General features: G+C 31.4%; 11 protein-coding genes, 3 non-coding genes and 2 pseudogenes across 21 annotated transcripts; 13 read left to right on the top strand and 3 right to left on the bottom strand.

Annotated features, from left to right (window-relative positions):
- The first annotated feature begins 7,934 nt into the window (after positions 1–7,934).
- On the top strand, positions 7,935–10,584 carry LOC129315197 (phosphoglycerate kinase, cytosolic). Of its 2 annotated transcripts, none has more exons than XM_054958769.1 (7): positions 7,935–8,149; positions 8,258–8,458; positions 8,750–8,827; positions 8,930–9,190; positions 9,282–9,599; positions 9,771–9,929; positions 10,219–10,584. In XM_054958769.1, exons 2-7 carry the CDS (start codon positions 8,264–8,266, stop codon positions 10,417–10,419), a joined length of 1,212 nt encoding a protein of 403 aa, XP_054814744.1. In that variant the 5' UTR covers positions 7,935–8,149; positions 8,258–8,263; the 3' UTR covers positions 10,420–10,584. The 2 variants fall into 2 exon arrangements, with proteins under 2 accessions (XP_054814744.1, XP_054814743.1); XM_054958768.1 differs by having other exon boundaries at positions 8,254–8,458.
- Positions 10,585–15,041: 4,457 nt separating this feature from the next.
- LOC129316307 (L-ascorbate oxidase-like) lies at positions 15,042–17,573 on the top strand. The gene is made up of 5 exons (XM_054960658.1): positions 15,042–15,334; positions 15,439–15,531; positions 15,647–15,859; positions 15,960–16,148; positions 16,431–17,573. The coding sequence occupies exons 1-5, from the start codon at positions 15,047–15,049 to the stop codon at positions 17,388–17,390; spliced, it is 1,743 nt and encodes a 580-aa protein (XP_054816633.1). The 5' UTR covers positions 15,042–15,046; the 3' UTR covers positions 17,391–17,573.
- Positions 17,574–35,954: 18,381 nt separating this feature from the next.
- LOC129314875 (glyceraldehyde-3-phosphate dehydrogenase GAPCP1, chloroplastic-like) lies at positions 35,955–41,850 on the top strand. Its single transcript, XM_054958362.1, has 14 exons — positions 35,955–36,253; positions 37,005–37,099; positions 37,220–37,287; positions 37,376–37,414; positions 38,562–38,662; positions 39,307–39,419; positions 39,521–39,620; positions 39,721–39,867; positions 40,200–40,260; positions 40,397–40,494; positions 40,593–40,735; positions 40,828–40,911; positions 41,271–41,360; positions 41,536–41,850. Exons 1-14 carry the CDS (start codon positions 36,170–36,172, stop codon positions 41,588–41,590), a joined length of 1,278 nt encoding a protein of 425 aa, XP_054814337.1. The 5' UTR covers positions 35,955–36,169; the 3' UTR covers positions 41,591–41,850.
- Positions 41,851–44,300: 2,450 nt separating this feature from the next.
- LOC129316935 (small nucleolar RNA snoR117) lies at positions 44,301–44,380 on the top strand. Its single transcript, XR_008594861.1, has one exon. It is a non-coding gene; the product is annotated as a small nucleolar RNA snoR117 (small nucleolar RNA).
- A 76-nt stretch (positions 44,381–44,456) lies between these two features.
- LOC129316934 (small nucleolar RNA snoR116) lies at positions 44,457–44,542 on the top strand. The gene has a single exon (XR_008594860.1). It is a non-coding gene; the product is annotated as a small nucleolar RNA snoR116 (small nucleolar RNA).
- A 2,595-nt stretch (positions 44,543–47,137) lies between these two features.
- On the top strand, positions 47,138–48,524 carry LOC129316073 (uncharacterized). Its single transcript, XM_054960324.1, has 2 exons — positions 47,138–47,592; positions 47,709–48,524. Exons 1-2 carry the CDS (start codon positions 47,276–47,278, stop codon positions 48,190–48,192), a joined length of 801 nt encoding a protein of 266 aa, XP_054816299.1. The 5' UTR covers positions 47,138–47,275; the 3' UTR covers positions 48,193–48,524.
- A 1,936-nt stretch (positions 48,525–50,460) lies between these two features.
- Positions 50,461–57,639, bottom strand: LOC129315097 (putative cyclin-B3-1). 5 transcript variants are annotated; one of them, XM_054958631.1, is made up of 23 exons: positions 57,408–57,639; positions 57,255–57,318; positions 57,072–57,138; positions 56,950–56,982; positions 56,373–56,430; positions 56,201–56,249; positions 56,012–56,102; positions 55,784–55,841; positions 55,255–55,312; positions 55,090–55,174; positions 54,925–54,960; positions 54,793–54,847; positions 54,592–54,640; positions 54,419–54,512; positions 53,954–54,014; positions 52,976–53,248; positions 52,776–52,898; positions 52,468–52,557; positions 52,183–52,344; positions 52,024–52,083; positions 51,510–51,608; positions 50,971–51,149; positions 50,461–50,792 (listed from the first exon to the last, which is right to left on the bottom strand). In XM_054958631.1, the coding sequence occupies exons 1-23, from the start codon at positions 57,420–57,422 to the stop codon at positions 50,657–50,659; spliced, it is 1,995 nt and encodes a 664-aa protein (XP_054814606.1). In that variant the 5' UTR covers positions 57,423–57,639; the 3' UTR covers positions 50,461–50,656. The 5 variants fall into 5 exon arrangements, with proteins under 5 accessions (XP_054814606.1, XP_054814607.1, XP_054814610.1 ...); XM_054958632.1 differs by having other exon boundaries at positions 55,090–55,171; XM_054958635.1 differs by having other exon boundaries at positions 57,264–57,318.
- Positions 57,640–57,694: 55 nt separating this feature from the next.
- On the bottom strand, positions 57,695–57,768 carry TRNAI-AAU (transfer RNA isoleucine (anticodon AAU)). The gene has a single exon. It is a non-coding gene; the product is annotated as a tRNA-Ile (tRNA).
- A 3,568-nt stretch (positions 57,769–61,336) lies between these two features.
- Positions 61,337–64,606, top strand: LOC129316356 (zinc transporter 1-like). 2 transcript variants are annotated; one of them, XM_054960733.1, is made up of 3 exons: positions 61,338–62,181; positions 62,771–62,920; positions 64,126–64,606. In XM_054960733.1, exons 1-3 carry the CDS (start codon positions 61,525–61,527, stop codon positions 64,429–64,431), a joined length of 1,113 nt encoding a protein of 370 aa, XP_054816708.1. In that variant the 5' UTR covers positions 61,338–61,524; the 3' UTR covers positions 64,432–64,606. The 2 variants fall into 2 exon arrangements, with proteins under 2 accessions (XP_054816710.1, XP_054816708.1); XM_054960735.1 differs by lacking the exon at positions 62,771–62,920 and having other exon boundaries at positions 61,337–62,181.
- Positions 64,607–64,847: 241 nt separating this feature from the next.
- LOC129316355 (leucine-rich repeat extensin-like protein 5) lies at positions 64,848–67,663 on the top strand. The gene is made up of 3 exons (XM_054960732.1): positions 64,848–66,098; positions 66,345–67,382; positions 67,478–67,663. Exons 1-3 carry the CDS (start codon positions 66,038–66,040, stop codon positions 67,507–67,509), a joined length of 1,131 nt encoding a protein of 376 aa, XP_054816707.1. The 5' UTR covers positions 64,848–66,037; the 3' UTR covers positions 67,510–67,663.
- Positions 67,664–69,193: 1,530 nt separating this feature from the next.
- On the top strand, positions 69,194–71,048 carry LOC129316333 (cytochrome P450 71D10-like; annotated as a pseudogene).
- An 8,307-nt stretch (positions 71,049–79,355) lies between these two features.
- Positions 79,356–85,345, top strand: LOC129316332 (ent-copalyl diphosphate synthase 5-like). The gene is made up of 14 exons (XM_054960696.1): positions 79,356–79,515; positions 79,629–79,828; positions 79,990–80,302; positions 80,974–81,157; positions 82,309–82,526; positions 82,674–82,794; positions 83,042–83,154; positions 83,239–83,465; positions 83,552–83,667; positions 83,795–83,893; positions 83,984–84,214; positions 84,350–84,464; positions 84,574–84,768; positions 84,869–85,345. Exons 1-14 carry the CDS (start codon positions 79,392–79,394, stop codon positions 85,079–85,081), a joined length of 2,469 nt encoding a protein of 822 aa, XP_054816671.1. The 5' UTR covers positions 79,356–79,391; the 3' UTR covers positions 85,082–85,345.
- Positions 85,346–94,416: 9,071 nt separating this feature from the next.
- LOC129316334 (cytochrome P450 71D10-like) lies at positions 94,417–96,274 on the top strand (annotated as a pseudogene).
- Positions 96,275–98,100: 1,826 nt separating this feature from the next.
- Positions 98,101–98,633, bottom strand: LOC129316726 (salviol synthase-like). Its single transcript, XM_054961117.1, has 2 exons — positions 98,274–98,633; positions 98,101–98,181 (listed from the first exon to the last, which is right to left on the bottom strand). The coding sequence occupies exons 1-2, from the start codon at positions 98,631–98,633 to the stop codon at positions 98,101–98,103; spliced, it is 441 nt and encodes a 146-aa protein (XP_054817092.1).
- Positions 98,634–120,098: 21,465 nt separating this feature from the next.
- LOC129316106 (ent-kaur-16-ene synthase, chloroplastic-like) lies at positions 120,099–124,790 on the top strand. 2 transcript variants are annotated; one of them, XM_054960373.1, is made up of 10 exons: positions 120,099–120,177; positions 121,439–121,491; positions 121,613–121,898; positions 122,517–122,697; positions 123,018–123,235; positions 123,343–123,463; positions 123,575–123,672; positions 123,753–123,976; positions 124,084–124,405; positions 124,703–124,790. In XM_054960373.1, the coding sequence occupies exons 1-9, from the start codon at positions 120,114–120,116 to the stop codon at positions 124,120–124,122; spliced, it is 1,284 nt and encodes a 427-aa protein (XP_054816348.1). In that variant the 5' UTR covers positions 120,099–120,113; the 3' UTR covers positions 124,123–124,405; positions 124,703–124,790. The 2 variants fall into 2 exon arrangements, with proteins under 2 accessions (XP_054816348.1, XP_054816347.1); XM_054960372.1 differs by having other exon boundaries at positions 124,567–124,705.
- Positions 124,791–125,068: 278 nt separating this feature from the next.
- LOC129316107 (ent-13-epi-manoyl oxide synthase KSL2, chloroplastic-like) lies at positions 125,069–125,887 on the top strand. The gene is made up of 2 exons (XM_054960375.1): positions 125,069–125,359; positions 125,444–125,887. Exons 1-2 carry the CDS (start codon positions 125,087–125,089, stop codon positions 125,759–125,761), a joined length of 591 nt encoding a protein of 196 aa, XP_054816350.1. The 5' UTR covers positions 125,069–125,086; the 3' UTR covers positions 125,762–125,887.
- The last annotated feature ends 2,857 nt before the right edge of the window (positions 125,888–128,744 follow it).

Below are 128,744 nucleotides of genomic sequence, written 5' to 3'. Positions count from 1 at the left end.
ATAAATTATGGATAGAAATTCATATATAGTGTTTATAAAAAAAGAAATACATACATAATTTATATTAAAATAGGTAATAATTTATGCCATGCATAAAAAAAATGTATCTAATTTATGTTAATTATATTCATGAATCATTTGTGCTAGTTATTTTTCTTGAATAATACCTTATCGATTAATGAATGAAGTTTTGATCAAAATAAAATAAAATCAATGTCATCTAAAATAATTAGAGAATAATTGATGAAATGAAGTATAACGTTATATATTTAATACTTTCTCCAGTTTTTAATACAACATTTGAACTTATTAAGAAATGTTAGTTATAATTTTAAAATTGTAAAAAAATATATATATGACTTTCTAATTTTAGCACCCACTTTATAATTAAGAACTATAATAAATTGTTGTTTAAAAATTTAAATGATAATAAAATATAAGGGATAAAATTGAAAAAAAATAAACATTAATGATTCTAATTTCGTCTTATATTTAAGAATTATGACCAAAAAAGTTTTTAAACTCCATCTTATATTAAGAACAGACATTCATTCATTATATTATGAAGAATTAGCATTTTTTGTTAAACCCAATTTTATTGGTATATTTGTTTTATCTATAATAGAATATCATCATTTTTTCTTAGACGTGGATGTGATATAATCACGTTAGTTTGAATTTTCGATTTTCAAATTAAAGATGAAAGAAAACTAAAAAATATATATTTCGTAGCGGAAAGGATCTTTAATAATTTGAAAGACATAAAATTTTGAAATAAATCATAGTTTTAATGAAGTATAATATATTTTTATAAGGCCCAACAAATAAGCCTTTTTATAAATTTTTCATAGTTTTCCTTCATCTTCCAAACAGATTCAACGATTTCGTCCCACAAGAGAATAATTTCTCTTGGATTAATAGTCTAATTATGCACACATCCTGGTATCCAAATTTTAAACTTCTCTTAAATCCATTCACAAATGCAAATAAATATATATTTAAATCTTCCCAGCAATGTAACAAGTCTGCGGTGGCCGCCTGGAGTTTGGCGGCGGCGGGTTGAGAGTCGACGGAGATTTCTTCCCTTTCTTGGCCATCACGACTGGCGACTCTATAATTGAAATACCAGCTATTTCAGATAATTAAAATTTTATAATCTCGTTTAAAAATATTTTTTAAAAATTGAAACCTAAAAGTTTATTTTTGAAAAAAATATATTTAGAAAATATAATATTATCTAATTTTAAAAGTAAAAAAAGTCCTCTCTGATTGTAATTAATGTTTTTTTTTTTGGTCCTCTCTGTTTTTTGTTGAACTAACGTTGATGCTTTTCTGTCTGATCTGTTTAAGAAATTCAAAGTTATATGTTATCTTGATTCGGTTATTTTTAAAATTTGATTTTTAATTTTTATAATATTGTTTGATGCATGTTTAATTGTTAAAGTATGGAGTCCACTGATTTTTAATTTTGTTATGTTATTACATTGTTGGGGCGTCACCCTTCAACTCTACTTTTACTTTTTAGCCTGGCCAATTAATGCTTGTTGTTGTTGTTGTTAAACATGTAGTTCAATTAATAAGCAGTTATGCTTGCTTAACCAATGACACAAGTTTGAGTTTTAAGTATGCAATTATGTTAAATAATTTTTGAGAGAGGTTTGTCACTAATGTAATCTTACCCAACTATATCCATGAATAATGGGTAATTATATCAAAAAAGATGTTTATTAATTTTTTGGTCCCCCTCCCTTCTCTCTCTCTCTGTCTTGTGTCTGTGTGTGTGTGTCTGTGTGTGTGTGTGTCTTATATGATCTGTTATGTCCAAAGAAATTCTAGATTATATATGTTTATTCGATTAGATTTTTTGTTCATAATGATATTTGATCGATGCTTTACTGAAATTGGCACACATTTTGGCTAAGTTATGATATACTCATAATTGTTTAATTCCGATCCTATCACTTTGTTATCAGTTACACACAGTAAATCCTATATAAATAATGATTACGATCTTAATTAGGATATTTGCAATTATTTAGTAGTAGATAATGTGAAGAATCTCCGGCAAAGCAATACACAAAGATAGCTGCAAATCTCAAGAATTAAAACGATCGAGAGGTAGCAATGCGAGTCAAATGGATGAGTAGTCAAATCGATGACTGAAAGCTTTCATTCAATTTTCTCGTTTCTCTTAATTAACAAGAAAAATAATATATCATCATGTTGAACCATAATATAATATTGACCAGACAGTTATTATAAGTTGAAAATTATGACATGCATGTTTGGTTTGGTTCTTATCACAGAGAAAAGAAAGTTGCAAGAGATCAAGGAATTCGACAAAGAAAAGCAACAGTAAAAAGTTAGCACTTATAAAATTTTTAGATAATTTTGTGAGTATATGTTGGGCTATGTTCTTGTGCATGCTGTATATCAAAAGTCATCCTTCTTTTATTAAAACGGTCCCTTTGACTCTTTTAAATTCATTTTTTGATTCTGAAAAATCTTGAGTATACGTACTCGGTCTATGTAAAAATCAAGCTACTTGGTTATTTTAAGATTGGACAATATGTTCTTTTGGGTCTGTTATTTTTGTTTATTATTTTGTGGAAATTATAATTCAGATGTTTATGGTATATATAATCTTGCTCTCTCCTATCCAATGGTAAAATTTTTAAGAGAGGTATGACCATATGCTTGTGAAATTCTTTTTTTTCTTGCATAGCTTTGAATTTTTACTAAGACAACAATGCAAGTATTTATCAATTCTGGGCATTTCATTGGCACTTAGGACACCATGTGTCTTTGAATTTCTTTTCTTTATGTTTGTTGATATATTCTCTTAATGAGATTTGAGCAGGACTTGATGTATGGAGCTTTGATCCCATAGAATTAATAAAAAGTTAATTAAATAAAAATGGCCAGGTCTATTATCAAATATTTATGACTCTTTGCAAGGGAGTTAATGACATTTTTTTACTAGGGAAACTTTATACTCTGATCCTCCTACTTTACCTTAGTTTTCAATCCAATCCCCAGTGTTTAAAATTGAGCAAATCCATCCTTACATGCAAGTCCCCATAAGTGCCAACTAAGCAAATTCTGTTATGATTTTTGCTAACGTGGCTGTTAAGTTCAATCTAACAACACTTGAGCTCCATATAAGCTATTAGGTTCAATCCTTCCCATTATAGATTGGAGAGCAATTACATGGGCTCGTTTGATACGTAATATTTAAAGGTAAATATTGGGATTGAATTAGAGTAATCCCACCTTTCACATGTTTGGTATGAGGCATTCATCAATACTCGAGATTACTCAATCCCACTTAGGTAGAAATGCTAAAACCTACTACCCCATAGTATTGGTCAGTTCCACCAAAATTAATCCTGAGTTGATTTTTTTGGTACCAAAATGCCACCATCTCTCCTTTATTCCTCGTCTCTCTTGCTCTGCCTTCTAATTGAGCATCTTCATCCCACCTCTCAGTCAAGCATTGACCCTAATGCCAACTCTCCTCCATTGACGCTACCTAAAAAATCAAAGAGATTGAGGATGAGATTCGGCCCCTCCTCCGCAGATGTTGCAGATTTCTTCCTTGAGGATGCGATGAGGAAGAGAGAAGAGATGTGGCGCAAGTCATTCATGCCGCCATATAGTCGCAAGTCATCTCCCTCTAGATCGTGTCCTTGTCATTTCTACGTCTCTTCCCTTCTCCCTCCGTCTACCTCCCACTAGTCCAAGCTCGAATCTACTTGCATTCAGATCTAGTTCAAGATTGTGTTTAAGATATGGTTCTCAAATCTAGTTCAAATTGTTGTTGTGTATATGAGATTGAGAATGCCTAGATTCGAGCTTGTGGCTGGACTTGTGAAAACAAAATGCTTTTTCAAATGGAGTTCCAAATTTGAGTTTCAGACTCTGCATTTTTTTAATAAGGGTCATTATTGTCTTTTGATAATTTTTAATTTATTATAAAATAAAACTATTGCAAGTATTCCATGCAAATATTATTCCTTACCAAGCAAACTTTTAAAACCACAATCCCAATTTTAATCTCAATACCAATCTCAATCATAATCTCAGTTCTTTTAAATTGAGACCTGTATATTAAACAGGGTCATAGAATTCCTGTTGGACAGCATAACGGAGTATGACTAGGCCAGAGTGAAGTTTGTGTATTTTTTGAACAGCAAGAACTATATGTCTCGTTGTCATTGAGAAGTACTAGGAGAGAGTTGAGATGCTGCGTATTGTTGTATCTATGATGAACCGGCACCTCACAAAATTGATGTTGTAGTGAGAAATTCTTACATAGACTTAATACATCACACCGTTTGTTTGGATGAAGAAATCGGATTTGGATGAAAAGCATGAAGAAGAATAAATAACTTGTATAAAAAAGTTGGTTTGGGATTATTTAGTCAAGAAGAAAGGGAACGAGTTACATCTAATGTAAGTTGCATCTAATGCCGCTTGCATTTAATTTGCAAGTGTATATATATCATTTCTTGTCAAAAAAAAATTTCAAGATTTGGAACACCTCATGCATTTGGATTACTTTCTTTATATATGCTCATTGATATCTTAACTTTTTGAGATTTGGACAGGACCTAAATGTATCGAATTTTCATCCCACAAGGTCATTTGAACAAAATTATCAAGCATTTCACCAAATCTCTAAAAATGATCTCAACCCTTTACAGGTGAGTTGATGACATTTTTTAAAACAATCTTTTTAATTGCATTACAATTATATAACCCCTTGTGCCTAGCGCTTTTGAATGAATATGACACTAAACAGATAAAATCTACATATGTGAGTGGTCAATGTGAATCCTAATCCAAGAGGATGCATGGAAATAAATCAAAGTATATATATGTTATCACAATTATTGAACTCAATATGTGCATTTCGGCTTTTAATTTTCAATTGCATATTTTCATGGAACATCTTCAGATTAACAACCACTTAGTAGTATATGTACCTAATCATATTGATGTTGTCATGTCGCTATAGAAATTTTATAATTTTCAATGATTTATGTTGGATGCACTTTTTTATTTATTTTTTCGTTTGTTATAATTTGTTTCTTGGGAATTAAGATGTTTAAAGGCTTCCAATCCATCAGCAAATTCATCTCAAGTTGCTCATTATTAGTCCATTGCTAAAAGCTCAAATCACTATTATAAAAAACACTTTTTACACCGATTGAAAAAGGAACGATGTAAAAAATAAAGATTGTGACATTTTCATAAATAATAAGAGATATAACATTTTTTAGACCAATTAAACATTTTCGTAAATAATAAGACTTAATATAGTGGTAACCTCCAGGCTTTTTTTTTGGCATTTCTTTTCTGTTTATGTGTTTGATATTTTCTCTTTTTATGAATTTTGGCAGCGCTTGATGCATCCATTTTTTATCATTCCATTAGTGTGCTGTTTGAACAAAATGATCCAAACTTTGATGATCATGTATGTAAAAATATTGAATATTTGCATGTGAGAGTTTATTACATTCTCAAAATGGTCTTCCTAGTTATTGTCTTACTATATTATCACTTTCACTCTCATAGTGCATTCTTGATGTTTATTTAACTCAACAAGATTTACTCATTTCCCTTCATTTTTCTTTTCAGGAATTGGATCAAGTAAATGAGGGGATTTTCTAATGTTATTAATAGGTGTGTTCTAATCTGTATTTTTTTTTTTTCATTGCTCTTTTTAACATGATGGTGTCTCATCGTGCAACTGATATATATAATCTTTCTTAAGCCCGGTATATTTGGTTTTTTAGCATTTTAAAAAAATCTTCCTCTGGTATCAAATATAGGAGTAGATCTATAGTTTAAGAAATTAAGCTAGTTATTTATTTAAAAAAAAGTGTGTGTTGTTTTTTCTAAAATACTGTTCCTTTTGATCATTTATATAGGAAATTACCCTTATTGATTGCACACATAGGAGTAATTTCAGAAAAAATGGTAAATACGTAAGATAAAGGTGATTAAGGTCTTATATTTAGGACTAAAACAAACTTCTCAATTAAATCCTGTATTTAAAACGAGATACAATATATATTTGTTTGCATAAGGGTGTTATATTTGTTTGATTATTTTGAATATGATTCTAACCAAAAGCTTTTAATTACATCTAACCAAAGGCTTTTAATTACATCTAACCAAAAGCTATTAGTTAGAATCATACCAAAAAAAAAAGGCTTTTATGTGGGACCTGGATGCAATTTTTCCCCCTCTTTTTTTTTTCCTTCTTTTCAATTTTCGGGGTCAGGCCTGACCAATCAAAGAATGGATGGACTTTACCAGGAAGAAGCTACTTATCTCTTCTGTAAGAGGGTTTTGAACCTCTCATTAATTTTTCTGCCTTTTCTTGCTTTTTCATTTTTGATCTTTGTTCAGTTACATCGGACATTTGACTATTGTTTACATCTATCTTATTCTTGCTATTTGAATTAATCTCAAGTGACTTTAGAATATGTCCTTTGACGGTTTTTTATAGTTATGTTTTTATGAAAGATGTGGAATCAGTTGAGAACATGGCAAGGTCACAAGTGGAGCCAGAAATAAAGATCGAGTCTCAAGAGTCAAGCTTGGAGACCCTGTTTAAATAAATATTTGGACTTTAAAAATGAATTTTTTTAAAATAATCAGGTTTGAAAACTTGACCCTAATAAACCCTATAAAAAAGGGCTCGAGTATGGATGACCCTTTAAGCCCTGTTATATTATTATTATTATTTTTTTTCTTTGGTGAAAAATGTGTTTAAAATCAATGACTTGCTCACCTAATTCTGCAAGTATTATGTTATTATTAATTTTAATTTATTCTAAAATTAATTTAATATAATTTAATAAACATCAATATATAATATAAAATTTCTGATTTTTTTATTTTTTAATAATTATTATGTTTCTGTATTTATAAAAAATGAACGGTTTCTATTCAAGATTTAAATTTTATTACTAAACTTCTAAATGTGTATTGTTTAATTTTTAAAAAATTATAAGAATTTTATTTTTTTAATTTCAAAATTTTTTAATTAATTTATGATGTTTAATGTTAATTTAATTTAATTTAAAAAAAAAAATTTGTGGGCCCAACCCTGAGCCATTCACATGAGTGTCAAGCTTGAAAAATAGAGTTAAAAATGAGGAATTGGACTTTAGAGTTCAAATCCTTAAAGGCTGAGCCTGCCTGTATTTCCAGTTCTAGTCACAAACTATAGTTTCATTCAATTTTTTTTTTTTGGCATAATTTGCCTTATGAATCGTTGATAACCAGCCAGCTTGGCTTTTGAATGCTGTTGCACAAAATTTTTGTATTCAAAGACTTGATCAAATCCTTTGCTTTCATCATTTCCATAAGTTACAAAAAATTTAAGGTTTGAATTTTGTTATTGAGGTGGTTAGATTGGATGGAAGGAACTCGATTCCTCTTACATAAGATCAAAGATTAAAACTCTACAAATAATAAAAACGATGTCCAACAATATTCGAATATGATATGATGGTATCAAATGTTGATAAATTGTATAGGAAAAAAGATATGAAGTCTCATTATTATGATCTATGCATTATATGATTTTCTTTTAACTATACAACTTACCCTGAATTTCATTTGAAACAAGAATGAAATTCTCGCTCTAGTTATAGGAATATATTGATACATTGGTGTAAAGCACGAAAATTTAATACATATGACAACATGCTCATCAGATGCTAGATGACACGAAGATCTGGCTGAAGAAGGACTCTAAGAAGGCAAAACTTGTCTAATTGTGTAATGTTGAGCTTTTGCCTACTAAAAAGAAGAGAAATTCTTGGAATTTCTCAAGAAGAAAGTTAAAGTATGAAACTGTGGACCAATGAACAATGGGCTTAGAGCTGATTTGTGAAGCAAGTTCAGGGCCATGGATGTACTGCGCCCACACACAACCGTTCGCCAATTGGGTTTTCCAGCACTGGAATACCGACGCGTGCCTTCTCCCACTAAACCCAGTGACTCTTCCCCACTATAAATTTGCTGCAATCTTCACACCGGTCATCGCTTCGCTTCTTTCGCTGCAAATTCCATTTCACCTGTATTTTCTGCATCTCTGATCATCATATCATATTCTCCGTCCATCATTGTGAGTTTTGCTATTGAATATCTTTCAATCTTTACGTAGCAGCTGGTTTTGTATTTTCTTTTTGGTTCTGATCAGTTTGGTTTCTGGGGGATTTGGATTTGAAGGTAGTGTGGTATGGCGACTAAGAGGAGTGTGAGTACCTTGAAGGAGGCTGATTTGAAGGGGAAGAGGGTGTTCATTAGGGTTGATCTGAACGTCCCTTTGGATGATAACTCGAACATCACTGATGACACCAGAATCCGCGCTGCTGTTCCCACTGTCAAGTACTTGATGGATCGTGGTGCCAAGGTCATTCTTTCCAGCCATCTGGTATGCTGTGCTTCCCCATTCAAATGCACTTTGAGATTGATTTGGATTGGTGTTTGGATTGACATTATGGATCGCCTATTTGTATTAGTTCGGTTTTGTTTCATTGCACATTGGGAGCGATTCATAAGGGCATTTCATTTCCGAAGCTATCTATAGCCGAGGGTCGTAGATTTTCTGCTGAGTCTGTCCTTATAAATTTGAGTTCTTATATTTTTCTTTTGAGGAAGATGTCCTTAATATGAATGTTTACAACTAGCGAGATTATTTTTGCTTAAAAAATGCCATTTCCAGGGACGTCCCAAGGGTGTAACACCTAAATACAGTTTGAAGCCCCTTGTGCCAAGGCTGTCTGAACTTCTTGGAGTTGAGGTATGCTTCTTCACTTTCCTGTATAGTAATTCATTCGTAAAAACTAATTTTACTTGACGACTAATAGTTTTTAATCTCCCTGTTATTTTCTGGTCATGACAGGTTAAGATGGCAAATGATTGTATTGGGGAGGAAGTTGATAAATTGGTTGCACAAACCCCAGATGGTGGTGTCTTGCTTCTTGAGAATGTGAGATTCTACAAGGAGGAAGAGAAGAACGATCCTGAATTCGCAAAGAAGCTGGCTTCTCTTGCTGATCTTTATGTAAATGATGCATTTGGCACAGCCCACAGAGCACATGCTTCTACAGAGGGAGTTGCCAAATATTTAAAGCCATCTGTAGCTGGATTCCTTATGCAGAAGGTAATTTAGGTGGTAAACTGATAACTATTAGCTGTATCATTTATTTAGCTTTTACAATTTGATTAATCTGTAACTGGTTCTGTCACTTCAGGAGCTTGATTATCTAGTTGGAGCGGTGGCAAACCCCAAGAGACCATTTGCAGCTATAGTGGGTGGCGCAAAGGTATCTACCAAGATTGGAGTTATAGAATCTTTGTTGGAGAAGGTCAATGTTCTCTTGCTTGGTGGTGGGATGATCTTTACGTTCTACAAGGCTCAGGGTCATTCAGTTGGGTCATCTCTAGTGGAGGAAGGCAAGCTTGATCTTGCTACTTCACTTATTGAGAAGGCTAAGGCAAAAGGGGTTTCTCTTTTGCTTCCAACTGATGTGGTCATTGCCGACAAGTTTGCCGCAGATGCTAACAGCAAGGTACTACTGCATTTGGACGGATAATTGATTAATGTAATTAGAACTCTTATGGAAGCTGCATGATCGTAATGAAGGAAATTTTATATTACTATTTGCAGTAGCTCTATGATCTAAGTAGTATGGCTTAAAACTAAAACTTGAAAATTCTAAAAGCCCCGTTAATGCTTGTAGGTTGTGCCAGCATCAAGCATCCCTGATGGATGGATGGGGTTAGATATTGGACCTGATTCAGTTAAGACATTCAATGAAGCTTTGGATAATACTCAGACCATCATTTGGAATGGCCCAATGGGTGTTTTTGAGTTTGACAAGTATGCAGCAGGAACAGAGGTATTAACCTGTTAATTATATATGTCTTTACAATTTAGCTGGACTGGAATATTGTTTCACTCCATTTTAATTTTCTTACCAACTTATTTCCTCGGGTATATCACATCGAAGGATTGCAAGTTTGTGACATTTACAATAAAGGACCTTGTTACAATCCCGTCATAGCAAATATTGATCACTTGGTCCATGATGTAGATTAATCTTATACAAGAGTGCTACGGCATGTAACCCATGAGGAACTCCTGTGCTCTGGGCATTAGCATGATGGCCTATTCTCATTTCTGTGCAGGCTATGGCCAAGAAACTAGCAGAGCTGAGTGGGAAGGGGGTGACTACCATCATTGGAGGAGGAGACTCAGTTGCCGCGGTAGAGAAGGTGGGGCTTGCTGACAAGATGAGCCACATCTCTACCGGTGGGGGCGCCAGCTTAGAGCTTCTTGAGGGGAAGCAACTCCCTGGAGTCCTTGCACTTGATGATGCTTGCGCATGAAGTAAAAAAAGAGAAAAGTGCCAATGATTTGTGTATTTTTGTGCTGTTTTATTGTTGAGTTTTAACCAGTACTTCTTGCCATTCAATTATAACAGAGATGCTCTTGTAGCGGCTGATAGGGTAGGTCTGAAAATAAAGAGAGGTTTTTGTGACTTTTACTGTGAAGCATTTGTGTTTCTGAACCATGCTTGTGTCCAAAGCTTGAGTTTTGCTTCAGTAGTTATCTATATATGGTTATTCTGGTAGCCAAAACCCCAAAACCTGTTGTTTTCTGCCACTGTTTACTAGGCTATCGGAACATTTAACAAATTTGAATGCACAATTCATGAGGGTAAAAAAACCAACTGTGGCTTATGTCATGAAAACAAACGTAGACATATAGTCTATGAGGATAAGTAATCGGACGAGGCCGAAGTTACGAAACAAAGGTGAACGCACGGTCCATGATGGTAACTAACTTGACATGATTGAAGCCACGAAATTGACATAAGTATGAGACCCACGAATAACAGATGTGAGAACAGAGCTTATGAAAATCAAACTAGCTAGTAATTGATCATGGCACGTTCTTTTTTTTAAACCCAATTTCAGACATGCAAGAAAATATTCACCATTAAAATAAAATTTTAATTTTCAATGTTAAACTCGCATGAATCATTTTTTTTGTAGCAATTCAATAATTTTCGTAATAAAATCCTATAATTAAAATTCAAACTTATATTTATTGATTAACTAAATGATCAAATACGATAAAATAATTTCACAAAATAAAGTAATTTAATTAATAAAATAGCCAAAAATCAAATTGTTGTTATTAACATAATTTGCATAAAAATGTAATATTCTAGTAAAGGAAATTTTGTTGAAAAATTAGTTGGGATGTTATTCACTTACCTGAAATTCTCAAAATACAAAATTTTCCTTTAACTTTGATCACATTTTTCCTTTTCCAAACACCCTCAAGTGTTCGACGAAACACGCATAGCAAAGGGAAGAGCACATTCTAACATGGAATAGGGGAAGAAGAAGCTAGCATCAATTTAGCCTCTAATCCATAAATCAATTATTTACTTGGTTATCATTCACGAACAGAAATAATAGTGAAAGAAAGATGTTCAGGAAAAAGAAACAAAGCAAACACCGGCTACGAGAATGGTGGACCAATAACTGTGAATGCATAGCAGCTCAGCTCTCTCTTATCAACGGCAGCCAGGAATGAAGAAGGAAGAGAAGAGGTCAGAGATGGCAGAGGGAATGAAGATCAATATTAGACACAAGGTAACAGACCCACAACTAGCACCTCAAGATGATAGATCACGGTAGGCTAAAAAATGGGAACAACGGAGAGATCTTCACAAACATACAATAGCAAATCAACAAGCTCCACTACCTGTCAATGGTGGATGGTCGAAGCAACATCAATCACGCTCACTGGCGGTGGTTGAAAATGAAAGGAAAGAAGACAAAGATCATATTACATTAGAATTTGTTTGGTGAAAAATGCTCCTTGATATTTAACAAAATCTTGTAGTAATAAATCACAGACGCCTGAGAATTTGAGTACAATTTGTTGAGGTTGGTTTATACATTTCATGGCTCTCGCTTTAGCTCTTAATGCAAAACGTTGCATTCAAAATTTGATCACATCCAATCTGCATCCTCTCCCTTGTTCTGTTTATTAGGCTTTTAATGTAGGTGTCGAGTAGACATCTATTTTACAAATTTATTAATAGAGGATGAGGAATTAGTTCAACTCATGGGCAAAAAGATTTCCTTTTTTTCTTTATTTTACATAAATAGGTCTATGCTTGAAACATAAATAAACTGTCAATAATATACACTACAACAATTTATGAACAAATGATATTTTCAAGGAGGGAAGTAAAAATGTAATAACTTTCATTTTTTTGAAAACTATAATTTTGCATTCATTGGGTACAAAATACCATAGTATTCAAAATTGAATTGCTCTAATTAGGTGAACTAGTATTTTAATTGATTTAACGAAATGTTTTGTTAATGACTACCTTAACCCCAATTCAATTAAAGTTTTTACCATTAACTTTTAAATCCTTGATCATGGATCCTTATAAGGCCAGCTGCGCTAGATTTTACATGTTAGTTTTGACCCAGCCTCTCCTGGGCTTTGGTGTAGCGTTTATCGAGTTGAGGCACAACCGTTTTTGACATCCTTGTGTACAAAGCGATATACAACTTCTGTCGATTTTATAAAAACCTCAAAAAAGTAAGAAAAACATATATTGCCTTTAAAAGGTTTTTTTTCCCCTAATTTTCTTTCCTCCCTAATTTCTTTCATATTTAAATAAAAGGTTAAATTCTAGCTCATTATATCATGAGTTAGACAAACAAATACCAAGTTTTGAAAGATAGCTGAATTTGATACAAGGCAAATACTGAATTCATCCGTCCCACTCACTCCAATTAATATACCTTTCTAATCAACTTTATTTTGATATCAAGCCATATATATCAGCATGGGACCTTGAAAAAAAAATGAGAGAGAGAGAGAGAGAAGAAAAGGTTCTATGCATGATTCAATATGAAGAGTGTCTAGTCTTAGTGGTGAAATAGATTCTGCACCATGTCACAAGGAAGGGACCGTTGTCTTGTCATTCATGAACCGCAACATACGTGTTCTCCAGATTCTCTAGTTTAGCATCATCATTGATCAATCACCTGATTATCAAAGTAATCCATTTTTCAGAAAGTAGATTATTATTTAATACTTTCTCATCCCAATGTGTTCTGACATCTTTTTGGGAGAACAAATCATCAGCTTTAACTTCCTTTGTTTAACTTTCCCCGAAAACAAAAGTGCCATCCTTTCCTTGCCGTGGGTTATTTACGATACGAATCCTCTAAAATATGTCGCAAAAACAAAAAAGTTGTGTGTGTCCCCTATTTTTTGTATTATTCGTTCCTTGATAATATATCATACAATTTATTGTTGATTATATAAGATCAAAGTACTATAAGGCATAATACTGGTCATGGTTTGTACGAGTGAAGGAAGATTCAATGAAAGGAGAAAGAGAGAAATCTCCATCTTAATTGTTTGGCACACAATAATTTAAATTCTAAAGAATTAACACTTCTCTCAAATAAGGGATATATCATAAAGTAAATACACAAACAATTCCTAAACTTTATATCCAATAGCATCATAAACTTTAAATTTATTTATTATATAAATTATCTCTCAATTTTTTAAAAACAGTACAATCTGATCTTTACAATTAACAAAAAGTTAACTTTAACCACTAGTTAACTGAAAAATGACAAAAAAAAGATTAAAAAAAAGTGATCCTTTCCTGTAATTTTTTAAGTTCTTTGTCTATAATGTTTGAATCTTTTATTATAATTTTTTATTCTTTTCTATAATTTTTAAAGTCATTTTCTATTATCTTATAGTCAACTAACGATCAAAATTAACTTTTGTTAATAGCAGAGACTAAATTGCACTATTTTTAAAAATTTAAAAAATAATTTACATAAGAAATGAGTTTAGGGTTTATAAAGCTATTGGTAAAATACAAGGATACTTTTCTCATTTACCCTATATCATATAAATATATAGTGCCTCACAATGTGGTAAACTAAAGTTCAAATTCCCATTAGGAGATATGCTTACATTTAATGCTTGACAATACCTTGAATAGAACTGCTTCCAATGAGATAATGCCTGTAGATAACCCAAAAATAATAATAACAATAATAATAATAAGGGATATATCATATATGGAACATGCTCTCACTCTCCCTTTCTCCTTTCATTTCGCATAAAATGATTTCATCATACCAAACATGACCTTGGAGAATATGAAAATTAGCTGGCTAGTGATGCTTGTGATTTTTGAGAGTGATTTTATCGTTTTACATGAGTTTTTCTTACTCTAAGGGTATGTTTGGTTGGAGGAGGGGGGAGAAGAGCCCCTTTGGTTGGGTGGAGGGAAGCCCCTCCCCTCCCCTTCCCTCCAAACACCCCCCCGAATTGGAGGGGGGGAGGGCCTACCCTCTCCCTTTCCTCCCCTTGAACCAAACAGATTTTAAAGAGATCTTCTATGTCTTGATTAAGATGATGAGCGTCAGTCAACTTCACCTGAATGAAATCTTGTATGGTTTTCCTATATCCTGTTGTGGAAAAAGATGGTAGTTTTTTTCTTTTTCTATTATCATCATGAGCAACAGAGGCATGCTTACAGATTTTATTTTATTCTAGTTTTTCTATATCAAAGTAAAAAGGATGGCTTGTTCCAACGGAAAAGGATGGATTAACTAAAATGTGCACATGCTGACTCGTATTTTGGCATTAATTAATATCTACTCAAGAAATATGCTTCTTCAAATTTGCGTCCATAAAGCAACTCTTGTCCAAGAGAAGAATGTGATAGCAATATAACATAAATAATAGTCTACGTATATTGATACCATAAATCTTTTTTTAAAAAAAGGGGGGCCTATGTATAAATCAGTGTAACCTTATACTATCTAGACTCTTCAATTTGACTCCACTTGGACTAACTTCTTATATATATTGGCACAGACTCGAATTAGAATGCCATTTCAATCTTTAGTCTTCACTCAGCAACTTCTCAGCTAAACAAAAATGGCTGAGTCTTCAATGCAAAGAGGAAGCTCAATGAGTTTGTTGCCACTAATGTTATTGATGGTTCTGATGACTGTTTCAAGAGTAGATTCCAGGTCTCGGCATTACAAATGGGAGATAAAGTACGAGTACAGATCTCCAGATTGCTTGAAGAAGCTGACTATGACCATCAATGGGAGGAGTCCTGGACCAACAATCTTGGCACAGCAGGGTGATACAATCGTTGTTGAAGTCAAGAACAGTTTGCCAACAGAGAACACTGCAATCCATTGGCACGGTATACGACAGGTAATGCCGTAGTAGACTCTTATTCCTTTTTGTTTCGAATGTATACACAGACCAATCCTAACTACTGAGGTATAATGGTTGTATTTTTGCGCTACTGATGGCAGAGAGGAACACCTTGGAGTGATGGAACAGAAGGGGTTACTCAATGTCCCATTCTACCTGGGGATACCTTCATTTACAAGTTTGTTGTTGACAAGGTGAGCTTCTAGACAAGACAATGTGGCTAAAAAAAAAATTTCATCTTATTATTTGTGATGAAAATCAGCTTTTTCACTTTTATTCATTCTTTTATTTTTTTGGTGAAACATCCAGGCTGGTACATTTTTATACCATGCACATTATGGCATGCAAAGAGAAGCTGGGCTAGTTGGGTCCATTATTGTAGCTCTCCCTGAAGAGGAATCTGAGCCGTTTACCTATGAACATGACCATAACATCCTTCTCACTGATTGGTACCACAAAAGCACTTTCGATGAAGCCATAGGCTTGTCTTCTATACCTTTTGTTTTTGTTGGGGAGCCTCAAGTAAGTGGCATTACATGCTAACAGAGCATGCTTCTATAAAGCACAAAAACAAATCGAAAATTATTATGTTTACAAAGTGTTTTGTTTCATGTTCTTTCAGTCATTGTTGATAAATGGAAGAGGAAGGTTCAATTGCTCTCTGTTGGGTTCTTCTAGCTCGGTAAATGAAGTGTGTAAAGCAACAGATTCTGAATGCTCACCGTATGTACTAACAGTTGAGCCTGGTAAAACATATAGACTCAGGATTGGTAGCTTGACTTCCCTTTCATCTCTCAGTTTCCAAATTGAGGTACTTTAGCCACCTTTCATATGCAAGTCCATACCTTGAAAGCATAGAGATATAGAACATCTTTGGTTCCACATTAGAAACCACCAAAAGAGTTTCCAACGTGAAACCAAATACTCATATAGACGATATGCCTTGGGCAGTGTGAAATATTGTTTAACTCAAGTGTCTAAAACATGGAAATCAAAGATATGACCCTTTTGAAATGTCCAGACTCGGCAGGTCTGTGCAATTGTACAATTTCTAAATGTGTAGTGTTTAAGAAATTGTATCATTTGTTTGCAGGGTCATAAGATGATTGTTGTAGAAGCTGATGGGCACTATGTGGAACCATTTGAGGTGGAGAACCTATACATATACTCTGGTGAGACATACTCAGTGCTTCTGAAAGCCAATCAAGATCCCTCAAGAAACTACTGGATCACCACTAATGTTGTTAGCAGAAAACCCTCAACCCCACTAGGGTTAGCCATCCTCAACTACTTCCCAAACCACCCCAAAAGAAAGCCCACAACAGTTCCACCACCAGGCCCCGTTTGGAATGATTCTTCATCACGCTTATCTCAAAGCCTTGCCATCAAAGCCAGGCATGGCTTCATCCAAACACCACCTCCTAAGGCAGATAGAGTCATAGTGCTTCTCAATACTCAAAACACTATAGATGGCTACACTAAGTGGTCCTTAAACAATGTTTCATTGACCCTTCCTACTACCCCCTATCTTATTGCCCTGAAGTATAATCTAACTCGTGCTTTTGACGATCAAACACCACCCCCAGAGAACTACGATTCTGCAAATTATGATATCTACAGCGTACCTCGGAATGTGAATGCCACTTCAGGGAACGGAATTTACAAGCTGGATTTCAATTCCACCGTGGATGTGATTCTGCAGAACGCCAACACGATGACCCCAGAGAACAGCGAGACACATCCATGGCATCTCCATGGGCACAATTTCTGGGTTCTAGGGTTTGGGAATGGGAAGTTCGACATTGAAAGTGATGGGAAGAAGCTGAATTTGGTGAACCCTATATTGAAGAACACTGTGCCTCTTCATCCTTATGGATGGACGGCGCTGAGATTCCAGGCTGATAATCCTGGAGTGTGGATTTTCCACTGCCACATTGAATCTCACTTCTACATGGGCATGGCGGTCGTGTTCCAGGAAGGCGTGGATATGGTGGGCAACTTGCCTTCTTCCATTTTGGGCTGTGGAGACACCAAAGGATTACGTAGGCCTTGAGTTTTGTTTCTGAATCAACAATAATCATTTTTATCTTCAAGAATCGTTACACATTAGCCGTAGCGATCAAAATTTACCAGTCACACTGAAGCTGCAGTACAGATCACCTGAGGTTGAACATGTTTTCACATGAATTATAGCCTTTTCTTCATGATTAAATGAACACCGTACCTTTGATTTCCAGTTTTACCAAATCTATTGAATATGTCTGCTTGATGATCTGTGATGGATTGTGACGTCCCTACGCCATACCGTACTTCAAATATATCCAAATAGATCCCAAAAGAGCAAAGACATTGATATATCTTTGATAGATTTTTCTTCTTCCTAATTTCTATTATCTTCCAAATCCCAACGTCAATATATCAGGATAAAATTTATTATTTTAGATAAATATAGCTCCTCCATGGAACGTAAATGATATGACTCCTTTCAGATTTGTCATGAAACATAAAAGGAAAAATAATAATAAAATTTTTTAAATTATATAAATAATAATTTGATATTTCAAAATACTATAATTTCATTAAAATTTTTATAAATTTTTATGTTAATAAATTTTAAATTAAAAATATTATTTTATCTTTATTAATAAGGTATGATTTCTTAATCAAATCTTACAATTCTTTAAATAAAAATTATTATTATTTAAATAAAAATTGTGAATGAAATTTATTATTTTGATAACTTATTTTTTAATATTTAAAATTAAATTTGATAAGTTTTAATTTTTAATTTAACTATTATAATTTAAAAATAAAAATTGTTATTCATTAAATAAAAATTGTTATTAAAGCTCATTTTTCTATAATAAAATTACATTTAACAAGTTATGATTTATTATTTCAATTGTTGCGATTCATAAAAAAAAATTATTATTTTTTAAATAAAATTTATAAGTGGGACTGTTATTTTTAATAAAGATAAAATAATTTTTTTATTTTAAAATTTATTGATATAAAAGTTTTTAAAAATTTTAGTAAAATTATATCATTTCAAGTAAGCACATTAATATTTATATAATTCGAAGAGATTTTATTATCATTTTCTCAATATAAAATATGTGGTTGATAAATGATAATTTAGTAATTAGAAACAAGTGAATTTTCTAAATTACATCTTTCATGCAACAAACCTCTTAATGTACATGTCAAGAAAAAAAAAATCTAAATGAGCAAAGTACAATTCCCTGACTTAAAATATGTTTAGTTGTTGAAATAAATAAAATAAAATGAAATGGGTTAATGGGAAATAAATAAACTAAAATAAGATTATAAATTAGTAGATAGAAGGGATAATAGAAAGAAAGAAATCATGAAATAACTTAACTATAAAAAAAGGAGAGAATTTTAATTTAAGACTAAGGATGTGACATTATTTTAAATTACATTCAAGGGATTCTAAAAATTTACTTAAGGACTAAGGCACTAAATTAAAAATAAATTTTAAAAAATTACTATAATGTCCTTCAAATATTATTTTTTTAAAAAAAATCTACCTCATCAAAGCTCCGTTGCGAGTTATTAGACCATTATCAGAACCAACCTCAAACCACCTCCATGGAGGTTGCCAAAGCTCCAATGGTCAGATCATTGTTAGAACTCCAATGCCAACCACAAAAAATAGACACCCATGAGTGGCCAAGGGGTTTGAACCCTCGAGACCCCTTGGTGTACTAAAAAAGTATTAACCACTAAACTAATGAAACATCTTAATTATATAAAGCCAAAACAAATATATAACATAACTAATTTTTCAAATCAATGGCTAAGTAAATTTGCTAATGATATTATTTGTTATTTCACTAATAGTATTTTTTAATCCACTAGTAAAACTTATTGGCAACATCTTCTACCTGTTTAACTTTTGTGACTTTTTAAATTGCTAACTTAACATATAAATTTACATATAAATTTACTTATTAACTCACTCACAAAAATTTTTGACAATACTTTTTAAATATTCAATATTATTGCCTTGTTAAAATTCTAATTTAACTTTTTAATTTATTAATATTACTTGTTAATTCAATAGTAAAAATTTTTGAGAATACCTTATACAAATTCATTCTAAATGACCTGTTAAAACTTTAGCTTAACTTGTTAATTTACTAATACTACTTAGTGACAATACTTTCTAAATGTTAGTAAATTAAAAAGTTAAATTAACAAGTAGTATTAGTAGACTAACAAGTTAAATTAAGGCTTTAACAAGTCACCAGGATTGAAATTTTGGAAAGTATTGTTAACAGGTTTCGCTAATAAGTTAACAAGTGGTACTAGTAAATTAATAAGTTAAGTTATAGTTATATAACAAGTCACCAGAATTGAACATTTAGAAAGTATTGTTAACAAGTTTCACTAAGAAATTAACAATAAATTAACAAGCTAAACTATAGTTTTAACAAGTCATTGGAGTTAAATTAAGGTTTTAACAAATCACTTGGATTGAATATGTGTAAGGTATTCTCAACAAGTCCCTTTGGCAAATTAACTAATTAAATTAGCATTTTAATAAGTCACCAAGATTGAACATTTAAAAAGTATATATTGTTAACAACTTTTGCAAATTAACGAGTAACACTAGTAAATTCACTAATTAAGTTAGGAATTTAAAAAGTCACAAGGCTTGAATATGTAAAAGGTATTACCAACAAGTATTATCAATAAAATAACAAATAATATTATTAACAAGTTTGCTTTGCCGGTGGTACGGAAGATTAGTCATATTATATATATTTGTTTTGGCTTTATATAATTAAGAAATTTTAGTGGCTTAATGGTTAATTAATACCCTTTTGATGTGTCAAAGAGTGTAGGGTTCAAACCCCTTTAGTTACTTTTGGGTATTTATTTTTGGTGGCCAACACCAAAATTCTGATAGAGGTATGGCTACTAGGAGTGGTCCCACAGCTGGCAATAGGGCTCCAGCAAGGTGAAATTTAAAAAAAAAATGATAATTTTCCTTTAAAATTTATTTTCAATCTAGTACTCCAGTCCATAAGTGTATTTTCAAAATTTTTTGGATGTAATTTAAAATAATATCACATCTCTAATCCTAAGTTGAAATTTTCCTAATAAAAAAATTGATATAAATAAGGTTATCCATTTACATATATGAGCGACCTTCTATTAATTATAATTTAGGGAAGAACTTATATACTTATTTAACATATATTCAAGAAAATTTATATATTTAATCTTATATATTTAAAATATTTGTTTTCAATTAAATTAATGCATATGAATTCTTCATATATATTAATTACTAACATATTAAAATTTACTTTTTTTAATTTAATTCGATAAAAATATAGTAAATATAATGTTAAGTACTTAAGTCTTGTCATAAAGGGCAATATAGTCAACAACTTTACAATTTTTTATTTTTTTGTTGTTTTTATTTAACAACAATATAAAATAAGCATAAGTTAGATAGAGTAATGGATTAGTCAATTCATTTAACCTTATAATCCCTAAATGAAAATATTTTATCTTTCCTTGGTGAAAAGACCCACTGGATTGACAACAAAGATTAATTAAAATTTCAAAATATATAATAGGTATAGTTTGAAAATGCATGAATAGGAAACGGTTCATTCGGAGTTAGGGGAAGTATGACAATCTATTAACCAATGCATTGAATCTGCTTCATGGTATTGCCCAATACTCTTTGACCAAATTTTCCGAAAAAATTATATTCCACATAAAAGACTTTATTTTCGGGAAAAAATTATGTGGATACTGTTTACCTAATTTTCAGTAGATAATTTTCAAATTTTCATAGGTCAATAGGACATGTGTATTCCAGGTGTTCTTAGAAAATTGTCTAAGACGCATTTGAAATGACAATAGCATAAAATTCGAGATCAGTCAATTTTTTCATGATTTAAAAATAGTGCAACATATAAAAAAAATAAAAATCTTATTTGTTATATTAAACTATTGATATAGGTGATTTATATTTTCATGAAATTTCTTAGCTCAGTCAAATTTTTTTAGTTTCTTATTCCTGCAGTAGTTGTTCTAGACTAAAAATAGGCAAGACCTAAATAAATACTCTCTCCATTAAAAAATATAGACATTTTTAATGAAATCTCATCATCAATAAATTAAAATAGTTACTTGTATTCTAAATAATCATATCTTTTTATATTTATTCCTATTTATTAGGGTGTTTTATCCTAAAATAAATATAGAGTAATTTATTCAATATAATAGAGGTACTTAAAAAAACAATGATTGTATCTTAAAAAATTAAAAATGTTTTATATTTTTTAACATCTAATCCCTAAAAAAAATATTTAATATTTTTGAACGAGAGATTACATAACAAGTCCTATCAGAGGAAATGAATGTCCAAACAAAAAGTATAGATCAATTAATCAAAATATCCATTGTCAATTTGTCATTAAACGGTTTGTCCCTTTTTTAGCATGACACGAGACATATAAAACATAAATATTAATTTAAAAATTTATGTTTTAGCATGATGTGACTGTGATCATTACTGAACTATTATATATATTTTTATAGTTGAAGAAAAAGGAAGCATTGATTTTGATTCCAAATAATCAAACTTCTGTTTACTATTAATGTTGTAATTGATTGGTCTCATATGCATAGTAACACGCAATTTAGCAAACCGTTGCATTATTAACATGTTGATACTCGTATGTGGATATTGTGCTTCATTAAATCAAGATTGTCATTCGCCGACAATGTAATAGACTCTGAATGCTACCCGTCAATGGAAAAGACTAATTTGGAAATCTTGCTTTGAGGTTGGGGGCTCCTATGTATAGACACTCATATTAACTCGAGTTAATAGCATAAATTTTTTTCTCTCGACAAAATAATATAAATTTTAAATAATGTGTGATTTGTGTAAATGCATCTAAATGTTCATAATTGAAAAGAAAATTAGATTACTTGGTGCCTCTAGTTTTAACTCAATTAAAATTTAATATCTAAACTTTTACTCTATACAATTCAATTCTTAAAATTTTGGTTTGGTTGTAATTGTAATTCAACTCTCATAATTTGACTTTAACCCAATTTCTATAATTTTAATTATTTAAAATAGTAGTCCTTATATTTTAGAAAATAAAATAATGTACAATAAAGTTACTTCTTGAAATTTGAGGACTAATGTTTTACACGGATAAAGTTATAGACTGTGTTTTAACATAATTAAAATTATCAAATTGAATTGCATTGAGTTAAATTTTAATAATTGAGTTGCTGTGACTCACAAATATATGAATTGAATGATTAATTTTTTTTAAATTTAATTATCTCATTTCAAGTCATATATTCCTTCTAATTTTTATTATAGGGCATCTTTTAAGAAGGATCCTTTGGTTCTTAAAGTAAGTCATGCACTTGATAGGGCATCAATTATGTTTTTTTTTTCTGAAACAATATCAATTTTTTTATAATACTACTTACTCCTTCCATTTTCAAATATAAGAGAAAGTATCATTTGTTTCTTTATTTTTATTTATAAGCAAAATTTGGCTTAGAAAGTGTTTATCACTACTTTTTTGCAAATTATTCCTCATAAAGTCAGTGTTTATTTTCATTGGATGAATTTGTTTCATTAATTACAGAAATAATTTAATCCAAATTTTTTAATTTCAAACATAATTAATATACTCAACTAGCTTTCTTAACTTGTAGTTATGAGAAAGAATATAATACAAATTTGAAAACATTTCATATAAACATAGATAAAATTGAAAATTTATTTTATTTTCAAATAAAGTTAATGATTTAACTATCACTTAGTGACTTAATTAAAAATATTTTATAATATGTAGCCGAGCGAGTATTTGAAATTAAAATATAAATGCACAAAAAATTATGCAGTACATCCACCTCCTCCCATAGCATTATTTGCTCTATGCATTGAAACGTTAACTTGCCTGCAACAAACATTCTTGAAAGTCTCATGATCTGCCCAATGACTGGGAAGGAATTAACCAAATAAGGAAGAAAAGCAGAAGGGCAGAGACAGAGAGAGAAGCCAGCAGGGAAAGTATTGGAGCCAATCAGAGGGAAACCCCAAAATGGGAGTGCTGAAATGGCCTGCACGTACTGCCACACAGGATTCAAGCTGCAGATGCTGACAGACTCCACCGCTCTCTCACCGATCCCACAGCAATACGCAGCAGTTTTGTACAAGCAACATACCCTTTGGCATTGGCTCTTTTATATATTGCTTCACCGACTCACTCACTCTGCACACTTCCCCATTCTCCCACCATTTATGGTTTTCTTCTGTTTCTCCTTGACCTAAGACTGAATCATGCGTTAGCAGTTCTGGTTTGGTTCATCGAATCAGGTCAGTTTGATGATGAATGTTTCTGTGTGAGATTGTGTTGATTCACATTGTTGTCCATCTACCAGCAGGTCTGTTGATTGATCATCATATTATGATTTAGAGGGTGTCAAAATGTTCTTCTTGGGTTTCAGTTGTAGTTGATTGCGATGACTTCTTTCTTTTGAGTTTGACCCTTTTTTGATTTTGAAATTAACAGGGTTTGATCATGGCTTTCCGATGGTTGATGAAGGAGATCTTTCAAAATTGTGTGTTTCATGGTAGTTAGATTGCAGAATTCAGCCCCAGGAAACTTTTTAACATATCCAAGGTTTGATTCTAGACTTGGATCCTCTCTTACCACTGCACCGATCCGTGTCTCTCTCTCTCTCTCTCTCTAGATCTCGTGCTGCACGATGCAGTGGCAGAAGATTCTTGAATTTTCTGATCCGACATATTTTTTGTTTATGAAAACATTATCCTAGATACGCTATACAATCACGGAAATGTACTTTTTTTTAACATATATTCGGGAAAGCTTTGAAAGCACTTCGCATAGAGGCACGTCTCTCGTGTTTACTAGGAGTGACTAGTGAAATGGCCTCGAGTGTAAATCTGTTGGATTGAGTGTTTACTGTTTGATCAAAGGAATAGCCGATAATTAGGGCTCAGGGTATAATTTTTTTTTTTTTTCATTTTACAATTATATCTGCTTGCAGCGTTTGTGGTTCGATTTCACTCCAACCTCTCATCAAGTCTTGCAAGGCACGAAGTTGACCCACCTAATTAATACATGTCTTTCACAAAGTGTCGTCTCGTAAACTCAAAATCATGAGGTTCCATTGTTCGATTGATCAATAATACTCACCCCCAGCCAAAGATTATAGCAATCAAGGTGCAATTCTCGTTAATTCCCACATTTAATTGTATGCGATGCTCCGTTTTGGGTTTAATTTCGAAAAAAAGAAAACGTATACATATGATACTGTGGACATAATTTTCACAAGTCATAACCATTCTCACACACACACACACACACATGTTGGATTATTGATGACATATTTTCATGACATTTTTTTGATCTTTCCTTACATTCTGTTATTCTATGTGTGAGTCTTTGTCATAAATACTTAAGGGCCTCTTAATTTTTTAGTTTATTCTTATTCTTTGCAGCTGTTCTAGACTGAAAATAGGCAAACACAAATAAAAAATATTTTATCAGATCAAATAAATGGCAGAAGAAGAAGATCTTTTATTTGTCATGCTTATTTGGAGCACATTATAAGACTCATAGTAATAGAAATGAAACTTGTTTGATTCTCTATTTCACTTAGACTTTGAGCAAAACTCATGCAGTTCACTAGCTTATATATATATTACCAACTATATCTCCTATATATGAAGTTCCATCTTGTGATGATCGATGATGTGCTTTTCTATATGAAGTTAATCAAGTTTCAGTTGAGCAAATCACAAAGTAATATAATGTGTTAGAATTACTTTGAGAAGATTTCCAGATGAAAGATATATTTTTAATGCCTTTGAAGAATGAGTTGCTAATACATTCTCTTGCATGCGTGCTCTTTTTTATATAAAATGCATTGAGTTTTGGAGACTCACCAAAATTTCTCACGTTGTATTCTTTTGTTCACTATAATTAGTCGGAGAAACTTTTTATTATTATTATTGTGTTTTAACGATTTAACATTGATTCATTTGGCATATTTTTCTCATCATCCATCAATCATTATCTGTCGATTTTTTTTTTTTGGAGAATGACAATGGAAGATCATCTAAAAATATCAATGTAGAATGAGCTTATATATGTCGGCCAAACTTATATATATATATGGTCTTCAATTGCCATTCTCCCTTATTTTTTTCATTAAACTAATAATCACATATATAAACAACGTATTAGACGATTAGTATTATATGAGAGTTGCATCTCCACGTTGCGATAGTTGAACGTGATGATCCTTTGTTGTTGCTTTGTATTGTGAAGTGAACATGAATAATTACACCTCTTTGACATTTCCTTGATTCTCTCAGTTTATTGTATCTTCCTCTCTATTGAGCGTGCATTGAAATTATATATGTGCGCGCTTTACGTACGTTTGTTACACACACGCGCATATATAAATGTTTGTGTATGTCTTTGACATTTTTTTCTTCTGGATAAATGCAGAAAAGTTATAACATGGAAATGGCTCCTAGTAACAGTGAGAAGACAGATCAATATCGCGTTTACGGACGCAAAAGAAAATGCACTGCTCTTAAAGAAACCAAATTATCATCTTCCAACAAAGCCATTTCCGTGATGAATTCTAAGACTTTCAAGACTAAAGCTGCTGCTGCTGGCTACTTATTAGCATCACCTCGTGCTATAGGACTCGATGGAGTAGCTTTCTTTTGTTATTTATATGTTTTGTTGTTTTCTCTCAAGGAGTTAATTAATTGTTGAAACATACTCTTACTTTATAATTAAGCAAACACTACTCTTTACATTCTATATATATATATATGAATGGGATGATATTTACTTATAGGTTTCTCATTGTGGCAGCATTTTTATGAGTGCATGAAGTGTAACGAAGTGGGATCGTTGATTTGCTGCGACACTTGTGCATGTACCTATCATTACGAGTGCCTTGATCCACCTCTTGAGGTTTGAATGATTTTTACTAGTTGTGAATAACACGACTAAGATTCTCTGTGCGCGCGCGCGCACATCATATAGATTAATTAAGGAATTAGTTAATCCAGTTTGTTTGAATGCGGGCTCATTTCATCAGCTCTTATTTTTGTTTCGATTTGTTTCATCACTTCAAGTCTGTGCCGGAGGGAGATTGGTTCTGTCAGAACTGCTCTGAAGATGAGGACCGTCCAGATTCAATAGTGAATCTTACAAGTGAGGGTCCCAGTAAGAGACGACGACGTTCCCTGAAAAGAGCATGCAAAGTCTCTTCCGGATGTCGCTTGTGTTCGAGCATCAAGAAGACAATAATCCCAGATCAAAATAAGTTCTTTACGTTCAGAACCAAGTCAAATCGTCAGGTAACTTAGCTTGTTTGGAACTCTTCACCACTTAAGGATATATATGACGACTTTGATACTGAGTTAAATAATAATTAATGATCGTTTAATCTTAAAAATTCTTCTATAGGAGGGAAGGTTCTAAAATGATTTTTATTTTTGTTAGTATCTCTTCCAGGTGCCATTAAAGAGCAATTTCTGTCATGTGTCGCATTAGATCTATGCATTGTTTACTCGTTGCTTTTAATTACTATTAGATCTATATATGCATTCTCTACTTGTTGCTTTTTACGGAGAGAACTGATCATATAATTTATTTACATTTACACTCAATTTGGTAATATATATATCATGTATGTGAATGATAATTGTTTTTGAAAAAAAAAAATCCCCAGTACTTGTCATTAACTACTATTTTAGTCTGCAAGAGCATCTTGAAGGGTCTATGAGTTGCATTAGTTTTTAAAACAAAATCAATGAAATCTTATGTCTGTAATTGTTAACTTTTTTTTTGTCCCCCCCCCCCATGCAGAAACAGATGCTTCCTTAATAATTTATCTATTGTTATATTAACCGTTGCATTATAATTTTTCTACTATTGGCTAATTATTTGGTTGGTGCTATATATATTATGCTGTCTAATGATTTTGTGCTCCACAAATATGAAAGTCCAACTTACCAGTTCGTGGAGGACCTTCAGTTCCTAATGATGACATTGATCGTCGTCGTAATATCATCCAACGGAACACCAACCAAAATGATCATAGACGTTTGACTATTAGGTACACTATATATATATATATATATATATATATTTCAACTTAATCATCATGAATATCATGACTCTATATCTACTTGGTATACTCTTACATTTAGTGTTCCTTATTTATCCATCCATTTAACTACTGTATTGTACTTATTCTTTATTTCTTTTTAATTGTTCATCAAAGGCCCAGGAAAAGATCAGCCGAAGGAAACCAAGTTGAGACTAGAAGGACTGGCAAGAATAGGGCTAGTAGTTCAGCAGCCCAAGCCCAGAGAAAACAAAAGTGAGCTCAACAGTTGTAGTGCTATCATGTTTCTATCCAACAAGTTAATTACATTTGCATTATAACTAACAGCTATGTATATGCATGTTCTTCAAGCAGTACTGTTCACGTCCGTCCTGGACGGAAGGGAAGACAAACATCTGTGAAGAGAACTCGCAAGGTGGCTAATGTGATGGCTCCCGAACAGACTGAACAACAGAACCAAAACCCATGCCTTGACATGGCCTTGTATGGTGCACACCTTAGTCAAAAAGATTTAGAAGCTATAGCAGGTACGTAACAAAGTTTTTGACATATATTGAAACGAGCAAGAGTTGAACCAATCCGTGTGTGTGTGTGTGTGTGTGTGTGTGACTTTTATACCAAATTTTGTCTCGTTGTGTTGCAGCTGCTGCTGAGGTAGCTCACGGAAATAATGCACCAGTAAAAGAAACTACATGGTCCGGGGATGAACTTGATGCTCTGTGGGTTGGTGTTCGAAGACATGGTGCCAATAATTGGGACACCATTCTGAGAGATCCAAATCTGAGGGTTCTGGTACTTTGTAAGAAAACCTCTCATGATCTGTCCATGAGGTGGGAAAAGGAGCTGGAAAATATGTACTCGATTCTGAAAACAGCAGGCTTCTTGCCCTCCCCTCCTATTGATGAACCTTCACATCAGAGCCCAGAAGGAGAACCAGAAGTAGTATTAAACGGAGAAGCCACAGCTCAGCAACTTTTGCCTCCAGAATCTAGTCCTCTGGGTCCTAATCCCCAAGGATCGTCATCTTCTTCATCTTCCCCTAGAGCTCATCCTCAACCGATTCCAGCAGCTATAGCATCAAACGGAGCAGCCGTACCCCAGCAACTTGTTCCAGAAACTGTTGCCATGGGTTTTAATAATTATTATCACCAAGGATCGTCTTCTTCATCTCATGCCATCACAACTCATCAGCAACTTGCTCTTCCAGTTACTTCTGGTGTCTTGGGTGGTAATTATTATCACCAAGTACCCTCTTTTTCTCCTGCCCTTGGAGCTGTTCGTCCTTTGATGATTCCAAGGGCTTGTGATATCGCTGCTTTTTCTGCTCCTCGTCAATGGAGACCGAATTTGAACTTGCCTCCTGTGGCTAACCATATACTGTTTCAGGCTTTTCAACGAGCCCAGATGATGAGCCATGTTCCAACACCTGCAGGTCCAGGAGGAGTAGCCATGGCTGCCCTGAGACCTCCTCCTGCAAGTAGCATTGTTAGGCCCAACGTCTTCGTCGGTGGTTTTTCCCCGGTTTACCGTGCATATCTTGGACCCAACCATCCTGTTCCAAACCGCTATTAGGTCCAGACCAATGGAGATCGACTCAAAGTAGCTGCTGGTGATCTGATGAGAAAACAATGTCCCGTTCATTTCTGTTTTGGTTTAATTTCTGTGTTATGCTTATCTCGGAGTTTATTATCGATGTTGCTCTTATATGTTATGTTTTATATTCTTGTGATGTTATTTAATTTCCTGTTGCATGCTTGAAAATGAAGACATCCACCAATATCGGTGTGTGCTTTTAACTATAAAATGCCTAGTAATTTTTTTTAAATATACTCGCTTGATCCTATTTATAAAACATTTCTATTAACATTATCAATATCAATAAAAAAAATATAAAAGATAAAAATTTTTTTTAAATATACTCACTTGATCCTATTTATAAGACATTTCTATTAACATTATCAATATCAATAAAAAAATATAAAAAATAAAAATTAGTGAAATTTTAAATATAATCATCGGATAAAAGACAAGAAGAAAATAAATTATATAATATTATTTTTATATCTTTCTCTTTCTTACTTTTTAAAGATAGTTTGGACATTTTATTTGAAACAAAACATTATTGTTAATCTAGTAACTTATAAACTGAATTACTTCACCTTTTTAGAGGGCGACTGATAAATTGAACCAGAGGAAATATTTCACCAGATATGCTTATAATTCAAATGGAATTATGCATTAATTTTTTAGATGATGAATAAAGTACATATTGATTAGAATAAATTTTTTAATTTTGTGTCCTTATTATAGAAGTAAGAAGAGGGGTAGAGGAAGGGAGGCACCAGTGAGAAGAGTGGAACATATAACTTTGAGTCCGATTAAGAGGGGTAGAGGAAGGTTCAAGAGAACACTCTTAGAAGTCGTTGAACGCGATCTCTTAATTAATAATATTTCTAAAAGCTTGATAAATGATAGAGCACAATGGCGTCTTGCAATCTATGTAGCCGACCCCACTTAGTGAAATAAAGGCTTGTTGTTGTTGTTGTTGTCCTTATTATAGAAGTAAGTAAGGTAATGTTGCTTGAATAGTTTTCAAAGTTAAACAACGTAAATTAATACAGAGTAAAATTTTCATTAGGTTAGGAATTCAATATACGGTAGAGGTTGATGTAAATTTTATATTTAAATAAACAATGATTGAAGTGAAACAAAGAATTTTTTTTTGAATTTTTTTTTAAAAAAATAAGCGTGCCGAGACAAAGTCAAAAATTAAAATTACATTAACATAAAATAATAAAAAAGTATCAATAATGATTAATCTAATTAATAAAGATTTGACTTATAACTCATAAAATTATGAGTTTAAATCTCACTGTCAATTGATGAAAAACTTTATCGGTGAATAATTTATATATATATATATATATATATAAGTGTTCTTTAACTTAAAAACATTATCATGAGAATTCAACACCTAATTTTTATTTTATTTTTTTGGTAAAACACAACGCCTAAACTTTATTGTATAAAAAATAATTTTTCCAATGAAAAGCTTCTAGCAAACTCTAGAGAGAATGAGGATAAGTATATTCCCTTTTTTAATTTCATCGTCCCATATCTTTAAAAATCAATGATATTATCACCTTCAGTTTAAATTACTCGTGGTGTAAGAAATCAAGAATAGAATTCGAAATTTTAGAATAAATTAATTCAACTCTTTCTATTAATATTAAACCAAACCCAGGTGATCAGCATTTTCGTTTGCACGGCCAGTCATTAATCTTTGGATATTTTCTTTTGGTCTCTCCCATTCTTCTTCTCGTGTCACTGTCGGTTCCATGGAAGTCAAAAACTCAAAATCGTTACGTACGTTCATGTTGATGGATCCCACCGCATGCTCCTGCCAGTCACGTGATTTAGGTTTCGCAATAATGGACCAACGACAACCACACCAAAATAATAGACTCAAATAAATATAGCAAAAATTACAATTAAGTCTCGTAAAAAAATTAATTATTATAAAATTTATTAAAAATTAAGTTAAACTACATTGATATTTTAATGTAATTCTTTCATAAATATTTTGTAGCGATACATTCACTAGTAAAGTAATATAATTTTTTTATTGAGTATGTCATATTTAAATATTATGAGTTGAATTAAAATTAAAAGTAGCTCTTTAAAACACGCAAGACTAGTTTTATTCTTAGGCACAGTACAACTTTATTTTTATATATGAAAAGAATAACACAACCAGAATTGACAGTAAGATCAATTTGCGAGCTGTGTCACCGAAGGATGTCGGATTATACAATGTCGATGAAGGACGTTGCTTGATCTTATAGCACACGTCCCCACTTTGAACCAGCCAAACACTCTTTTCCTTTTCTTTTTCCCTTATCAAAGCAATCAATTTTATATTTACAATGTACATAGTTTGAAATCCTTCATGATTCCCTTCCTATTATATGCTTACTAATTTTTTTTGAAGTGGGGCGCTCGCGTACATAAATTATTATAAAATTAACATTAACACTAATAATAATGCATTAGGCTCACAACAGTCCACACACACACACACATATATATATATATATTTTACCATCGCAATCCAGATATATTTAATACACACACACATTCGAGCATATAAATATTTTAATAATTCTTAGAGAAGATTAGGCTTCTCATTCCCAAGACGAGACCAGGTTAAAGAAATTATTTTCTTTCGAATAATTTAAATTGCACTATATTTTTTTTATAGGACTTGCTTTCAATTATTATCATTTAAAAATTTCAGAGTTCAGTGATGAGTTTTTTTTTTCTAAATTTTCTTACAACGATCAAATTTGATTATTAGTATTTGTGGATATGTTGCATAATTCATTGATAGTTGATTTTTTTTAATTTAATTTTTCGTTATTGAGCTTTAAAATTTTTATTTTTATAATAAAATGGATAATAAACATTTAATCATTTTCTTCCTGCTAAAGCCAAAGATGTGGGAATAAAAAGTCCAAATTGCGCTGAAGTTGAAAGCAGGAAACTGTGGGACTGGGGACAAAGTGCAAATCCGAAAACGAGAAAAATCCAAGACAGCAAAATTAATTTGAACACAATTATATTGAAATACTACTTCATTTAAAAATAAACTTCTTCCATGATTGCATTTTAAATTATTTCAAAATATTATGATAAAAATTTTAAATTTTAAAGGGTAAATTTAAATAAAAACATTAACTTCCAATCCTAATTTTTTATATTATTTAAAAGTTTTATTATTTTAACATGAATTTTCTAATTTGATTAATGAACAGCCTTTTCTTTTTTTGGAAGGCAAACGTGGCTTTCGAGGGAGGGTCTGAATAGCCCTGTCCGTTCACCACGTGGGGGACAAACACCCTTTACGCAACTCCCTTGGCGAATCCAGAAATAATCCCCAGCTTTTGCCCTCACCGTATTATAACTGCATCCTCATCACATCATACCCATTATCATTGGGGTCCACCCAACATCAACAGCTTTTATATATATATATATATATATATATATTAATATAAAGCATGACTCAATCTATTTTTTAAAATGATTATTTTTATTTGTGACTTATAAGCAATATTTTAGTATGGATGAAATTTTTGACCTGTTGGGTGTATTAAGAGTAAATAAAATAAAAAGTAAAATAATTTTGAAAATAAAATATGATGTCTTTATTTAAAGTAACTAGTAAAAATAATTGTGTAATATTTATATTGGTTTCATTAGTATAAAAAAAATAAATTTTGGCCATGAGAAAGTTTAGTTACGTAGCTTTGGAAGGTGGATGATAACTTTGTTTTTGAATAATTTGTGATGTTTTTTTTAATTACTAGTGAAAACATTAAACATAGTAGCAAGTTACAACCTAGTTAGAAACAAAGGAGGAATGTCTCCCACCATCCACCATCTTCATATAATAAAAGAGTGATTGATAAAAAATATACACCAACTGCTTAAATAAGGGGAAGCATTCCCATATAAAAAATGAGCACAAAAATCTATTTAGTTAAACATGAAGTTAATCATGATATGTTAGTTTCTTTGTAAGACAATAAGAGTGACTTTGACTTAGCTTGCTCAATAATATCTCTATTGGAGTGTTGGCCTAGGTTACTCCTAATGATGAGATTAATGGCTTGTGCATAGTAGGTAAAGGCCTTAATCAGTGATGTTTTTTCAAGTGTTTTCTTAAACCACAATGCCCACTTTAGTTATGATTAATTTTCAAGACTCCCCTCTACTTATATTTGATAGGGCTGAATTGAGTATCCCAACAATAAGCATGTTATTGTTTAAAAAGAAAATACAAGTACATGTTTTTGAGACTCAATTTTAGTAATTGAATATTACAATATGTTTACTCTATTTATATATATATGTATATATATCGATCAAAGAATACTCATGATCTTTGAAAAAAAAATATCTATTTTATTTTACCCTGAAGATATTTTTATAGATTCTTAAATTATCATGATAAATTCAATGACAATAATTAACAAATCTAGCTAATCTTAAATTTTAAGTATTTTTAATCTTTTTCTTAATTACAGATTTCAATGCCAATTAGCAACAAAATTTTTTTAGGAATAAGATTATTATTTTCCATCAACAGCAAAATTTATCCTTCTCATGATATAGATGAAAAAAGATAAGATTTTTTAACTTGTTCATCGGACTTCTAACTAATTGTTTAAGATACATTAGTTTTATAACTTAACACTCACTAAAATTAACTTTTTCCCAGCTCCTTTTTTTTATGGTTGGAAAAATTTTCTTACTTGTAGCGTATTGTTTGTCGGAAAAATAAGAAGTTTTACCTTACGAAATGGCAATTAAAGACCTCCCAAAGTTATTAATTTTAATTAAGAATCATAAAATATAGAAATTTAAATTACGAACCATGATCTTTACTTTTTTTTTTTTTTTTGAACAAAGAACCATCACCTTTACTTGAAATAAAAAACATACATATACAAAATTGCCCTCTATTAAATATTAAAATATATATAACGCTGTTGAAATTGCTCTCATGGCATGCAAATATTATTAATATTAATTAGAAAAATAAGGACCACACTTGAAAAGTAAAGAAAACACATCTAAAGTCTCCCATAAAAAATGTATTACTTTAAAGTCTTGTCAATTGCACAAATGCCTATTAGGGTTTTAGGAATTTAGCTATAATTAATTTTTTTGTGTAACAACCAAAAAGCCCATGTGAGGTCCCTAAATCAACTTTAGCTTGATGATCTAAACTCCCTTGTGTATGTACCCTAAATCAACTTTAGCTTGATGATCTAAATTCCCTTGTGTATGTAGTGGCGGATGCAACTCCGCCTATGTTTATAGCCGGTCCCAAGCCCGGGTAAAGGAGGAGGGTTGTGTTAGGCCATCAACAGCCAATGTAAAAATTTGTTGAATCTATCATGAACATGAACAATAGAGGAAGGCCTAAGAGAACACTCTTGGAAGTTGTTGAACGTGATCTTTTAATTAATAATATTTCTAAAGCTTAATTAATGATAGAGCACAATGGCGTCTTGCAATCCATGTAGCTGACCCCACCTAGTGGGATAAAGGCTTGTTGTTGTTGTTGTATGTAGTGGCGGATGCAAGATCTTGAGTCAATGTGGGCATAATTAAATAAAATGTAAAAATAATTTAGTGTTTATAAAATAAATATTTAGTTTTGTAAAATAATATTAGGAAAGGAAAAATTAAAATGATATTTTCATAAAAATAATCTAAATTTAAATATAATGTACTCAAAATTTAAAACATTTTGAACTTAAGTAAAACATACAAGACCTACATTTTTGTTGAACTCAAATATATTTTAGTTTGAGTTTAGTGGGTTCAAAACTATTTGAGTAATGGAGGTAAATTTTTAAACTTTTCACCTCTTCTTTACAAATTTTTTTCAAATTGAGTGAGGGCACTTACCCACCTTTAACTATGCCTAGGTCTACCACTGTGTGTATGCATCAACCTTCTGCAAGTGCTTCTTCCTTTTAAGAGCACTATCAATCTACATTCTCAATAATCTAAGAAGCTTGTTGACTATAATGGGTAGAAGGTTCTCCCTCAATGATCGTCTACCTCCATGCCCATATGAACGTGACCCTTGCTTTTTCCCACGATGCTAGTAGTATCCGGTTCAAAACTCAGTGATGAACACTAACACAACAATTTAAACGTGTTTGAAGAACTTGCCAAACAATGATTTGATTGAGATAAGCATGAAGAGGCATGCTGGAACCCATCATCACAACCAAATTATAGACATTGATTTCAATGCTGGAGCTGTGCTTCTCAATGCTAATGAGAAGAGTATATTGACAAAAGGACAAGCCAACTTGAGATTTAACTAAACAAAAAGAGATCTCAGCACTCGGATTATGATTTCTAGAAAAGTAAGCATCCTGGGTATATTAATGTTGATGTGATTTATAGGATAGGTTTAATTTGATTGGAGCAAAATAAAGGTTTATGGGATTCAGGGTGGTTCTCAGCAAGGAACATTTTGTTTTTTGCTTTTTATTCTTCTCGATTATAATCGTGTGACCATTGTTAGCAATTTGGCATGAAATGGTCGGGATAAACAATAAACACGAGAGCTGATACATTGACCTCACTTGGACCTTTTTCGTCATTTCACAAAAAAAAAAAAATTTAACTACACGTAAGTCCCTTGGGACCTCACAAGCATTTCTATAATTGGGATCTGAGGGTGATTACAATTGTTGTTGGGGTACTTTGGAATGATTTTCCCTGTACATAAAGCACGCATAATCGTAGCATATGAAAATGATTGCGTAAAAAATTATCATTGGGTTTTATTCTGCTCCAAATTACACTCGCTCGCAGAGGACACAAGCTCTTCACCAGCATCAGTGGTTTTGTCGTGTATAGAGAGAGAGAGAGAGAGAGCGCGCTGTGAATAGTTTCATAAGAAGCTCCGGTGGGTACTGGCATTTAAAAGGGAAAGCCACGCCTCGAAGAAACACTGCAAGCGAATTCGGAAACTAGCCTTTCTCTTTCCCTTCTGATTCTCCAGTCTTCGTCTAGGGTTTTTGCTTCTTCTCTCCAATGGCTTGCTCTTCTCTCCTGAGATCTGCGCTCGTCTCTCCCTCCCACGCTGACCTCTCGCCTTCTTCCTCTCATCGCTTCAAGGTCTCCCTCTCTCTTTCTCTAACTGTTCAAACTTGTTCTTTACTATACTTACGTCCATTGAGGATTCCTGTGCCACGTTATATTTTCGTACTTTATTTCGGTTTTCTGGTTTTTGACTAGCCTTTTCTGTTTGTTTTGACTTTTGAACTTGGAATTCTCATTTGTAATGAGCGGGCCATTTCTTATTGACCAGGTTTAGTTAACTCAAATCAAGGATTCTCAGTCTCCTTGTCCAAAAAAACCGGGGGGGGGGGGACTCTTGCCCCGGTTTTGTTTCTATTGGCTGTTACTGATGTTTTCCTGCAATTTTCCGAACACTGTAGACTTGGAATCACGGGTCACATTGATACTATGTACCCTGTTTTGGGATTATGTTATAACTCATTGTGTTGGGATTTTGACAATGTTTCCCCCCATTTAAGTTTCAAATTAAAATCGATTGGGTTTTGCGCCCTCTGTTGGGTTACCTATGAAACAGGGGAAGGAGAAGGAAGAAACAATTTTGGGTGTGATGTTCACATTTGTCACTGTAAAAGTTGGTAAACTAACTCTTTAAACCAAAATGTCCGAGAAATGGTGAAGAAATTTCTTCCATCAATTTCTTATTCTGAGTTTTCCCACTCCTTCCTAATTTCTTAACAGTTAAACTGAGTTTACTTTTTATAAGATAGATACTTGTTTCTCTGGTTATTTCAGGGTTGTTACATATCATTAATATAACACATGGCTTATTTATTTAAATGCCTTTCAGGTGTCATGCAATGCATCGAGCTGCAACCTAAAATCTAAAAGTTCACAGTCTAGCTTATTTGGAACTTCTCTAGCAGTTGAATCACTAGTCTTCCAGTTGAGTGCTTAAAGTTTTGATTCAGTGAACGTGTTCTTTTTCTTATTCTTTCTTTCGTTTTTCTTAAGTGTTCTTACCCTTTATCATCGTGGGATCCTAAAATGTTATAATTTTCTCAGAAACTGCTACGCCAGGAGTATGCAGCCTATCAAAGCCACAGCTACCGAAATCCCACTCCCTGTACAGAGTAAGAATAATGCTTATCTTATGCATAGAATGGATTAATTTAGGAGCAGCAATGTTATTGTTACTCTTGGTTGTTTTGTTCTGTATAGAATCAAGGAGCGGTGCAAAGACAAGAGTTGGAATTAATGGTAAGTTTCTAGTCATTTAAGCCCAGCACCACTCTCCCTCCAAATTAATTTCCGGACAACAATATTATTGTTACTCTTGGTTGTTTTGCATCATCTGTCTTTTTCATAGACCTCAAACTATATAAGCTTTGCCTTGAACACCCTTTTTTCATAATGTCCAGGATTATCTCAACATTAACAGTCACTTCAATTTTTCATTCATTTCTGGAGTTTGTAAAAATGGATTTAATTTTGTCTATTTATTATGAAGTTTTATCTTGTCGAATTGGAAGCCTATGTACTTGATGCTTTTGTTGGTATCATTCTGTTTGCATAGTGAATCTGATTTTTCCTAGAAGAATGATTCTTCATGATAAAATACAATATCTCTGATTTTTATTTTGGATCCAGAATTCGTAATTGTCACATAATAAATGTGTGCAACTGCCTCTCTTTTTTGCTGAATGGAACTGTTACTCTTTAATGACAATGACATCTGCATATGAAAATTCTGTGAACCATTGAACTTTCTGAAGATGAAATTGGCAACCCACTCGTTTTTGGGCTTTGTTTGGTGAAATATAATTTGTAGTGTTGTTCCTGCTTTGGAGCATGCGGCCAACTTGGCCAGAACTTATGTATGTTACTTGAGAAATTAGATTTGTTCTATTATGTGAAGAAAGAGTGTGGTCCTGAGTTAAAGGGTCTGTTAAAAATGCTTTCAGCTTCAGTGCAGAAGTTTTGAATCGAAAAACAATATTAGATTTTGAGCTCTTCAATTCACAATTCAGCTTGGTTGGACAACTGGCAAACAAGTTATCTCCAAAGAAATGGCTGGTGTTCAATTGGTTATCTTGTTGGATGATGTAATAGCTCAGAACTAACAGATTTAGAGGGTGGTGTTTAATGTTGTTTATTTTCTGGTTTGTGTAGCTGTTGTATTTTTTATTTTTTGGTTTATGGCATTCAATTAGCTTTTTACTTTTTTAAGGCTGTTATATCCCAAGGGTGAATGAATTGTTTAAGGAGCATAATTCTAAGGTGTTGATGTGTGAAATTTTGTTCCAACCCTCTGAATACTAATGAAGTTGCTTATCCAGACAACATACTCTGCAAGTTTGTCAGTTTGTTTCAAGAAAGGACCCATATTTCTTTGCTGGAATTGCAGGTTTTGGGAGAATTGGAAGGTTGGTTTTGCGAATAGCTACTTCCAGGGATGATATTGATGTTGTAGCAATTAATGATCCCTTTATTGATGCCAAGTATATGGTACGTATGTGGAAATGCCTTGTTAATATTGCTTATATGAATATATGCACCTATCTCCTAGTGACTCATTATTTTATATCAGTACAAAACTCTGGTCAATAAACCTGGCACTGCAATGAGTAGTATGGTTGACATAATCTGATGTCACACGAATCTTTTGCAGTAGTATAAGAACGAATAAATTCTTCAACTTCATATAAAACCTTTGTATTTCTTTCAGTTCGTTATGGACTTCCACACTCAATAGATCAATGCTAGACTTTTTTTCTCCTTAAGCCCCCCTAAATTTCAAAGTTGCCAATTTGTAGCAGAAATAGAATTGATGCAAGTGGGAAAAATTGCTTGTTATTATCAATACTGGTAGGCACTCTTGTTTTAATTTCTCCTTCCACCCGCCCAGGGCAGTCAGATATTTATAATGGTTTTGAATTTGTATCAAGAGTTAACCCAACTGGGGCTGGGTGTTTGATGAATTTTATTTGTATTGTAATGCAAGACGTGTTATGACTGGAAAAGTTGTAAATGCTTTAGAGACCTCCTGCGACTTTGTTTTTGTTCTTCAGTTTTCTTTCTCTGTTAATCTGTGTTTATGATCTTTTTATTTTATTTTGTTTTTATGCACATTTATCTCCTCTCTCTTTCAGGCTTACATGTTTAAGTATGATTCTACTCATGGACCGTTCAAGGGAACCATTGATATTTTGGATGGCTCTACTTTGATAGTAAATGGGAAGCAGATTAAAGTTGTCGGCAAAAGGTGTGCAGAACTGTAATGATTGAAATGTGAACACCTGTATTATTTGACCAAACACCTTAAATTTGCATTAACATTCATACATGTCTTATTTCTTGATGCAGAGACCCCGCAGAGATCCCCTGGGGTGAAGTTGGGGCTGATTTTGTTGTTGAATCATCAGGAGTTTTTACAACAATGGAGAAAGCTTCAGCACATTTAAAGGTTGCTATCTCAGTTATTTGCGATTTAAATGTTCTCTATGTCCTTTGTCCTCTTTGTTGACTCTCTAGCTTAACTTGCTTTCTGTCATGTCACTCTGTAGGGTGGTGCCAACAAAGTTGTAATATCAGCTCCATCTGCTGATGCTCCTATGTTTGTGGTGGGAGTAAATGAGAAAACATACAAGCCAAACATGGACATTGTTTCAAATGCAAGCTGTACTACAAATTGTCTTGCTCCTCTTGCCAAGGTTTGATTACATCCTGTAAGAGAAAGCTATGTCAAATTTGTGCACTTTTATGATAAAACGTTCATGCCCTAGGTTAAGCATGATATAATTCAGTGGTAGAAAAGCCTATAATGTCTAGGTCTTATGGTAGATCCTCTTCAAACATGAAGGAGAAGGGTGAGTTCAAGTGTTCAGTAGTGTTAGAAATTATAATGCTTTTGTCAATTGTGACTAATCGAGGAAAAAAGGGGAGATTTAAATCATGAAATATTCATGTTTTTTCTCTTCACCTCACAATGCCTAGTTTTCATTCTCTTGGCCATGCGGTTTGTCATATATTTATCATTTTTTAGGTTGTTCATGAGGAGTTTGGCATACTCGAAGGCTTGATGACAACTGTACATGCTACAACAGGTCTCTTCTGCACACTAGCTACTCTAGCCATTGATTTTGTTTTCTTGAGCAGGGTAGGATGGGGTGGGGAGGATGTTAAATCATTCCCTGGTATGCTGGCGTATGGTATGGTGACATGATTTTATACATTGCTCAGCAACACAAAAGACTGTAGATGGTCCCTCTATGAAGGATTGGCGTGGAGGACGAGGAGCTGGTCAAAATATAATTCCAAGTTCAACTGGTGCAGCAAAAGTAAGAGATTGAAGAAGAGGTTTTCAAATTTTTGAGGTATTGTGTTCTAATGTTCTTATTAAAGGTTATTAATGATCTAAGTTTTTATGAACCCGTAGGCTGTTGGAAAAGTTCTTCCTGAGCTTAATGGAAAGCTCACGGGAATGGCATTCCGTGTCCCAACGCCCAATGTTTCAGTTGTAGACTTAACTGTTCGGCTTCAGAAGGGTGCTTCCTATGAAGATATCAAAGCAGCGGTCAAGTATGTCCATCGCTTGTCTGCTTGTGATTCCGTACTAACCTCCAGTTTGTATTCTGTGCTGATTATTCTGTTGATCAACATCATTTCACTAGGTATGCTTCAGAGGGACCACTAAAAGGCATTCTTGGATACACTGACGAGGATGTTGTCTCCAATGACTTCATTGGTGATCCAAGGTAAAATTCTCTTTGATGACCTTTTTTGGACATTGGCAAATTATCTTATCGGCATCTTGAAGAGATGAGCTCTCTTGATGTGTTTAAAATCTTCTGCATCTGAATTAGGGGATGTCTAGTTTATCCCCGGTTTATACAAGTGAGGCACTATTAAAAAAAACAAACAAAAGACTAGTAGGGATTTGGTTGATACATTGTTCAGAGGAGTGCTGAAAATATTAATTTCCTCAAACAAACATGAGGCTCCTCCATCAACTTTCTGTTAGTGGAAAAAGGATTTCATGTGTTGTTGTGCACTGGATATCTTCATTTGTTGCATATATGGCTCATCATAAGTCATTCCCACTTGATTTTAACAGGTCGAGTATTTTTGACGCTAAGGCCGGGATTGGGCTTAGCGCATATTTCATGAAGCTGATTTCGTGGTATGACAACGAGTGGGGATACAGGTATATCATCTTTACAGTTACATTGATGTTATGTGTTCGCTATCATGACATGATGTTTTGTGCTTGAACTTGTGTTGCACTGGCTCTTGCTTTCACGTTAATCATGTTCAAAAGGAATGAAGAACCTCTGATCGATGCTAACTTGCAATTCGTGGTTGAATGTTGACTTTTGCAGTAACCGGGTGCTGGACCTGATAGAGCACATGGCTTTGGTGGGAGCCCACAACTGAAAACTGAGTTTTGTTGATGTTGATGTCGGGTATTTTTAGTCTTCATTAGTTAGGTTACATGGTCTCAGGTTTTGGTTTTGATCATAACCTCATAATTTATAGAGATGCGAGATTAAGCATCACTTTTACAAACTCTGGGAAAGAAATAAAGAAAAGTTCATCCTGTTAACTGTCGGTTGGAATTCGGTTTCATGAACCACTGAAGTTCTAAGAGATTCGTTTTACATGCATGGCATTTTAAGAATGAGCGATTTATGTTAGGGATGACAAAACTGTTAATTCTTTAAATTTGTTTCAATTATTTATTTTTGTTTTTAAAATTTATTTTTCATCAATGTACTTGTAATGTTTTATAATTATATAAAATTCAATTATTGATTTTGGTTTGAAGATGCCTGGGGGATTACAAGAATGGGTGCAAACTAAGGTGCTTTTAAGGTAAATCATTCTTAAACATTTAGGTAGAAGATGTAATTCTAGACGCGTCGCGGAATTTTGTATGGTTATAAAGTTTTAAGCATTTAATTGATTGAAATTAAGTTTCAAGATCAGAAGAAAAAATTGAAAGTCTTGTGATCTCATATGTGTCATCTGATTAAAGTTCTAAGCAAGCATCCAATGGCTCAGGCAAATGTCCGAAGTGTTCTCATCTGTATACTTTAGCTAATGTTATCCAAAGTTATCTAACGAGGGGTTAGTTAATGAATTCTCAATTTATTTATTGAACGTGTCTAAAAAGTTTTCTTTGGGCTTCAAAGTCAAGATTCTGAAACAATGTAACCCTGGTAGACTGATTTTTACATTTACAATTCAAATTCATAATGCTATTTAGATCTTTTAAATTTGAATGTGTTTTGATTTCTGCCCCGGGGGGGAGGGGGATAAAACTAGCCTTGTCAGGATTGTGATTGGATAAATTTATCGTCGTTCTTGGGATAGATCCGGCGGCGGTAGAACTCTTATAGACCCACGACAAGGCTAGCGCCAGGGAGTGTCTGCCGCCGTCCGTAGCTGTTGGTGGTGGTCGGCAAATATGCTCACAGATACTGTAGCCTCTAATCTATGGCTCCATTGTTGATCGGGTCAAATATCCAATGAACTCATGATAGGACGACAAAGACACAAAGAACTTCCATTAGATAAACCAACCAGCAATAATGCATAAAACAACACCAAATAACCAACAACAACACACAATCAGGATTCCTAATCAGTCCAAATAATCTGAGTAGACGTCGCAGAAACTATTGACAAGGCCTGTGCGCATGAAGGAAAACGAGGTGATGACATGTAGAGAAGAAAACAGTGCACAGAGAGGTGAGAATGAGGACCAGAAATCCCAAGTTTAGAGTATAACATAACCCTCTTGGATCAGCTTCAATCATATTGACGAAGTCTCTGACGGGGACTGGAATGAAAGGATTGTAATAATAGAAGAACTTGCGAAAGGTCAAAGTCTCCAAACAAAGCAGCGAAAGAAGAGACCATTGGATGGCAGATGAATCCCACAGTGCCTGAACACCACATTGCAACAAGAAAGAAGGAAGGACGAATGGGAATATCTGAATCATGCATTGTGCTGATGCGAAGCTCAAGCATTGACGTTACGAGTGAGCAAACTATGTGTGTGCGTGCGTGCGTGCGTGTATTCTTAACTTGACAAGAATAGAACACGTCTCCTTCATTTAATAACTCTAAATTGTTAAGTGTGGATGCGAAGTTGGAAGTTGAATGGGGGATTAGAAGAAGGTCATCAAATGGGTTAAGCTTGCAAATAAATCGCGTCAACGATATCAATGCAGTCGTCTCTGCCTGTTGTTTATTTGAGGCAGTGCCAAGTTGCTGCAGTTCATGGTTGGGTGGGGGCGCACAACGAAAAATAATTCCTGGGCACCAAATTCAGAATTATTTATTCTAAGAATCTCTTATGGTCAATACTAAATACTCATAATACATGGCTGGCCAAAAAACCAAAAAATACTCATAGTACATGCAAACATTTTTTGACTTGTTGATTTGTGTTATTGCTAATTCATTTTTTTCTTTTGAATAATTATTTTATTTTTAAAAATTCATAAATGCTAAATCCTATATATGTACTCATAAGTACTAACCAAGAAAAGAGTCAGACCGAAAAATTACCATAAAAAGATTGGCAGTCAAATAATCATAATGTACATGCTATTAATTGACAATAGTTTTAATTTTTCAAAAATTTAAATTTAAATTACCCTTAATGATTAGAAAAATAAATTAACATGAAGATTTTAAATTATTATTCATACTCTCAAAAACAATAAAATAATCTACGAGGTGTTGGTGTGGACGAGATGAAAAACTGTCTTTATTTGATGAAGACAATTTCGGAAATAATATATGGAACGTCATATATTGTTTATGTAACTTTCGTATATTATTTTTATTTATGTAATTGGCTTTTAATTAATAAACAAAAAGAAAAATTTAACATATTGGGCCTTCCGATGAGATATATCAAGGCCTAAAGCCCAGACCTTCAAACCATGGGGCTGAGAATTAGGGTTTTTCTGGTTCCTCCTCTGCCTCCCGCTTCTACCTATTTAAGCCTCCCATGGCTCCCCAATGCCCCCGTGCAATTCAGCGGCAGGTATCTTCCTTCCTTCCTTTCTTGAATAGGTTTCCTCTAATCCTCCTGTATTTATATATCTTCTTCGTCTTTTGCTTCCCCTGCGGCCTGTGATGCCATATCATTTGTCCGTACCATCTGAGAATTCTGTCTGAAGCATTCTTCAATTAATTAATCTGAGGCCTGCTCTTGTTCTCTTCATTATATTTCTAATTTTAAGGTTTGAATCCTTTTACTTTCTTCTTCTGCGATTGTAATTGGAGGCGGTGATGAATGAAATATATACCATCAAACTATGAAAGCTCTATTATGGGTTTGTTGATGTTATCTCAACCATTACTGAGCCCATATTCCTTTCTTTTTATTTCTGTTTTTTTTAAACAATCTGACCTTTTCTTTGAAAGAAAAGGCAACAAATTAGAGTCTCTGATTCGCTTATTTAATAGCGCTTTCAGTGCTGTACGTTGCCGATAAAGAAATGGATCTGAGATTCTGGCATTTGCCCCTCTATTTCATGAGGCTTATGCATTCAGATGTTCCCATATTTTAATTCTTCAGCCTTGCTATAGTTTTTGAAAATTGACAAGCGTCGTTCATGATTTTAAACCTTTTTCCCTGGGGATATACAATGAATCCTTGTTCGCTGTACCTATTTTATCCGGAATCCCCGTTTGTTTATTTTCGACGAAATTCGCAGATCTTTAAGTAGAGCTTGTCTTCACTCTGCAATCAAATCTATACTCAACTTCATCTTGGAAACACTGTTGGTTGATGTTACTGTATTCGCTGGAAAATTCCGGTAAAAAGGACGAGGACGCCATAGGAGAGTGGTAATACCGAGGACGAAAGTCTAATCTTTTGGATAATCAAGTCTCGACAGTAATGAATCAAGGTTCTTTTAAGATATTACTAGTTTCACACTCTTGACCGTTTAAAATAATAAGAAATTGCTAGTTTCAAATAAAAACAGCCTAGCACATGAATGTGCAAGGATAATCAGGTTCACACACTTGAGTAGAAGATTCAAGCAAATGTAACCCTGGGCACTCTTAAGCGATCGACACTCGAAATTTGAATTGGCCTGAAAACGAAACTTGAAGGTTGAAGGTAGCTGCTGGGAATGCCGACAAAGAAGCTTGTTAAAGTAAGCAGGATTGAGAATTGATATTGAAAGGAATACAAGCCAATACTTGCAGGCGAAGGTCCTCATAAATAAAAACAAAATAACAAATTAACCGTGTTGAGGAAACAATGTAAATTTTAATATATATATATATCTTTTGATGAAAGTGAGAACTTGAATAGAGGGAGTCTCAGAAGTCAGTGTTTCCAACGATGGCTCTGCAAAAGGATCCGACGAAAACAAGCGGGGTTAATCTGGATTTGATTAGTCATGGGCTAATAATCAACATAGGAAGTTCGACTTATTGGTGATTTCATACGTGGGTATTTTGATTTTGACTATCTACCAAGTAAAGCTAACCTCTTATTTCTTGTGCAAGATAAACTCTTGCATTCCTCTAGACTAGTCTCCCTCTTGTCCGTTCCCTTCTCTTCATAAGTGATAGATTGCCTTGGTCTGAACTGATTCACATCTATCCAGCTTCGATGCTTCTGTTATATCATTTTCTTCGACCGTAAAAAGTTAGTGTCTTGTCAAGAACAACTTGTGTTATTTTTGCGCAATAGCGCACCCAAGCATAGAGTCACAAAAATCTTGCTCAAGTGGGTTAAATTTATTTGAGTCGGATTTATTCAAATCAAGGTAAAATATTCTATCTTTTTAAAAAAATCTATATGGCCAAGTTCAACCTTAATTTTTTTAGATCAGGTTTTAAATGGTCCGTTAAACTTGGCTGAAATTACCAATTTTATATACATACAGAATTAAAAATTTTAATGGTTGGACTTATCTAAGTTGTATTCAATTTGGGTTAGGCTTATTAGAGTTAAACTTAAAACATCATACTTTTTTAAAAAAGTCCATATAATTAAATTTAGCTCTAACTTTTTTTGGATGAATTTAGAATGACTTATTAAGTTTGACCTAAATTATCAGTTTTACTTCTAAGAATAATATTGTAAGAATCCTTCCGAACCCAACCACACTCTAAGATGTTTACTTTATGTATTTAATTAATGTATGACTTGGCTCAAGACTATATTTGTCACACATGTAGGTTGTATGATATTATCTCCTATAATCAATCTCTTGCAAATCTGATCTCCCAACAATTAGGAGAGCGTGTTTCATGATTTAAGAGTATAAAGTCCTGCTTTCACTAGACTAGCTTCCCTTGTTCGTTCTCTCCTCTCCAAATAAAATATTTTGAAACTTTAAAAAAAATTACATTTAAGAGCCACTCAAGAATTTATTCACAAGCAATAATTAACAAGTTCCATCCAAGAAAAAAATAATTCATGTTCTCATTTTAATAATAATTTCTTTTTTGTAATGGGCATTGTCTGTAAATAATTTTCTTGAATGATTTTTGAATGTGATTCTCTCATGCACATGTTTGTAAATCTACCCAAAAATTTATTTTTATCCAAATATATAAATGAATGAATGAATAACATGATAATTTTTTTCAACACAAATTAAATATCAATGCACAAAATAATATTTTTAAAATAGAAAATGTATTCGAATGTAATTTATTCATACATTTCAAAGAAATTTCTGTCTTCGCTTTTACGTATAGGGAAAAAAATAAACTTTATTAACCTTATATTATATTCACATAGACTTAAGTGTGATTAGGATTCATATGTTTTGTTGACGCAAATTCACTTTGATTATTATTTTCAAATATTTGGTGTTTTTGTTTTTCAAAAAGATGTTTAAGGAAAATTATGAAGAAATGGGGGCCCAATGTGAAAACAGAAAATCAGGGTATGTCATGGCCACGTTCAAAACCACTCGTATCAAAACAGAAAACAAGAGCCTCATTTTCGTTCGTCCCCAGAACGTCACAAACTAGAGAGAGAATCATCACGACAAGTCTCTTCCCCTTCTCCTTCTCTTCGCGCAGATGACTATCTAATATCTTCTGGGGAACAGTCATAAACAAAAGGCCATGGCTTTTCTTCTACCTAACCTTCCTTCGTCCCTCTTTCCCCAAACCAAATCCAAAGAAAAGCCCTTCTCTCAAATCCCTTCTCTTTCTAAACTCGCTTCTCACTGTCCTCTGTCTCTCGCCTCTGCTTCTTCTTCTTCACTGAATTGCCTCCAAACTTCCACTGTACAGGTCGCCCAAGTTAACCCACCCCCAGGTGCTCAGGATGACAAGAATCAGAAAGATGATTTCTTTGTCAATCTAGGCTTTGCTGTTCGGACTCTTCGCGAGGACCTCCCTCTTCTCTTCGTCCAAGATCTCAATTATGAAATCTACAGGTTTTTTTCCTTTAATTTATCTACTGGGTTTTTTTTTTGTTGTGGAAATTATTGTTGTTGTTATTATCATCATCATTTTTTTTTTCCTGAGGAAGCTGGGATTTTGATCGTTTCAGGGATGACATAACATTTAAGGACCCTTTAAATACGTTCACTGGAATTGAAAAGTACAAATTGATCTTCTGGGCATTGAGGTTTCATGGCAAAATTTTGTTTCGTGAGATTGCTTTGGATGTGTATAGGATATGGCAGCCTTCAGAGAATGAGATACTGATCAGGTGGAACCTGAGGGGAGTCCCTAGAGTTCCATGGGAAACCAAGGGAGAATTTCAGGGCACTTCGCGTTATAAAGTGGACAGAAATGGTAAAATTTATGAACACAAGGTGGACAATTTAGCATTCAATTTCCCTCGGACACTCAAACCTGTCTCAGTTTTGGACTTGGTCACTGCATGCCCTGCTAGTCCAAACCCTACGTTTTTGTGGGGTCCTGCAAATTCCTACTCTTCTTCGTGGATTGAGTTCTATCGAGCAGTTAAAGGAACATTGGATCAAGATGGTAGGTTGCTACCTCAAGATGGTCTAGCTACATGTTCATAGTCATCTGATAGGTAATTTATACCATACGATCGAATAGGTTAGGTATAACTATCTGATGAATGCTCATATACTATGGGTTTTTGTTGATGTATAAGAGTGTATATAGATAGGCAGAGATGCTGAAGAGTCCTAGTTGCTCACTCTGAAATGAATCCTTCCATGGTTGGTGTGCTCATACAATATGACATGTATCTATATGCAATATTCTTAAGAGATTCACTTCAATTCTGTCACTATTTTTTTTTTTCCTTTTGTTATAGCTGAAACATATGGATCACACTTGTTCTGAGGAAACATATTTTCACCTGCCTTGTATTACTATAGTTCAGTTACTTTTCTGTGTCTTATATCTATAGGTCTTTATATTTCTCATTTGAATTTCCATGTTTGAAACCCAGCTTATGACTTTCGTGATTCATTGAGTAATTTTTCTATAATGTGCTCATCTAAATATACTGATCCAGCAGATGCTTGTGGACATGTTTGCCTATAATAAGGTATATAAATATATCTCTGCAGCATCCTCAGTTATAGATTGGTCATTGGTTGATGTCTTGTCCCACACGACACATTGGGATAATATAAAATATAAAATGGGCTTGCAATAAGCTTGGTTCCCTTGAACCTGGCATTTATATCAGTAAACTTGTATGGTTAGGTCACTTTCATTTAAAAAAAAAAATTGGGAGAATTACAGATAGGTCTTAAAAAAAAATTAATTACTGCAAGGTTTATTGACAACTGAACTAAATTACATTGATAGCTGATTGATGTTGTTAATGAATCTTATAGTAATTAATTTATTTATGTGAGATTTCAATGTAATTCACCCAAAAAAGTTTGATTTGTCAGCACATAAGCGGTAATTATTTTAGTTGTTTGTTATCAAGCTTATCAACAAGGGCCTAACACGCAAAAATATCTTTTGCCGAATTAACACCATGTTATCTGACTCCTTCAGGAAAATTTTTCTTGTATACTCTGAAAACAAGTGCATAAGAAACTGAGCTGATTATTTGTGAGTCAACGAAGGGTGTCCTGCATTATATGTTCACCCCCTCGTGTAAAATTCCTTCATTATATGCATTTTTCTGCTGTAAATTTCATCTATAGAAAATAGAAATAGCGGTGAGATGAAGCAAGTCAGAATCGAGGAGGAAAAGATATCGAGCAAGTGAAATGAAGCAAGACAGTATTTTGGAGAGTTCAAGGTGGTCGTTTTAACTTTCAAAGGAAGTTTTTTTTTTTTAAGAAATAAAATAGAGAATTTGAAATACAATATTTTAATAAATTTAAAAATTCAAAACAGCTACCTTTTTTGTAATGCTTATTTGCTTGTTTTCTGAAATTTTAGTTGACTTGAAGAACCTAAACGATAATTTAACTTTCTTAGTTTTTATAGTGTAATATATATAGGGAAAATATATTTGGAGGTCCTTGGGCTTTCATTCAATTTTAAATTAGGTCCTTATGATTTATTTTATTTTAATCAACCTTTATAATTTCATTTATTATATATATTGACCCTTGAAAGTTGAAATTAATAATGAATTATTAAATTTTACAAAACAAAAATCCTCTTGGAGCTTGCAAAAAATTTAATTTAATACTTTTAGCCAAAATAAAAAAAAGATTTAATCTATTGCTTATATTTTTATTATAAATTTTTATGAAAATTCTACATGTATAAAAAACATTTAGAAGACAACCTATTGTATAAATTTTGATTTATAAAAATTATGTAATTAATTCTAAAGTCATATAATCCTTTAATAAAATTAAAAAAGTTCTTAATTTTTTTTAATGGAAAATGTAAGAATTTTAATTTTGAGGGATTAAAAAATTTAATTGGTCAAACTATAATGGCTCAATTGAAATAAAATAAAATATAAAAATTTAATTTAAAATTAAATAAAACTGTAAAACTGCATATATATTTTCCCTCTATACACACACACAACAAGCTGGAAAGCCAAATGATGGAGTACAACTTTTTTATAACTCAAACTTCTAATGTATCAAAAGTTGAAAGTTTTGAAAATAAATTTTAATAAATTTAGGTTTCATACTGCCACCTTTTTAACGCTTTCTTTATCCAAATAAAAACAACTTCTGATCATTTAAATTTTCCATGTGGTGGTTCTGCAAATATTATATGCATCACGTTCAATTAAATTTTCCATGTTGGATTCTTTTTTTAAAAACGAAAAACCTAAATTTCTCAAATCAATTCTAAAAAGGATTCTTCACTAGTCGCCACTACAATAATGCCTTGAGAATTTAGTCTTTCATTTTAATTCCTTTCGGGGTGCACATTCATATCATGTGCAGTCACATGTGGTTACAGCTTACTATTTCCAAAAAAAAAAAAAAAAAGTGGTTGCAGCTTACAACATAATACAGTATTTTCTAAGTATTTCACACTTATCACAGAAGTAAAATTAAAGCACAAATCCAAGTCAAGTCAGAGAGGAAGGTTGTCCAAAGGTTTCAGGGTTGCAACCCTACTTAGTTCAGGCCTTGAATATTTTTCACATGTAACCATCAGATTTCCTGCTCTAGCTGATTTGTGGAACTTCAATATCATCTCTGCACAATTCCTGCAAATGGAGGCAAGAGTTAGCATAACTAGGATCACCCAGAATCATGAAGTAACAAAACTTGGTGATCCTGAAATGTTAAAAACTATCTCCTTTAACAATTTTCGTTAGAAAGACTAACATCGAACATGAAAAGACTTAAAACTAAGTTGGGTCCCAACAGAATATAGAATCATGCCTTAATTGGGAAACTTCATAACGACAATGCTTGTGCAGCAATGGCGTCCATGGTGGGGCAATTTGCAGGGTGCAACGAGCAACATAGATGGCAGATGCACATACCAGTGAAGACTTGAATGCCAAGGCTTCATATTCAACCAAGCACAGTTCAATAAGAAAGAATGCCAAGTGTTCCAGCTGGGACAAATGTTCACCAAAAAGTTTAGAAAACCAAACCTTTTGTCCTCAATTAGAACAATAAACTACAAATAAAAGGCTTAGCATCTTCATTAACTGTCATCCTTCAAGCTCTAGAAGCAACTAGATCTCACATTCAGATCCATGCAATTACACAGAACCTAAGGCTAAAAACTGCACTAGTCACGGTTTTGTAAGCAGTGCAGCTTCCAATTCTATATTTATATATATTGATGATGATATTGACATTGATGTCAATTTGACATCCTGAATATCTGGCGCCCCACCCAAAATATATATATATATCGACGTACTAAATTGGCATCATCTGCACAGAACATTTATGCTGCATTAACATACCCTCTTGTCTGACTGAGCAGCCTTCAAAAACCTCACCATAAAAACATAAGGAGTGGGGCCATTAAGACGGAACTTCAATTTTCTAAGAATAAGCTTCTCCTGAACAGAAAAACAACTGCAGATATTAGAATCTGGTCATGGAAACCTTGGACCTGTCCCTCTCAAACAGGTCTAGAAGTTCAGAAACGGGGAAAAATAGAATAAGAATAATAGACAAAAAAATTTCTATGCTAGAAACAGGGGAAAACAGAATAAGAATAATAGACAGCAAAATTTCTATGCTACGGAATAAAATACCAACAAACAACTACGCCTTGTACGCAATTACTTATGGTTCAATAGTAGAATAGTTTGATCAACCTACCTCTCAACAAATTATTACGCTATGATTTTTTCTGGTTCTCCGTTTTAGTTAAAAAGATGAGCAACCAGATGTTCAAGATCAATATTAAAGTTAGGCGATTGATCAAGAGTTGTGTTGAATAAAAGGCTGAAAAGAAGTAAGCTCGCATACCATCCCTAGTATTTGTTCTCTCGTATATGATTCAACTGAAATGCTTAGTAACTCTTTGACCTAAAACAGATAGAAAGACAGCACATATTACTATCAATCACGATAAACCATGAAATATTTTCTTCAAAAGAAACGGATGATGGAGAAACTGTCTCTTACACTAGGATGCCAAAAATCTTCATATTTTGATGCCAGCAGAAGTGCGGTTAGACCAACTAACTGCAATTCATTCTTTTCAATTGCCACTAGAGATAGATATTGATCCAATAACGAAACTGTGAGATACAGGGTTTCTGGCATCAACTCATATTTCAAGTGTACCTGTAAAAGCCAGTAGTGAGAAAGCAAAGGAATTGAAGATGATAAACCTTAGACAACGATAAGGGAAAGAAGATGAAATGTTAATACTAAGCCATCTGAGGGTTGAGGGAAAATGGGAAGTACTTCAATTAACCAGTTTATCAGTATGCCACGCATATGAGGTGTAAGGTCCGTCTGAATTGACATATAACTCATCAGAGCCGGAGCTTGTGCCTGCAGTTGAAAACAGATTGAGATTGGAGGAATTTCACAGAATTTAAAACTTTATTAAAAAAAGTTTATTATTTTAACTTGAGATAGTATCTACATGGCATTGGGGGGGGGGAGGTAAAGGGATAAGCATGTTCAAAAAGTAAGTAACGATTTTTTCAAGCAGTAGAAAAGCAATAAAAGGGGAAAAAAAGTCACATCAAAAGCATTATAAATCATACCTCAGTAACCCAATAGTACTGATATATATCATCAACATACTCAGAAACTTCTAGTTGATTGCATTCATCATCGATATTTGGTAGGTTATCTTGTTCAGTCATTTCACCACTTTCCTTGAGAAGCTGTAAAAGTAAGTCATTATAACGTCCAATCTATACGAGAACTGAAAGAAATGTGGCAGAACGCATTAAGCATCGACCTTAGATCTTTCCATTAACAAAGTTGTGTAAGATTTTCGACGGGTGGACTTTTTCCTTCCAATTATCTCCAATGAACTTGTTCTTGGGTTGCTGTCTCCACCAGATGGAAGCTGCCCTTCATATGCATCGTTGGAAACCACAGGTAAATTATTATCAGGGAGAGACAAAGCAACTGCCTCCTCATCCTGTGATGAAATTGCGGCAGCTGATTTGGACTTAGATTTTGAAGTCCTTGGAGCGTTAGAAGCCTTAAGTGTGCGCTTAACAAGAGGCTGCGAGCAGCAAGGCCAAAAGCAGGTAAAATAGGTGGATGCTCACAAAGTTTGAGGAAAAATATCCGACATTAGATATTATAGGCAGACTGGACAGTAGACTTTGGTCACTAAATGATGATCTCCGCACTGAGCACAACTTATCACAAGTCCATAAAAAAACATTAAATACAGCAGCTAAGTTATCAAATTTAGCAGACTAAGACATAGAGCCTGGAGAAACAAGTTTTTCTTGTTCTACTTTTATTCTTGTCCTTCTTATCACTTCATATTACTCAAGGTATATTCTCTGTTTGCATACCTTAAACTGTCTGCAAAATACTTTAACCTCAATAGTCATGAATGTGTTATGGCATAATAGTGTAATGTAGAGGAAGGCCAAAGAGAACACTTATAGAAGTTGTTGACCAGGACCTCTTAGTTAACAACATTCCTAAAATCTTGGTAAATGATAGAGTACAATGGTATAGTGCAATCCATATAGCTGACCCTACATTGTAGAATAAAGCTTATTGTTGTTGTAGTCAAGAATGCATTATATGCTCCACCATTTAATGCTTAAAGCTAGATGCATTACAAATAGTGTTGTGGCAGGGTATAAATATAGCAGAGAAACTGTGCAACCAAACAGACCAAAGCAGAGGTGGTACCCCAATCAAATCAGGCAAAGTAATTACAAATAGTTTAAAAATACAGCAAACATACTTTGGTAGACTTCCTTGAGGATGCATATAAAACATTGGTTTTAACCCTGGCTCCCAGATTACTGCATGAAAATGATCAATTAATAACAAGCAACATCTTCCAATCTACCAACTAGCAGAAGTCAATCAAGTCTGAATAGCCACCAAACTACAGCATATCAAGAAGGAATAGTAGTAGGCACTAAAACAAAAAAATATAATAAAATAAACAGGCATAGAGGCATATCAAAAGGAGTTTAAAACTAAAATAGTAACTTTCATATTAACAACACAGCTTTGCCACAGGTCATTATCAGTTTTTTAAACGAATCTTGCCTCTTAAATCTGTTTACTATAGACTCAAATGTTTAGAGTTCTGCAGTTTAGCAACTTCATAAACAATGGAATGGAAAAAAATTGCAATTCATTTGAACATCTGTATGAAATCAACATAAACGCTTTGGGCAATATTATAACTATCACTCACATATGAACATGGCCATCACTCACTCGAGTCTTCCGTAGATGGCTTGTTGCACCAGATAATTGGGGGGCAACTTTTCTCACTGTTTCTTCCTTAGCTGAAAAAGTGAATAGTTTAAACAACTTAAGTTGTTTTGATGAGATTTACAAGCACTTATCCACATCCCAGCATCTTACTTGATATCCCACTTATTTTCTTTGCAGTATCAGAACTTCCAGCATTTCCCTAAAAGAAAGTAAAACAGAAAAAAGGAAAAGTGTAAACACTTTAAAACAAAATGACAAGGATCCTCAAATCTGAATAAATCAGCTAGAGGATAGACAAATTGTAGTGATTATACACAAAGATGACATAAATTGCAAAGCAACCATAACGACCTTTCTGTTGCTCATGTCCTCCCTATTGACCCTCCTTGGCACAGGTAAAGACCTCCTTCAAGAAAAACCAAATGAATATTCTGGTGTCAGTCATATTTAAGTTTTAACCTAATCTGATCAAGAAATACAGACCTTGTCAAACTAGGTAAGAGAGACTTCCTAGTGGTCCTGAAAAAGAAGAAAATGTCATATAAATTTCCTGCAGCAGAGTACTTGAGACCTTTGATATCTAACAACGATCTAGTATAACATCATATTAATAAATGAGAGATAAACAATATACATGGCCAACAGTACCTGCCCTCTGTGGCAATAGATGATCTTCCTCCACTTTTATTAATCTTCTGAGCACCTAAGGGTGGTATTGAGCTAGTGCTCACTGCTTACCACACAAAGGCACAGATTAAAGTTATACTTAACTAGGAAATATAGAATAAAATTATCTAAGGAAAAGAAAATCACCTCTCTTAGAAGCTTCTAACTGACCATCAACTTGAATTATTTTCCTGTGCAGTCTCCCCTAATGTGAACAAGGAAAAAAATCATACAAATTCAGTATAGTTGTAGCCTAGTAGGCCTATGATTCAGTTAAACCAACCATTAAAAACGGTGCTCTACCAAAATGAAAGCAGCGTTTATGCTTTCTCACAAGGGTATATAGGAACAGGATAGGGAACAGGGAGAAAAGTCAATCTGTGGATGAATCTCTTGATAGGGATATTTGACATGGTATAGCACGTACAAAAAACAGGCATTCACTAACTAGAGCATTCTGTCCATTGTACATCATCAATGATTTTGTAAGACTTACTTTTAACTCTGATTTTAAAGTTCATAAGTGGAATTCCAAGTACAATTCCACTCATTGTGTCAGTATGCAGCAATAAAAGCTTAAATGAACCGTGTATTCTGCTAAATAACTGAATAAGAAAGAAGAGACCACATGGATTACAAGAAAGTTTAAACAGATGTGACTTGGGAATTTTCATACCATAAAGGACTTCCTTGAAGAGGCATCGCCCAACTTGGTACCTGTGCTGGCTAAAACCCTGGATAGGCATGTAAGAAATGGAACATCAAACAATAGAGTATATACATTCATTGATAAGGGAAGCAAGCAATGTGGAAGGGAGTTAAAGTCAGATAGATGCAACATTACATATTACATTATGAAAGTTATTTTCTAATTCTTTCTACCCAGAGTGAAGAGGATTCTCACTTCATTTTAGAAGCATCCTGTTTAATATTCCTCATAGAGTTGCCTTGAACGTTGCTAACATCAGCCAGTGCCTTTCTCGCTTTCATATTTGCTACAAAAAAAAAAACGAAATAAATGGAATCAATAAATGAATTCATCAACATGTTTCTGTCAAGAGTTATTCACAACTTTTGTCTAGTTAAGGCATACCAGAACTACCATAGATGCCACTGCTTTTCTTCATACTTTTCAAGCCAACCTTTAGCATTAGAGGCACAGAAAAATTATAACCATGCGATTGTCATAAAACACTAATATCTTCTGATCAACCAAAGTTAAATTGAGTAGTCAGAAAGTTCTATGAGGCATTGAGGCGTATCACCTTTGAGTTGCTAGCAGTATTCATGACAACCCCTTTGTTAGCCACCAAAGCACTCCTTCTACATAAGTCATGAAGAGAAGCGAGACAGTAAATCAATAGAACAAAATTCTCCCCTGATCAGAAATTTATTAAACATGTAGAGTGAATAGAAGTCACTGTTTTGAATGTCTTTCATAATGCAAAGCAACAACCTCTCATAACACATACAAATACACGACACAAGGTAACAGTTTTGGACGTCATATATGTTACAGAAATGCTAAAATCTTCAGCAGCCTACTTTGTTGCGGATTGCAAGAGTCTAGGATACAAATAACATAACAACAACAACAACAATAAAATGTAGACAGACATTTTTTCCAGCCCACGAAGTAGTACTACTGCACAGATTTAGAACATTACTTAGCCATCAGAGGAAGTGAGGAACAAACAAAATCAACTAATAACAGCCTCTATCAGTAAGACCAATGATACAATTACTTTCAAGTATAAATATTCACTCTATTCCAAGTCAGCTTCTATCAGCCCCTTAAAAGAGTAGCAATTCCAGTTTTTTATGTAAGAAAATATATCATACCTTGCATGTTCACTGGCTCCTGTTGCTGGTTTCCTGACAAAGGACCAAAGTTAATAACCCTTTCATTTGCCTATAATGCCCAGGCATGATGCATTTTCAATCACTAACAGAGAAATACTTACGCGAGCCCATCATCATCTATTTTGAGCTGCTCATTTTCAGGCAAAACTTTAAAATTTCTAGCACCCGCTGTTCACAGATCACAGAAAATTTAGAAAAGAAACCAAAAAAAAAAAATCAATCTTGCAACATTGAAATCTCAAAAAGGCAAGAAAACAAATTATATGCAATGAATTAACAGATACAATTTTTACGAGATTGGCCATCTTCAAAGACCCGGGTTAAACCCACTTTAGATTTTCCCTGCAACTTACGAAAATCACACAAGAATGTGAGAAAAAAAAAGAACAACCGAAAAACAAGAAATGAAATTCAAATTTCAAAGGTATCTGGGGCACCTTGACAGCTGCCATAGCTTTCCGATAACCGCCTGTTCCAATTATTCTAAGATTAATTGAATGTCTACAAAAGCATAAGTGGAACCATTCGGTGAGGATTCGAATGGGTATCGCGAATGTGAAGCTTTAGTGAGAGTGATTGAGCAATTCAAAGGAAAAGAACAGTTGTAAATGGAAGAAACGGGAAAATCCGAACCCCGAAGAGCGCCTGCTGAGTTTTGGATTTGAAAAGAGATGCTTTGACATTTATACCCTTCTCGAAGGGGTTTAAAAAAATCTAGAAGTTTTGGCCCATGCAGGTCTCGAACCTGCGACCTTCGCGTTATTAGCACGACGCTCTAACCAACTGAGCTAATAGGCCGTGTTGAGGCTTATATGAAATAAAATAAATAATCCTGCAAGGCTCTCACATCCAACCTTTTGTGCACCCCAGCTTTGAAGTAGAGTGTTATAATTATTTACTTATTTAATATACTTCAAATATTAATAATAATATTTATAGTTAGTATAAATATAGAAAAAATTACAAAGGACCTAATGTTTAATTTTAGAACAAAATAGATGGAAATTATGATTTTTTTTAAGAATCAAAATTATTATCAAATATTTTATTATTATCTCTTGAGAAAATTATTAAAAAAATTTTAAAGCAAAAGCTATTACCTGTTAAAATATGTTAATTTTATTTCATAATTTAATTTAATTAAAATACAAAATAGACGCCATAATTTAATCTATGATTTTATAATAATATATTGTAGCAACAATTCGGTTTCAGCTGTTGTTATTTTCGTTGATGAAGAGTGGAATAATACAAAATTATCTAGGAAGCAAAAATTATATTTCGAAATGATAATTATTTAAACTGAAGACGTTGCAATTTGCAGTGTGATGACAATGATTAAAAAGAGGTTAATCGGGAACGAGCCCGTACAAGCTTTAGAACGATTCCTTTTGATGTGATGATAAAAGGGTCAATAAGTGCAATGATAAATAGATATGAATGTGAAAAAGGCAAAGTGGTTCGATATGTTTCGTGGGACTATGAAACAAATACTGAGTGTTGAGATTCAAGTTGGAGTCTTGCCACATTATATCAACATCTCCTGAGATCACCTTTTCGGTGCTAAAGCAATCATATATCCAATTTCAGCTAAATGCTTTGCTATAGCTTGTCCAAGTAGGTAAAGATATGACTTGCCCTTCTGATTTTTTTTTAATAAATTAATTTTATTAATTTCATTAATATCAATGTGAAAAAATAAAAGGAATAATAACATGTAAAATTTTTAAATATGTCCTTTATATAAAAAATTTAAAAAATAATGTCATGTTATTTTCTTTCTCTTATAAAAAGTAATTTTAAAACTATCTTTTAAATATTATCTAAAAATTTATACCATAACTTTAAATAAAATTAAATAAATTTTTTAAAATGTATCTTATAAATAAAACTGAAGAAAGTATATCTTGTAAGTTTATGAGTTTGAATTTTAGTACAAATATGACAACTTTGTTAATGAATAATTTATAAATTTTTTTTAGAGTCATTTGAATTTTAAGGTCTCCTCTCCCCCATTAAAAAATATTTCTTTCCATCATTGGAAGAAAACTCTAATTATCTCACTAGAATTAAAGAGATATAATTAAATTATTAACTTTATATAAAAATAAAATAAATTTTTAATTTTACTTATATTTAAATGAAAAATTTTAAATTTGTATAACATGCTCTGTCATAATTAAGGGTTTAAATAAGGATAATATAAGAAAAATATAATTAACATCTCATCAAGTATATTATATTAAGAAGAAGTGGAGAGAGTATTCAACATTTTTTAAAAATTACATGTTAAAAAATATAAACTATATTTTGTTTTTTTAATATGTCATTAATAAATTTTTTTCCAAAAACCACAATCACTCAGCACTTCACCCCAAAACATTTCATGAATAAATATAAAAATAATACTTCTTCATTTCAAATTATAAGACATTTTTAAATAAAATCTCACATATTAATAATTTTTATTAAATACACTTAATAATTTTATCTTTTTAAAATAAAAATATAAATTTTTTAAAATACCCATCATTTAATATATTGAAAAAAGAAGTGATAAAAATTAATTATAAAGAAAAAAAATAATATTAAATTATTGCATTTAATAAAATTTTAATATACTTAAAATATTTTATATTTTGAAATGAAATTTTTTAAAAAAATTTAATTAATTAAATATTTAATTAACTTACTAAGTTTTGATTTGACACCTAAAAATATCACAGACCGGATTTGCCCAAACCACAGCTTTGGTTTTGGGGATTTGCATGACTCCATCGTGTCCTCATTATCTTTTTCATTGATTTTTGTTGTTTTATTTTTTTTCACTGGGAAGTGTGACATCATTTCCCACCATTGACACGTCCTTCCCTGAACCCTTTTTGGCTTTTATTTGCAGTGACCGTATTACCATTCAGCGTCTCTATTATGCCCACATGTCCTTCTTTTGTCTTTTCTATCTCTAAGTTCTAAAATACGCTTTATCTTCCTTATCGTTATTGATGCTTGTTCAGGAATTTTTTTTAAAAAAAGGATGAAATTGAAATAAAATAACCAATAATCCATATTTTTATACAAAATAACTTATAAAACAGACCATAATTTTTTTTTAGAAAATAACTGATATATAAAATCATTGGGTGGAGTAATGATTTAGTATGGAGCTTGCTATTAAGATTTGTCCATCTTCACTTGTTTATCCCAATATTTCCATGCACCGCGCCCACATTTCTCTTTTTGTTGCCCATTACATAAAAAAAAGTGGACTCCTTGTCTCAACCTTCATATCATGTATGTATCTAATTAACAATAAATTGATATTGATTTTAAAAAATATTTTTTTTATGTTGGAAAAATTATCTTGTATGAAAGAATCCCCTCCACTTACTATTAGTTGTTAATATATTCAGCCTATAACAAAATGCAAAATCTCAATTAAATTAAAAAAAATCACACATTACTCATAAGCATATATTTCTCACACAGAAAATTAAATCCACCGCACTCAATGAGGGAGACTCCTCGCTACTCTCTCTGGAATGTCATATAAAACGCTTTTTAAAAATTTTATTTGATCCAAAAAATATTTTTGACTAGATTTATAGTTCTCGCTACTCTCTCACATGTGGAAATTTTCACATTTTTCAATCGTTCAGCTTGGTTCAAAATATAAAAATTGAGTAACTTTTATTTTATTATATTTCACAAGTAATTAATGAGAATGTTTTTAATAAATTAAATATTATATTTATTCTTTTAAGGATATACTACTTCATTTTTATTTATAAGAAAAATTATTACTTTTTATTTTTTATATAAGCAAAATTACATATTTTAATAAGCATTTATTATATATTTTTTAAATCATCCCTCATAATTTACATTAATAAAAATATTTAATGCATGCTTATGTTGATTAATATAAGATAATTTAATCCAATTTTTTTTTATTTTCAAACATAATTATTATGGTTACCTAACTTTTTTAGATTGTTTGATATAAGTTTTTTATATATAAAAATGGAGTAAATAATTGAAAAATGTGAAAATTTTTACAAATTAAGATTTTGACTAACTTTTTTTTTTAAATATCAATTAGTTAATAGTAATTTATATGGAAATGTAAGTGCCAAAAATGTCCATATCACAGCTGTCATCTGTGAGTAGAATATACCGCAGCCTAATTGAAGGGTCAGTTATTTCTTTAATTGTATACATGTGAGTATGTCTATTAGTATTCGTAAATCATTACAGCTAGTCAATTAGTTACTTAGTTAGTTGATTAATAAATAATTAAGTCTAACCTCATTTACATCATCTAGTTTGAAGAAGTACTTTATATAATCATGGCAACTGAGCCAAGATTCTCGCAATACCAGCCTCCCAGAGTGCTTTTATTTTCTTTGCTCTTCAGATATACAGAGAGCTACTCAAGTCTACTCATTCATCAAAACGAACCACCTTTTTCCCTCACTATATAACAACAACGATTCTCAATTCATAATTCATCTCGAGCCATCCTCTAATCTTATTTCAATTCATCTTCCCTGCACAATGATCATCAACTTTCACCCTTCTTCTTCTTCTTCATCCTCCATCTTTAAATCTCTCTGCGTTTGCGCGTTTCTCATCATCGTCTTCCCCGCTGTGGCTTCTGGGGATGGCTGTTCCTGCGATCTGTCAGAACGCAGAAACAGTGACGCCGCCGCCGGTGAAGCTCTGAAATATAAGCTCGGTTCAATAGCTTCCGTTCTGATCTCCGGCGGCCTTGGGGTGAGTCTTCCCTTGCTGGGCAAGAGGATCTCAGCTCTGAGACCCGAAAACGACATGTTCTTCATGGTGAAAGCCTTCGCCGCCGGAGTGATTCTCTCCACCGGCTTCGTCCACATACTTCCGGAGGCGCTCAAGAGCTTGACTTCACCTTGCTTGAAGGACAGCCCTTGGCACAAGTTCCCCTTCACTGGGTTCGTCGCCATGGTGTCCTCGATAGGAACGTTAATGGTGGATTCTCTGGCGACTGGGTATTACAAGAGACGGCATTTCAATTCAAAGCAAGTTTCCACCGATGAAGAGAAGTTAGGAGATGGCGAGCTTGCCGATCATATTCATATGCACACTCATGCGACACATGGTCATGCTCACGGATCAGCAGAGCGCTATGGTGAGGGCCCCGTAGCGGCCGAGTTAATCAGGCACAGAATTATTTCGCAAGTAAGAAATAAAAATAATTATTATTATTATTATTATTATTATTATTATTATTATTATTTCGTGTGGGGAAGCATAAATACTTGAAGAAAGACAGTCTTCGTGTGGTGTCATATTATATCATATAAGTCGATTTTGTTGCGATTTCTTTAATAGTTGGTTTAAAATGGAAACAATATTATTTTTTATCCCTACGCTTTGCTATATTTCGGTTTAGGTCCTACACTTTTTTTTTTTTTTGTATTCCATGTTCTTGCATTTTTCTCTGCCTATAATGTGTCTTACATTTTTATTTCATCTGACATACACATTTTTTAATTTGTTCTTATTAAAAATTTATGTCAATATTTTCATATGTAAATACAAAATTAATGATATTAATTGACATGTCACTGTATTAGTATTATTAACATTGCTTGTATCATGTCAACATTTATAAGGAATAATGTTACGAAAGAAGAAATGTGTAGAGATTAATTGGGTTTTAAATTTTTTAATATTATATACTTATAGCATTTCAAAATTTATGAAATTTTTATAGTATCTATGTTTTTCTTAATCTTGATCGCTCAAAATTAAATCCTGACATCAGGTGTTGGAGATAGGAATAGTAGTACATTCAGTGATAGTTGGAATCTCTTTGGGTGCTGCTGGGAGCATTGATGCTATAAAGACCCTGTTAGTGGCCCTCTCATTCCATCAGTTCTTTGAGGGTATGGGTCTTGGTGGTTGTATTTCTCAGGTACCTTTTTCATTATATATATATATATATATATATATATATATTGTGTGAATACTAATTTAGTAATTAGTAGGTATCTCACGCCATTTATTTTTCAATGTCCATCTTTTCTACACTTGATTTTTTTTATTGGAGAAAGCATAAATGATTATGTAATTTTTTAATGAGTGTATTTGTTTATTGAATAAATTACATTAAACTACGGATTTTTTTTATATACTCCTGTAAAGAGAGCTTAAAACACACTGTATTATTCATGATATATAAATACTATATTTTTTGATAAGTTGTGTTTTCTTTGAACTGTGTTGAAATTTATGCATGATATGTTGGGGAAAATATTAGTCTTTGATAAAGAAAACGAAAGGAGGGGATTAGGTTTTGAGTAACGTGTTGGTTAGTAGAGTCAAGGAGTATAATTATTGGGTCAACCTTAAACAAAGAAGTTAAAAGTAATCTCATTGTTAATTATATAAAAGTATCATTATTTTTCCTATTAAAGCTGGATATTATGACCTTATGAGTCAACATCGAGCTTAAAGCTGGAAAGATGAATAGCAGAATAAAATAAAATAAAATTGGCATATGTTGCCATTATGACAACATCTTTTTCTTTCCCTTCATAAATAAGATAAAATTACCACATCTGCCTTAAGAGTAATTTTTTAAGAAAATTACACATTGATTCCATATAAAAAAATAATTATTACAAAATCTATTAACAATTGAATTAAAAATAAATATATAGTAAATGATTTTAATTCATTTGTTAATAAATTTTGTAATAATTAATTTTTTTGTGGGACTTTAATATATTTTTTTTATTTTTTTTTTCCTGGTGAAAGAGTAAATTATTTTCCACATTATTATACATATATAGCAATTGAAATTTTAAAATTTAAAAAGTATGAGTTTTTTGTAATAAATAGTGCTAGTTCTTTAAAAGGTAAACTTAATAGAAGTTTGCAGGTCTTAATTTCAGGAGATTTAATCCATAATTTTATTAGACTCAAGGCTCTGCCCTAATGCAGTTAAAGTTAAGTGCTGTTGAAAACAGTTTTGTTTTTTTTTTTTTTTTCCTGCTCCGGTATACGTGTATAAATTTGATGATTCATTTGTCACATAAATTTGATGAAGTTGCAATCTATAATCTGGGAGTGAAAAGCAACATTTGAATATAATTCAATTTGTGGGTACGCGTGCAGGCAAAGTTCAAGTCGAGAGCCACAGCGATAATGGCGACATTTTTCTCCCTAACAACACCAACAGGGATAGCGATAGGGATGGGAATTTCAAGCGTGTACGAAGAGAATAGCGCAACTTCTCTCATAGTTGAAGGCATCTTCAATTCTGCTGCAGCTGGGATCTTAATCTACATGGCTCTCGTTGATCTTCTCGCTGCTGATTTTATGAACCCTAAGCTTCAAACCAATCTCAAGCTTCTCCTTGGAGCCAATGTCTCTCTTCTTCTCGGCTCTGCTTCCATGTCTCTCATGGCCAAATGGGCTTAAGAGCTTTTACTAACCTTTCCTTTTGCTTTAATTTTGTGATAAAGTGGTACTTTTTTTTCCCTTTCAATTAATCCAAGGATAATTTTGTTTGTTTAGTGCAAAGCTATTCCTTGGTATAAATAATGAAACTGTTATTTCTTTTTTCAATGTATATAATTATCACTCTTCCTTGGTATTCCTTGGTTTTCTTCAAATGTATATCTATAAGCTTCTCTTCTAGTTTTGAACCCAGGGTACGATGCCTGGACCCATGTCTAGTTTTTATCATTTTTTGTCCTTTTGATATATGTAGGAATTTACAGTCGGAAAATCATACCTCTGTGACCATGAAACTTCCTCTTCTATCACACCCAGGAAGCACAGGGAGATTTTTTTCGGTCGTCTATTAAATGATATAGGCCATCCAACATATCACAACAGAAAAAAATCTTATACAATTACATAGCTGCTTCCTTTTCTGGTAATTTACTACCACCATAATAATTTAATTCAAATTGGGCCTCTACCCAAAAGGTCCAATCTGTGGAGGGGTAATCCAACATGACTTGCATTTATATTATATGAACCTAACCTTCAAAGTTTGACCCAAGAATGGAATAAGTAGCTAGGAAAAGCATCAACGTAGGAGGCATAAAATGCTGTCTGCTGTGCTGATAAGAAAGAAGAATGAACATGATGTTCATTGGACACTGGCCACCCATGGCATCTCTTCTGCGTTCTGATGAGGTTCTTGACGACACATCCAATCAATATTCTCAAATCCCACTGTTCAATTTCCATCTACAAGCACAAATTCTTGACCAATTCTAATCTCAGACAATGACAAGCTAAACTAAGTAACTACATAGAAGCCTGAACTTAAAAAGCCTACTTTCCCTGAAGCATCTTACCTAGCACAAGCATCACAGGGACCATTATATATATACATCTTCTGGTAATTTACATGCATGTATATAGATGAGCACAAAAAACAGGAATCTGCTTCACAGGTATCTAATGCTTGTCCTGCTTATGGTGCTTGACTTGATCACCTCAATCCCTCTTTCTCACGCCACTACACCCTATGCTCCGTGCTGGTGCTTCCATGGAAGAAAAGTAAAACAAAGCCAGAGAAAGACGAAGCTTTGAGTAGAAAGCAAGCAAACACAACAAAAGGGGCATAATATAAACCAGAACTTTAATCTTTTTCAATGGCTAAGCAAGCATCTATACCCACACGGAATGAGCTTACAAAAGACATTGCTCAAAATGAACCGAACTGCTTCACATAAATTGGCCTTTTTCCGGTTTTGTGTCTCTCTCTTTTATTTTATTTTATTCATTCTCTTCAGGCGTGCATCTTGAAGCAAAGGATGACCGTCCAGAGAATTACTTAACTTCCATGGCTCCAATTGCTCTTCATTCCTTCTTTCTGGGCAGTTCTAGGGCTCTTCCAACTCCGCAATATCTGTTATAAAACCCCACCATTGTACTCCGTTGTTCTGGTCTTTCAGTGCTGTGGTGAAAAACCAAAGCTTTAATTTAATTACAAGTCTCATACAGCAGCACAGTACGTTGCATTATTGAGGTGTGAGCAGTAACTGAAAGAAGCAGAGGTCACTTAGAAATGAGAAGTGGCCTTTTTCTCCTCTATCTGACTCTATCATTTATTTCTCTCATTCATTGCGGTATGTCTGCAATCATGATCATACCAAATTTATCCTATTTGCTTTCATTTACACTGATAAACTTTGACGTGATACTGATCTCAATCTTTGATATTGAGATGGGTTTTATTTCTTAGATTCAGTTTATCTTACCCTTGCTCATTGGTTTTAAGTCGTTGAAGTCTCAGAAAAATGACTGAGTATTATCAAATTTTGAATAGGGTTTTATGTGTTATATAAGCCTCATTGATTTTTCTCCATTTGTAGATGCAGAGAGTTCAATGAGAGAATCAAAAGGTCAAAAACATGGGAGAATTTTGGCACACAAGCATGCGAAGAAGTTGAGGATGGCTTTCAAGCATTTTGAATTGTCTTCTTTAGAATTTTCAAATGCACAAAGTGTTGACTCATCATCTCCTTTGCCGCCTTATGAATCTCTGGCTCCTATTCCTTTACAACAAAATAGCCCTCCTTTTAGTTATCCTCCCCCACCTCCAATGGGCCTCCAATTACCGCCTCCAGGCCCAACTGGATCTCTTCCCACACCAACACCACAAAGTATCCCAAACCCTCCTGACATGGGTTCGCCCTTACAAAATCCTCCAATTATCATCCCCAGCCCACCAGGTAACATTCCAGGCTCACCTGGGTCTACAACAAGCCCACCAAGTACCATCCCGTCCCCAAGTGGAGGCACTGGGCCTAACTCACCTGAACCAATACAAAATCCTCCTATTGTTCTTCCAAGCCCACCTGGCTCTATGACAAGCCCACCAAGCACTATCCCATCTCCAAGTGGAGGTATTGGGCCAGGCTCACCTGAACCGATACAAAATCCACCAAGTACTCGCACGCCTCCAAATGAAGGTTCTACTCCTGGCTCCCCAGAACCAATACAAAACCCTCCTATTGTTCTTCCAAGCCCACCTGGATCAGCCACAAGCCCACCAGGCACAAATCCATCTCCTAGTGGAGGCAATGTGCCCAGCCCAACAGTGTTTGAGCCTCCTGTAGTATTTCCACCACCTTCTGTGCCTCCCCCTCCTGGCCGCAAGGCCCCAAGTGGAGCCTTATGGTGCGTGGCTAAGCCATCAGTTCCGGACCCAATACTGCAAGAAGCCATGAACTATGCTTGCGGGTTAGGAGGAGATTGTGATCCCATTCGGCCCAATGGGCCTTGCTTTGAGCCCGACACTGTTATTGCACACACTTCATTTGCTTTCAATGGCTACTGGCAAAATTCCAAGGCTTCTGGTGGGACCTGTGACTTTGGAGGGACTGGCATGCTGGTGTCAGAGGACCCAAGTGAGTCTTTTACTTTCACTTCTAACAAATTTGAATTTAATTTATTTTGGAAGTAATTGTTTTTATTTATTTATTTATTTGGGCTTTCTCTGCAGGCTATGATGGATGCCACTTTGTCTATAGTTAGTTAAAGAGAGCTTCCTTGAGCAACTTTTGGACCCAACAGCGATACAAGATGCAACGCACATCAGTTTCTTTTCTTTATCTTCATTTTTGTTTCCCTCAGGAAAATAAGATATGTAGAATCGTGGGTTAATGTCATGATTAATTAATTTGTTGCCTCTTGGTTTTGTTTCTCAAAGCCTTCTTGTGTTTCTTTGGCCACCAACTTTATTCTCAACTTCACACGGTCGTTTTTTTTTTTTTAAAAAAAATCCCGCTCCAACAAATGCACATTAATCATGGGGACTAAGGTTTGGGCATAAATGATAGTTATTAAATAGAAAGTGCATGTAGTGAACAATTGGAGGATATTAACTATTAGATTGTGATCTTCAGTGAAGGGCTACAATTATTTGTAGAGTCTGGTGAACATTATAAGTAAGCATAGTAATGAACGTTGCAACTTAAGCTTCATACAAAGTATAAGCCCACAATCTAGTCTAATTTCTTGACCTCTTGTTCTATTATTTAATGTTGATATTATTTTTTTCTTGGTAGGATTCCAACGGAATAATAAATGGTCAAGATGGTTGAATGACAGAAATATAATGAAATTTACTGTCAACTATAAGATCAAAGGTGTGCATATTTATCAGCTGCCACGTTAGACTTAATACAAGCAGCAACATAAAATTCCATTAGGGTAGATCCGATAAAATTCCATTAAAGCGAGACTTCAAAAGACTAAAAGAATATGTAAATGTAACTTGGCAATTGTTTTGTGACAAAACAGTCTCTGTAAATAAGATTGTGAGAATCCTGCCGCCCATGTGAGGATGGCCCATCTAAATTACTCATAAATAGAGTGCTCATTTCAACAAGAAGATCAAAACTCATTGTTGTAAAGTACTCTCTTCATATTTTATTATTAAAAAAATTATAATTTTTTACTTATATTTTTTTATAAGTAAAATTACTCATTTCAATAAATATTTATTGCATATTTTTTATATCACCCATTATAATTTACATTAATAAAAAAGTTAATGAATATTTATGTTAATTAATATCGGATATTTTAGTCCAATTTTATTATTTTCAAGTAAAATTATTATAATTAATTGATTTTTTTAAATTATATGACAATTTTTTTTCTTTTCTATATAAAAATAGAGGAAGTATGGCTTAAATCCTTTTCAATTGGAACAATCTTAGAAGTGCATGGAAGTCTAAGTGGTGATTTAGGTAAGAAAACGAGACGTAGCCTTATGAGACCCCAACGTTATGATCACCAACTTCCGTGTGCAACACAAATTCCGAAGGCCAAGACTGACAAAATTTCTATTTGACTTGCAGAATTTCTATTCGACCACCAATAAAGAGAGTCAATTCTAGTGGTTTGGAATGAGGATCGACGACTCAAAAAAGAAAGAGAGGAGAAATTTGCAAAATCAGTAGAAGAATGTTACATTTTAATTTAAAATTTCAAAACTTAAATTTATAAATTATTTTTTTAATTTTATATTAATTATTTAATTTAATTTTATTTGGCATGAAAATTTTTACATTGTATTATTATTAACTTCATAAATACTTGGACAATCTCAGAAGAGGAATTATAATTTATCACAAAGACACTAAGAAAAACAGGGTCTAGAAAATGCAACATTCACCCTCAAGCGTTCAATAATTCATTATAAAACCACCCCTCAATGCTTCGTCTCCTTCCCAACCCCACAAACGGCACTCCACTGAGATTCAGATCATGGAGCTTCAGATCCCATGCTCCATCCTCTTCACCTTCTTTTGCTTCCTCCTTATGATATACAAGCTATTAACTTCTCTGAAACCCACCAAAACCTCACCCCCAGCTCCATGGAAGCTACCTCTCATTGGAAACCTTCACCAACTTGCAGGTTCACTTCCTCACCGTTCTCTCAGAGACCTTGCAAACAAGTACGGACCCATAATGCAGCTTCAACTAGGGCAAATATCCAACGTGGTAATCTCTTCGCCTGAGCTAGCCGCAGAGATCATGAAAACCCACGACCAAATCTTTGCCAACAGACCCAGAATTCTTGCTGCCGAGGTCCTTGTCTATAACTGCAAAGACATAGCCTTTTCGCCTTACGGAAACCATTGGAGGCAGCTTCGAAAGATTTGTATGTTGGAGCTTCTGTCTGCAAAGAGGGTCCAATCCTTCAGAACAATAAGAGAAGATGAGGCGTCAACACTTGTCAAGAACATATCCGAAGAACACGCAGGTTCTGTCATGGACCTTGGGAAGAAGATTCTGCCAATGACGAACTCGATAGTTGCTCGTGCAGCTTTTGGGAAAAGGACAAAGAACGTAGAAGAAATCCTATCAAATTTGGCTTTGGGATTCAGCTGGCGAGTGGTCTTTCAATTTCTGATCTCTTTCCTTCACTCAAAATCCTCCGTGTGATCACGGGGACGGAAGCTAAAGTTAAGAAAGTTCACACAGTGATTGATAGGATGCTTGATAATATCATCAACGACCACAAAGAAAAGAACCAAAGCCATACTAATAATGGTGAGCCAAAGGAAGAGGATCTGGTTGATGTTCTTCTCAGAATTCAAAAGGAGAATAACTTGGAAATTCCCTTGACTCTAGACAACATCAAAGGTGTTATCCTGGTCAGTATATGCATTTATAGAAAGTCTCATATATTGTCGAATTATACCATCATATATTTGGGATTGTACATAGTATACTAATGTGGTTCATGATACTCATTTCAGGACATTTTTGTTGGTGGGACTGAAACAGCAGCAACAACTGTAGAGTGGGCAATGTCAGAATTACTGAGAGACCAAAAGAGAATGAAAGAGGCACAAGAAGAGGTAAGAAGGGTGTACGGAGACAAAGGATATGTGGACGAATCAAAACTTGACCATTTGAACTATTTAGGAGCAATCATCAAAGAAACCTTGAGAATACACCCACCTTTACCATTGCTAGTTCCAAGAGAAAATAGTCAAGGTTGTGAGATTCATGGCTATGAGATACCTCACAAAACTAAAGTCATGGTCAATGTGTGGGCAATTGGAAGAGATCCCAAGTATTGGAAGGAGCCTGAGAAATTTCAACCAGAGAGATTTATGAATAGCTCAATAGATTACAGAGGAACAAACTTTGAGTACATCCCATTTGGTGCTGGTAGGAGAATTTGCCCCGGAGTCACATTCGCTTCAGTTGTTATTGAGCTTGTTCTCGCCAATTTGCTTTATCATTTTGATTGGAAACTTCCAAATGATATGAAACGTGAAGAGATCGATATGACTGAATCCTTTGGTGCCACTGTGAGAAGGAAGAACGGTCTATGCGTTGTTCCTGTTAATTATCATTCTTAATGTCATAATTACTTATTACTTCTTCGAATAATAGATGATTTGGTGGTCAGCATGTAAGTTTTGTTTTTGTTTTTTAAATGTCGACAAAAAATGAAAAGGACTGTAATGTAGTAGAAGATTGTTGTGACTCCATGTTTGCACCATGTATTTCACAATACAAGTCCTGATCAATAAAAGGATTTTGGTTCATTCTACATGTTGTTTTAAAACATCAGAAGATTGAAAAGCCAATTAAAAAAAATCAACATAATCTGTTTTATATAATCATTCAAGCCCCTGTATTCCTAATGAAAAACAGAGCTATCTAGGAGAACATTTCCTGAGCAATGCCAATGTATATATATATATTGGTGGCTTCCATTCCACCATTCGTGGTTTCTTGCTATTGGGAAGAGATGATAATAACAGCGAGTGGCGACTCTGTTCTCTGAGGTTTCAGATGTTTTCGCGCCTGGTAGTGCCAGGAGGGATAATACAAGGAAGACTTACAAAATAATAAAACCAGATAAAATAGTGAAAAGGAAAATTTTATCCAAATTCATAAATATCAATTTCAGAAGATTTAAAATCTTATTTGAGATAATACAGTAAATTGGACGATGTATTTTTGAACTAAAAAACATTTAATTACAACTCAGGTTAACATAATAGTATTATATCATCCTTGCGTATGAAATAACATACTCTCTTCGTCCTATTTTCCAGTTTTGCTTCTAATAGATAGGTTCGTGACAAATTGTCCATTTAAGTTAGTTTTTATAAATTTAAGTTTGAAAAAAATGACATTTTTTTAAGAAAATCAAGCTTCAAAACTCAGCCTTAATGTATCCTGCAAAAAGAGACGCTGAGCAAGTCCGTTTTTATTTTACCACTACAATACAAAATATTTTTAATTTTTTAAATTAAATTTAAACTTTAAAATATATATTTGTACTTAAAATTAAAATTTTTATTATTTATTTTTAATTTTTAAACATTAGAATTTATATTTTTTAAAAATATGAAACATTATTATTGAAAATTTTAATTTTAAAAATTAAAAAAAAAAGCACTCATGGGTATGCCCCTAAGCCTTTCAAGTAAAGGTTGGGTTTCATAAAATGATTGATTTTGAGATAACCGAAGGCTTGACCCTCACGCTTTTCAACTTTGCTAATAATGTCACAATTAATAATATAATAGTGGTATATAAAACATATAGTTAATATTTTTATAAAATTGCGTAATTATTAAAAATATCATGACAGTCATTATATTTAGAGATAAAATAAATTTATAAAAAATATTTTATATATAAGGATAAAGAAAGTAGTAAGAGACCTTTTATTCTCAATACTTAAAAAAAAAATTAGTCTCTACTGACGTGTCATAATATACTTCTTATACTTTAACAAAACCCATGTATATAGCTAATAAGATTTAGGATTTGCTTGAATTGAGAGAAAAGTGCTAGTTAAAAAGAGAAAAGTATCATAATATAATATTTTTATGTATTTTTTCTCTTATAGTTTTTCTTCCTTCTTACTTCTCTCTACATTGAAGCGAAGGATAACAGTGACTTTTCCACTTGAGCCCCACCACCTCCTAATTGAGTGAAACTTAATGGTGATGGTGCAATGTGATCAGCTTATATATCTGAGAGATAACCAAGGTTCATGGATAGCTGGGATTTCGCATACTTTAGACAAATGTAGTTCATATGAAGTTGGAGAATTGGGCAGCTTTGAAAGGTCTCAATTTAGCATGGAATATGGGCTTTAAAAGAGTCATCTTTAAAACTAATTCTAAATAAAATGCTAGTTGAGAACATTAATGCTGCTGATGCAAGTGAAAACACATGCAACTTAGTGCTTATGAAAATCAGAAACATGTTGCAATTATAGTGGCAAGTTCAATTTACTTACATACCAAGACATCAAAACCAAGAAGGAGTTCATAGAACAGCCCTCTATGACATGGCAATTCAATTTATGAGGAATATGGTGCAAAAAGATTGCTTAGGATTTCAATATCTTGATGTTTAATTTCCTTTTAGTTAAGAGTTAATGCCCTCTTTTGTACAAAACAAAAAGTTTAAAGTGCAATTTTGATACAATTACTCATTATTCATGAGTCGAGTCGAGTAATTATATTGGCTGAAAAATCTCTCAACAAATATTTAATACAGTTGCATAAAAGTTAACTTTGACGATTAATTAATAAAAAATTTATAAAAAATGATGTGAAAATTATAGAACAAGACCCCAAAAAATATAGATAAAGTCCCAACAAATTAAAGAAAAGGAACATAAAATATTTTCTTTTCATTTTCTATAACTTATAATCAACTAATGATCTAAATTAATATTTGTTAACAATGTGGGCAATTTTGCACGGTTTTAAAAAGTTGAATGGAAATATTATACTACCAAAAACAAGTTTAAGTTTTTAAGCATTACTAGACTTATAGTTTATGAGAAAATTTGCTCAAAAAATCCAAAAAAACCCATGTATACTCATCTGCACTGCATGCATCTTATGTCTGTAATTTGGTTCTATGGAGGGAGGCAGAGATTGCATGTTTTGAAGCTTGTATAAAAGTAGCGGTGCTTCAATTAAACAAAGTTAGGCATGAGTTTTTTTTTAATTTTTTTTATTTAGTTGAAAATTGTGCAAGAAAATACAATTAAAATTGTCGTGAACTTGCACCTCAATAAAATAAAATAAAAGTGAGAGAGAAAGAGCAACCGAAGGGAGTATAATTACCCTGCCATTTGCGAATGTCATGATGCTGGATTGAAGAAAATGGCATGCTTTACATGTACCCTATCCTTCGTGACTCACGGGAAGGCAAACAGTAAAGTTACTTTATAAATACATACATGCATACATACATATATATATATATATATTGGTAAAAAAAATACCTTCGAATAAAAGATGACAATTACAATTAAATATATCAAAATGTGATAATTATTAATTAATTTTTAAAAACTTGTTTGATATTTTGTTTCTTGATGAAATGATATATCTGCCATTAGTAACTATTATGTATTGAGAAATGATTACTTGGTTGAATTATTGATCAAAACAAAATAAATATTCTATTCAATTCTTATCATACAGCACCTTTAACCATCTCACTAGTCATCAAAATTAAAAAAAAATGATTAAATTATTAACTTTGTTTATAAAAGATAAACATTCAATTCTACCCTTGTTTAAATGAAAAAGTTAAATTTACATCATTCTCTTTTATAATTAATGAGTTTAAATATATATAATATTAAAAAAATGTAATTAATGCCTCATAAATTATCTTATATTAAGAATTGCCAAATTTTTTTTAGAAGATGTCTTTATAATAAAGACTAGAGAAGTACAAGCGAAGCAACCAACCTGCTAATATTACAATAAAATAAATACTTATTTCGTCTCAAATTATAAAATATTTTTAAACAATATTTCAAGTATCTTTTTTAAAATAAAAATATAAATTTTTAAAAATACTCATAATTTAATATATTAAAAAGAGAAAGTGATAGAATTAAATAGAAAGAAAAAAATAATATTAAAATAAATTTATTTAGTAAATCCTTAGTCTTTTTAAATTATCTTATATTTTAAAAAGTGTTTTATAATTTGAGATATAAAAAGTATATAATAGTAATAAAATAAATTTGAGACATCTTTACTATATGTTCAAGAATTCTTAATTGCGAAGTTTTCTTCGTTTAGTTGTTTATTAAAAAAGGTTTTATGAATTAAACATTAAACAAATGCAAGTGGAACACCAGTGACCAATTGGATGACAAGATATACCGCTAATTAATTTATTCCTCTGATTGACTCTTTTTTTAGTATTTTTGATTATTTTATTATATTTTATAAAATACAAATTTTTTTTTTTTTTTTAAAAAGAAAAACTTTACAAAAATTTACCAATCCCAATTTTAAAGGATTCAAATCCTTTGTTCAAATGTAGGGAAATTTATTATTTTATTTTATTGCATACGTTGATTTTTATATAGGCATGGTCAAATTAAAATTAAATACTCACACCATCACAGTTTATACTCCAGGAGGTGATTCAATGTTTCAATATTATTCTTGTCTCCTTATTATATTTTTTTCTTTCTATTTAATGTTTTACAAATAGAATTATATCAAAGTAATAGTATTTTTTAAATTTTTAAATTTTCTTTTCAAAAAGATAAAATTGTAAGATGTATATGTATTTAATGAATTTTTTTTACTACCTGAGATATTCCCATAGCCAACAACTTGAGATTACCTTTTTAAAAAATTTAAGTGCCATTCAAAGGACTATCATCTCCTAAGAGATGCTTTTTTATATTATATATTTTCATGAGTCGAATCCTAAAATAATACTTTATTAATATTTGTAGTTTTACCAAAAAGTATCTCATAAAATATTTTCTTTAGACCACAATATAAAATATTGTTAACTATTTTATGTTTTTAAAAAATGACTGGTTAAAATCTTGATTTTCTAAATATTTTTATATCTTTTCAGTTATACCTTTGTGTGAAATAAATATAATATTTGACTTATTCAAAATACATTCATTAATTACTTAAGTATAATATAACAAAATAAAAATATAATTAAATGTGTGTGTGTGTGTGTAATCTATCAAATATCTCATATTTTAAACTAAACGAGATTTTGGAAAACGCTTTATGTTATAGTCTAAACGGGGCAAGACGAATGGAATATTATTCAGGTGGGGCAGTCTGCAATATCGCTTGACCTCAGTATAGCAGCCGTCCTCTTTGGGAACGAAACTAATTATCTCCATTTTCTAATTTTTAATAAATTTTGGATGGCAAAGGAATATTAAATTCGCTTAGAATGAATAAATAAATCTTGTAATATTTTAACTCATAATTTGACTTTTCAGTTACAGGTTTCAAAGATAAAATCATTACATTTAGTGCCGTTAAATTTTAATTGATAGTATGTCAAGTCAAAAGGATAATTTTCCAAAAATCAAAGTCTTCATTTTGTCAATTTAACAATATTTTCCACAAGTGCATGTAATCATCCCAATGCGGGCTTACGCAACAACCATGATTTTTTTTTTCCTTTACCCCAAGTGGTGTGGAAGTCTGTGAGGCTATGAGAGCTAGCTAGAAACTTCACATTATTTTTGCAGATATCTTAGTTTCAAAATGCAACTTGATCTAACATGCGTAAGGTAATTTATTTATTTATATTTTTTTTCACCTGAAAAAGACTTAGATTTTGAAACTAAGATATTTGAAAATTATTTTTTTAAATTTTTAAAAATGGTGCAATCTAATTCTATAGTTTATAAAATTTAATTTTGATAGTTAATTGACAAGAAAATAACATAAAAAGACTTTAAAAATTATATAGAAGGCCCAAAAATTACAATGAAGAATTCAAAAAGTATACATAAGAACCCAAAAAAATTATATGAAAACAACAAAAAAAGGTTATTTTCTATAATTTTTGAGGTATTTTTCTATTATTTTTTAGTTAATTAATTGTCAAAGTTAATTTTTGTTAATGATAGAGATCAAATTACATTGTTTTTAAGGGTTAAGAAAATAATTTATTTAATAAACAAGTTCATAGTCTGCAATATTTCCGGACCTGAAGTTCAGAAAATAATTTCTTTATTTAAAAAAATCTAAGTATTTAATTTTAAGATTAAGCATATTATAGATTAACGGTCAAACGTTATTATCTGTTAGTCTAGGAATAACATTACAACGATTGTTTTGATACTAGAAGGACCATATTACCCTATCAAATAATCTATAATAGTCAATGCTCCTGGCAAATGAGCAATAATAAAAATAATGCTTAACCTTATAATTAAAAGTACATAAATTACTCTCATATTTTAATCTTTTAACAAATTTAAATTGATAAATGAATATTCAATCAGCACAGAATGAGGACTCCGTCCAGCTTGAGAATTTAAGATTTTAAGATGATATATTATGTGATTGAGTTTGTGCCTTAAACAAGGGTTTAATTTCTAATTAACTCCTGATCTATTTTTAAAATTTTTAATTAAATATTTTTGTGTACTGTATTATAGTAAATGTAAAAATTAATCATATTATTTACTATAAAATCTACATTTTATTTAAAATATTAACAGTAATATATTGATAAAAAGATAGTTTTAATTAACTTGGTTGAGCAATTCGATTCATCATCGCAGGACTCTGCGCGTGTTTGTTTGTTTTCAATCTATTTTTTTTTTATTTGTTTTTTGACATCTTCTTATTTTTTTCCTGAAAAGTGAAAAAGGTGGAGACTTGTGAGTAACGTTGGAAATTTAGTCAGGTTAAGTTTATTCAGTTCAATCCAAATAAGCCCGACTCTCTTAAAAAATTTAAAATTATTTTTAATTAATTTTTATTATTAAAAGTACAAAATATATATTTTTACATTTAAACAATGTATATGATTCAAATATATGATATTTTATTATAAAATGATTTCAAACATAAAGAATTAATTAATATTTATTATATTTTTAAAAATAAATTTTTTTATTTGGATATTTAGGCCAAGTTTGAATCCGATCAGGCTTAGCTCAAATTTTTTTAAATTCATATAGACTAGCTCGAATATGTCCAAATATAAAAAAAAAAAATCTTTTTTTTAGCTTAACCCTAAATTTTTTGAGCTAGCTCGTATGACTTGACTTGAGTTGCTAGCTTTACTCATAAGTGGAGGTTTTGGGTGGATTCCCCTCAACAGAGTACCATGAAAGTCAATGTGGATGGGTGTGTCCATTTGGCAAGTGACACCTGTACATGTGCTTGGTTAATATGTGATTTTGCAGGTTAATGAAAGTAATTTGAATAAATCAAATATTATATTTATTTTATTTAAAGATATAATTGAAATAATATAAATTTTTTTAGAAAATTAAAATTTTAATCAGCCAACTTTCTTGAAAAATGTAAATTAATTAATAATAACTTACATTATCACTCATCTTTCTAGAGGGTATAAGCTCCATAAAATATTATGATAAAAAAAAAAAACCCATACAATATTATTATAAACTATTCACATCAGTCTTGATAAAAACAGATCCTACGATGAATTCCATTTCATTAATTAGACATGAAAGTTTTAATGAATGAAGAAACCTTAAATTTAAAAGCATAATTACACGTTTTATCGTTCAAAAAGAAGAGTATAGATTGAATTTGAGAGTTCAAACTTCCTCGATCTGTTCCACGAGTCAAAGTCTTGACGGCGGAGGCTCGACGGAAAATTTTGGTAGTAATATATTCTTTTCCATCCCTTCATGCATCAAAACACTTTAATTTTAAGATTTCTATAATAACTTATACCCAAAATTCTATACTCTTGACTTGTCAAAATATTGAATACAAGAATATACATACAATACTAGAAAAATTAAATTGTCATTTTTCGTAGCTAAATTACATTTTAGTTATGAATTTTATTCCTCGTTAAATTCGTAGCTAAAAAAGAATTCACTAAATTTAGTGAGGAATTGTATTTCCCTCGCTAAAATTAGCTAGGGACTGAATCTCTCGCTAAATATGCTTATATTTAAAAATAGTGAGGAATTGTATTTCCCTCGCTAAAATTAGTTAGGGATTGAATCCCTCACTAAATATGCTTATATTTAAAAATAATTATGCCACATCACCTGCCATGTGTGATGTCAGCTTGTGACATGTCATCTCATCAACAACCTTGACCTCATACCTTTCAAGTTTTATGCTCTCCTTCTTTACCAGTTGAACTGAAAGGCACCTGCAAGCATTATATGATAAATTAAATATATATATATATATATTATGTATGTATATATTATTTAACTACATAAATATATCAAATAATATATTATAAAAATACACACATATACATATTAAATTTTATTTTCAATTATTAATATGTTAAAAATATTTATATTTTATTTAAATTATTCTTTATATTATATTTTAATAAAATATTATTTTATTAATGAAAATCAACTTAAAATAAAGAAAATATTAAATAATTTATTATGAATATTTTAGTTAATTTTTAAATTTAATTATTATTTTTAAATGAAAATAATTAAATGTATAATTAAAAATCATTGTCAAAAGGTAATTTTTTTTTGGTAGTAATTAGCTAGGAATAGAATTCCTCGCTAAATTCCTCACTAATTATCTTATTTTAGAGAGGGATTGATAGTCCCTCGCTATTTTCCTCACTGATTCTCTTATTTTAAAGAGGGATTGATAGTACCTCACTAATTTCTTCACTAATTTTAAGTCAAATTACAAAATCAACATCTTTTACCAATTGTCTCACTAACTTAGTATTTTAGAGAGGAATAGATAACTCCTTGTTAAATGTTTTTACTAATTTATATTTTTTTAATAGTGATACATACACACAGACGCGCGATCGCGCGCCTATAAATATGTGTATCATTATGGCCATGGTCAAATTCAGTAGAAGAGAGTTGTTAGCCCAGTAACATCCCAACAAGAAGAAGCAAACCATTAATGGCTTCTCAATCCACCTTGTATCTCCATTACTGCTCTCCGTCTCTTTCTTCTTTTCCTTCCTCATCCCACCATGTCTTGTTTTCTTCCTCCATCATTAATCCCTCTAACCACTCCTTTCCTGGTACTCTAATTAACTCGTCACCTTCATATCTCTTTTTCTATATCTACATTTATTTTCCCTGTATAAGCCTCTGTGGTAACATATATATTGTTTAATCGTGTTATTATACATAGGGGTGGTTTCGGCGCCGTTGAAGGCTAAAGTCATCGTTTCACAGAAAAACTCTGGTTTCAGAGCAAAAAGCACCAGCAGCATTTCAGAGCCCAAAACTTCATCAGAACTTCTACGGCTGGAAGGCTTGACACTTACGAAATTCGATTGGAATAATGGGATTCATGATGAGCTTAACCAAGAAGATGAAGAAGCTTTGGAGGTACGTTCTTACCTAGTTTTAAACACTTTGTCACTTTCTTCACGTACGATAATCTCAATGCCACTCTACAAGGCCTTGTACTCTAGCAGCGTTAGTATCTCTGGCCTTCTAATTCAAAAAGATAATCTAAATGCCATGCATGCTTTGGAAATTGGAAATAGAGCTGTGCGATGAATGATGAGGTGATCAGAGAGAGAGTGGAAGCAGTGAGAAAGAGGTTAGAGTCAGATGAAGGAGAGCAGAGCATATCGGCGTCAGCTTATCACACAGCATTGATGGCTCTGGTGGAAGATGTGAATGGAAGTGGGGCCCCTCAGTTCCCAGAATCGCTTCAATGGATAATAGACAATCAGCTTCCAGACGGATCCTGGGGAGATGCAGACATATTTGTGGCATATGATAGGCTTCTCTGTACCTTAGCTTCTGTTATTGCCTTGACACACTACAATGTTCATCCTCACAAGGCCCGCAAAGGTACGTTTCTTCTGGTAACGTGGGGTTTCTTATATATTATATATGACCCTTACTTGGGTTGTTGCATCGATCTCCACACATATGGACCATTGGTTGACTGAGTTTCTTTGACGGCAAAGTGGATCAAACCGGCGCAATTAAATTTGACTCAGAAGTAAAATCTATAGAATTATTTTGTTACATTTGATTCCTATTGCCCTCACCCCTCCCCCAACATACATTCCTATTCAAGTTTGTTTTGTTGATTGGTTCCCTTCAGTTAAATATCAGTTTGGTAATTATCATTTAAAGAAGGGGTAATTAACATTATTAAAATATATTTACATGGCTAAATAGAATATTGATGAAGGTCATATAGATTAAAGAAAATAAATGAAATTATTTTGGTAAAAAAAAAGGCTTGGAAACAATCTAAAAAACAAAATACTAGAATATTGATGATTAGTACACAATAGGATTTTTTTTTAGAGAATTACTTTGGAATCCCACATAACACAATTAAATACTATGAAGTCCATTGACAACTTAGCAAAATAAAATGACAATACAAATTAAATTGTCAATAGATATTGTGGTATTTAAATGTATTGTGTGAAACTTACATATAATTCTCTCTTTTTTTCTCTTGCGTTTTGGTTTCAGCTCAATTAAACATAATTATTGAAATACAGGGCTAGAATTTTTCAAAAAGAATGTGAAGTGTCTGGAAACAGAAAACAGAGAGCACATGACATGTGGGTTCGAAGTGATTCTGCCAACACTTCTCCAATGGGCAAAAACTTTAAACGTCGATTTGCCTGATGACTTCCCTGCCCTCCAAGAAATATTTGCAAGGAGAGACGCCAAGCTCAAAAGGTACATAACTTAGATTTTACTATCTTTATTTCAATATGTGTGTGCATATAAAATAGTTACAGTATCTATTATAAGAAACCTATTAATGGAAGAATTTTTTATTCTTTAATATATAAGACATATAGAGATTTATTTATTACCATTTTTAATATTATCTCTATTATAAATTTAATTTTATGTCTCGTATATTGTGTATCTCTTTCTTTTTATTTTTAATAGGAGTAAAGTTGATTTTTTTTTATTTTACGACATATTTAATAAGTTAACTATTATTTTTTGATTAATTGAAAATACTTTACAATAGGAATAGAAGTTGTAATTTTTACATTTTAGTATTTTACCTTTCTAATATACTCCGTCTCTCAGTTCTCCATAAGAAACAAATAATCGTTTCACATGAACCAATAAATACAGTTAAAATTAATAAATATGTTTGAGATCTACTCCTTCCCGTCAACAACATGGAACATTAGTAATAATTTTATGGTTATTAGGTAAGTTATTTGAAACTTTAATCTTTTAAAAATTGCATATTGTCTCCTATACCACAATATAAGTTATTGTTAACTAATTTATATTTATAAAAAAAAGTTAGTTAAACTCTTGTTTTTTTTTTAAAAAAAAAATCCACATGCTTCTTACCATACCCTTACATAGAATAGATATAATATTTGACTTATTCAAAGTACTTTCATTAATTATTTAAATCAAGTATAATAAAGTAAATGTATAATTAAAAAATATATAAAACTTACTCAATATCCTATATTTTGAATCAAGTGAGACTTTTCAAATACGTCATATGTTATGGTTTGAAGGAAGTAATTATTTTTTTTTAATTGTTCATAGGTATCCTCTTGTTTGAGACAATCTTATTTGAGACGATCTTGTTTAAACTATGGTCAAGTGCTAATGTAAGACTATAAATTTAGTTATCCCAAGGATACTTATTAAAAAAGTCATTTAATGAACTAGACATTTTATACATTACCGTATGACTTTTATTGTGGACCTTAAGAGCTCTTGACTAAGTGACTTGTATTCAAAGTTGGAGATAGCACATGCTATTAAAAATATTATGAAATAAATGTCTCTCTCCTTTCTTAATTCTGCACAATAACAAGTTTTGACTTGTTTTATGGTGTGAATAGGATACCAATGGAGGCTTTGCATAGTGTGCCAACAACATTGCTATTCAGCTTGGAAGCAATACCAGGGCTTCAATGGAAAAAGCTTCGGAGAGTGAGAAGCAAAGATGGCTCTTACTTGTTCTGTCCCTCTTCCACTGCTTTTGCTTTCACCCAAAGTAAAGACCCACACTGCCTCAATTACTTGAACAATGTGGCTCACAACTTTATTAATGGTGGAGGTATATATCAACCTAGCTAGCCACAAATAAATTAAATGTCCCCTTGTGATTGTGATTATAAATTAATATTTATGATAACTTATATATGAATAATATAATTTCTTAATGTCAAGAGATGTCACAATATTTTTCTGAATGAATTTGCAGTCCCAGATTTCTATCCCGTGGAATTTTTTGAACAATTATGGATTGTTGATCGTTTGGAGCGCTTGGGAATCGCAAGGTATTTCCAGCCAAAGATTAAAGAGATCTTGGATTATGTTCACAGGTACAACTCTCTCTTCTTCTATATTAAGAAAAAGGGAAAAAGAAAAAAAGAAAGAAAAAGAAACTGTCTCTTCTTTCCAAGGGACTAAGACGTACCTCAGGATTTTGCTCTGCAATTGATTGTTTAAAATTATGACATTGGGAACAACTGCTCTCATTTGAGTTCAAGCCTCAAATGAAACTAATTAAATGCAAACGAACAATAGAATTTAGATAATCAATATTACCAATAACAATAACATTTTCAGAAATTGGAACGAGAGAGGAATTGGATGGACCAAAGATTCAGAGTTGCCAGATCTTGATGATACATCCATGGGATTCAGACTATTAAGATTAAACGGCTATGATGTTTCTGCTGGTAAGTAGAATTAAGACCATGCGTTAATATTCAATACAGCGATGCATTATTGTTACAAAGATGAAAATGGTTATCTTTTATCAGATGTATTCAAGACATTTGAGAAAGACGGAGAGTTCTGCTGCTTGCCTGGACAAACAGACGAAGGAGCAACAGTGATGTTTAATTTTTACAGAGCAACTCAAGTTCAATTCCCAGGAGAGACTATTCTTGATGAAGGCAACAACTTTGCCACCAATTTCTTGTCTGAAAAACGAGCTGCTAATCAGATTCTTGATAAATGGATCATAGCCAAAGATCTACCTGGCGAGGTATATAATATGCATTGTTTCTAGTAGTTATTACCTTCAAATATTAGTATATGAAGAATTGAATTATGTTCTCGAACCAATAACAGGTGAGTTATGCATTGGATTTGCCATGGTATGCAAGCTTGCCTCGAGTAGAGACTAGGTTTTACTTGGATCAATACGGTGGTGGAGATGATGTTTGGATCTCCAAAACCCTTTACAGGTAATGAATTTGCTTTCGCATATTCTATCATAAACCATGCATATATGTGTGTATGATATTTAGATACACCTATATTCAATAGATTTCAACATTCTACAGTATAACTTTGTTTTCAAAACCATTTCAGGCTGCACAAAGTCAGCAATGATGATAATCTAGAACTTGGAAAACTAGATTTTAACAAGTGCCAAGAGTTGCATCGCAGAGAATGGAAAAGGGTTCAAAAGTAAGAAAAGCCCAATAATGAATCTCTTTTCCTAAGTCTCGCTTCTCCACTTCATAAATAATTCACCCAAGTCACGTTCCATTTTTATAGATGGCACTCAGAATGTGGGCTAGGAGAGTTAGGATTGAGCAGAGACAAGCTTCTTGTGGATTACTTTTTGGCAGCAGCAAACATTTTTGAGCCTGAGAGATCTCAAGAACGACTTACTTGGGTCAAAACTCTTGCTCTCGTTGAAACTATTACATCCAAATATCATGACCAAGACCAAAGAAAAGCCTTTGTGTCTGAATTCTATAACACCAGTTCTTCCTTATATCAACCGTGAGTGCGCGCGCGCGTCTTTAACTGATCAGTGCTTGCTGTTTTAATTCGTTTCACTGTTCAAGTTATTATCTTACTTTGAAATTAAATACTTGAAGTGCTGCATTTTTTTTTTTTTGTTTTTTAACAATGCAGATGGATGAATAAAGACAGAAGCAGCAGGGAGAGGCTATTGGGGACTTTACTAGAAACTTTGCATTCCTTCTCTCTGAGCTCACCTTCTGGTAGTTTTGATATTCTTCAAGATGCAGTAAGTTTTGTCTGGTCACAGAACTATTATTCGTCAACTTTTGATAATATATAATAAGTAAAAAGAGGATTGACTAATTGGCAATGTTTTGATCCTTGAATGCATGCAGTGGAAAAAGTGGCTGTTAGGATGGCAAAAGGAAGGAGATAAGTGGGATGGAGAAGCAGAGCTGTTGGTGAACATGATTAATATTAACGGAGGCCACCAACTTTTTGGTGACTTACAGCTCAATCCTCTATACCAGAGACTGGTCCAAGTCTCTAATCAACTTTGCCATCTATTACGTTCTCTCCAAAGCACCAAGGTGATTGCTTAATAATTATTAGCAACTTCATTAGGCATCATTAATTAGTAAATGAGATTATCTTATCTTCTCCTTACATGTCTGGTTTGCAAATTGTCAGGAAAACAATAACAATGGAAGCTATAGGGTCAAACTAGAAATAGGGCAGAAAATGCAAGAGCTGGTGCATCTGGCGCTGTCTTCTAATGGCATGGATCTGAATATGAAGAAGACATTCCTCACAGTGATCAAGAGTTTTTACTATGCTGCTCACACTGATCCACACACTGTCAAGTCTCACATTGAAAAAGTCCTCTTTGAGAGAGTCATGTAACATATCTGTAAACAGGGCTAAAAAGACAAGAATGCCCTTAGTTTTCATGTTATAGGTTTGCATATTTACCACTAGACTTTCACTAATTCTCAAGTAGAGGTTCACATATTCACAAATATAGCTTCAAATATTTAGAATTGTATGTTCGCACACAAGTTCAGGTTCACAATTAGTAAATATATGAACCTATATTTGTGAATTAATGAACACTTGGTAGTAAATATGTGAACATACATTTATACCAAAGGTATTTTCATCTTTTCAACAAAAATCTTACTTACAAAGAAAGCCTTTAGGCCAAGACAATTATTTCAGAATTAAAAGGCCCTAAAATGTAATTATTTCACTTTTAAGGGCCATAAGTGTGATACTCCATTTTTTGGGAGAATGACACTTATGATTTTTAATTAAACACCCATAACAAGGTATTGATCAATGTCTAGGACATTGGAAGGCATCCTCAGTGTTGCCCTATTGGAATGAACTTGAGAAGTTTCAAGCTGAGAGGTTTATGAACATATAGCTCAATTAATTACAAAGACATGAGCGAGTTCCTTGGAGCTGTTTTTTTTAAAAGAATTACAATCAAGTCCCACACATAAAAATTAATTACTACAAGTACTTGATATCTTTTCAAGCTCACATAAAGTTAGTTTGATCTATGAAATTATCGTAAAGAAAATATATTGGCCTAGTGTTTTTTTATTGAAACTAAAATTATCTTTATGTGATGCTTGCAAGTTGGGTTAGTTAAAAAAAAAAATATCTTATTTATTGACTTAATAAGTTCTTCTTAACTATTCAGTGCCAATGCTTGCAAGTTGCAACATACATGTATATGCATATGTTTATATCATATTATGTGTATATATATATATATATATACAATGATGATGACAACATGCTTCAATTGTAATATCATTCTTACTAAAATATAATTAACACTGAAATCAGGACAATCATTGCATTAATTCAATTAGATTATCAAGTTTGTAATTTGTAGAAATAATATCTCAAGTTTTCATAATTCAAAATTACTTAAACCTCATTTAACAAATATTTAATCAGAGTAAAATATTGTTTTGAAAGTATAGAATATCTCAGAAGAGTCAAAGGACTCAAATTTAGTTGAAAAACATTAAAGAATGAAAAGTAGGGTGATGTATTACAGCATGTGCACATGTGTAGCGGTTGTTTTACTCTATGCCATGCGTTGTGGCGTATTGCATGTATCAAACATCATTTTGATGTCAAATGACAACAACCTAAGATACCCTATTTCTTTGTTTGATGTTTGATTGAGATGATTAAATATTTACAAAAAACTCTTCTTATAAACTAGCTAATAATATATGTTTTACTTCCAAAATATATCACACAAAGAAGATAAACACTCAAATGTATTTTCACAACTTTACACATTTCTTACAATTTAAGCGTGTCTAAAACCTCACACATGTGCCAAAAGTTAAAACTAACACCAGAATTTACTCAATAAATTTAGGACTACATGTACAAATACATAATTTCAAAGATATCAAATTTTCAGTCCTCAAGCCCTTTAATACCACAAATAAAAGAGGGAGTTTTTAGCATTTCACTAGACAAATAATTTTCATAGTTATGATCAAATCAACATTTCTACAATTTCACTATTATTTTGGCCCTATTAACACTTAATCAAACTTATATACACATTTCAGGGCCCAAAATGCATTCCAAAATCACAAATAGCAGTAAAGTGCAAGTGCATATAAAATGCCTTCTAATTAACAATATACTAACTAATACACAAAATAATTGAGGTTAAGAGGTTTTATAGTAGGATTTTAGATTTCTAAGCCTCTAAAGCCTTTTCCCTTTCTGCACTAGAACTAGAGCCTGTAAAATATTGAAAGAGAGGAGCAAGTATGACCACTCAGTAACTAAGATATATCTATCTTATATAGTTGCACATTAATTGATTAAAAGCACGTAAATGAAAGTTGAATATCCAATTTCATCATTAACTTATTATCAAATTTTTCACATGATCATATCACGTGACAAATTGCCACAATATAAACAACAATATGGCAATGGTTCAATCAACAATAATAATGCACATTGCTAGAATACAGACAACCATATGACAATGACACAATTAACTATCATAACTTGTCAAAAACTTAACAACCATGTGACACAATACACATATGTATGATTAATTCCTTCTTATACCCCCCTTATTTCTTCTGATCGAAATTGTGGGTTATAATATCAATCAAGGCTTCGTTCATGTGATTGGACTACTCAAGCTCACTAATTATGAGGAGTAACCCGATCAAAGATCACTGTACTCACTCTCAGACTATGGCTTCTCCTATTCCTAAATCTCTAGGTGTCATATACCACAAGCTACTCTCCTCAACAAACAGGTAAAGAAAGTTAGGTTCAAGTCCTTTACAAATTATGGGACAGTCCCTTAACAAATAGTGGGACAAGGCTAGCTTTCATGTATCAAAATAAGGTCATAAATATCATATGTATTTATCTACTTTTTTCTCTAGATGAACTCCTACTAACGATCATGCAATGTCTCTTGCTCATACTCATAATCACACATGCTTGTAATTTACTATTACAAGCTTATATCCTTAATCATATAATTAGGCTAAACATGTGAGTGAGACAACATTTTTGTTTATCACAAATAATTTTCACTTTCATTCTTAATCACATTCACACTCTCTCCACTATACTCAATCAATTACAATCATCACATCAATCATCAATATCTCATTTAAATACCTATTCAAAGTTTGAAAATCATTTTAAATTCAACTTCATATTTTAGATCAAATCAAGGTTAATACACTGCCATATGATTTATAACATGCTTTTACATTTACAAATTTAATTATGCATGCAAACAAATCCATTTTTGCATTATAACTCAATTAACAAACAATTATTTAAAATAAGTTTTTCTCAATTACCTCAAATTTTAGAGAAGTTAAAAGTTTTTTCCCTCAATAACTTGCTTTCCAAGTTGAATATGGTGTTCGGATGGTTAATTTTCAAGATATTACATCAGCAATAACAACAAGCTTTATCATTAACCAAATTTTAGGATAATACTATATATATATATATATATATATTTTCTTCCAACATAGCATTCATATTTCATCTGTTGGTAAGAGTTACAATATATTTCATGCACATGTATCCTATTAATAAAAAAATTTTGTTCGAGACAACGTCAATGACACATTTACTAGTGAGGATTTGAACCTTATTTCATGTTATTATAAATCTCATTATAAAAAATTAGCCTTTTCACCATATTCTAGTCCTATTGTTATCATAACTATTTTTTGTTGGCAGTGTGCATATACAATTTTGGAGATGAGTTGTCTCTTAACCAAAAATCCTTTCTGTTTTAAATTATAACTTAAAAGAATTCAAAAAGTTTTTCCTTATATTTCTAACATTTAAATGTTAATAAATATGTGAAAAATAAAATGTGTGGAAAAATATTATAAGAATAAAAATATGTGTTCAAAAAACATTACAGGTAAGATTTGTATACCAAGTATAATATTAACCCAAGTAAACATTTTTTACCCCAATTAAAATAATAAGTGCTATAAAAATAAAAAACATAAATTATTTATAAAAATACCACTAGTCATACTTTCTCTTCCAATTCATTTTTAATCGATGTAAAATATTGTCATCTAAAAGTGTGTTTTTAATTATAATAATAAGGGTTTGTTTGGCTTAAAATTGGATTTTTGCCTTAAGCCCAACTATTTAGCCCAAAAAGAATAATCTTGGCCCAAGTCTAACAAGGTTTCCTAGAAAAAAAAAAGTTATGAGAAGACTTGATCAAGTGAGCATCACTTTAGCAAAAAGGCAAAAGTGGAAAAAAATGGGAGAAACTATAGCTAATGGCCCTGAAAAGTGGAACATAGAGTCATGGGAAAACTATCACTTTATACTTATAGAAAGGAAGCCACCGCACACATGCAAATATCTTCAACTCTACCCTCTACACACACATATCTTTTCAACAACCCTCAACATTTCAAGAACTCACCACCAACATCTACTTGCCTAGTATAAAATTCAAACCTTGACCCTATGTCATCCTTTATTTTGCTTGGCATGACTCCTTTTACCTTTAGCAAATTCAACATAATGCCATTAGCGCGCCATGCATTTAGCACAGAGTAGTGAGTTCTCCAACCAATGTCTAGTAGAACGCTAACTCCTAGCAAAATAGTAGTAACAACGTATCAGCATCTTCTCTTTTAATTTTCCATCTTTTATTTCTTGTAATTTTCACTTTATCATTATCAATATTATGTTTTCTCTCATTATGCAAGTCTCGCATATATATCCATTTCATTTATCCATTCCCTTATTTTTAAGCTCTTGTATTTAGGGGAAATTATGGTAAATGACATTGGGAACTCATTATTTGATTTTAAAAGTTAGGAATATCACACCTTTTAAAGATGCACTCCTTTAGCATGCCTATGCAAAAACCACCGCAAATAGGGTTAAATGGCATTGTGGACCCTAGGTCTAGGGATGATTTGAATCTTGAACTTATATTTGATATATTTTGAATCCTAACCAATTAAACACGAGGTAATCTCACACTTACAAGTAATTTAGACTAAACTCTGTTAGCCTAACCTCTATCTTTCCTTGTATCTCACTCTCTGCCTTCTCTCCCTCTCCCTTCTCCCTCTCTCCACTATTAATTTGGCTTGTGACCATCACGTGCTCATTGTCATTAGTACCCAAATCTTCCAACAACTTTATGATCCCATTCCTCACATTCATCTTCATCTTCTTCACCCCTTTCTTCTTGTGCTTGTGCTTATATGTCTCACTCACAAAACTCCTATTAAACCCCACCTTTCTATGGGCCTACCACCACCTTTGTCCTCATCATTCACATACACATCAAACTTCATCGACACATCACTCTTGAAGTCAATCCCTTCAATCACTAACACCTCCTTCACCTCTTCCTTCTCCTCCCTGCTCCTTCCCTTCTTCTCTCTCTTCACAACTTTGCTCATGCTTGTTTCTAGAATTAGAGGGAACTTCATATCAGCCCTACTAATAGTTGCATGAGTCACACTCACATTGACTATTTTCTTTAACATGCTTAAGCCCTACTTTTACGATGTGTAGGCTTGGCTTGTAACCATGGGATGTTCATGTCCTAATACATTATAATTATATTAAATAAATTAATAGGATCGGGCTGGTTAGGTGGTCTAGATGTCTAGTCTCCTATCCAATCCAACTTAAAAAAATAATCTAATCTTTTTAACCTTTTTGATTTTGAAGGATAATTATTTATAAAGATTGAACAAGACAAGATCATTTTGAGCTCAACTTAGTCGAATGGAATTGGAGAACTTTTATCTAACAAGCTGAGCAAATGCTGCGCATGGAGGAGGAAGACAAGAAGAGATGGGGAAGGAGGTGGCCCCACAAGTGGGAATATAGAAATAGTATGAATGTGGGCGGTAGGAGCTACCCCCGATCTGTCTCCTGTGTCCTATCTAAAGTCTTGTGAAAGTGACCTTTCTTTTCTTTCCCTCCGTTCCTTTTTGGCTTCCAAAGTTTTCTCATTATCCATTTATAATCCCCTTTCTCCCACTTGCATGTTGGGAAAGTGCTATTAGGCTTCCTTATAAGAAGCTTCTTTAAAAGGTTTTTTTTTAATAAAAAAATAAATATACTGTTTAATTGTAAAGAGATTTTAATAAAATAAAAAATTTGCAAACGCCTCTTATGTCATTTTTACAAGAGTTTATTGGCCCATTAACACCAAAACAATTCTTTAAAAGGAAAAGTAGTGATTTTGAATTTCATTATGAGCAGGTAGCCTATGTATGTGCGCACGCGCGTTACTTTCTCTAAAAGGAAAAATTTTAATTAGAGATAATTAAAAAAAATAGAGAATAATGGAATGTTCCAATGATTTTTTTTTTCTGGGTTTGGGTAAGCTCATGTTCTTGAGTTCAAATATAAGATTGGTTATCCGTAACATGTCAGCCAAAAAATATATAACTAAAAAATTTTATAATAAAATTACTTTAATTAATAATATATAATAGTTAAAGTATAAAATTTAGAAGTATAGTGCTAAGAGTAAATTAAAATGAGGTTAATTTTTTTTGAATATTAAAACCTCAAATTACAGCTTAAGATTATAATTTATGATTAATTATGTAAAAAATACTCCCTCCGTTTAAAAATATAAGATATTTTTGAGGAGTTGGATATTAAAAAATATAAAATTTTTTAAAGTATAATCATTAATTTTTTTAAAAGTGTTCCTATTAATAAATAATGTTATATTTATTGTAGTATATTTAATATAAATAAATATAAAAAATTTAATTTAAAAATGAGTGATCATTTTATTAAACGGACGAAACGAAACAATTCTTCGTAGCTATGAAGAATACGTCGCGTGCGCGCATCCGCTGTTTTCCAATTTTATTTCGCTGTCTCCTGTTCCTTCTTATTTTCAATTCTAAAAGTCGTGCGCCGTCACATGTGCGCCCCCGTGCTTTCTTTTTCCATTAAAGTTACGTGTCTATGCGGTCATGTGCCCCTTTTTTTCAAGGAAGAAAACCTAATAATTCAATAAAATTGACAAAACTACTCTTAATAATCTTAATTAAAAAATATATTAAAAAATCCAGAAAAAATATAAAAAAGTTTTTAAAATTTGACTCATGACTTGATATTTAAATATGCTAATATTTTTTTATTTAAAATAATCTTTATCAATATTTTTTAAATTAAATTTAAAAAATGTGAATAAATAAAATAAAATAAAATAATAAATGTATAAAAATATCAAATATATCATTTATATCTTAAGATTCAACATTTAGGTAGTTAACATTTAAAAGTTAACATTTGGTTAATAAAATTAAATATTAAATTCAATTAACCTCATATAAATATTTAAAAGTATAAATTAAAAGGATAAAAATATATAAAATTGTTATTTATCACATATCATTTTATGTCATGTGATGGATATAAAATATATATTTTTAGCAATTTTAAAAGACATCAATAAAGAAGTTTCAAAAATTTGATACAGATTGACATCAATAAAGAAGTTTCAAAAATTTGATACAGATTAAAATTATAGTATTTTATAATATGATAAAAATTAATAAATTTTTTAATATAATAAAAATTTGAAAACGTATTTATTAGATTTTTTTTAGTTGAATACAAGAAATATATCAAATACAAAATACTCTAAATATATCAATTAACCCACAAAATATTAAATGATGTGTCAAAAATAGGGTAAGTCATAAATTTATCCTCTAAACAATACTCGACAAAATTTGCCAACAACAATTCTCATAATTTTTTTCATCAAATATAAAATAAAAGTAAAATTAAATTATATCAATATTTTAAGAGCATATGTAACATTATTTTGTTGAACATATATAAATAAATCTTATGACAGTTATATCTTCAAATTATTAAAATAAGTGCGTTATATTTAGATAAAAAATTATACATAAAATTGAAATGAAAATTATTTCTATTATCTCCAAGCTCTTGTAACATGATAATTTAGGAGAGATTAAAAATATATAATTCCTACTTTTTATGAAAAAAAATTAGGACCGTAACTCCTCGTGGTTCCCTTATCTCCACCTTTGATTAGTAAAAAAATACGTTTGTAAGTAAGCACGGACTGGACTAATTTTAAAAACACAAATTCGAACTAAAAGAGGACATAATTTTTTTCATGAAAGGCGTGCGGGATGGATTATTTGGAGCTGAGTATCGGTGAATTTTTTAAAATTTATCTTTTTTTTACCAATAAAATTATCTTTTTTTTTTCAAACAATTCTACATATCTCAGAAATATCATTAATTTTTGACTGAGGTAGCAACATTTTACTTTTTCGAGATGAGAGCAGGAGACTAAACTCAATCAGTCAATCTCACATGCTGGGTTTGGGTTGGCTTAAAGTCCACTTGGTGCAGAAAGGCCGAAACAACTGCGGGCGTGCATTCTTGACCTTTGGGCACCTTTTATGAAATTTCAATTTTAAAAATATAATACTACATTCTTTTTAAATTATAAAAAAATTTGAGATAAGTTTATACTTATTAATAAAATTTAATAATAATACTTTATAAATTTATTTTTTCAAAACCTTCATTTAATATAATTTTAAATTTATATTTATTTCAATTTTTTCTCCAATTGAAGGATAATATTAAAGAAAGTATTATTAATAAAATATTTTTTAAAATTATTTTATATTTTTGGGACAATAAAATACTAGTACCTTCAATGTTTTTTTAAAATTTGGGATAGAGGGAGCATGAAATTATTTGCTCATGAAATAAAACTCACTAGTCTTCTAACTTTAGAAAGTTTTAGTAACAAGAAGTTATTCGTTAATTAACAAGTTTAAAAATCTAAAAGAATTTAGTTGTGGGATGAAACAACTGTATATCATGTTTAACAAAATAATCAATTTGTTAATTAAGTACCTATTTGTATTTAACAACAAGTCATTTGTTAATTAACAAATTCATATAATCTGAAAGAACTTGGTTGTGAGAAGGAATAAGTGTGTATCATATTTCAACAAATAGCTATTCATCAATTAATAAGTATTCATTCACATTTAATGAGAAATCATTCGCTAATTAAAAAATTCAAGAATTTGAAAAAACTTCATTGTGGGAAGGACATAGTTAGAATCTTACCTGTTATTGCATTGGCTCCATACATATGACATATTAGCAGAAAATGACAAAGTTAACAGGCAACTCAAAAAAATGATTTTGAAAAAAATTGCTCCATTTATAAGTACATGATACTTTTTTTAGCTTTTACTCAACCGTTTGATCAATTCAAAAATAAAAACTTAAAACATGGTACCCAAGCTTCTTAAAAAAAATTCAGGAGTAAAAATGAACCTGGACCCTTTATACATCATCATTACTCATATTTTTATTATAAATTTTTTCTTAAAAAATAAATATTATTTTATTTATAAGATTTTATGTAAATATTCTATGTGTAATAAATCTCCTCTAAGAAATGTTTGACTAATTTCATTCGATGAAAGATTTTTCCTAACCTCTCATTTAAAGAAGATAATCCATGTCTTGGGACTTTTATTTTTATTCACATGTAAACCATATTCTTTGATGACTATTTCATTTATTTATTTGATAATATAGAAGTTACTCTTATGTGATTTACTATATAAAGCCATGCTACTTCATCTTCTTCCTTACATACACCACACACTCCATAATTCCATAGCCATAGATCATCATGGAGATTCACATCCCGTACTCCATTCTCTTCACCTTCCTTTGCTTCGTCTTCTTCATGTGTAGACTTTCAACTTCAAAGAAATCTCTCAAAACCCTGCCCCCAGGACCATGGAAGCTACCTCTCTTAGGAAACCTTCACCAAATTGGGTCACTACCACATCGATCTCTTAGAGACCTCGCAAACAAGTATGGACCCTTGATGCATCTTCAGCTAGGACACATGCCCCACGTCATAGTCTCTTCATCAGAAGTAGCCAAGGAGGTTATGAAAACCCAAGACATCGTCTTTGCTAATAGACCCAAAATTATTGCTAGCGAAACCTTGGCTTATAATAGTACAGACATAGTCTTCTCTCCTCATGGAAACTATTGGAGGCAACTTCGAAAGATTTGTACTTTGGAGCTTTTGTCTATAAAGAGGGTTCGAGCATTTAGAAGAATAAGGGAAGAGGAGGTTTCAGCGCTAGTGAAGCATATTTCTAAACTTGCTGAATTAGGTTCTATGTGAACCTCACAAAGAAAATCTACCCTCTCACGAATTCCATAGTTGCTCGAGCAGCCTTTGGTCGGAAGACTAGGAATGTAGAAGAAATTTTATCGACTATGGTGTATGTGGTTCAACTAGCGAGTGGCTTATCAATCTCTGATCTCTATCCTTCTCTTGAGTTCCTTCGTGTGATCAATAGGACAAAAGCTAAAGTTGAAAAAGTGAGTAAAGACATTGATAGGATGCTTAGTAATATCATCAACGATCACTTAGAAAAAAAGGTTAGTTGTATGGAAGAAGTAGAGGAGGATCTCATTGATGTTCTTCTCAGGATTCAAAAAGACAATAATAATGACCTAGAAATCCCATTAACTCTCGACAATATCAAAGCAGTCATCTTGGTAATTAAGTCTTTGTTTAATTTAATTATGATTTTTCATATCTTTGATTACAACTGTTGACTATCTACTAATCATATTAATTATTTCAGGACCTGTTTGTTGGTGGGACTGAATCAACAGCGACGACTATAGTGTGGGCCATGGCTGAGATGATGAAAAACCCAAAAGTAATGAAGAAGGCACAAGAAGAAGTAAGAAGGGTCTATGGAAACAAAGGACATGTTGATGAGTCAGAACTTCATCAATTAAATTATATAACTGCAATGATTAGAGAAACTTTAAGGTTACACCCACCTGCTGTTTTCTTAGTCCCAAGAGAAAATCGTGAAGCATGTGAAATTAATGGCTACATGATACCTCTTAAGACTAGGGTGATTATCAATGCTTGGGCTATTGGAAGGCATCCCCAGTATTGGAATGAACCTGAGATTTTTCAACCAAGAAGGTTTATTGGTAGCCCAATTGATTACAGAGGCACCAACTTTGAGTTTATTCCATTTGGTGCTGGAAGGAGAATATGCCCAGGAATCTCATTTGCTGCACCAGTTCTAGAACTGATTGTTGCAAATCTACTTCATCATTTTGATTGGAAACTTCCTAATGGGGAAAAGAATGAAGAATTGGATATGACTGAGACCTTTGGGGCTGCAGTGACAAGAAAAAATGACCTGTGTTTGGTTCCCATTCCATATTGCCCTTAATTAGCTTGAGTCATGATTTGATTAGCACTGCATCAATCTATATATGCGTATGTTAATCAATAATTGAGAGGTTATATCGACTCTCTTGGTAGCTATATATTTTCTGAAATAGTGATGGCTAGAAATGAAAGGATTCATGTTATCAATATATATATAATGGAATGATCCAGTAGACGATAGTGTACTCGATGTATTTTCCTATGTTTTGTTGGATAATGTTAAGTATCTATGTATATGACTTTTTTTTATTTACATCTTTCTGTCATGTTCTTATTAATTAATATTATATATTGACACTATTTTTATGCTTTGCTCACATAGAGTTCCATCTGTAGAAGAATTTGAAAGTACACACTATAACTAGGTGCTTTGCTCATTGTTTAATTCAATCAACCTTATACAGCTAAATTAATGCAGAAGAGAATCATGGAAAAAAAACACACACACACACACACACACACACACACACACACACACAGAGAGAGAGAGAGAGAGAGAGAGAGCGCCATGATTCAATTTGCACACATCTATCATGAGATGGAATTAATCAAAAGGATATGTCATTTGCATTATGAGATAAAATAAGATAAGAAGAATCATTCTACTATCTCTATTTCTCATTCTTTTCCTATTGTGCTTTAGCCTTTATTTTTTTTTAGGAAGTATAAAGAGTAAACTTTGTCATTAACAAAGAATATTTTTTTTTAAAGAAATTTCTCAACTAAATTGAAACATACGAAAAGGTTAAGATTCAAACTTCTGAACAATTATTTTAAGTGACAACAATTTTTATCATTATCGTCACTTTAATTGATAATTTTCTTATTTCACGACAATTTAAATACTCAATAGTCAATATAAAGACTGTTCAAGTTTCCCAGTAAAAATTAAAAGTAGCAGCCAATGTGGACTTTGGATTAGCTTAGTCGGCCTAACACTTTGCAACATAGTCAAGGTGAGTGGGTATGAATAGTGATATCAATCTCACCTTTCAAATATTTTTAGATGAATTAATTAACAAAAAAGTTTATTTTATGCAACGTGTTAGAGTTCTACAATTTACACATATGCAAATATATAGCCCACATCTGATTAGGGGCCACATTATTCTAAAGCTCACATGGAGTCCAACTTTAGTGCTCATCACACTAATTAATACTATAATATTATATCAATATGACGAGATTTGAATTATATTTGTATATATTTTTATTTTATATTTATTAAAATAAAAATTTACAAAATTATATAAACAAATTTTTTTATCATTAATCTAGTTTAAATTTAACTGGGAGTGACTAATTTAATGTTAAAATTTTTATAATTGTTAGCTATTGACTATGAAAATGTATTCTATACAGTCTAAATTTAGATTGTATAGAATACTATAGAGTACATCTGGATAGTTAATATATAACAATTATAAAAATTTTAATACTAAATTGAATCCTCAAAATTAAATTTAGACCAAATTGAAAACAAAAAATTTATTTAAAATATTTTATAATTTTTACTTTAATAAGTATAAAATAAAAATATATAATGTTACTTTAAATCTAGACCTGGTCTAAATCTCACATCACACACTAATGAGTATTGAAGATGAATCCACCTACATGGCCACATCACATGGCCGCAAGACTTAAAATAAAATTAAGATTTATAATTTTAAGATCATGTTTGGTATGTGATGGTGCTAGTATGCAAGGCTGATATGATCAACTATGTACATTATCTATGTGCTGCCTCTAAATATATATATATATATATATATATATATATTTTGAAAGTTTTAAAAATTTGCATTACATGAAAATTATCGCGACATAAGTAAAAAGGGTTTACCAGTGTAACAAGAAAATTACAATGAACACTGAACCATATTATTTATTTATTTCTTGCAATGAGTAAAGTTTTACAGCACAACTAATAACAAAAGAGGGCAGATCAAGCCACTAAATTACTTTTATTCAGCGTCGAAAATGATCAAGAGAGATCCCACCCAACCACTGAAAATAGAGACAACTACAAATTATAGAACTAGGGTTGATAAGCCACTAGGACTAGTCAAAGCTTCTCAATTCTTCTTACACTTGCAGCAAATGTCTCAAACATGTCAAATTCAACATGAGTGATTCCATTTGGTAGCTTCCAATCAAAATGATATAGCAAATTGGCAAGTGGAAGCTCAATGTTTGGTATAGCTAAATTAATTCCAGGACATATTCTCCTTCCAGCACCAAATGGTATATAATCAAAGTTTGTTCCTTTAAATTAATTAGATTATCCAAAAATCTCTGTGGCTTGAAAGTATCAGCATCATCCCAAAACTTGGGATCTCTTAGTATTGCCCAATCATTGACAATGACTTTGATCTTTTCAGGTATCTCATATCCATTGATCACACATTTCTCAATATTTTCTTGTGGAAGTAGCAGTACTCCTGGTAGGTGAAGCCTTAAAGTTTCTCTCACAATTGAGTTTAAGTATTTCAATTGGTAAATTTCACTTTCATCCACAAATCTTTTTTCTTTGTAGATCTTTCTAACCTCAGCTTTAGCCTTCTCCATCACCTTTGGGTTCTCCATCAATTCAGCCATGGCCCACTCTAGAGTAGTTGATGATGTCTGCCATTACCTTTGGGTTCTTCATCAATATAGGGTTATTTTATTCTGTTTTGGTTTTTAAAAACAAATTATATTTAATCATTGTAAATTATTGTCATCAACCTCTGCTGTCTGCCTTACCCACAGTAGTCCGCCACTTTGATCAGCAATCGTTTATTAGCAACGATTTTAGGGTTATAATAATAAAAAGATATTTTATAAAATTAAGATATCAAACTCAAACTCTAATTTATATAAAATTAGAGAACTTAATTAAGATGTACTTTTGCCAATACAATAAAATCAGTTACAATTAGATTAATACATTTTTATATAAAATAAGCAGAGCTTAATTCACTGTTTACCAAGCGAGGAATATAATAACATTCGGTACTTACCTTCGTCAAAACTTTGTCAATTGGCATCTAGAGGGAGGCCATGAGTGGATTCTCTCCTCTTCCCCTCCCATCTTCTTTAATTCTTTTTTTTTTAACCATTAAATCAGAATTTAGACGGTTGAAATTTAAACTCTTATAAAATTATCATTTAAATGTTAAATTATAAGAAAAAAATAAATAATCAAATTCAAATTACTAAAAGTTAATTTGAATAGTTTAAAACTGTAGTAAAAATAAAATAAAAAGATATATTTCATAAAAAAAATCAAATCTAAGTCATCAAAATGTGAGTAATCTTTATGGTTAGAAAAGAAAGAGGATGGAGAAGGAAGGTGAGAGCATAATCCCTCCTAGAGGATGCTAATATGCATGAATGTGCAAATTCTTTATCGAGAAGTTAGAGTCTATCAAATGGTGTGTCTTAAGTCAAACAGAAGACTATTCAATTGTTATTTAAAAAAGAAAAACTGGAAGACTATTCTATCTGTTATTAATTAACTAAATGAATGTAGAAAACAATTGGTTTAGAACATTCAAACATTAATGTTCAAATAAAAAGTCTTTGTTGCATATGCATGTTTAATTTTTATACTCCATATACTACTCGATAGTGATTGATGTGGAAGATTTGTGTGTGTGGTGTGTGTGTGTATTATTTTTTTCAATATAGAAAATTCTTACAAACTGAAACCGGTTGGTTTCCTATATATGAATGATACTACTATTTTGGATGTATCAATCCATTTGCATTCTTGCAAACGTGCAACACTCATCCGATGAACCTATTTTATATGTGTAAATAGATACTACTTGTGAGATCGTGTAAGCTATATATTTCTTATTATTTTTATGCTAAGAAAGTATTGTTTATTATAGAATATATTTGTCAAGAGTTTATTTTAAAATAATTCGTTTAGGTTGAAACTTATAACATATAATTAATTCTAAATTTTAAAAGTGAACAATTTATGGTGTCACAAATATGATCAACGGTATCTACCTTCATCAAAACTTCCATGGTGGCCGGCAACTAGAGAGATGCCAGAATAGATTTCTCTTTGTTTACGTAGGTAGAATAGAACGGTGTGTTTGAAAGTTAAATAGAAGACTTTATATTCTATTGTTATAAAAGAGGAAAAAAAAAGCGAGACTATTATATTATTAACTAAGGGAATGTAGAAAACAATTGCTTAAGAACATTCAAACAGTCATGTTAAAACTAATAAAGTCTTTGTTGCTTGTGCATGTTTAATTTTTATACTCCATATGCTACTCGATAGTGATAGATGTGGAAGATGCATTAATTTGAGAGAGCATGCAGACTACAGATGACTATTCGATTATTATTAATTAAAGGAATGCATAGAAAGCAATTTCTTTAGAACATTCAAACATTAGTGCCCAAACAAAATTAAAGTCTTTGCTGCATATGCATGTTTAATCTTTCTAATCCATATATAACTACTTGATGGTGATGGATGTGGAAGATTCATTAAATTATATCTTTATAATTTTTTCCACATAGAAAATTCTTATATATTGAAACCGGTTCATTTTCTATATACGAATACTATAATGTTTTGTATGTATCAACTCATTTGCATTCTTGCAAACATGCAAGACTCATGTGACGAACCTATTTTATATGTGTAAATAGATGTTACTCGTGAGATCATGTTTACTATATATATCTCATTATTTTTATGCTATGAAAGTATTGTTTATTATGAGATATATTTGTCAATAGTTTTATTTTAAAATTTTTCATTGAGGCTGAAAATTATACATTTAATTAATTCTACATTTTAAAAGTGAACTATTTCATGCTGATATCCATGCCCGTATTAGGATTGCGGTTATGGCTGTAATTAAATTAAAAAAAAAAAAAAGATTGCGGCTGTGGCGTTTGGCTAGGCTATTTAGATAACTGCCTTAATTATTATTAGGTTCAAAAAAATAAAATTTCTTCATCTATTGGGAACTAATAAGATTTTTAAACCATTATTTCATTGCAAGGGAGGCTTTTATGCCAGCAAAATTAGTTCATGTTCTATTGGGTCCTTAAAGCAAATATATTGGTTTTGGGAGACTGCAGCGCAATTCAATTCTCCCAAGAAAGAAAGCAAAAAGACATTCTACAGCAAATTACTACTCTTTTTTGTCCTATTTTTAAGACATATTTTAAAGATAATTTTTAATTTAAAACATAAAATATATTGTAATAATTAAATTATTTTTTAATTTTATTTTTTTAATTAGCTTGAAATTATTTAATGTAATTATATTATTATTTAAAGTTAAAGGTTAAAAAAAATATATCTCACTTTTTTATAATATAAAAAAATTAATTTTTTTAAATGAATGAAATGTAATTGAAAGTATTCCGTAATAAAATCAGGGGAGAACTTTAAATGTACTTTCTCATTCACAAAACTACCAGATTTGCCTTAAAGGTCTCATGTGAAATGAAAGTCGATTTCCGGAATTACAATGAGACTCACGGTGGGGTTAGAGAGAGCAAGAGTAGGAAAGAAAACGAACAATGATATTATATTAATATATTAAAAAACAAAAAGGAACAGCAAGCTGGAAGATGAAATGGGCTTCCAAGTATCAAACAATGCTTTCTTGAACCCTTGTCATAATTTCATAAAACATTTTAATTATCTCACCAAAATTAATAAAAAAATAATTAAATTATTACTAACTTTATCTCTCTCATAATTAATAAATTTAAATAAAAATACAATTAATGTCTCACCAAGTATCTTATATCAAGGACCATCAATTTCTTTTAGATGTTCTGTAATAAGGAGAGAAGGGAGTATTAACAATAAAAAGAGGAGGGAGAATTTCTTTATAACAAAAGGAATCCTACTAATTAATACTTTTCATGCTTATAGAAAATGGAGGGAATAGAATAAAATATACTACATATTACTCTTATAATTATAAGAATATGTAAATATTATTTCTAGTGATTATAAATGAATTTATTTTATGGTTTATATAGATATATTTTATTTAAAAATATCAAACAAATCAAAACTATTTTTGATCACAGTCCAATTATTAATCTTTAAATTAATGCCACCAAGGATAGACTGAGGGGATCAATAGGGGCATGCCCCCCTAATTTTTAATATTATATATTTTTGGCTTTTTCAAAATTTATGTAAATTTTATTCATCAAAAAAAATATGAAAAACTTTATAACATATATAATCTCTTTATTCTTAAATCCTTGGCTCTGCTTGTGCCACGTTGGTTATGATTTTTTAAAACCTTGGAAAAGTCAACATTCGAAGCACGTGAGACAGATTGTAGCCCTTAATTAGTGCTCAGAGTCTGACTTTCCACAAACAAGTATTGGACTTGGGACCACCCTTTTCACGAATGAGCGACACGGCCGGGAACATACATAATAGATTATACATTATTTTTTAAAACTTTTACACATATAATCCATATTATAAAATTAAATAAAAAAATAATCTATCTTTTTTAGATTTTAAAAATAATATTTTTAATATTTACTTTATAATTAAATTATAAAACTGTTCTTTTAATATTTTTTTGTAAATATTAAAAGATCCAAAACGTAAGAAATTTTTAGATTTGAACGCAATAGATGCGAGATATATAGTTTAAAATGGCTTTTTTTAGAGATGAATGTGAGAGAGAAGATGAAACTAGATGCGAGAGAGGCGAAAGCAAGACAACAAAGCAGTGTGAGCGAGCTACAATTACGATCGTGAGAGACAAACACAAAGCGAGATATATTGACAATATTCTATGGAATGGAGCACGTAGCACGTCAATGGAGCATAGAGCTACATATTTATAATTTTTTATTTATTAATTTAGGTATTTGACTCTCTATGATAAAGTAAGAGTTCAAAAATTTTTATGAACTATGTTTGATCTGTTTTGAGCAAATGATTATGCATTTTTAATGTTATTGATTCATCGTTGATATACAGTTGTATATCACTGATATACTATAATAGATCAACATAATTAAACAATTCAGACATAAACTTGTTTATCATTAATATACAAAAGTATATCAATGATGTAATATTGCAGATTAACAATACAAAAAATATATAATTATTTGCCCAAATGAATCAAACACAATTTGTAAAAAATTGAATGTTACTGAGAGATATAAAGATGAAAAATCTGATAACAAATAATAGATTTCAGCCTAGTTTTTTGTTTTCAAAAATAAAGATTTCTTTTTAATGTCTAATGTCTTCTTCATAGTGTTCTTAGGAAAAATAGAGAGGGAGAAAGAAAAAAGCTTTGTAATTAAGAAAGGCATCATCAATTTTATATTCAGAGAAAAAAATTATTCAAAGGAAAAAAAAGATTCAGTCAGTTAAGGATTAGTCATAATAAATATATTGTGTTTTAATAGTAAATTTAATTTGAGATAAAAAAGTAAAATATATCTAATTAATTTTATGAATGGTATATATTTTAAAATATTTAAAAATTTCATCCATAATTTATGAGAACTGTATTTTTTGATGTCATTGAGTTAATTTTTTTTAATTATCATTATTATTTTAAAAAATTACATTTGAGAAAATTTTATTAATATTAAAAAATTTAATGTAAGAATTTTTTATTGATGAAATTAACAGTGACGTTGGGATTAACGTTTTGTGATCTTTAACAGCAAAAATCGCACCATGTTTTTGGGGACCACCATGTCTGTCTTTCGCCCTCACTTACTCCCTTCGGTCTCTTCGGATTTCATCCCTCTCTCTAGATATTTGAGTTTGCTATTTGGTTATCGAGGTTCTGAATATCATCATTTTCATCGCTACCCTTTTCATTTTTTTGTATAAAAAAAAACTTATATCACACAATTTTAAAAAATTAATTAATTATAATAATTATATTTAAAAATAAAAAAATTAGATTAAAATTCCTCATATTAACTAACATAAACAAGCATTAATTATTTCTCGTTAATATAAATTATGAAGGATAATTTAAGAAATTTATAATAAATGTTTATTGAAATAAATAACTTTGCTTATATAAAAAAAATAAGTAAAAAGTTATAGTTTCTCTTATAAATAAAAACAAAAAAAGTATTTATCAAGATTTAATCTTTCCAATTGGTTTAAATCTTACCTCCAAATTACAATACTGACATTCTAACACTGAGCTATATTTCTTTGTATACGATTACTGTTAGCGAAGAGGAATTCAATTTAGAATATAATAGTAGTCTGACCTCTCATCTGTTTTATCTTAACTAAAGATATATCACTTCTATTCTTGAAATCTATATGAACCTCCTTTAATATGAAGAGCTTTATTGACATGATGACATTCATATTTTTGTCACACGCACACGAGCGCGCGCGCAGAGAGAGAGAGAGAGAGAGATGAACTTATTGCAAATTTTAGTATACGTTTCATAAACACTTTTTTGTGTACCAAATGCTTCTTCTGGTTCTTATCGTAAGACAACTTCTATAAGACATTGATTCATAGTCCTTAATATAAAGCATTCAACGAGATATTAATTATATTTATTTAATAGTATCTTTATTTAAATAATTATAAGAAAATAAGGTAATTGGAATTTAAATTTTTTTATTTAAATATAAATAAAATTAGAAATTTATTTTAGGAAAAGCATACATTTTAGTTCTTACACTTTGCTCGTGTTTATTATAGGTCCTTAAATTTTTTTTCAATATTTTAGATCTTTACACTTTCATTTTTTGTGTGTTTACGTTCATCTAAAATCTCAACTTTTATTCATTTAAAGATTTAAAATATTAAAAAATAAAAGTGTAGTGATTCAAAATATTAAAAAGTATATTGAGATTTAAACAAAATATATGTTTTTTCTTTATTTTATTTTCACACAATTATTGACTTTTGGTGCGGTGCCAGGAAACTTGTTAAATGCTGACCAAGTCAATCTCACTAGTCACCACCAAACACATTGTAACATTATGATAGTCAGTTCACTGCATACTTACATTAATATTTTCCACAGCCCCTTTTAAGGCCCAACCCAAGATTGAAAAAATTACGCATCACGCAATTCCAAAAAAATAAAAAAAAATTAGATCAGATAGGCTGCTCTCCACATGATTGGTGGATTAATTAGAAAAATATTATATGACAAAAACAAAAAATAGGACATTTTATTAATTAATTATCCAGACAGTCTCTGTCCCCCCCCCCCCCCCACACACACACACACACACAGACGAGTGTGAAGAGCACCAGACGCTGTGCTGTGTGTGAAAGGGAAAAATTCCATCTCGATTTTGTGTGCAGCCAATGTCTCTCTGGCACCCTCGCTTCATTCCTTCGGTTTCTCCAGGTTCTCGCTCTTCACTGTACTCATTTCGTTTCATAAATTAGGATACTTTCAACGCATTTCACGCTTATTAAAAGTTAAAAATTTATTTATTTTTTCTAAATTTCATGAAAAATAATTTATTTTTTTCTAGTTTTATCCTAGCTTGTCCACAGTATAATTAACACCCATATGTAAGGGATTTTTTTTTAATATTACATTCAATAAGGGTAATTAGGAATTTTTTTCTTTTTCAAATGACATCAATAATTTAAATAGATCCATAATGCAACGTTTAGTCCCTCATATTTGTTTTAGTTATTAATCTGGTCTCTCAAATTTAATTTCTATTAATTCGATTCTTTACGTTTACTTTGGTTATTTATATAGATTAATAAAAAGAAGTATAATTATTTAGGTAGAAAAAAACCAGCCTCTGAAAGTTTAAAAAAACAAAAGAATAAAACACATTGATAGTGATTATATTGATAAAAATTAATTCATTTGAAGGTTTAATTTGTTTTCATTTAACTATATATACATAGTAAGTTATCAACATACTTTACAAATTATTAGAGTATTTTGAGAATCAATTTGTTTTTTAAAACTTAAAAGACTCATATGGTAATTTTTTTAAAAAATATAAGAGGCTAAATCAATAAAAATTAAACTTGAGAAACCAAACCAATAATTAAAGCATATTTGAGAAACTGAAAATTTCATTATCCCATTTAAATACATCACCTTGGTGAAATTGTAAGACGTGACTAGTATATAGGACTAGAGTATATTTTTATGATGGATGGAAATCATGATTTAATTAATTTATATTTTTATAATGAAAACATAAATTAATGCTATAGACATTCTTGTTTATAAGTTAAATCATCATAAAAACCCTCTCTTATGTTACCAATATTCAAAATCAGAGGAACTGAGGAAGTCATATTTAACAAGTCCCATAAACACCTAAAATTATTTATTCTTCCCTTCTTAGGTAGATTTTAGGCCCATATTTTTGGCAGAATTTGGAATGAGCCGAATTATTCATGGTTATACAGAAAGTGTAGACTCGTTCAGGATTTAGATGCATGCATGATATATAGATCTGAAATGACTCTTCTTTTTATATTTGTTCAAGCATATAATTAGAATTAATTAAATTAATCTTCAAGTTGAGAAGACTGTGCGTGGTGGTTGTGCTTGCTTTTTTTTTTTTTTTTTGGCATCATCATTAAGGAAGCCTAATGCCTTATTCATACTTTCATCTGCCACCAGCAACTTTAGATGGATCAAATGCAAAGGACAGAATTCAGAGCAGAACCAACAATGATGTAACATATCATCCTTCCATTTATTGTATCTCCAATAGATCTAATTCTACTTTATAGCAATTATTTATATAATAACAATAACAATAATAATTGATGAATTGCATTAAATGCAGGTATTAGAGGTGAATAAAGAGAAAATAAAAAAGTTGCTTAATAAGGTTGAACTGTCTGTATTTTATTATGATACAGCTTAGATGGCAATAATACAATCACCTTCTTCTCCACAAGCTCCTTTATTCCCTAAGTCCCTAACATGGTTATTAGAGAATCAACAAAAGGATGGATCATGGGGTCTTCTTGATCATCATGAGTTGTTGACCAAAGATTCCCTTCTATTATCCTTGGCTTGTGTTGTTGCACTTAAGCAATGGGGTATTGGTGAACAATAAATCAATGCAGGTATTGATGTATGTATGTATGTATGTATGAATAAGATGTATACGATGCTTTTTTCTGATTTGAAGAACCCTATGTAGTGAAATAATTGGGACATTCTCTTTTGTTGAAGGACTTGGATATATTGAATCAAACATTACTTCAGCTCATGACGAGAAACAACTTTCTCCAATTGGATTTGATGTTATCTTTTCTCATTTAATTGATCATCTAAATCTTCCTCTTGGAGGGAATCGTTTAGAGAATTTTATCCAAAAGAGGGAATTGGAACTTCAAAGGTATCATTTTTGATTTCATCTTCATGTACAGAATGCTTCTTTATCATACGTCAACTCCTGGAGAGAGTCTCATGCTTGGAGGAGAGATACCAATTCAAATCTTTTAACCTAGGGTAATAAAAATATTCCAAGGGCATAAAGAGATTCAAATGTGTCTATCTTTTTTCATCTGTGAATACAGCCCTATAAAAAATTTCCTGCATAGTATTCATATTTCATTCAAAGAATCTAAAAGCAAATATATTACATGAGATCTTTCATATCACATCTGCAGTGGCTGGGGAAGCAACTCAGAAGGATGGAAAGCATATATAGCATGCGTTTCAGAAGGACTTGGGAAGTCCCAGAATTGGGAAATGGCTCTGAAATTTCAGCGAAAGAACGGATCTTTATTTAACTCACCAGCCGCTATAGCGGCAGCTTTTTCTCACATTAGCAATACCCAGTGTCTTGATTATCTACTATCTCTCTCAGATAAATTTGGGGATGTTGGTAATTTCAAACCTTTGACGGACATGATTTCTTATGCATAACAATTTCTAAGACTGGTGTATTTGTTGTGTTTATACATAATTGTATAACTTTTTCAGTTCCAACAGTACATCCTTTTGATGTGTATGCTTGACTCCACGTGGTTGACAGTCTTGAAAAATTGGGGATTAATCGCCATTTTAAGGGGGAAAGCCAAAGAGTATTGGATGAGACATGGAGGTAAGTTTAAGTGCCCATATTTTTTCTTTCAGTGAGCGAAAAGCTTGAAATTGAAAATATTTTTTTTACTGTGGGAAAATAAGAAAATAAGCTACAGAATTTAATTTGTTTTTCAATTTTGATTTTGAAACAGATTGTGGCAACAGGAAGATGACATATTTTTAGAACCCACAACATGTGCCTTGGCCTTTCGTATGCTACGTTTGCACGGATATGATGTTTCTTCAGGTTTGTGTCTATTTTTTAATTAAAAAAAATAATGTGTATGTGAAATGACAAATAAAGAATGGCAGTTGATGTCTAAAAGAAGAAATTAATGGTAGTTAGATCTCTAAGAAATTTTTTAAAAATAAATTACAAATATTAATTTAAATAATTATAAATTCAGAAGTTTTAATCATAAATAAAACATTTAAGTTTTATTACAAATTGAGACTTTTATCTTTATATACAGTTATTTGAATCAATATTTATAACTTATTTTTGAAAAAAAATATTAAAAACCTAAATGTCAATACTCAATAGTTTATTCTTTTAAGACTTTACTGTTATTCTCCCAATAATAAAAGAATTGGCTAACTCTCATGTATGTTTATTTCAGACACATTTGGTCACTTTTCAGAAGAAAAATTTTACAATACCCTTTAGGGTTATTTAAAGGATGTTGAGGTTGTTTTGGAGTTGCATAAAGCTTCACATATGATATTGCATTCAAATGATTTAGTTTTGAAAGAATTAAACTCCTGGACAGGACACTTTCTCGAGGAATATTTGTCCACTTTCTTGATGAATATTTGTCCACTTCCTCAAGAAATACTTAAAAGCCAGCTTCTAATCGTATTGACAATGAGGTGCTTCCATACGCACATCTTAATCTCACAAATTTAATTTTGTTTTTCAAATTTCAATAATTCTAAGTTATTTTTGACAATTGGCGTCAAAAATAATGTCACATATTAATTTCAGGTACATTTAGCTCTGCGTTTTCCTCATCATGCTTATTTGGATTTGATAGTTAACCGAAGATCTATAAAGCATTACCAGGTTGATCCAAAGAGAATTTTGAAATCTTCATATAGGTACATACATCATAATATGGACCACAACTAGCTCCATTTTTCATGGGAGCTTCTTGAGTTAGTATAATTTATTGACTTCGTATATATATTATGGCTGTTCTCGTTCAGTTCTGTGAACCTCGCAAACAAAGAATTTCCAAAATTGGGAGCGGAGGATTTCAATCACTCCCAATTGTTATTTCGTGAAGAACTCGATCTGTTTAAAAAGTTAGTGTCTTTTTCAAGAACCTAAAATGTTTATTGCGTCTTTAAACTTTGTTTAATGCTAGTCCGTGAATCACTGATAAGTAAATGATAACGATTAGGTGGTTTATGGAGAGTGGAATGGAGAAACTACATTTTCCAATCTCAAAAACAAAAGCGGCCTATTCCTTCTTAACAGTCGCTGCCACACTTACCTCCCCTGACCATCGTGAAGCACGTCTGGCATGGGCCAAACGAAGCTTGCTTGGATGTGTGGTTGATGATTTCTATGATGTTTGGGGCACCGAAGAAGAACACATAAACCTTGTACAATTGATAGAAAAGTATATATGATTGTTTGCAATGGTGAACCCATTTATGTTGTTTTCTCTTTGCACATTATATATATATATATATATGAGATTACATGTTTTCATCATTGACCTTCAGGTGGGACGTAGATGTCAGCAAAGAAAGTTGTTTTGAGACGGTGAAGATAATATTCTTAGCACTTAAGAAAACAATTTGTGAGATTGCTACCCAAACATATAAAGTTCAAGGACGTAGCGTGCTGAACCACTTGATTCAGCTTGTAAGATCACAATTATCTGAGTCTCAACTTGATCTTCTTAATTCAATCATTACCCTAAACGTTGTGCTCTGTGTGTGTGCGTGTGTTACATGTTTGTCGATCAGACAGTGGATCTGCTGCGGTCTGAGTCGAAGGAAGCAGAATGGTGCAGAAGCAAGTGCGTGCCAAGTGTAGAAGAATATGAGCGTAATGGAATTATATCAATGGCCTTGGGACCAATAATTATCCCTGTAATGTATCTTCTTGAACCCAAGATTCCACAGGCTGTTGTTGAAAGTGATGAATACGATAATCTCTTTGAGGTTGTTAGTCTTTATGGGCGTTACCTTAATGATATCAATGGCTACCAGGTGGTGAATCTTTTCCTTCCTCTTGACTACTTTTAATTACTATACTATGTTGTGGCACAGTGATGAGTGAATAAGATTGTGTATGTTTGTGCAGAGGGAAAAAGAACAAGGGAAATTTATCAACTCAATAAGCTTGCGGTTGATTCATAGGTGTGGGGTAGAGACTGAAGAAGAGATTATGGAGAAGATAAAGAGGAAGATTGAAGAGAAGAGAAAGGAGCTGCTGAGATTAGTGTTGAAGGAAGAAGGAAGCAAAATGTCAAGAGAAGTGAAAGATGTGTACTAGAAAATGAGCAAATCACTTCACTTGATTTACAAAAAGGAAGATGTTATTCATGCAAAAAAGATGCGTGATGAAGTGCTCAACATTAGAGACATAATCCTTAATAATTCCATCGTCTTGGATTTATAGATCACTTGTGGGATTTAAAAATTCTCTCTCATTTGATTGAAAATATCCCAAATATGACTGAGTTCATTGGTTCCACAGAAAGAAGAAAAAAGGTCTATCATTTTTTCCATAATTATTTGTTGGCATAAAGGTATATGGTTTTAAATATTCATATTGTATCACAAAGAATGTATGTTTCGCTTTAGAAGAGAAAATAATTTACTTTGAACATAAAATATATTCAAAATTACAAAAGAAACAAAACAAAAAATATAGTAAAAGCATCATAAGGATTGAAAATTTAGGAACCAAAAATTGGATTGCAAGATGATAGTACCATTGATGGCTGTTCTAGCTTGCTTCATGGAGGTAGACACATGAAATGGGCCAAATAATAGACTAGAGGCCTTAGTGTTGGGCCCGTCACATCAAAAGTGACTAAAAAAGGCGTGGTTACAAATTATTTACTCTACTTACTTGGACGCCGTCATTGGCCATGTGAGCACACTTACTCTGATCCCTGAACTCATAAGAAAATCCTCAGCTTCCTGTGCTGGAAACACAAGTCTCGCGTGGAGCCCCATCGAACTTTCCCTCTGACTTCATCATCTTCTCCATTGGAGCTGGTGTTTGTCTGGCCCGTCCAAGGTTCCTCTACCATCAAGGAGGAAAACAGAGGGGGCTTAGACTCCAAGAACTTCAATCTCCTTGCCAGAAAGTGTGTTCAAGGTGAAAAGGGTGTGTTACGTTGTTACTGCTATTGAGTCTAGTGGTAGAGACAAAAGCATGGAAGAGTGGAAAGTCACAATAGAGATGACACCGCGTTTTTTATGTGGTGTGTTTTTATGCTTTAGGTCATCAATGCATCTTCCATTGTCTATGTTCTTTCATTCCTTTGCATATTCAATTCACTTCTAATAATGCAATATCTGGCTTGAATCTTATCACATGTTAGAACTGATAATTTAAACTAAACCTGACAGGCTAACTTGAATTCACCCAAAAAAATTTAGAGCTAATCTTAAAAAAAGATATATTTTTTTTATGTTTGGGCTTATTAGGCTAGCCTGAATAGGCTTGAAAAAATTTGGACCAAACTCGATTGGGTTTGAGTTTGACTCGAATATCAGAATAAAAAATTTTAATTTAAAAAAAAAAATATATATATATATATATAATATAATAAATATTAATTAATTTTTTAAGTTTTATATCATTTTATACCAAAATATCATATATTTGAGTCTATACATCGTTTAAGTATCAAAAAATATATTATATATTTTTTATAAAATAAAATAGTTTATTTTAAAGTAAAAAAATTAATTAAAATACTTTATAAAATAAAATTCGGATATTTGGACTTTGGGTAAGGTTTGGCTATTTGGGCTTTTCAAAGAGTCAAGCCTACTAATAAATTACTAGTGTGCAATGAACTAACTTATAGTGTTATCTCCGTACATTAAAAATATTAATAAATTTAATAAAACATTAAAAGTCATCAATGTGCAGTGAACTAACTTATAGTGTTATATATGTTTGTTCATCGGTGGTGGCTGGTCAGATTGACTTGAATATCCAATAAGATTCATGCCAGATACTGCATTTGTAGTAAAGGTATTAATTTGGTGCTTGTAATTACTTCAATTTATAAAAACTAGATTTAATCCTGAACGTTGCACGAAGAAGAGAGAGGGAAGGGGAAAGGCTCTAGAACAATGGGTTTGTGCAGAGAGAGGGAAGTGGAAAGCTTCACATCAGAGAAGGAGAAGAAATGCGAAGAAGAGAGAGGGAATGGGAAAGGATCCGCGACAAGAAAATTGGCCACGTGTATATCTACTCATCAAGTATCAATTGCCACATCTGATTTTCTTAGCATTTTGTAGATTTAAAAGATAAGGTAAAATTATCTTTTTTTAAAAAAAGTTTCAGAATAAAATTATTCTAAACAAAAATTTAAAATACCAAACACTTCTCATGAAAAGATTTTGGGGCGTTTTTGCCCTTTAAATATGTATGTTTGGTAGGTTCAAAGATAGCGTGAAGAAATTAAAATTTTAAGAAGGGAAATGTAATTTTAACTTAAGTAAAAAGCCCCTCTTTGTGTAACGTGGTTGTATCCTTGCTTGTTGGCTTCACACTTTATAACATGTTCAAAGTGATTTGGTCTTATCAATTAAAATTGAATTTAGTGGAAGGAACTATTTTTTCACAATATAATAAATTAATATTTAAATTTTTATTATAAAAATGCTCAGACCATGCTTCAAATGGCATTATCTTTAATAAGATGATACCTTTCATCAATAAAAAGGTAATTTGGTCTTGAATAATGACACCAAACGCACCTTTTAAATATTTTTAGATGAACTGATGAAGTAATTAATGAAATTTTTTATTTATTGTAACTTGGCAAGAGCTTTACAATTTACATATAGCCCACGTCTCATGGGCCACAATATTCTTCAGCTCACATGGCCACATCACATGGGCAATGAGTCTTTTAAAAAAGAACGGTATTGTATTAAAAAACACAAGGAAATATAATTAAGCCCACATCGCATGGGAGACATAACTTATTACACCCAAATTAAGAAATGAAATTAATATATGTAAAACTATTATATATTTTATCAAATCCGTCCCTCATGCATTTTTGTAAATATCATTAATGTGCCAACATTACTTTAATGTCTCCAAAGATAAAATAAGAAAGGCATTACTCTTTCCGTCCCAAATTATAGAGCACTTAAAAAAAAATTTGTCCCAAAATATAAAATATTTTTAATAGATTAAGGTTTTATTAAATGCATCAATTCTAATATTATTTTTTTTCTTTTTATAATTAATTTTTGTCCCTTTTGTTTTTAATATATTAAATAATGCATATTTTTAAAAAATTTATATTTATATTTTGAAAAGATAATGTTGTTAAGTGTACGTAATAAAATTTATTGATATGTGAGATTTTATCTAAAAGTGTATTATAATTTAGCACAAAAAAAGTATTAAAAAGTACTTTTGAAAGTTTAAAAAGTCAAATAAAATGAAACAGAGCTTTTCCCTTCGAAGACAAATATTTTGAGACGGAAGGAGTATGACTCACGTTTATGCAGTGTTGGGTTTACAAGTAAAATTAGGGAGGAGAGAAAATGGGAAAGATAGAAAAGTGAAGGAATGTAATTTTCTCTCCCTATACTTGATTGAACAAGAGAAAACGATCTAAGGAAAAAAAAATTGTTAATTTCATATGAATATTAATAATTAATAATCTTATTATTTGTATGAAAATATTTATATATAATAAAATATTTATATATATAAATAGTTTTGGAGAGAGAGTATAAATATGAACATGATGAACTATTGAAATGTCAATTAAAAATACCAATTTAATTATACTTATTAGGTACCAAAATAATCCCCAATTACGAATTATGGAAGGAAATTGCAAATGTATATAATTGACAAATTAAAATTTTAAATAAGAAAATATTACAGTATTAATTAATGGATAATTATTGTAGTATTTAATTTTGTAGCTAATTTAGTTTCTTATACCTACTCATCGTTCATTCTGGTTTTCTTTTGCCAGAAATTCTGGAGTCAAGCGTTTACTCCCTTGAATTATAACATTGGAATTTTTTTTTTTAAATTCTCTTTTATTTATGACCAGATATGTGATTACGAAATACAAAGTGAGGAATTTGGACCTTCTTCCTTCTTTCGAGATCGGACCAACTTTGACTCCTATTTTTACAAATTAAGTGAAATTTACACACACACACACACACAGAGCCATATAGAAATACAAATTAAATATAAATATTATAATATCGACGAGAATATCTAGCTTGGTCATCCTCCCTATCTACGAGCAATAAGTCCTATTTACATCCAAAATTTTTTATTTTTTACTTAATTATTCGAAGTATTCAAGACTATTAGTTAATTCAAATGTTAAGAATTTTAATTAGATGTATTTCGTTAATACGATATAAAATTTAAATTTTCAATATTATTTAAAGAGAATAAAATATTTTTAATTATTATTGGTGAGATCATTCTTTTTTTTTTTTTTGAAAAAAAAAGTAAACTGCGTGTCTGTTTCTTCCTTATATTACAATTTCAAAGTTATAACTAATATTTTTTAATAAATTAATTTCATCTCAGATTAAGGATTAGTATAGCAATTTGTTCTGAAAGATGAAAACTTTGAACGTAACGCTAAAAGATAAAGTTGAAAGAAAGCTTTAGTAACAAAAAAGGACATTGATTATTATTATTATTATTATTATTATTTAGTCTTTAGGTCAGAGCAAGGCATGATGATTTTCTATATATGGTCATAAGTTTGGTTCCTTGAATTTCATGATTCATTGGACCTGGTTTAGTTGATTAGTTCATTGCTCCTTCTTTCCCGTGCTGCACGCATTGTTTTTTTTCGGCCAAGGGTGCTGCACACGTTATGAGTCGCATCTCAGAATAGGTAGTCTTCATTATTAAGTCTTTACACGAGACATCAATAAAATATTACTCTCCTCAATTTAAAAATATAAAATATTTTTAATTAAATTTATTTTTAATAAAATAGTTATTTATTTTTTTAACTAATCTTATCTTTTTATATTTATTCTTATAAAATACCCTATAATAAATATAAAGTCATTATCAATAGGAGCACTTTAAAAAAAAAAGCAATGATTACACTTCAAAAAATTAAAAATGTTTTACATTTTTTAACATCCAACTTTTTAAAAAATACCTTATATTTTTAATAGAGGGAGTACCTCCATTTAATTCTATTAACTATATTTTTTATACAAAATTATTAACTATGAGAAAGAATGTTAAGTAGATTTCTTTTTTAATGTGGATTTAAATATAAGTTAAATTAAAAATTTTTTATTACCAAAAAATTTTAAAATTTTTTATTTTGAAAAAAAAAACAGAGACCGAATGACTTATTATTGATTAGTTATGGTGATGTGGTTATATAGGTGTCTTAAATTAAGGGTGGAAGGAGTACATTAATATGCATGCATGAAAACGAAAATCAGCGTATTGTTTTAATTTTTTAAAGATGAAAGTAAGGAAATATAGATTTATTTTAATTAGACTTAATGAAAAGTATATTTTTTTTCTAAATTAGTTGAGAGCGCTGTTAAAAACTAGAATTATATTAAAAACACAGTGAAATTTTTTGTTTAAAAAAGTATATAATTTTTAAAAACAAAAAAATACTTTTAATATTGATGCTAAAATACTCTATTTGCTTCTTTCAGTGGTGGAGCTGGGATCCATAGCCTACAAGATAATTTAATTTAAAAATTAATAATTTTTTAAAATAATAATTTTACTATGACTAAAATTGAAATAACATGATTAGATTAATTATTATTTTTATTTTTTTAAAAAAAATTATATTTTATATGTTGATATGATCTTTTATATAAGTATATTATTTATATCTTATCATGCTTAAATATTTTTTATTTAGCTTAGAGAGTGTAAAATTTCAAGAATAAGAGGTGAAAATTGTAAAATTTACATATCTTAGTTGTAATTTTTTCCAAGTGAATGCACCAAAAATATAAATATGTATATATAAAACACTTTTAATTATTTCACTGAAATTAATAAAAAGTAATTAAATTATTCACATCATCTAATTTTTTTAATTTCTTGTTATTAAATGCATGATCTTTAAAAATATTTTCTTTCTCACATGAAACATTTTATGCTACATATAAAAATTTGTGAAAAGGGTAAAATTAAAATAAGTAATTGATAGTTCGTCTTTTATGCAAAATGATTTATAAAACAGGCTAACAATTTTTTCAAGAAGCTAACTCATTCTCCCTTTATTGAAAAATATAAAAAATTTTAATTAAATTTTATCTTAATAAATTAATTACTTATAAAAATTGTGAAAATGGTAAAATTGAAATAAAGTAATTAATACTTCATCCTTTTATGCAAAATGATTTTAAAAATGAATAACAATTTCTTCTAGAAGCTAACCTGTATTCTCTCTGTTAAAAAATATAAAATATTTTTAATTAAATTTTATCTTAATAAATTAGTTACTTGTCTTTAAACTAACATAATCTTTCTATATTTATTCTTATTTAATAAAATATTTTACTTTAAAATAAATATAAAATAATTTATTTGTTAGGAGTTCTTTTTTAAGAAAAACATAATGATTATACTTTTAAATACTAAAAATATATTATATTTTTAAATATTCAAACACTCAAGAAATATTTTATATTTTTGAATAGAGGGAGTATGTCATGAGTCCCACGTATGAGAGCCTCACAAGTATTGTGGGGTTTATAAGTGTGAGGAGCTCTCCCAACCAACAGGCTAGTCTTTTGGGATGGGCTCTTCCTTTCGGCTTGTGCTCGTCACATTGGTGCTTTTATTGAGAGGTCGGTGTCACGAAAAGGGCTACCCACGGAGGGTTCTAACCGGCCGAAAGCTAAGTGAAGTGCCGTGGAGTGTGAGCCGCCGTGGACGTTGGCTCTTGATGGGATGGCATTGTCACGAGTCCCACATCGAGAAGCCTCACAAGTATTGTGAGGTTTATAAGTATGAGGAGTTCTTCCACTTAATAGGCTAGTCTTTTGGGATGAACTCTAATGCTTGAGGGAATATAGTTTAAAGGAATTATTGGCAATTCATTCTTAATCTTTTGCTTAGTTATTATGAGGAAGAATCAAGATAATCATAGCCTGATTGAAGATAGTTAATTAGTGCCGTTAATACAATTCCACACGTCACGTGTTTACTTCAATGCTTTCATGATTAAATCCACTAACGACTAAACTAACCGTTTCAACTTAGAACTCTCAAACCTTTTCCTAATTCCAGCCCTGGAATTCTCCGCTTCTCTCGTCTTCACGTCTGAACAAGCTCTTAATTGGTCTCTCTCTCAATGGTAGAAGAGCTGGGGAAATATTTTAAATTTTTTGTTATATATCATTTTAAAATAATTTACGATTGGAAGAATTTTATAGATAAGATGTTTTCAACAAAATTCCGCGAGTCAATCAAAGTTGGTTGGATGATTAAATTAAAATAGTATAAAGATAAAAATTGTTATAAAAAAATGGTATAAAAATCACTCAATCTTCCGATTCTATCCTTATATATTAAAAGTAGATTAGTATTGCATACCACTCCAATCCACTTGCAAGGGGTTAGGGATAAAAACGTCTAATTATTAGAAAAATATGGCAACATTTTTTATATTGTGCGCCATGGAAAAATTATAGAATTAGAATGAGAAGTACTCCTTCCGATGTTTAATATATAACAAATGGACAGTCTTTATTACAAGTCACTTGAGGATGTATTAATTAAGTTCTTTCAATATTATCCATTTGATTTAATTAAAATATGAGAGAGAATATGACACACATTTAAAAACTTTTCACTTAACTATGGGTAAAATTAAAAATTTATTTCATTTTTAAACAAAGATATATGATAATTTAATCACTTTTGGTTTTGACAAGGTGATTACAAATATATTATAATAGAGATATTAAGAAATTTATATTTGTCTTGGTCATAGCATTTTTTAATATAAGAAAAACTATTATATGATTGATTTACATTTTAATAAACAAAACTACAAATTTTAAAAAAACATTCATGACATTTTTTTTAGAATTGCCCTCATACATAAATGGATAGTATCATTAAATTAGGAATATGTAAGTATTAATTATAAGAATATTTTAATCCAAACTTTTCAATTTAATATCAATTTAATATATAATTATTGGAATTAATTAATTAATATTATTAAATTGTGTGAGTTAGTTGAAACTTATTTGCATTTCTTTTGTTAAAAAATATAAGATATTTTTAACATAGTTACACCCAATAAGTTCATCAATTTTCTTTAAATTGATATCATATTTTTCATGTTTACTTATTTAATTAAAAGAGTGTTTCAGTTAAAGATAAATGATTGAGTGGTTTATTCATTAAAAGTATTTTTTTTAAAACTCTTTAATTACATATAAAAAATTAATATTTTGAAAACGGAGGGAGTAGCCGACAATGTTTGAATTTACTGATAAAACTAATATAATGTCTTTTTTTTTTTAAATTTTGATAATAAGAAGTTAGGAGCATTATTTTCGCAAAGGCTCTGACACATACAGTAGTCAACAAGGGTAAAACTCAACGATATCCACATGAAATTTGGCTGAAACATATCAGACTATGTTTGTATGATTGTATCTGCAAATAATAAATTAATTAATGAAGCAGCCTATTCTAACGAAATTGAGTTCCCCACGCAATCGGGATGGAGGTCCGATGTACACCCAACTATCGCGACGAGATCGTAAAATTGGTTTATATACACACACACACACACACACAGCAATTCGATTGATGAGATTCAGGCTTTGTGGTCAAGTTTAAGTGTTTAATTGGAAGAGCAGAGGACCAGTAAATTGATAAATATTCTCTCAAATGTCTACTAAAAATATTGCTTGATTCAAGATATAGAGCATTAGATAAGTTGTATAATTAATTTTTTTTCATTATACCCTTACTTTATTTATTTCTTTTTTTTAATATTGCATTAAAATTTCAATTGTTGTTAACAAGAAACTTATATAGAATATTTAATAAAGGTATAATTGAAAAGGTGAAATTTTTTATGAAATTAAGCTTTTGACTAATATTTTTAGAGAACAGTAAATTAGTTACCCATGTTTTATATTGTGATTTAGAGAGAGTAATTGTTAAGATTTTGGACTTGAGATTTTGAACTTAAATTCCACCATCAACAGGTTGTTATTAGTGAATGATTTGTGTACTCTTTGAACTTGGAAATAAGCTTTAATTCAAATGATATTAGCCACCCAATATGATAAAACATGTTGAAATAATTTATAAATAATATGAAGTTAATTAACTCATTTTTATTAAGAAATTATAATTATATCTTTAACATTATTAAAAATATATATAGCCTTTTAATTTTTCCTTTCTTTGTAATTAATAACTATAATAAATTGTTGTTTAAAAATTCAAATGACAATAAATATACAAAAAATAAAATTAAAAAAACATTAATTATTTTAATGTCGTCTTATATTATTAATAAAAAGCTTTTAAACTTCATTTTATATTAAATATTGAAGGGAGTATGTATTTTAAATCATTTTATAATATCTGGTTATATATATATATATATTCACTATCTGATGCTTTGCATATATCTAATTTTTAGTTACCACACATGCATAAAAAAAGGGTTAAAGTTATAGTTGATGAGAAGGGAATTTTTTTTTTGTTTTTTGAATTTGTGTAATTTGTGTCCTCTACATATACACATAGATGTGTGTGTGAGAATGAGCGTGTTTGCGTTGAAAGACAAGAAGCCAGTCATGTTTCCTGGAACAACCAGCATGCCTCTCTCTCCTCCTCACTTACCTCCCTCCCTTTCTCCAGGTTCTCTCTCTCTCTCTCTGTGTGTGTGTGTTTTATTTGATTTTTTTTTTTCACACTTAAGGAACGTATTGAAGATCAAAATTTGGAAATGGGTTATTGAGATGCTTATCAGTTATCATCTTCTTCTTCTTTGTTGTTTCTAAATCCTCCTGTGTTTCTTGTGAAACAAACACAACTCTGTTCACATTCTCTGTTATTCACCTTTATATGTTGCTTTCTCTGTTTCTGTTTTCCCTTTCTTTCGTTGCTTTCATATTAATTATTTGCTGTATGTATCAGAAGATGGAGATGAAATACTTGATCAATATCAAGCATTTTTGGGCTCAATCAATACCAAACTTATACGAGAATGTCCATTATGTGCTTGCTATTAAAATGGGAACGTAATTAATTAGTTTTCTAGTAAACTTTCTTCTAATATTTTCGGTTGTTGTGAAACACATTATTTTATTAAAGATATCAGGCAGTTTTTCCATTAACGGGATAATATAATTTTGGGAAAATTAATTTGCAGTCCTTCTAGTTTTCTTCAATTTTAAATTATATCCCTATAATTTATTTTGTTCTAATCAAACTCTCATAGTTTAGTTGATTAAATATACTAGTCACTGAAGATTAAAATTATTAATGAACAATCAACTTTTCCAAAAACAAGAACACTTTTAAAATTTCTAGAAAAATTGATTTAATATTTTTAGCCAAAAAAAAAGTAAAATGAAAATTTGATATAACAAAATTTTTATATTTTAACTTCTAGGGATTAACATATTTAATCAATTAAACTATGATAACCTAGTTAAAACAAAACAAAATTACAGGGATCTAATTTAAAATTGAGAAAATATAGGAGGACCTGCAAATTAATTTTCCGTCTAATTTTTTGGTCGCTAATCTTTATCTCAATTGTTGATTTCATCATTGAACCTTTTTTGTTAAGAGACTACAAATAAAAAAAAGTTTAAAAACTAAATCAACAATTTAAGCAATATCATGTAGTTTCTTAATTAAGGGAAAAATAGGTTTACCATATTAATATACGGGAATAACATTATTTTTAATTATTTTCTGTTTTTATATGTTAATATTCTGCTTTCCTTTGCCATCAATTATCATCAGCATGTTGACTGCTCTGTTTCTATTTGTGCACAATTTTGATTAAAGTAAATTGATCTTCAACACGTGAAGACTGTACTGTACATGCATATGTGTCTACAAATTTTACAACACTATGGAAACTTATCGTCTTCATTTATACTTTCAGTAAATCTTGACGGATCCATTGCCAAGAGCAAAGTTCAGAGCAGACCTGACAATGTAACAAATCATCCCTCCTTTTCTTTTATATCTGTACACCAGATTCCAATATATGCCAATTTAATTTTCTTAATTCTAATACTAATAATCACAATAAGATGATGAATTGTATTAAATGCAGGTATTCGAAGAGAATAAGGAGAGAATAAAGAAAATGTTTGATAAGATTGAATTATCTATATCAAGTTATGACACAGCTTGGGTGGCAATGATATCATCACCTTCTACTCCACAAACTCCTTTGTTCCCTCAGTCCTTGAACTGGTTATTAGAAAATCAACACACAGATGGATCGTGGGGTCTTCCTTATCATAATAAGTTATTAACCAAAGACTCTCTTTTATCAACCTTAGCTTGTGTTGTTGCACTTAAGCAATGGGGTGTTGGCGAACAACAAACTAATAGAGGTATTCATGTATTCATGTGTGTGTGTGTGTAAAGTTTAAGGATAATTTTTCTTCCAAATTTTTTTAAAAGCATTGGGTATCTTTACTAAATGGTATGACATTATTGCCCCTAAATAATATTTTTAATTGCCAAATTGCCCTTCCGTTAGAGACCTATTATTTTCTCTATTATTTGTTGATGTATAATAAGTTGTGGAGTCCATTCATAATGATAGCAAAACATTCTTGCCCATTTTGACTATCAAACAAGGGCTAAAGGAGCTGCTAGTTGTAATGGTAGTGAATTGGTTTTAGCCATAAAAAGAGTCAAAATGCATTGCTATCATTGTGTGTAGCCCATAATTATTCTATGTTAGTATATAACGAAGAAGATGATGGGTCTTTAATGGAAGAACAATTTTGCTCTTGAAAAAAATTGTTTAGGAGGAATATTAACCCACCTTTTAATACAGGAATGCTTAATGTTCTTAAAAAAAGTTTACAGAAAAAATAGTCTAACCCTATAAAAAATTGCTTGTATTTAAATGCATGCACCATTTGATATTGAAGTCTTTTAAATTTAAACCAACTATATGCATATATGATCAAATAATTGGATGATCTTTTATGGTGTTGAAGGACTTGGATATATAGGATCAAACATTGCTGCAGCTTATGATGACAAACAACATTCTCCAATCGGATTTGATATCATCTTTTCTCATTTAATTGAGTATGCCCAAAATTTGGGTTTGAATCTTCCACTTGAAGGGAAAAGTTTAGAGACATTCATCCAAAAGAGAGCATTTGAACTCCAAAGGTAACCTTGCCCCTCAAAATTTTGTGAACAAGCATGTCATAGAGATTTAGTAGAGTTTTATGTTGGTTGTTAATGGCATAATGCGCAAGCCTTGTGCCTGTTTGGATAATATTAATAATCAATTTTAGAGGTTAAAGCTATGATTTTGTAAAAATACATGTTAAAATCAATTACAAACTTAAAATCATAATCTGTTTAAAAAAAGGTCAAAGCACCCATATACTCTTCTATTCACAATGCATAAAGACTCAAACTATCAAATTGAAGAATACTCTGAAAGAAAGTATATACCTGAGCTCTTTCATTTATTGTAAGTACAGTGGCTGGGGAAGCAAGTCAGAAGGATGGAAAGCATATATGGCATACATTTCAGAAGGACTTGGGAAGTCACAAAATTGGGAAATGGCTCTAAAATTTCAGAGAAATAATGGCTCTCTTTTCAACTCTCCCGCTGCCACTGCAGCAACATTTACTCATATTAATAATGCTCATTGCCTTGATTTTATATTTTCACTCTTAAATAAATTTGGGAATGCTGGTAATTTTTCTTTTCAAAATTTAATTTGAAAGACTTATTTTCATCTACATCACATTATTGAATTAGGCGTCACATTAATGCTTGTTTTGCACATATAATTTGTTCAGTTCCAACAATACATCCTCTTGATATGTATGCTCGACTACATATGGTTGATAGTCTTGAAAAACTTGGCATTAATCACCATTTTAAGGAGGAAATTGGAAGTGCATTAGATGAAACTTGGAGGTAATTAATTTTGAGTATCCTTTTTTGCTCTATGAATATAGTTGTATTGTGTGAAGCAAGGCAAGATGGCTACATAATCTAATCTATGTCTTTGTCTGGTTTTGAAAACAGAATGTGGCAAAGGGAAGAAGATAACTTAGTGTTAGAACCCACTACATGTGCCATGGCATTTCGTTTACTACGTTTGCATGGATATAATGTTTCTTCAGGTTTTGTGTCTTGTTTAACTTTAAATATGTTAAAAGGGACAGAAGAAAAATAATTAAATTTGATCATTTTTTTGTGTCAGATGCACTTGATCAATTTTCAGAACACAAATTTTGTAGTACTCTTCAAGGTTATTTGAAGGACGTTAAGTCTGTTTTGGAGTTACATAAGGCTTCACAAATCGTCACACATTCAAATGATTTAGTTTTAGAGGAACTAAATTCCTGGACAGGATACTTTCTCAAGGAATATTTGTCTACTTCCTCAAAAAATGCTCACAAACCTTCTTATCATATCAACCATGAGGTACAATCCCACAATTTCATTATTTTTCTCAACTTTTCTGCATTCTAATGTTTCTTCCATGTATACTACATTTGAAAACCTCTAACATCATTTTATATTAATTTCAGGTGCCTTTCGCCTGCATTTTCCTCATCATGCTTATTTAGATTTCATATTAAATCGAACATCTATAGAGCATTACAATGTGGATCAAAAGAGAATTTTAAAGTCTTCATATAGGTACACCTTCACAACCTACTCTATTTTTTTAATATGCCAAACACATATATGTGGGCTTCTTGAGTTACACATATAGATTAGTCATTTCATATTTTATTCTCTTCTTGATCAGTTCTTCAACCTTGCAAATAAAGAATTTTTGACACTAGGAGTGGAACATTTCAATCACAACCAATTGATATTTCGTGAAGAACTTGATCTATTTAACAGGTGAATATCTTTTCAAGAACCCTAAGATGATTATATACTGAAAATATGAGTGTGTTTTTGAGTTTGCTTAAGAACATTCAATTTGAGCATTGTCCTATTATTAGTTTTAACCAAGTAGTTCAAGAATAATTACTAATTAATTAGTACATCATAATAATCAGGTGGTTTACAGAAAGTGGCCTGGAAAAACTGCATTTTCCAATATCAAAAACAAAAGCTGCTTATTCCTTCTTGACAGTAGCAGCAACACTAACCTCCCCTGAACATCGTGAAGCTCGTCTAACATGGGCAATGCAGGGCTTGCTCACATGTGTGGTTGATGATTTCTATGATGTTTGGAGCTCGGAAGATGAACAAATCAACCTTATTCAGTTAATGGAGAAGTATGCGCATTCACAATGAACCCACCATGCACATACTTTTCATTTTGCATTAATATGATGAGATTATTTTTTCTGAACATTGAACCACAGGTGGGATGTAGATGTGGACAAAGAAAGCTATTCTGAGACAGTGAAGATATTATTCTTAGCATTGAAGAAAACAATCTATGAGAGTGCAATCCAAGCATTTAAGGTTCAAGGGCGTGAAGTGCTAAACCACTTTATTCAAATTGTAAGTCAGTATTTACATCATCTCAGTCTTCAAAATATTTATCTCCATATTTTTTTGACTAGTCACATGAATGTCAACATTTTATTGCTCATAGTGGGTGATTTGATGAGGTCTCAATTGAAGGAAGCAGAATGGTTTAGAAGCAAGTACGTGCCAAGCATAGAAGAGTATGAGCATAATGGAATCACATCAATGGCCTTGGGACCAATTCTCTTCCCAGTGATGTATCTTGTTGGACCCAAGATTTCACAAGATATCATTAAAAGTGATGAATCGAACAACCTCTTTAAGGTTGTGAGTCTCTATGGGCGATACCTCAATGATGTCAATGGCTACCAGGTGATGAGTTTGGACTCTTTTCCTTCCTCTTGAATGATTTTTCATAAAACAAGAAAGGAATAAGGTTGTGTGTGTTTTGTGCAGAGGGAAAAAGAACAAGGGAAATTTTTGAACTCAATAAGCTTGAGGATGATTCATGGATGTGGGGAAGAAAGTGAAGAAGAGGTGATAGAGAAGATGAAGAGAAAGATTGAGGAGAAGAGAAAGGAGCTGTTGAGAATAGTGTTGAAGAAAGAAGGAAGCATGCTTTCAAGAGAAGTGAGAGATGTGTATTGGAAAATGTGCAGATCACTTCACTTGATTTACAAGAACGAAGACGTGATTCATGCAAAGGAGATGCCTGATGAGGTTCTCAACATTAGAGACATAGTTCTCAATGATCCCATTATTTTGGATTCATAGATCACATGGGAGGATCTCTTTTGAGGATGAAATAGTTCATTTTGAATAAGCTTTCATAACTTTGGACTTAGATGTTTTTTAGTATCTTTTTTTTAATGGAAAAAGTTATCCATTTAGCTTGTGGCTTGTTGTGATCTTGAAAATGGATGCTTCATCCATAAGAAAGTGAAGTCTCTTCTAAATTCATGCCTCACCCTAATGTTTGGAATGGAAAGAAAATAAAGGAGAGACAAGTATGACAAAAAAGTAAAAGAAAAAGATATTTTTCTTCCTTAACATAAATTTTTTTTTCTTTGGAAAAAAAAATCCTTAGGGGGGATGGTTTGAAATGTTTTTGTTCTCTAATTTTCTTTCTTAATTTTCTTCTTATTCTAAACAAAATCTAAGGAATTGTTTGTTTTTAAAAAAGAATGAGAATGAAATAGATTAAATAAATAAGAACACAAATAAAATAAATTATTTTATCACTTATAGTAAACATGATAAAACTCTACACCACAAAACATAAATGTAAAAATCACTACACCTTTCACAAAATCTCAAGATTTATTACTTTCAATTTCATGAATTAAATTACACTTCTCTCCTATAAACTTAATTGACTTATCTCCCCTCCATTTCTTTTCTTTTTTTTAAACAAAATCCTGCATCCACATCTTAATCATTCAATTTTTCTCTTTATTTCTTTAATCTATTCTATTTTATTTCTTTTTATTGGCCGAAATTAGGAGTCTTTATAGCATGTTGGAGACAAAATGAATAATAGAGAAGAAGAGCATAAAATCGAATGTAACAATAACATGATTGTATTAGAAGTAGAGCCGTCAATTAGGGCCGAGCTTGTAGGGCCGGCCCTTTTAGGCACGAAAAAATTGAGGGCCAAGCTTCTATTTTACCTTTAAAAAAGTAAATCGGACCTAAAATGGCCGGCCCTTTTAGGCCCCTTTATAATTTATTTAAAAATTATAATATAAAAAAATAAAAAATTAAATACATAACTCAAAGAAATGAACATATTAAATGCATTCATCCATCCCTCATTTATTTATTAAAATTTAGCTGATAATATTAACCAAGTTTAATTTTTATTGGTATTCACTTTAATGTTGCTATTTGATATTAGACCTAAATGTTTTAGTTTTCTTTATTGTTGTGGTGTAAATTGATTTAAATTTATTTTCTTAAACTTAATTTTATGAATAATAACTTTTTTTATGATTATAAATATATTTTTTATAATTTTTAATTGAAAAAATAATTTTAAAAAATAGGGCCGAAGCCCTGAGGGCTAGGGTCGAGCTTTAAAAAATAAAACCCTGACATATAATCGGGCTTATTAGGGTCAGCCTATTTAGGCCCTGGCCCTTCAAGGGCCGGCCCTTTAGGGCTGGGTTAGCCGTAATTGACAGCTCTAATTAAAAGGAAAGTTGGGCCAAGGGGTATTGGGCTAGAGGCATTAGTTTGGGCCCTTTGCAGTGAAAGTGGCTAATACTATCCTTCTTTGGTTTTTGGTACATTAATGCTAAGCCTTTGTATAGTAACAGTGAGGTTTTTTAGGTCAATAGTAGCAATGAGGTTTGGATAAAAAAAAAAAAAAGAGGAGTTGCAACAACAACAAAAATGTAGCAAGTGAGTAGAGGTAGGAATCAGGGTGAATCCAGTTCTTAAGGGCTCAGGTCCTAAAGCTTGACTACTTAAAAGTTGATCTAATTTTGAAGCTCGGTCCTTATTTATAGAGCTCAAGGCCAAACCCTTAAACCCTCTCTGTCAAAAAAATTTAATATTTTAATTTAAACAAATATTTTAAAATTTAACGTAAAATAAATTAAAATTTCACATAAAATTCAACATAAAATTTAATAAAGATTTAAAATTTTAAATTTAAGATGAAGATTAAAATCTTTATCAATGTAAATTTAAATCCTTCTCCTCATCATTTAAAAATAAAATATTAGATCCTTCAAATGTAAGTTCACTTGTTGAAGATAAAGGTAGAGATTTAATGTCAATTAGCTCTGCAACTTCTTCTTCATTACCTACAATAAATATTAACCAAATTGTATCATTATCAATCATGTGCGCGCGCGCGTGAGATAACTCAACTTATCAGGACTTGAAGGGCCACCTAGACTTGAGTCCTTTCTCACAAGACTTATTAGGACCAGATCTCAAACTTGATTACTTTAAAAAGAATTAATTTTTAAAACATAAATTCTTATTTAAATATAACCTCTAAGGCTGACCCATTAGGTCAAGTTTTTATTCTCGGCTCCAGCAGTGGGATTTTTCAAAGAGAAGCCGCAAGCAGAAGTGGTTTGAATTTCATAAGATCTGGCAAAAAAAAAAAAAAAAAGAATTTGATAAGATCGTGAATTCTCATAGCCTTAGTTGTGATTTGTGAATGTCGGGTTATGAGGTTTTGCTACGAAAACATAAAAAAGTTTTCAGCGGCTAAAGAAAATTGGACAAAGAAATAAGTTATTGCTGGCAACTCAGTGACATTGTCTTACTTTTTTTTTTAAATTGGATACAAGTATTCTTTTATTAAAAATAATATTATTTAAGGAATAGTTAGACATTAAATATATTTATATACATAAAGTTGAAAGTCCATCTTGTGTCAATATGTAGGAAGTTATCTTTATACTGGAAGACATGAATAATTCAAAGGTACTTGCATTGCACGAACAAATAATAAAAGAAAAAAAAACAGTAAAGTCTTTGATAATTTTTTTAAAAAATAAATTGTAAATATCAATTTAAATAATTACAAATTCAAAAACTTTAATTATAAATAAGATATTTAACTCTCAATCTATATTTAGACTTCTTTTTTATGACCATCTGAATCAATATTTATAATTTATTTTTTAAATTTTTTTCTAAGACTTAATTGTTATTAATTTCTCTTTGAAGAACTTTATTGTCATTCTCCCAATAATAATACAAGGATAACAGTTTGAAAAAAGATGCAAAGTTTCAG

Source organism: Prosopis cineraria, unplaced genomic scaffold, assembly GCF_029017545.1.
Source record: "Prosopis cineraria cultivar Desert tree isolate PC_DT_omini unplaced genomic scaffold, ASM2901754v1 PC7, whole genome shotgun sequence".
Lineage (NCBI taxonomy): Eukaryota > Viridiplantae > Streptophyta > Magnoliopsida > Fabales > Fabaceae > Prosopis > Prosopis cineraria.
Note: the sequence above shows the minus strand (reverse complement) of the source record. Positions and strands in the feature narration are given on the sequence as shown.

Excerpts from the sequence above, each read along its gene's own strand:
- LOC129315197 (XM_054958769.1), top strand. The coding sequence starts at position 8,264 with ATGGCGACTAAGAGGAGTGTGAGTACCTTGAAGGAGGCTGATTTGAAG. Across the intron at positions 8,459-8,749 it reads TCATTCTTTCCAGCCATCTG|GGACGTCCCAAGGGTGTAAC; the intron begins GTATGCTGTGCT and ends TGCCATTTCCAG. Across the intron at positions 8,828-8,929 it reads CTGAACTTCTTGGAGTTGAG|GTTAAGATGGCAAATGATTG; the intron begins GTATGCTTCTTC and ends TGGTCATGACAG.
- LOC129316307 (XM_054960658.1), top strand. The coding sequence starts at position 15,047 with ATGGCTGAGTCTTCAATGCAAAGAGGAAGCTCAATGAGTTTGTTGCCA. Across the intron at positions 15,335-15,438 it reads ATTGGCACGGTATACGACAG|AGAGGAACACCTTGGAGTGA; the intron begins GTAATGCCGTAG and ends TACTGATGGCAG. Across the intron at positions 16,149-16,430 it reads CTCTCAGTTTCCAAATTGAG|GGTCATAAGATGATTGTTGT; the intron begins GTACTTTAGCCA and ends ATTTGTTTGCAG.
- LOC129314875 (XM_054958362.1), top strand. The coding sequence starts at position 36,170 with ATGGCTTGCTCTTCTCTCCTGAGATCTGCGCTCGTCTCTCCCTCCCAC. Across the intron at positions 39,420-39,520 it reads ATTAAAGTTGTCGGCAAAAG|AGACCCCGCAGAGATCCCCT; the intron begins GTGTGCAGAACT and ends TTCTTGATGCAG. Across the intron at positions 39,868-40,199 it reads GTCTTGCTCCTCTTGCCAAG|GTTGTTCATGAGGAGTTTGG; the intron begins GTTTGATTACAT and ends ATCATTTTTTAG.
- LOC129316073 (XM_054960324.1), top strand. The coding sequence starts at position 47,276 with ATGGCTTTTCTTCTACCTAACCTTCCTTCGTCCCTCTTTCCCCAAACC. Across the intron at positions 47,593-47,708 it reads CTCAATTATGAAATCTACAG|GGATGACATAACATTTAAGG; the intron begins GTTTTTTTCCTT and ends TGATCGTTTCAG.
- LOC129315097 (XM_054958631.1), bottom strand. Across the intron at positions 54,513-54,591 it reads GAAAATAAGTGGGATATCAA|CTAAGGAAGAAACAGTGAGA; the intron begins GTAAGATGCTGG and ends TCACTTTTTCAG. Across the intron at positions 52,558-52,775 it reads AGTACTATTGGGTTACTGAG|GCACAAGCTCCGGCTCTGAT; the intron begins GTATGATTTATA and ends TTTCAACTGCAG.
- LOC129316356 (XM_054960733.1), top strand. The coding sequence starts at position 61,525 with ATGATCATCAACTTTCACCCTTCTTCTTCTTCTTCATCCTCCATCTTT. Across the intron at positions 62,182-62,770 it reads GGCACAGAATTATTTCGCAA|GTGTTGGAGATAGGAATAGT; the intron begins GTAAGAAATAAA and ends TCCTGACATCAG. Across the intron at positions 62,921-64,125 it reads TTGGTGGTTGTATTTCTCAG|GCAAAGTTCAAGTCGAGAGC; the intron begins GTACCTTTTTCA and ends GTACGCGTGCAG.
- LOC129316355 (XM_054960732.1), top strand. The coding sequence starts at position 66,038 with ATGAGAAGTGGCCTTTTTCTCCTCTATCTGACTCTATCATTTATTTCT. Across the intron at positions 66,099-66,344 it reads TATTTCTCTCATTCATTGCG|ATGCAGAGAGTTCAATGAGA; the intron begins GTATGTCTGCAA and ends CTCCATTTGTAG. Across the intron at positions 67,383-67,477 it reads GCTGGTGTCAGAGGACCCAA|GCTATGATGGATGCCACTTT; the intron begins GTGAGTCTTTTA and ends CTTTCTCTGCAG.
- LOC129316332 (XM_054960696.1), top strand. The coding sequence starts at position 79,392 with ATGGCTTCTCAATCCACCTTGTATCTCCATTACTGCTCTCCGTCTCTT. Across the intron at positions 79,516-79,628 it reads CTCTAACCACTCCTTTCCTG|GGGTGGTTTCGGCGCCGTTG; the intron begins GTACTCTAATTA and ends TATTATACATAG. Across the intron at positions 80,303-80,973 it reads TCCTCACAAGGCCCGCAAAG|GGCTAGAATTTTTCAAAAAG; the intron begins GTACGTTTCTTC and ends ATTGAAATACAG.
- LOC129316726 (XM_054961117.1), bottom strand. The coding sequence starts at position 98,633 with ATGGCTGAATTGATGGAGAACCCAAAGGTGATGGAGAAGGCTAAAGCT. Across the intron at positions 98,182-98,273 it reads CTTTGATTATATACCATTTG|CTACCAAATGGAATCACTCA; the intron begins GTGCTGGAAGGA and ends TTTGATTGGAAG.
- LOC129316106 (XM_054960373.1), top strand. The coding sequence starts at position 120,114 with ATGTTTCCTGGAACAACCAGCATGCCTCTCTCTCCTCCTCACTTACCT. Across the intron at positions 121,492-121,612 it reads TTCAGAGCAGACCTGACAAT|GTATTCGAAGAGAATAAGGA; the intron begins GTAACAAATCAT and ends TATTAAATGCAG. Across the intron at positions 123,977-124,083 it reads CTTATCATATCAACCATGAG|GTGCCTTTCGCCTGCATTTT; the intron begins GTACAATCCCAC and ends TATTAATTTCAG.
- LOC129316107 (XM_054960375.1), top strand. The coding sequence starts at position 125,087 with ATGAATGTCAACATTTTATTGCTCATAGTGGGTGATTTGATGAGGTCT. Across the intron at positions 125,360-125,443 it reads ATGATGTCAATGGCTACCAG|AGGGAAAAAGAACAAGGGAA; the intron begins GTGATGAGTTTG and ends TGTTTTGTGCAG.